At 37.9% G+C, this 132,554-nt stretch overlaps 8 protein-coding genes across 15 annotated transcripts; 4 read left to right on the forward strand and 4 right to left on the reverse strand.

Annotated features, from left to right (window-relative positions):
* The first annotated feature begins 9,043 nt into the window (after positions 1-9,043).
* Positions 9,044-32,292, forward strand: Sdb (SAXO downstream of blistered). Its single transcript, XM_072901469.1, has 6 exons — positions 9,044-13,944; positions 18,635-18,918; positions 19,117-19,383; positions 22,380-22,726; positions 22,913-23,115; positions 23,284-32,292. The coding sequence occupies exons 1-6, from the start codon at positions 9,967-9,969 to the stop codon at positions 31,132-31,134; spliced, it is 12,930 nt and encodes a 4,309-aa protein (XP_072757570.1). The 5' UTR covers positions 9,044-9,966; the 3' UTR covers positions 31,135-32,292.
* A 7,260-nt stretch (positions 32,293-39,552) lies between these two features.
* Bbg (PDZ domain-containing protein big bang) lies at positions 39,553-79,088 on the forward strand. The gene is given in 12 exon segments (XM_072900193.1): positions 39,553-39,984; positions 44,144-44,568; positions 45,489-45,929; positions 46,063-47,127; positions 47,130-47,788; positions 49,259-49,350; positions 65,049-65,123; positions 72,328-72,960; positions 73,195-74,165; positions 74,393-76,913; positions 77,133-77,288; positions 77,554-79,088. Coding segments are annotated over 11 exon segments (7,140 nt in total). The 5' UTR covers positions 39,553-39,984; positions 44,144-44,211; the 3' UTR covers positions 77,724-79,088.
* A 762-nt stretch (positions 79,089-79,850) lies between these two features.
* Mrpl24 (mitochondrial ribosomal protein L24) lies at positions 79,851-82,101 on the reverse strand. Its single transcript, XM_072900207.1, has 5 exons — positions 81,795-82,101; positions 81,454-81,639; positions 81,119-81,321; positions 80,832-81,018; positions 79,851-80,692 (listed from the first exon to the last, which is right to left on the reverse strand). Exons 1-5 carry the CDS (start codon positions 81,888-81,890, stop codon positions 80,606-80,608), a joined length of 759 nt encoding a protein of 252 aa, XP_072756308.1. The 5' UTR covers positions 81,891-82,101; the 3' UTR covers positions 79,851-80,605.
* Positions 82,102-82,409: 308 nt separating this feature from the next.
* LOC140669953 (m-AAA protease-interacting protein 1, mitochondrial) lies at positions 82,410-83,470 on the forward strand. Its single transcript, XM_072900209.1, has 3 exons — positions 82,410-82,865; positions 82,941-83,130; positions 83,206-83,470. The coding sequence occupies exons 1-3, from the start codon at positions 82,527-82,529 to the stop codon at positions 83,409-83,411; spliced, it is 735 nt and encodes a 244-aa protein (XP_072756310.1). The 5' UTR covers positions 82,410-82,526; the 3' UTR covers positions 83,412-83,470.
* Positions 83,471-83,569: 99 nt separating this feature from the next.
* On the reverse strand, positions 83,570-87,158 carry LOC140669947 (mucosa-associated lymphoid tissue lymphoma translocation protein 1). Its single transcript, XM_072900196.1, has 11 exons — positions 86,364-87,158; positions 86,122-86,285; positions 85,855-86,041; positions 85,529-85,796; positions 85,373-85,465; positions 84,999-85,224; positions 84,743-84,926; positions 84,397-84,611; positions 84,222-84,320; positions 83,857-84,125; positions 83,570-83,777 (listed from the first exon to the last, which is right to left on the reverse strand). The coding sequence occupies exons 1-11, from the start codon at positions 86,498-86,500 to the stop codon at positions 83,676-83,678; spliced, it is 1,944 nt and encodes a 647-aa protein (XP_072756297.1). The 5' UTR covers positions 86,501-87,158; the 3' UTR covers positions 83,570-83,675.
* Positions 87,159-87,411: 253 nt separating this feature from the next.
* On the forward strand, positions 87,412-119,107 carry Crtc (CREB-regulated transcription coactivator). Of its 7 annotated transcripts, XM_072900203.1 has the most exons (15): positions 87,412-87,664; positions 89,693-89,941; positions 105,258-105,513; positions 107,565-107,670; positions 108,442-108,592; positions 109,766-109,858; positions 111,725-111,772; positions 112,718-112,870; positions 113,250-113,375; positions 113,549-113,710; positions 115,040-115,045; positions 115,757-115,819; positions 117,364-117,438; positions 117,594-117,750; positions 118,090-119,107. In XM_072900203.1, the coding sequence occupies exons 1-15, from the start codon at positions 87,551-87,553 to the stop codon at positions 118,305-118,307; spliced, it is 1,977 nt and encodes a 658-aa protein (XP_072756304.1). In that variant the 5' UTR covers positions 87,412-87,550; the 3' UTR covers positions 118,308-119,107. The 7 variants fall into 7 exon arrangements, with proteins under 7 accessions (XP_072756304.1, XP_072756298.1, XP_072756299.1 ...); XM_072900197.1 differs by lacking the exons at positions 111,725-111,772; positions 115,040-115,045; positions 115,757-115,819; XM_072900198.1 differs by lacking the exons at positions 109,766-109,858; positions 115,040-115,045; positions 115,757-115,819.
* Obp1 (odorant binding protein 1) lies at positions 92,246-94,092 on the reverse strand. Its single transcript, XM_072900210.1, has 6 exons — positions 93,944-94,092; positions 93,661-93,745; positions 93,169-93,257; positions 92,991-93,093; positions 92,840-92,904; positions 92,246-92,651 (listed from the first exon to the last, which is right to left on the reverse strand). Exons 1-6 carry the CDS (start codon positions 94,001-94,003, stop codon positions 92,634-92,636), a joined length of 420 nt encoding a protein of 139 aa, XP_072756311.1. The 5' UTR covers positions 94,004-94,092; the 3' UTR covers positions 92,246-92,633.
* Positions 119,108-125,103: 5,996 nt separating the features above from the next.
* On the reverse strand, positions 125,104-130,534 carry LOC140669950 (uncharacterized). 2 transcript variants are annotated; one of them, XM_072900205.1, is made up of 3 exons: positions 128,095-130,534; positions 126,582-127,923; positions 125,104-125,738 (listed from the first exon to the last, which is right to left on the reverse strand). In XM_072900205.1, exons 1-3 carry the CDS (start codon positions 128,187-128,189, stop codon positions 125,502-125,504), a joined length of 1,674 nt encoding a protein of 557 aa, XP_072756306.1. In that variant the 5' UTR covers positions 128,190-130,534; the 3' UTR covers positions 125,104-125,501. The 2 variants fall into 2 exon arrangements, with proteins under 2 accessions (XP_072756306.1, XP_072756305.1); XM_072900204.1 differs by having other exon boundaries at positions 126,528-127,923.
* Between the last annotated feature and the right edge of the window lie 2,020 nt (positions 130,535-132,554).

The raw sequence follows: 132,554 nt of genomic DNA on the forward strand, positions 1-132,554 counted from the left end.
TATATATATATATATATATATATATATATATATATATATATATAAAAATGCTTTTGATATTTTCTATTATTTGGTGTAATTTTATCATACATATATTTTTTTACATTTCTTTTATCGTGTGTATTTTAAACACATGCATAAAAGTGCATTGTGTTTAAAATAAGTAGAGTTCAGGCGGTTGAATAACGTAGGAGGAATTCCTTATCTTATATCCATGCAATTTTCTCCTTTGTTCCGACGACAAACACGGATACCCGAGATACACGCGAATAGAATCAAACGCGGGCAGGTCATTCCCTGCACCTGCACCTCAATTTCTGTGAGGATCAAGCCTTTTTCTTTTAGTCTGAATAGAAAAGCCAGTTGAACGATTCTTTCTCACGTGCAACGGTTTGCATAGGAAGGTAGAAGCATGTCTTATCGAAAATTGGAATAAGTTTACAGCTTCTTTATGCTGATAATTTCTTAAAAGGTTTGCGATTAAATGTATTTCCTTAATCAGTCTTGTATATCATTTATACATTATTAATTAATTTAATTTAATATAGTGGCATAATCAATTTCATTTAAATAAATAAATAAAAATTTTTTTCAAAAAGAAGACCTTTTTGTTTATAGAAAATTCAAACACACATATGTGTACATTGTTTTAAATAATTTAATTTAATTTAAATTATATATATATGTATATACATATGTATTTTATATATATATATATATATTTTACTTTTCTCTTTTATATATAACATTATATATATAGAGCATACATCATTTTCGACATTAAATTAATTCCTTAAACTAACAAGAAGTTTCGATGCATCAAGGAGTTGAAACATTTTCCGGCGCCAGTGATATCATAACGTGTTCGTCAGCGGTGTATCAATGTTTGTCTACTTTACGGGGCTTTAGATCTTTAATGAAATTTTCTCACAAACTCGATACGCTCTTGAATATATGTAGAAAAATTTTCTAGTGATTCTAATTAAAAATTCTCATATTTCATGGAAATATCGAATGCAATTAATTAACATTCCTATGGATGCGTAAAAATTTATTGTTTCGTTTTTTTTAAATTATCGCATACAATCTTGTATATCATATATAAGATATACACATTTATGATATTGTAAAATTATAATGCTCACATACCGCACTCTATTCTTTTTGAAACAAATAGACAAATCTCTTTGTTGTTTCATCGATACTGTCCGTGGTAACCACATCTAGGATATATAGATTGTGCATTAAGTGCAAACATGCTAACATCAATAGTACATCTGCGTTACTCCAGAAATGCACATCTTTCTAAAGAATTCGTTCCATGCGCGCAAACAATTTATTAGACCATGAATTTGTATTTTTTCATTAGTCTTAATTAATGTAATACAAAATAATTGAAAGATAGTTTCTTATTAATATTTATGATCTGGTTTTCATCTCCATTTATGCGCAAAATAGTGATGTACATGTGAATGTATCGCAGAATTTTTATATAAATTTAACCCAATTATTGTATTGTATGTATATATATAAAAACCTATGACCTTTTTATAAAACGTGTATTATAAAAAGGTTGAATGTTTTGCTTTGTAATATTTCAATGGATTTTCTAGAAAAAATGCAACGTTTCATAAAAGGGCTAGGCTTTACACTCAACGATATGTATATATGTACATATACTGTAATTGACGATCATTCTATTGTGTTTGTATAAAGGACGTACGGATACTTTATTGAATATCGCAAATATTAATTAATTGGTGACGTTAGCCTGTACTGGCGGTATGCACGTGATTACAAAGCGGCATATCGACCACCGGGGCCGGTCCCTAAAGGCAGTTTAAACGCAAGGGACCATAAGCGTTCGCCCGGTGCATGCCTGCGGCGCACGGGAGAGATGCACGCGGTGCATCGTGCTGTGTGTGCGCGCGGTTATCGATAATCGTGTCAATTTTCCGTGTCGCGTGGTCACGCCTTACACGTGCGTGCCATCCGAAATTGCATTTCTCTGTATCGGCTGTCACGGTGAACGATGCGCACCAGTGGCTGCGATTCAATTTGCGTTGGGATTAGTAGCAAGATTCTAATCACGTTTGTGAGGCGAACGCTTTCACCCTGCTTCGCGCGTATACGTTGTACAGACAGTTACGCTAAACAAATTCGCTTGTCGCTTAACAAAGCGGGATGAACTATTCTGCGTTTCTTTTTTTTGGGGTTTTTTTTCTTTTTTTTTTTTCGTAAACTAAATGTTGGTTGGTCGAAATAAGTTAGTAGTCGAAATAAAAAATAAAATATTTTCCGTACGCATAGTAGATGAAATCTCTTGAACGTTTCGATTTGCATCGAGCTAAAATATATCTTTCGAAAAATGAGTACTAAATCAACTTAACGATACAGAGGCATAAATCGAGCACCACTGTCGATGTCTGCGTTTTAATGTCACAGCCGTATACATATACGTATACATATATATGTATGTGTATGACGACGGATACATGCTTTTCGTACATACAAGTGCACGCGAGATATCGCATATTTAGCTCAGAGTTATTCTCAGATATTTATCGCTGTATTAAGTATTCCCTGCAAAGAGACTCTTAGCGCGCCTTGATAGAAGAACGAAACGGTTCGTGACATCATAGGCTGCAAATGCGAACACATACACGATTTAATCCCTGCCCAACCAGACGACCCCGATGCGCTGATATTCGTTTATCCGTTTATGGTGTACACGCGAATCGGGCCGCGGGAGAAAATATTGTACTTGAAAGCCCTGATGTGTGCGATCCTTGAAAGCTTGATCAAACGGGAACGCGCAGGGATTGGCATAAATAAAAAGACACCGCTGAATATTCTGACCGCTTTTGTGCCCTTGAAAGAAAGGTCGAATCGCATTATAAAGTAAATCAGCAACAGAAAAAAAGAATGACAATTTCTGAAGGATTCTGTAGAATCGTAACGTAACGCCGGAACAACGTATTCATTGTGACAATGGGCGCGCGGGGCGTAATTATAATACGTGCGTGAATAACTACGGTTTTACGTCCGGTGACTTTATGGTGATAATATAACGCGTGTTGTTTAACGACGTACGTTTGAGATATTACTATTAGTACTGTCGATTATACTCTATCAGAATAACGACATTTGTGATATTTAAAGAAAATTAAAATCTTTAATAAGGCATCATTAATCACGCAGAGAGCATTACATTATATACATACAGTTTTACTACATTTGCGTTAATTAAATTAATGTTGAGAATTGGAGTGTTATCAAAATAAGGAGAGAAATTTTGATATTTGACCATTGACCAGACGATATAAGAATATCTGAAAGTATTTTTAGCATTTAAAGAGAGTTCGATGAAGAAAAACAAAAAAATCGCTGTAAATATTTCTTGTTGAGCTATTGATAAAAATATAATATATATATATATAGTAGAAAGTTAAATAAAATCAAAATTAATTGCATTTATATTTTTTATTATAATTTTAAAATATTTTATAATATTTAATTCTATTATTTTTTTATTTTATAATTTATATTTAATATTTATATATATTTTATTTCTATTATATATAATTAGCAGAATGTTATTTAATCAAAGATTAGAGAGATTGGATTACATTTTTCGAAATGAGAGGGTAAGTGGAGAGATTAAGCTATCATATTTCTTTTTAATCTAAAGACGATTAAAATTAATTATAAGCATGTAGTTTTATATCTTTTTTTTTTTTTTGGTATCTATTTTTATAATAATATAGATTTTTATAAACTCTTTCTTTTTAGTATCTATTTAATAGATTGCTAATTTAATTCATTTATTTTCAATTTTTGTAATCTAATTTAAATGACAAATATTTTTATATGATAATTTTTTATTTTCTATAAAAATAATAATGCTCACAATTTAAAATGACAAGTATTCTAGAAATTGTGTTTTTTTGAAAAAAAAAATAACTAAAATATTTGTTAAATATCGTCAAAGTTATCAGAATCGCGAATAACTCGTAGTACTTATAAAAGAGATTTAGGGACTATAATATAATAAATTTGGAGCACTCTCTCTCTCTCTCTCTCTCTCCCTCTTAATCACTAAAAGGGCATCACTTTCCAAAAGATGCGTCGGTTCTCGTTCTCTTTGACGTCGACGTAACGACGCGTCAGCGAGAAGGTCAGGCTGCATCGCTTCGTCTTAGGAGCGCAATTACAAAAGTTTCCCTTTTAACGTTAATTAATGAGAGAGTCCGCTGTACCGTACTTCATTATGGCGCTATCCATTACAGAGGTAGCCTCTTCTCTCCGAGTTGGGCATGCTTTCAATTCTCCCTCGGGAGAAAGATCGTGCCAAACTGATTTACGAAGAGCGATTGACTTTTTTCCCCCCTTCTCTTTTTGCATAAAGTTAACCCCGTTAACCATAAAGATCCACTGCCGCGGATACGTCTCGATCTGCGAAACGCGCGATTTTGATACGCGGATCACGCAGAAGCAGATCTTTCTCGAAATCGATCGCTGGTTAAGGCATCTTGTCGCGAACAGCTTTTTTTTTTTTTTTTTTTTTTTTGATTTCGATCTTTCTCGATGGAAAAAAAAAACGCAAGTAGACCGATGCATGTTCGTTTCAGGCGACAAGGGATGAATAATCATGAATGTTGCATCAAACTTTATACGATTCTAAAAAAGGACAGAAATGACTTTGAACTCTTGTTGCAATTCTACTTACGATGTAATAAGGCGCGATATGGTTTTAATTCTGTTATTATTGATTGCATAAAAATTTTAAAGCTATGTTTACGTATATCATGCTGTTTTGACGTATCTACCAATGAGAATCGTTCCGCATTCACAAAGGAATTCGCGCACGAACGTGTTAAGGTCGGCGAAAGTTCATTAATTAAAATTACAATGTATCTCGCAAACACGAGGAAGATGATGTTACGTAGCGGATTCGAATATCACTTGTAAGAAACGTTCATGTTCACGTTTACATTCGTGGATGACGCGCTCGAATGGTTACCGGTTCGCCTACAGATTTTGAAGCATTCGCCAAATACGGCGGATCGAAGTCGAACTCGAGAAGCCGCACGTACGTCCAGTTTCTCGCCCACGCCGTGACCTGTCGTCGCTTTTTACGGGAAACACGAACACAGACGAACATCGTACTTTCGCTCCTTAAGTGAAATGGACCATGGATGCGCAGCGTATTTGGAAACTTTTTCCAAATCGATCGTGACAACTGGATCACGTTTTATATTTGGAAAAGTATGTCAAACATTTTTTAAACAAAATGTAAAAATTGTATCGTTATGAGTCTATATTTTTCGGATAGGATGCACAATTATTTTTACTGATTATTTGATTCCTCGATTCTGACTTTTTAAATTCTTTGTTGGATACGAAACATGATAATCTTTTTTTCAACTATTCTTTTAGAGTAAAAAAGTAAGATAAATAAGACGCGAGCGCTGTCAGTTTTTGAATGATGATTACTATTAAATATAGAAAATAATGATTCTGGTAAAAAATAATTTTTCTACACTGAAAAAAAAGTAATGTTGAATCAACAATATTATCGTAGTTGAAATTTATTTAATTAATACGCCACATATTGATTTGATTATGTTGTTGAATTAATCAAATAAATTTCAACTACGATCGTGTCGATTCAACATTATTTTTTTCAGTGTATGTAAAAATATTTTTGTTCAGCTTATTATACTCCATAGACAATATCTACTGTATGGATGATTGTCCATAAACTATCTATAACTGTCTTCCGTCCACATTTACTTGTGATCGTATGATTTTAATAAAATTTAAGACTGTTTTATTTGTGAACATCTTTGTCACTAATCTTCCATAATTAAAGTAGAATTTACAAAAAGTTTTATTGAAAAAATTTTAACGAGAAGATTTATTTACGAATGTTTTGACTACAGACTACTTATCGGTTTTCTATTTCGAGCAAAAGATAACAGACATCGTTTACATACAAAATATTTATTCCGCATAGTTAGTCGATATACTTTATTAAAATCACAAATAAATTATTAACTTATATATAAAAAAAAAGCTATAATATAAAAACTATAATGTATATATATTTTTTTTAGAAAAAATTGGATCACCTAATTAATTAACTGCTTAAACAAACTTACTAAAAACCTTTATTAAATTTGCCTTATTAATGAATCTAATATGTACTAAAGGTAGTAGACAAATTGGAAAAAGGAGATTAGCGACATCTTCATACAAAATAATATATAATTTATTATATTATATACGATGCAGGCTTTTTTGTAAAAAGAAATGCCAATCTTTTCACAAAAAGATTTAACTTTTTTATATTCGCCAGATTTTTGCAAACTGATGATTTTTGCAAAAAAAAAAAAAAACTTAATTTTTTTGCAAAAAGGCCGAATTTATAAAGAACCTATAGTATGTGTAAAATATATATCATAAAATTAAAACTCTAAATTTTTTCACAATGTTTTTTCTCTGATTAACTGTTCGTTATTGTAGGTATAATTAAAAATTACTAAATGTCAACGTGAAACAATGCAAATGGTAACAGTGATGATGTGAATTTATTTTTAATAATTCTTTTATAAACACTAAAAAATGTCACACATCATACAAGTTAAATATATAATAATATTAAATCTTTTTAATCTCTTTCATTTTTTCTTATTTTACTCATATATCATTTACTTGTCACTAGTTATTTATATTCTATTAGGTAATAAATTTTCGTACGTTATTTGTCGTATGATGTCATCTCGATCTGTAATGTCTCTAACGATTGCAATTTTGTTCGCGTAATGACATATTTCATTATGTATGTATACTAAAATCACCGTAAGAAACAAGCGTTCATTAAAGTTAATAAACGTTTGTAGTGTACGTTGTAAGTGTACGTGAGTATTTTTTTAACGAACGAGACACACCTCGCACATTGTCGTCTACGAGTCGAGTTTTGCGTGTTGAGAGCGTGTTAATATTTCGATTAAGTGAGAAAAGTGTCCGCTCGATTTACTTTGAAGGACATATACAATATACAGCAGGAGAAACACGAAATTAATGACTTAAGCACAAGCATGAATGATTCAAACATTTCTGCTTATTACTTTTTATAAATGGTTCCTTCGAGTGGATTCAAGTAATCATACAGTTGGCACAGTGTCTTATAATTTGAGCAATGCCTCGCTATCATGTTTTTATGCCGATAAATCAATATTTACCAAATATAACAACAAAAGTCGCTTAGCGTCTTTTATGATCTTTATCTAGATCGATAAGCGTGAATTTTTTTGTCTATTTATTTAGATCAAAATTAAAAAGAGAAATAAAGTCACAAGACTCTTCTGAAAGTATAAAAAAATTTGTAGCGATCGCATTTCATAATTTGGCGCACAATAGTGCATTATTTTAAATTATAATAGTACATTATATTTAAAATTATAATAATACATTATCTTAAATAGAATCAGTGTATTGTTACCAAGTAGTGATTTCAGTTATAGTATTGCAAACAATGAAATCTTATTGGGAAGAATCAGTTAATGATGATTTTTTCAATGAAATTACTTTGTTATAATCAATGTAAGACAGAGATCTTCAATGGAATCACTGCTTTAATCACAATGATACTTCATTAATTCAATTTAAAAAAGTAAGAAGCAAACAATACAATGAAATAGCCATGTTATATGTAATTTTTGCAATAAATGGCTAAATAATTTATGTCTCGTACAACTTTATGTTTTATAAGATATGCCATGTGTGTGATAGAAAGACAAATAGTCTATCTATTTCTTATCAATAAGACTCCGTTTGTAGCAATCAGCGAGACAATTGCTCCTTTTAGAATCGCGGCTCGTTAGCCTCATCTTGCCTCAACTGTCTCCAATCGTCTCTGAATAATGGACGTTGGCGACACTTGTTCGTCGCTCGTCCGGTTACGAGGGGCACCGGCTACGAGCTTCGTCGTACTTTTGTATAAGCCTACGTCATCGCTCGGTTTACATCGTGGCATCACGATGGACCGGTTCTGCGAAGGTGCTCCCACCGCGTGATTTCTTCCTCGCGGTCGCACCGCTCGTCGCTCGTCGCTCTTCGCGATTTTTCTCATTGCTAAATGTTCAAAGGAAAAAGAATATTCACACGCGCGTATGAATCATTGTGCGTTGCTTATATAGAAATAAGTATCAGACACACACTCCACTCGAGTCGCGTGTAGAATACCACGCCTTTACGCCCATGGGGCTTCCTCTTTTGTCCTCTCTCTTGTCCATTATTTTTTCACATTTCATCGCCGCGTAACAACGTTATTTGTATGCGTCATATTACTTACGACTGGATTGTAATAATTTTTCCAGTCGGTTGCCATTTCTTCTCTATAATAGAAAATATCGAATACAAGAGAGAGAGAGTCACGGTACGATTAAAGCGATAAAAGCTTATATTGTAACAGAATTTAATTGTAAAAGTTTTATTTAAATATGCGTAATCCGGGATGTGTTTTATACGGTTTAATCTGCGTATATGGAGGGGAGTTTAGTTTGGATGAATTTTATCCGCGCGTATATATAGCGTGTACGAGAAATCAACAGGTGTACGCGTGCACACCGATGCAGAAAAGATAAAAAGACCACATCCTGCGTTACGTAACCGCGTATCGATGCGCGCACGTGCGCACGAAGCGCGTCTATGTCTACAAGTTGGCGTAACATTAAATATCATGGAGTAACTTTCATTTTTGCGCTAGACGAAAAATTGCAATTAAAAAAAAAAAAAAAAAAAATAATGCGTATTCAATTGTACCGGCTCACCGCACAACGTCATAATCAATTCGGTTACTGAATAAAAATCCATGTCATTTCTCTATTTTGTATCCAAAAATTACCGACGCGAGAGTTGAATATTTCCCGTCGTTTTTCCTCTGGAATTCCGTTCGCTCGCTTTATTGGAATTCGACATTGACATGTTTGCGATCGGCGTTATCGCCGTACGTAAATATACGCGTGGCGAAGAAACGCCGTCAGATAAGCCGAGGAGACGAAGAAGGACGGATGGTAATCTGTCGCGCGTCACAACAATAACGCGCGCAGAGCGATATATACACCTGGTCGGCGGTATAGCGGTGTGTACGCATCGTGCGCTTCAACATCAGTTACCGCGTTACCGGTCGTACATAACGAACGCGAATACGTCCCACGCCGTGTGTGGGACACACGAGGATGGGTGGTAACATCCCACGCCGAACCAACGGGTCACGTATGAGCGTACGTGTGCAGAGGTTCCGCCGCGGTGCGAAAAGTAGGGATGCCGGTGTTCTCCAGGCATAAAAGGTCCATGGTCCGTGTATGTCAGTGTCAGTGAGAGAGAGAGAGAGAGAGAGAGAGAGAGAAAGAGAGAGAGAGACAGACACAGTGTGGAACGACGGAGAACACCGTGTGGTTACCTAGATCAGCGACGGCGAGTCACCGCCGATGCCACATCGACTCGCGATATCGAATCGAAAGCATCGTCGGTCGTATACGCGGATTTGGAAATCGTCTTGACCGTACTTTTAACCGGGAGGAAGGATAGAGGGAGAAAGAAAGAAAGATAGAAAAAAAAAAAAAAAGAGAGGGAGTTTGCCTGGAAGCGAGAGCGAGAAGCACGCGAGCAAGGAGCTCGTATTTGACGCGAGCGAGAAAGTTCCGAGGCTCGTGTACAGAAGAAACGAGTTTGTAAACGAGGCCGGTCACAGCGGAGCTTCAGTTCTCGATGAGCGATACACGCGAGCGGTAAAGGTTTGCGATGATTTAACAATCGTATGTGTGTTTGTATATGTGTGCGCGTATGTGTTTTGAAAACATTTTCCGTTGGACTTATGACTATCGCGTATCTTTCGCGCACTGGGTGATAATTTCTGTAAAGTAATCGGACTGTCGGTGCGATCGGAAGAATTTCACGATGACTATTCACAAGAAGAACGTCGCGTCAAAGACGAAGAATAAGGAGACGGCGAAGAATGAGGTGGCGACTACGTCCTCGGAGACGGTCGAAGTTGTATCCTCAACCAGCGTCGTTGAGGAGTCGCGACAAGTAACGGAAAGCGAGGCCAGAAGTAGCACGACGGAGGTCACAAGCGCCAGTCGTGAGATCGTCATGGATTCTAAAGGTAACGTAATTAAAATTATCGAAACATCTCCACAAATGGTTCAGCAGAGCACGTCTAGTTACAAGGCCGGCAAGAGTTCTCAGGACTTTATAGCCGGAGAACAGACGCAATCGATTAAGCAAGCGAAGACGACGCGCGAGATTCCACGCGAGGATGTGAAATCTCTTTCGCAAAGTCGTATGATTCGAGGAGAATCGTCTGAACGAATCAATCAATCCGTACAGATGCAAACTCAAAGCGAATCTCGCTCGACGGCTCAACAATCCATTTCGTCGAGCACCTTAATCGATAGTTCATCGACGTGCGAGGATCACAGGGGACATGGTCGATCCACTGTTGTGGACATAAAAAACGGGGATCATGCTCCAGTAATTCAAACGTCGTCACGAGCGACCGAGAGTACTCGCGCGAGCAGCGAAACGTACGAGGCGGTGACGAAAGACGGCCAGACAGTGACAAGTAAAACGAGAATTCGCGAGACCGGGGAGAGAATCGACGATAATGGCAGGGAAGTGTCTACCTCGAGTCGGGAAATCGACAATGAGAATACAGTCACACCTTCCCACCTGACAGTCATTAAGAGTATCGACGACACCGTTGATAAGAGCGCTCGTGGCGCAGATTCGAAATCGGCGAAATCGAATGTCGAGGTATCGACTCGCTGTTACAAACCCGGCCAATCCGCGTGGGACGGCACGTTCGTCTACGAGAAGCCCGCCACTCCTAGAGGTAAGAATGTCGTCGACAAAACAGTATACGTGAGTTCGAAAGTTGATGGTGACGCGCGGGACAGCGAAACGAGCGTTAAAGTCACTCAAGAGACCTCCACCACCGAGGAGGTTATCGATCAGGTCTCATCCTCGAGCACGACCGTGGTACGAGATTCGAAAACGGTCATCGACGAAGGTCAACTGTCCACGACGACTCGTCCTCGTGATATCACGCCGGGGAAAGTCGCCGCGGACACGACGGATTTCGTCGGCAAAGAGAAACATTCGAAAGGACCAGTTCGTTACTCGAAATTCGGCGATTCGACGTGGGACGGGAGTTTTGTCGTGGAAAAAACTCCGACCCAGAAAAAACGACGTAACGATTCCGACACCGTAACATTTCGCGGTGATAACGTCGCGGAAACGATCGAGAGAAAAGATTTTCGCGAAAAGAGCGTGGACGGTACGTACGAAAAGGAGTCGTCCGAGAGCGTGCGCGTCGTAAAAGGCGCCACAGATAGCACCAGATTTATTTCCGAGGAGCGACGTGACGTAAGTAAAGAAAGTTTGACTCGTATCGACGATGCGTCTCCGACGAGAAACAGGGAAGAACATCCTGCTCGCGTATCCAGCCCGTCTCATCGAAGGGTCGTTAGACCCGGCGATTCCACGTGGAACGGTGAATTTGTTTATGAAAGACCAAAACAAGATGATGCGAAAAAGCGTTCTGCCGCGGATGTTACTGTCGTTAGACGAACGGAGAAACATCATGATTCCGTGGACGTTCAAGATGTCACCGAAGAACAGAACGTATCCGAGTCGGTTTCTTCTTCCTACATCGTCGAATACGCCATCTCTAATGACAAGAAGAATGTCGAGAAAGTTACATCAGTGTCCGAGGTAATTCTTGAGGAAGATGTTACCGAGGATAAAACGACGCAAACGACGCGTAGTGCAGAAAGCCCCGAGAGACCGTCAAAACCAGAAACAGGCTCGCGCTGTTATAAACCTGGCCAGTCCACCTGGGACGGTACCTTCGTCTATGAGCAACCCAAGACGCCTGATAGCCGAAAACCGTCAGATAAGCGTACAGTGAAGACCATCGATATTCGGGATGTTACGGAAGACAATTCGATTAATGATGCCGACGTCACGAGTACCTCTTACATTGTCGAACATTCATCGAGCCAGCAGAGTTTTTCAGACATCAGGGATGCCAGTCTCACATCTACGATTTACGAGACGGTCGTTTACGAGGGACGTCCTGTTGAAATGACAATCCGATTCGACAAGGATACATCTCAAAGCCAAGTTTCAAATGTCAAGGAACGTCAGCCTAGTCTTTCTCCGCGTCTTACGAGTCCCGAGAAGACACCCAAGGACAGAGATTTGCGAAGTACCAAGCCAGGATCGTCCACGTGGGACGGAACCTTTGTGCTGGAGAAATCACAAGAGAAGAAACGACCGCCCAGCAGAGAATCCACCGATGGCGGACCATCGGAAAAATCTCGTCCAGCTGACAGCAAAGAGACATCCGTGACCACGTCGAAGAAACATGTCAGCGAGACCATCGATCTTCAAAATATTACACAGGACATATCTGGCACGTCGGAGATTGTAGAGTCCGTTATTGTGGAACAATCGGAAACGCGCGAGAGTTACACAGATTCGTCGAATCTCGATTTTTCAACGACTTCCGTTGAAACTGTCATCATTCGCGATGGTCAACCAGTAACGACACAGAAAACAGTGACTACTATTCAAGAAGGACCGGCGAAGGGGTCATCTACTGATAACATAATCATCGACGTTAAAGGGAATAAAACTCCCGAGAAGAAGAAGGAGCCTCATACGGACGATAAAAATTATCGGCCTACGAAACTAGGATCGTCAACGTGGGATGGATCGTTCGTATACGAGAAATCAGACGAGAAGAAAAAGATATCGAAAGCTACACATATTGGAATTGATAAACGTAGTCCGACTAAAGAAAAACCGGTTGTTACCGATCACAAAACAGTTACAATATTGGATACATCGAGAGATAAAACGAGTGTTGCTGCTGATTATTCTACGAGCTCTACGACCGTTGAACAAACTTTCGTTACCGATTCAAAGACATACGATATATCGAAAACTTCTATCGAGGAAGATAAAGCGCACATCGATTACGAAAGATCGAAACAGCCTATCGACGAGAGGCCTAAACCGTCACCGCGACAGCGTCCGGAGGATGCTAAGAAACCTAAGGATGAAGAACCACAAAAAAGTCCGACCGAAAGAACATATCGACCGTCGAAGCCAGGCGCCTCCACTTGGGACGGATCTTTTGTATACGAGAAACCAAAAGAGAAACCGGGAGATAGAAAGGTAGCGAAAGAGACTGTCAAAATTACGGATAAACAGAGTCCAATTAAAGAAAAACCACGTGACGTCACTGATCACAGAACGTCTATCACGATACTGGATACTTCGAGGGACGTAACAAGTACTGCCGATTATTCTACGAGCTCCACCACCGTCGAGCAAACCTTTGTCACCGACTCAAAGACATATGACGTATCGAAAACCTTCATCGAGGAGAGCACGCAGGATAAAGTGCACGATAGACCGAGACAGCCTATCGACGAGAAGCTCAAACCGTCACCGCGACAGCGTCCGGAGGATGTTAAAAAACCTAGAGATGAAGAACCGCGGAAAAGTCCGGATAGATCATATCGACCGTTGAAGCCAGGCGCCTCCACGTGGGACGGTTCTTTCGTATACGAAAAACCGCAGGAAAAATCGCCCAAGAAACCAACAAAAGCGATCGAGGAGCCGAGAAAATCGCCAGATGAGAAACCGATCTCTCGAAAAGAGCCGGATGAGAAGACACCGCGACAGGATGTCACCGAGAGTCAATATATCAAAGACGTCACTGATATCACATACGAGGATATCACGCGCACGTCCGAGGCAGTGCAGCGATCCTCTTACGTAATCGATCAGTCTTCAAGTTTTACTTCCGTGCAAGACGAGCGTGTCATCACTGAGTTTACCGTCGATGCACGCAAGGATGTGGTGAGTAACTATGAGACATTAAAATGCTTCTTTATTACCTATTTGCAGTTGGAAATTGTTATTTAAAACTGCGACTCGCATGTTTATAATTTTCCGGAATAATATTTATAAAATATTACAAATACAACTTAACTTTCTTTTTATAATTATTTCAAGAAATATAAAGATAATAAGTCAAATCTTATATACAGGATGTCCGGTCGCGATCCTCCCATAGCTCAAGGGCAGATAGAGCAGGTCAAACATATATATACATATATATAAAATATCGTTTGCTGAGCGTTTTTAATTAATAGTTTAATAATTATTGCGCAAATCGCAAAATGGTAGAGGACTTTTATGTTCAGTTTGACTTGCTCTATCTGTTCTTGAGTTATGGGGCGGTCGCGACCAAACACCCTGTATATATATTTTTAAATGCCCCTATATCTAATACTTCGATAATTGACGGAGGCCAGATGTCGGGCAAATTAATAAAAATGTTATTGAGAGAGACACTTTGAGCTCAGTCCTTGCTCGAACGATACTTTCACTTACCATTCGGGCGAAGGCTAGTATGTTCACGAGTGTGTGGCGTCGTCGAAAATAAATCTGACGTAATATTCGCAGCGGGACAGTGGAGGGTCAAGTGTGTAGGGGAAGGAGGAGAATTCGTTTTTTGTTTAATCATGTGAGACGGACAGACAGATTGTGTTTCTGATCTGAATTTCTGCACGATCGAATCCTGATTCGTCAAACCAATATAAAGCTTTGAGCGAAAATCGATATTTCACAGATGAAAGCACACTCGAAACCTATCGTGCCTCAATCGTTATACATATTATATAATCGCTTTGCATTATCCCAATACGCGCGATTCAGAAATTTACGACGCATTCCAGAAATATTATCACTGCTATTCGAGAAGTCGACTCGTGATAACCTTTGCTTTTTATTAAAGACAAAGTGGACTTTGATATTTATAATTGTGATTTAAAATGTTTTCTTTTTCCTCTTCCCCCATCTCTAAGAAAACCGTCCATACATTTTAGCACAATTATTTTAAAAGAAAAATTATTTTAAAAAATTATTTAATTATTTTAAAATAATATTATGTTACTAAAATATTATTACGTAATGTTATATGATACGAGGATTATCACATACTCCGATAAAATTATGCTTTGAATACATTATGTTAGATGGTATTGGCGTGGAGATATCTTCAATCGAAACTCTCTCTCTCTCTCTCTCTCTCTCTCTCTCTCTCTTTCTTTCTCTCTTTCTCTCGATCGTTATTATTCATTGTTATTATTTATTATTATTATACTCATTAAAGGGAATGCATATACAAAAAAAAATTATTACGACTGTTCATACCGCAGATAAGAGTCCTCGGGATCACCTCTGGCGTGTGCCGCGGGCACACAAGTGTAATCATCTGCAATCAAGTTCAATCGAGCGCGCGCAAAGTGACAATAATTGCATCCGATATCAGGAAATTCGGCAGTGATGTCACCGTCCAATGTAGTCCGCTTAATGCACGACCAATTGAATTTCACGCGTGTTCCGCCTCGCTTATCGCGCGGTCGCCTCATTCAAGTGCCATAGAAATCTTACAATTAATTAAGAGACGCCACGTTGAGAAAGAGAAAGAAAGAGAGAAAGAAAAAAGAGAGGAAGAGACACGTGTACATTAATGTCACTTATCACGCCGATTATAGCATCCATAACAGCGTTAAATAACGCTAAAAATGATAACGATATGACAGTGAAAGATCGCACGTTTCCGATAAATTCTCATTCTATCTACGATAAGCACTGATACGCTATATAATTTAATATTGATGTTCCGTAATCAGAAAATAGACAATCGCGGCATCAACGAGTTTTACACAGTGACCGTGTCGCTTTGGCTAAAAGTTTTCATAGAAATGTCGGTCGATATCGAACGTAAAGGTAAATGTCAGGAACAACACTTTGGACTTTACTATTACTCGTAGAACATTAGTACTCTTACAATACACTATATTTAAGACTTTCAGTAGAAGCAGCTAATTTTTAATCAGACTTTCCATTCGATTTTTTTTTAATTCTTGTTTTTCTCAACTTGCCTTTTTTTTTTTTTTTTTTTTTTTAATAAAAGGGAGCTATTCGATCTTTTTCTACCGCGCTCCATTTTCTCGCAGTTAGGTAAGTTCTTAAAACCTCGTCTCGCATAAAATTTTATGATTAACGTGCACCTTGCTTATTAAAGATTCTCAACGCTCGATACTTCTTGCCGTTAACGACAGTGAACTTCCTTAACCGGAGATTCGCGGAACAATCTGAAACTTCATCCTACGTTCGCATAGCGTTTCGCGGGAATATCGGGATCGACGCCCCGAAGTTCATTCAATGTTCTATAGTTAGAATGCTCAAATGCTTCGCTTAAGAATACCTAGTTAATACAACAACGGCTTATCGCTAATAATTTATGGTGCATTTGCAGCGAGCGAATTAAAAATAGAACATTAGTAACCTATTACACGGACAATTCGTTTCCCTAGTTCGTTCCAATTTTCACAGCCGTGACTTTACTCCGGAGTCTCGAGATGATCGATAAAATGCTTTAGCGCTTACACACGTATTTCCCGTCGGTATCGTTTCATCTATCTTGAGTAAATATGTGTGTATGTTGTGTGTACATTTGTCTATATGTTGAATAGATATCGCGAAAAAAAAATCTTCAAGACTTCTAAAAGATTTCTCGAGGAAATTCTCTTCGATTCTATCTATTTAAACGAAGATGCTCAACGAAGAATGCACTTGCGTCACTTGTGATTTCCATCTACCATCTACCATCTACCATCTACCATCTCCACGTGACGTCGTTAACTGGAACGATCCATTTCGATACCATACACAGTTTACACGGACTGTTTTTGATTGTTCAACATGCAAACAGCTATACAGAGAGCGTGTCCTACTTGCATCGAGATGCGATGATGTGAACAGCGTGATATCTGTGAACACACGTGATCGCGTTTCCTCGCTGAATCGGTATTACTATTTTATGACGACGCGAGACGTGCAACGCCTGTATTATGACATCGATAAATACGTGATATTTTATTAACGAAACGCGATCGTAGTTCTTTCAAACGAGAATCCGCCGGCAGACTTTCACTCACTCTATGAAAAACTAATGGCGCAGAAATACGTTAATTTTTTTTTCTTTAACAAGTTTTTTTTCAAGAGAGAAAATTATGCTCGTCGCGCGAAAACTCGTGGAACCGAAATTATGTAAACGAGCTTCATTATGAGCGACTCGCTCGTCGATATCAACGTCAAGGACGGGCAATCAGCTTAAAGACCCAAGCTGCTTTAACCGCTAATTAAACGCCAAAACTTCATTTTGACGTGCTTTATGCGAATTACGCTCGAGTGTTAAAAACGGAGAGTAAAGGATTTGGCTAACAGTATCAGCAAACGTTATTTGCTTCGTTATAGAGTTACTGCGTCAAGTTGGAGAACGAGCGTGCTTGTGACTATAATGAGGAGCTCCAACAGACCGAAAATAGATGCGCAAAATTTTTAAACGAATGCATAATGTAGCGCGATACGATAATGTAGAATTTTAATGTACGTTTTAAAATGTTAAAATTCGATGAAAGATTAAAAGTTATGAAGCGGAAGATACTTTAAAATCTTTTACATTTAATTTAAATAAAAAAATAAAAATTCATCGACGAAAAATATTCAAGGTTTTAAAACACGCATGCCAATAAAATAATCTTTTTTTATAATAAATAAATAATTGTTTACATCGACACGTACAATATTATATATTAATTCCAGTTCCCGTCTATTTTTGGAAGTCGTATACAAAACGATGAGAATTATATTAAAACAATGAAACCGAATTACAAAAGTACAATTTGATGATTCGACAAGCGTTACACGATATGTTGTAAGCATAAAAGCCACATGTGCACCAATCTCGTGTTACCTGCATTCCGTCAAACTAAGCACCACCGGCGTTATACTAATCTCGCTTATGCCCGCGGCGCTCATTATGCATCTACGTTTGAAGCCCGGTAATGAACGCCTACGGAAAAACGAAGCCGCATTTACGTCGTTATTACGCCTTGCAATCTGTGTTAACGTGCTGTCAAGACGTTTATCGCGGACGATTAGCATACCGATCGTCACGATCGTAATTCTACGTTTTTTTTTTTTTTCTTTTAAATCATTGTTATGACATTGACTTTCGGAAAATGTGCATAGCGCTATCGTAAAGTCATTACGAACAAAGTAGTGTCAAGTTCGTAAGTGGCATAGCTAGCGAATGCATAACTGATCGTCTCCGTTTCCTGACACTTCCTACCACTTTTTACGCTACATCAATTCGAATACTTGGTCATAACATGTCTAAAGCAAAGTATATATATACTCATAATGTATATATAATATAATCCTAGACAGATATTAATTTGCAGAAGGCTGATAATGCTCGATATAGTTCATGTAATAATTAACATCACAGTTTGCACTACGCGTTATTGTAGTAATTATTGACAGAATGATAATTATGGCGACTATTGACCGTATTAAGATATCGCAAGTGGATATTTCTCGCTATTCCGTTATCTCTAGATTATAATAGATTATAATTTTATAATCAATAGAATCGAAGAAGTAGGTAATTTGTTTTTGTCGAAATTTTCAGAGAGATGTCACCGAGTCAACGAAGGAATTTATCGACAAAGAGCAGGTGACTAGCATGGTAGCGCGAGATGTCGTCGATGACACTCGATTCGATGCCGTCACCGGCTCGGAACTCCAATCTCCAGCGAGTTCCACAAAGAAGCCATCGCCGGAGCGGCCCGGTTATCCTCGCGGAATACCTGGACTCAGGGAGGACGATCGACCGAAACCAATTCCCGCCGCTGGAAAACCCAGTCGACCTTCGCAGCGCGAAAAAAGTCCTCAGCGATCGGCGGAACACGATAGGTGAATAAGAAACATGAATAATATATTTTTATTTAATTTTTTATATAATTATGTATTATTATACACTATATTATGATATAATATATCTCTCATTTTATTTACTTGTTTTTCTCTCGATAATATTTCAAAATAAGAAAACATAAAAAAGAAGAAGAGACAACTGGCGAAAATTATATATATTTATAATTTGTTGAAAAGACCTACTAAAGCCCGAGCAAAGTCACCTGAGAAGCCTCGTGATTATACATCGCCGACTAGAAAACCGCAACCAGCGGCCGGCAAGCCGAGTTGGTCTGCGGAGAAGCCTGAAAAACCAACGAGACCGGAACAAGATGACAAGCCGAAACGAGGAGATCAAATTTCAGATTCTGTCGACGAGGACACAAACGGCCCTAAACCGATACCGGATATACTTTCGAAAATCCCCTTGAAGGAACAATGTATTTGCGAGCTTTGTACTTGCGGGTAAGTCTTGCGTTGTGTAATCTAAAATTTTTTTCTTACATGAATATACACGGAAAGAGAAACTGATATAATTAAATTTTAATCTGAATTACATATTGCTCATTAGATCAAAAATTTTTTATTTCACCTTTTTTTCGCTCTTTAATTTCTCTAATTTTCTAATTACTTTTACATCAACAATTTTAATATATCGCGAGGAATATAATTAACAACTATAGCCAGCGCGAGTATGATTTAATTTAACTTATCTGCACGTTCGCTGCGGAGATGAACATGACTGACCTACTTTGAAACACCATTAACAAGATCAGAATACAAAACTTGTCGGAGTCGAGATACAAATTCAGGAGAGAAATACAGGAGATTGTCTTCAAGGCCATCTTTTGTACTCTAATAAATTTATTGGAATGATCTATTCAAAGCTGGACGTACATTTGCAGTATACAACTATATCTACCGTGCTCTTTAATGTTATCATAATACAAGATATATTATTCTTACTGCTTTTCATACACACAAGTATGATCACAAGTTTGTTATCAAAAGAGTTTACTTTTTTCCCATTACATTATTTTTAATCTAATTAGTAATAAATATAACTAATAAATTACTAATAATTACTAATAAAAGTTGTAATATTTCTGTTTAATACGATTCAAATTTTGTTGTAAAAAATAGCAAATAATTATTTAATATTGTTGTATATTTATGTAGTATACCAGATATACTACTTTTACATTTTCCCACACTCGAGATTACACTTTATTATCAAAAGAACTTATCTTTTTTTTTATGTGATAATTAAATTATTTTTTATTATCACTGAATATTCTCATTCAATATGGTTTAATTTTTGCTATAAAAATATTGATAACAATTTCATTAAAAAAAAAGGCATATCTTACCTACATCTTTTTCAGAACACTCTATATACGTATGCATAATGTGCAAAAGTAGGACACGAGACAGATCCTTTTACGGCAAGTTGTTTCTGGGCGATGGCAAGTCACATCGCACAGGATTCCTTCCTTATTCGAACTTTTTCCAACGTACCTTTATATGACAATGACGAATCGCATAAATTTCAGATACAACTTTGGTAATTGAGTTAGACATACCATCATTTTTGAAGGACATTTAGTGCCTCTTCCAAGAAAAACGGTTGATTATTTAAAACAAGATTAATGTTGCAACACTTTTAGTTTCCTTTTTAAATTTTTGACGTACGAAAATATCAAGAGGCGAAAAGAAAGTTAAACCTCGACTTAAGCATATGGCTTTTTCAATAATGATGTTAATTACGTGATGTTATATATATATATATATATATATATATATATATATATATATATGTATGTATATACGCGTGTAAACTAACCGTCTTGTCAGATTGAAAATCTTGACCTAGATAAAGGCGTAGATAGATTCGCGAGCGAGAGACGTAAACTCGCGGAAAATTAGTCGTGTCGTGACCGTCTCTAGAAGTAATTTTTGTCTATTTGCTAGCGATTAGTCGTCGGAAATTTCTACGTAAGTCTGCTTAACTTTGAGAGATCTGATATAATTTCTCTCTTCTGGTTTAACACGGCTCTAAAGGAACGTTCAGAACGCGTCACATGTAACGCAAAGTTTTATCCAATAAAAAATACATGAGAATATACTCGGCTTTCTGAGACCAAGTCTGACATTTACGGAATTGCATTCCGACAGTAAAAAGAAGAGTAAGAAAGAATGACAATGATTGGAAATGTCGATACTGCTCAATATAGTTGTACAAAAGTAGGATATCCCATATACGCGAAATCACACTCTCCAAATAAGTCGAATTGCTCTGCATAAAATATTGGCAAGGATACTCGTTCCTTTTTTTTCTCTCGTCATCTACGTGTAAACCGATTGCCTTTGAAATATAAAATATCTCCATCGGAATGATGCATGTCTCTCAAAAAGGAAAGATGTTTTTCATTAATTAATAACGATCAATGTCAAAAAAAAAAAATTTATAGCCGACAGTATCGTACAACATTTTTTATGCAATCGTGTTGTACAAATATTTGTTTAATATTTTTGTCTATAATCAGACCAAAGAAAGTGTCTAATTAATTGAACATGTATTAATAACAGTTTACTTATGTCACATTACGTATGCATTATTATAAATTGAGTCCTATTAAGTAAAATGATTTATCGTATCGTAATTCTCACATTATTTAAAAATATTTATCTTTAATAATATGTAATATGTATATGATATCAAAGATAAAATTTTATTATGATATCTAATATGATATCATTAAAATGCCGTGTATTGAATGAATTAATCATTATAATCTGAAAACTTGATGAGCTTCATTAAAAAAGAGTGACGTCTATAATAATACGTACAAGTAGTTGCGTGACAATAACTGCTTATAGGTTCGCAATTACATGAATCCAGGATATAGTTTTTGCTACAGATTACAATGAGATCATGATTCCATTTCTCTATCCATCTTGCGCGCGGTAATGGCGTGCTGCAAATATTAACTTCGAGAGTAACGAGACATTTAAAATCACGACACAAGCGCGCGCAGAGACCTTTATACTCATTATAAAAGGATTGATGCCCTTTTGCGTCATATTTAAATCTGTGTATGCACCGAGCCTTTGTCATGCGCCAGCTTCGTTCGAACGAATACAAAAGCGGATAACAAGAATTTTCTGCGAAGAGAAAACGCTCTTCTTTCTCTTTATTAATATTAAACAGGTATATATATATATATATATCGTCGTACTAAATACATAAGAGTATAGGTGGAATGTTTTTTAATAAAATATGGATATTTCTATTTTTTAATATGGATATGCAAAAGTTTTTCTTTTTTTTATCTTTTTTTGTTTTTTTAGCAAAACAAAAATGTTTTTTCAAAGCATACTCATTTCTCATAGCAGCTAAGAATTGTCGCAGACATTGAATTTATTTTTATTCTGAATTCTAATAAATGATAATATTTTAGACGTCATCGCTGCCCGCACAATTTACCTCAAGAGTTTGAGTTTCCTTACGAAGAGCCGGTGCATACCGTGACTTCCTATCGCCAGGATTACGATGAAAAACACGTGGAGAAGCAAACGAAATATTATCATGAGGATCATCTGCATACAGAAGGCGAGTTTATCGGCTATAGGCGAGACGATTATGTGGCTACTAAAGGCGAGAGAATGCCGATTAAAAAACCACAAGACCATCTCAAGCCTGAGGGTGAATTCGTCAAAAGACCGAAAGAAGAGGCACCTACGAGAGGTGAGAGGGCACCTGTGAGGAAACCACAGACAAGCTTGAAACTCGAAGGAGATTTTGATAGTAAGTTTTAACATTTGCTTGAGTTTTCATTGAACTGTCATTTCTTTACTATAAATTTTATTCACAGATACAGACACACACACACACACGCACACATCATTTAGCGATTTTTAAACGTAGCAAATTAAATATTCTTGTGTAAAATTGTCTGCATATTATATGGAAAAAAATGTTATCACTTTCTAGCTACGACAACAACAGAGCTGGTTTTCACTGGTACTCCGGGCGAACGACCAACCCCAGTACGTCGCAACACTTACACAAAGATAGAGGGTGATTTCGTTGATGAAACGACTACGCGGTCTCAATATATTGATCATCGCAATATTCAACGCGCTGAGATCATCAAACGAACAGACAACCTCACTGTAGGAGAGGGTGAATTTACTGTTAGTATCTTGAGATCTTAATTATCTTGATAATAAATATGTCGAAAAAAATTATCTCTGTCGAAGAAAGAAAATTGTCTTTGCTTAAAATATTTATAAGATTATTGTAATCCTTCCTATTTTCTTTCATCTTTATTACTGTCGTTATTAAAAAAAATTATATTTCAGGGTACCTCTCATATAAAGGAAGATTTTCAGACTCATGTTCTCGAGCGTGAGCCTCAGCGACCGAAATATCCAGAAGACATCGATCGATTTTATAGCAAAACTGATATCACAGATAGCATTACAACCACCCAGGAGCAATATCGAACTTTCGATCAGACGGATTACAAAAGCACTGTTGTTGTTAGAAGAGCTGATAATTTGAGACCCGAAGGACCCTTCGAAGCATTGCCTCATACGAAAGATGATTATATTATACCGATATTGCCACGCAGGCCGGAATTACAGAAACCTAAAGATAATTTAAAACCCGAAGGTCCTTTTGAAGGCCGACCTAAAGATGATTATAAACCTACCAAAGGTGAACGCGCTGACGTTAAACGACCTGAGGATAACTTGAAACCAGAGGGACCATTCGAAGGTCGACCTAAAGATGATTATTCACCTAAACGCGGCGAACGACCTGAAGTAAAACGACCAGAAGATAACTTGCGTCCTGAAGGATTGTTTGAAGGACGACCTAAGGATGATTATCGGCCAACTAAAGGCGAACGAGCTGACGTTAAACGTCCTCAAGATAATTTGAAGCCAGAGGGACCGTTCGAAGGACGGCCCAAGGATGATTATACACCAACTAAAGGAGAACGCGCTGACGTTAAACGACCTGAGGATAACTTGAAACCAGAGGGACCATTCGAAGGTCGACCTAAAGATGATTATTCACCTAAACGCGGCGAACGACCTGAAGTAAAACGACCAGAAGATAACTTGCGTCCTGAAGGATTGTTTGAAGGCCGACCTAAGGATGATTATCGGCCAACTAAAGGTGAGCGAGCTGACGTTAAACGTCCTCAAGATAATTTGAAGCCAGAGGGACCATTTGAAGGACGTCCCAAGGATGATTATACACCAACCAAAGGAGAACGCGCAGATGTTAAACGCCCGGAAGATAATTTACGACCAGAAGGTCCTTTTGAAGGCCGACCTAAAGATGATTATAAACCTACCAGAGGCGAACGCGCTGATGTTAAACGTCCTCAAGATAATTTAAAGCCAGAGGGACCGTTTGAAGGACGGCCTAAAGATGATTTCATTCCGAAGACAGCGGAACGCCCTGACGTAAAGCGACCGAAGGACAATTTACAACCTGAAGGTGATTTTATAGATCGTCCAAAAGATCAATATACACCTGGTGAGAGACGTACGCCGATTAAACATCCGGATAATTTGTATCCCGAAGGCGACTTTGCAAGACCTGAACTAATACCTTACGGTCCTGGTGACAGAGCATCTGTCGTACGTCACCCAGATAATCTGTTTCCAGAAGGGGAATTTCCAGATAGAAAAATCGAGCCTTTTAAACCGGCCGAACGTAGAACTCCTATTAAACACAACGATAACCTTCGTCCAGAAGGTGATTTCACAGGAAAGCCTAAGGATGATTATAGACCAACTAGAGGTGAACGTGCTGATGTGAAACGTCCCGAGGATAATCTAAAACCAGAAGGACCATTTCAAGGACGACCGAAAGATGATTACAGGCCGACTAAAGGAGAGCGTGTAGACGTCCGACGTCCGGAAGACAACTTACGACCTGAAGGACCATTCGAAGGTCGCCCAAAAGATGATTACTCGCCTAAACGTGCTGAACGTCCCGAAGTAAAACGTCCGGAAGACAATCTACGTCCCGAAGGTGACTTTGAAAGACCAGAAAAGGCACCATATGGTCCAGCAGAAAGACGTACGCCGATTAAACATCCGGATAATTTGTATCCCGAAGGCGACTTTGCAAGACCTGAATTAATACCTTACGGTCCTGGTGACAGAGCATCTATCGTACGTCACCCAGATAATCTGTTTCCAGAAGGGGAATTTCCAGATAGAAAAATCGAGCCTTTTAAACCGGCCGAACGTAGAACTCCTATTAAACACAACGATAATCTTCGTCCAGAGGGTAATTTCACAGGAAGACCTAAGGATGATTATAAACCAACTAGAGGCGAACGTGCTGATGTGAAACGTCCCGAGGATAATCTGAAACCAGAAGGACCATTCCAAGGACGACCGAAAGATGATTACAGGCCGACTAAAGGAGAGCGTGCAGACGTCCGACGTCCGGAAGACAACTTACGACCTGAAGGACCATTCGAAGGTCGCCCAAAAGATGATTACTCGCTTAAACGTGCTGAACGTCCCGAAGTAAAACGTCCGGAAGACAATCTACGTCCCGAAGGTGACTTTGAAAGACCAGAAAAGGCACCTATTGGTCCAGCAGAAAGACGTACGCCGATTAAACATCCGGATAATTTGTATCCCGAAGGCGACTTTGAAAGACCTGAACTAATACCTTACGGTCCTGGTGACAGAGCATCTGTCGTACGTCACCCAGATAATCTGTTTCCAGAAGGGGAATTTCCAGACAGAAAAATGGAGCCTTTTAAACCGGCCGAACGTAGAACTCCTATTAAACACAACGATAATCTTCGTCCAGAGGGTGATTTCATTGGAAAGCCTAAGGATGATTATAGACCAACTAGAGGTGAACGTGCTGATGTGAAACGTCCCGAGGATAATTTAAAACCAGAAGGACCTTTCGAAGGACGACCGAAAGATGATTACAGACCGACTAAAGGAGAGCGTGCAGATGTTCGACGACCGGAAGACAATTTACGACCTGAAGGGCCGTTCGAGGGTCGTCCAAAAGATGATTATTCGCCTAAACGTGCTGAACGTCCCGAAGTAAAACGTCCGGAAGACAATCTACGTCCCGAAGGTGATTTTGAAAGACCAGAGAAGGCACCTATTGGTCCAGCAGAAAGACGTACGCCGATTAAACATCCGGATAATTTGTATCCCGAAGGCGACTTTGCAAGACCTGAACTAATACCTTACGGTCCTGGTGACAGAGCATCTGTTGTACGTCACCCAGATAATCTGTTTCCAGAAGGAGAATTTCCAGACAGAAAAATGGAGCCTTTTAAACCGGCCGAACGTAGAACTCCTATTAAACACAACGATAATCTTCGTCCAGAGGGTGATTTCATTGGAAAGCCTAAGGATGATTATAGACCAACTAGAGGTGAACGTGCTGATGTGAAACGTCCCGAGGATAATTTAAAACCAGAAGGACCTTTCGAAGGACGACCGAAAGATGATTACAGGCCGACTAAAGGAGAGCGTGCAGATGTCCGACGACCGGAAGACAATTTACGACCTGAAGGGCCGTTCGAGGGTCGTCCAAAAGATGATTATTCGCCTAAACGTGCTGAACGTCCCGAAGTAAAACGTCCGGAAGACAATCTACGTCCCGAAGGTGATTTTGAAAGACCAGAGAAGGCACCTATTGGTCCAGCAGAAAGACGTAGCCCGATTAAGCATTCAGATAATCTTAAACCTGAAGGCAAATTTATCGGTAAACCGAAAGAAGATTTTACCCCCACCAGAGGTGAGCGTGCGGATGTTAAAAGACCAGTAGATAATTTGAAACCGGGAGGTCCATTTGAAGGCCGGCCGAAGGACGATTACCAACCGGTGCGTGGAGAACGCATGGATATTGTTAAGCGCACGGATAATTTGCGTATGGAAGGAGATATAGAAACATACAGGTCGAGAGATGAGTACATTGATTTCGTGATACGTGAAAAAGTCGAGGTTACTAAATATCAAGATAATTTACGTATGGAGGGTGAATTCATCGATACGAGAACGCGAGACGATTTTAAAATTGTTAAAGGAGAACGTGTAGACGTTGTTAAGCATCATGATAATTTAAAACCCGAAGGTCCGTTTGAAGGCCGTCCAAAGGATGATTTCTCACCCAAGAAAGCAGAAAGACCTGAAATTAAAAAACCAAAAGATAATTTAAAACCAGAAGGTGATTTTGTACGTCGACTTAAGGAAGAAGTACCGAAAAAAGGTGAGAGAGCTGACATCAAAAAACCGAAAGATAGTTTACGGCCGGAAGGAGAGTTTGAAAGACCCGAGAAAGCTCCGATCGGTCCTGCAGAGAGACGTTCTCCGATTAAACATGCCGATAACTTGAAACCAGAGGGCGAATTCGAAAAAAGACCTACACCTAAAGAATTTAAACCTGCAGAGAAACCAGTTGTAAAGAAACCGCATGATAACTTGAAACCAGAAGGTGAGTTTGTTTCCAGACCGAAAGAGGAAGCGCCGAAGAAAGGTGATAGAGCTGATGTTAAGAAACCGAAAGATAATCTTATGCCCGAGGGTAATTTTGAAAGGCCAGAAAAGAAACCGATTGGTCCCGCGGAGAGACGTTCTCCGATTAAACATGCGGATAACTTGAAACCGGAAGGAGAGTTTGAACGACCGAAATACGACGAATATCATCCAGCAGAAAGACCTCAAATAAAGAAACCGTCTGATAATTTGCGTCCAGAAGGTGATTTTGAAAGGCCGGAGAGAAAGCCGATGGGTCCAGTGGAGAGAAGAACTCCGATCAAACAAGCGGACAACTTGAAACCAGAAGGTAAATTTATAGGCAAGCCTAAGGAAGAAGCTCCAAAAAGAGGAGATAGAATGGATATTAAAAGACCTGAAGATAATCTTAAGCCTGAAGGAGACTTTGAGAGACCGGAAAAAGCTTCAATCGGACCGGCGGAGCGACGAACACCTATCAAGCATCCTGATAATTTGCGACCTGAGGGTGAGTTTGAAAAACGTCCAAAGGAAAAGACGCCTCTCAAAGGTGAAAGAGCAGATGTTACCAGACCGAAAGACAATTTGCGATCAGAAGGTGAATTTGAGAGACCTCAAAAATCGTCAATCAAACCAGCAGAACGGCGAATGCCGATTCGACACGACGACAACTTGTATCCGGAGGGTGAATTCGTTGGGCGACCGAAAGATGACTTTATTCCCAAACGGGCTGATCGACCAATTCAGAAGAAGCCTAAGGACAATTTGAAACCTGAAGGAGAATTTGTAGGTAAACCGAAAGACGATTACAAGCCGATTAAAGGAGAGAGAACCGAAATTGTGATACATGAAGATAACTTGAAGATGGAAGGCGACATAGATGTTTACCGATCACGAGACGATTACGTGATTACATCTAAACGCGAACGCGTGGATATTGTTCAGCGGGAGGATAATCTAAAAATCGAAGGTGAATTTGTCGATATTCATCGACGAGACGATTATCGAGTCACACGTGGTGAACGTAGTGAAATTGTTAGACACGAAGATAATCTTCGTCCCGAAGGTGATTTTGTACGTAAACGTCCGGAAAAGGCACCGATAGGTCCGGCGGAAAAAAGATCTCCCATCAAACATCCCGACAACTTGAAGCCGGAAGGTGATTTTGTGCAGCGGCCAAAAGAGCACGCACCCACTAAGGGTGACCGAGCAGCCGTGAAGAAGCCCAAGGATAATTTAAAGCCCGAAGGTGATTTTGAGAGACCAACGAAATCGCCCATTGGTCCTGCTGAACGACGATCACCCATCAAGCATTCCGATAATCTTCATCTAGAAGGAGAATTTGTCGGTCGACCGAAAAAAGATACACCATTGAAGGGTGATCGAGCGGATGTGAAGAAACCGAAGGATAATCTTCATCTCAAAGGAGAATTCGCGAAACGTGTCACGAAGAAAGTAGAACCGGCCGAGCGAAGAACGCTGATCAAACACGAGGACAATCTACATCCTGAAGGAGACTTCTATATTGTGCCGAAGGACGATTTCATTCCGAAGAGAGGAGATCGCTCGCCGGTTAAAAGACCTCAGGACAATCTTCGTCCTGAAGGTGAGATGGAAGTATCTCCGAAGAATGATTACAAGTACGTGAATGGAGAACGTGTGGAAGTGCGTCGACACGAAGATAATTTACGTATGGAGGGACAGATAGACATTCATCGTTCGAGAGATGACTACAAGAAAATTACAAAAGTGGAGAAAGTGGATGTTAAGAGACGCGAGGATAATCTCAGAATGGAGGGCGAGTTTATTGATGTGCGCCGCAAAGACGATTACGTACACGTGGTTGGTGAACGCGTGCCAATTAAGAAACATCCAGACAACCTTCGATCGGAGGGAGACTTTGACAGATATCAGAAAACCGTGATCGGTCCTGGAGAAAAAAGATCGCCAATCAAACATCCGGATAATCTCAAGCCAGAGGGTGATTTTGAACGTAGAATTGCGGATAAGGTTGGTCCCGGCGAACGACGAACCCCTATTCGTCATGCCGATAATTTGAAACCCGAAGGTGACTTTATCGGACGTCCGCGCGATGACTTTACACCTAAAAGGACGGAAAAGCCGGAAGTTGTGAGGAGAGAAGATAATTTAAAGATGACGGGCGATTTCGAAGGCACAACGTCTCATAGATCGACCTACACGGTCGTGCGTGGCGAACGCGCGGACATCAAGTCGCATGAAGATAACTTGAAGATTAGCACGGGCACCATGGAAACGAAAACGACTACCAGAGATACTTACACACCGTCTAAACCTTCTCCCGCCGATAAAATAGTGAATCGCCGAAAGCATATGGAATCGTCTATTTCGCTTGGTGACGACACTACTGTGATGACTACGACAAATCGACGCAACTACAACACCTATACGAAGCGTGCAGGAAAAGATATTGCTGCTAAGATGAGTCAGATAGAATCAGATACGAGGAAGACAGTGGAATCGCAAACTCTGACAGATGGAACGGTTATTACAACTATAAAACGTACTACGACCTCCGCTCAGTCCGATCAAAGAGCCGCCAATGCCCAAACTGTTACTCATCATCAACAACAACAACGTATTACCGATCATCGTACTCAACCGATCGAGGACTCGGCATCTGGACCGCAGCCCGTTGATTCACGAAAAACGGTATCCAGTCAGCACCACGAACAGCATCAGAGAATGCATCTAAGCGAGCAACATCTGCGATCGCAAAATATTACGCAAGCTCGTCGAACGGTCGAGGACAGATCGATCACGGACGGACTGAATCATCGAGGACAGATCGTACGAGGAGAAGACCATACGTCTCGTTACGCGATCGACTCTGTGCATGGCGAACATCACAGACAACAACATCAGCACGTGGAGCGTCATCATCAGGAAGTGGGTAAGCGCGATTACGTGAATATGCAACACGTGGAAAATCGGCAGAGATCCGCAACGAGACAACAACACGAACAGCACACTATCTCCAGTCAGACGCGATACAATTCGAGCAGTCCGGAATTCCGACAGATGATCAATGGGCAAACGATCGTGGAACAATCGCACGGCGATTCGGCCAGGAAGATCAGTCATCATCGTAAGAACGTGATATCCTCCTCGTCGGCTGACGTCAACAATGCAGTGCTTTATCGTAGCGGTGGCGCTACTACATCCACCGAAGCGCTTCACACGATCTCATCGACGGCGGCGGATCAACGAAAAAGTATCTCGAATCTGGCCGAGAGCGGACAGTACATCAGCAATTCGAGCCACAGCAACGACAGACATAGTTTGACCTCGCTACATCGCAGTTCTAAAGAGGTGAATCCTTGGGCCTCCTCCAGCTACGAACGCCCGCAAAGAGTCGTGCGACACGACAACCTCACCGTCGGCGGAAAGTTCTATTCGCAGAGCGAAGCAAAGAGCTACGGAAATTTCTCGCAGAGCTCTCAGAAAGTGGAACGAGTACAGAAGCAAACGAATGTATCCCACATTAATTTAGGCGATGGCAGTAACGTCAGTTCTAGCATGTACAAGAGAGAATACGTTCCTAGGCATAGGGGACCGTGTCCAGCCGCTCTTTTAGAAGCAAAACAGGCGCCCTTCAAACATACCAGAGACACATCGAAGCACAAGTTTTACATGCCCGTAATCTCCAATTAAATTGACTCATTAAAATTTAACGTTTTATTATATTTCTTCAGAAATATTGCTTTATGCTTATGATGCTTTGCATATACATATATATTGATGCATTCTAAATCAAAGTTTTTCTTGGAAAAGTAATTATATTTACATATAATAAATAAATATTTGTTATATCATGTAGATATATATAGTTTTCTGAAAGCTCTACTTTGTTATATTGACTACATATGAGTATATAAAGATATATATATAATACTTAATAATTACAATATTAATAATACTTAATAATTATAATATTAATTAATTAAATGATTTTAATTATAAATGATATAATTTTAATGATAATTAATTATTATAATTATTAATTTATTATTAATTTTATATTAATAACTATAATAATTATAAAAATATATTATATATATATAAAAGAGATACGTACTTTACCGTAAATCTTACTTTTCAAGGTGCTCATTTTTTCCATGACTGATAATCTGAAAAAGATTGTTTTGATAATGCGGGCTGTGATAAACTCGCGCTTGAAAAAAATTAATTTATTTTATATCTGTTGAAAAATTATGCTAAGTAAAAATAATCGCGGGTATTTTTATAGTTATTTCGAAATTACGATATCAAGAAATCAGATGTAATTTACCATGATAAGTGTCTCTTAGCAATATTAAAAATATAAACTGTTGAAATACGTATATATACACGATTACGTATATCACGTATATTGTTATTATGTATATCATTACATCAGCGTTATGATGTTATATTCATTAATATATGCTATTCCTTTTTTTTAGGACGCAGTCGCAAGTGAAAATAATTACATTGTTGATATATATATAAAATATCGACTATCGCTAATTTTTATCTGTCCACAAGTAGATGGATGACCGTTACAAATTTTTTTCTTCTTAAAACACGTGTATACAAAGCAATAACTAGAGCTTAAATCCGTGATATGATCGGACCTGATGGAACGTTAGTTTCGTCCGATAATTAGGATAGTACGCGCATTATATATTATTCTTTATTTTGCTGACTCTATAAAGTTTTTTATTCGCAATGAGTTCTCTCGCTTATATTTTATTTAATTTGCAGCTTGTTTTATTGTCGCACATTTAACACGTTAAACTCTAAGAATATATTTTCAATATGTTATTTAAATATATATTGCTTTTTTTTCTTTATCCCCTTTTTAGTTGATTAATGTCCGTTATAAACGGATAATTTAACTACTGTGTGTGGATATTGGTTTATTTACTTTATATCGAACATTTATTTTAATTTTTTGAATAAAATTGATTTGTAATTATTTGTCGCATGAATTTTATTTGATACCTTTCAATTTATTTTATTTTATTAATTCCCTTGTGCAATTGAATACGATAGGAAAATATTTATTAATATTATTTGCTGTCTGTACAATATAACGCTCATATACATGTATACATCGATGTATAATTATCACAAAGATTAATTAATTAATTCATAAGAAGATACATGAAAATCGATTTCTATAGTCTAATTAAAAACAAGACAGATAATATTGTCCGAATTCACATTTTTTCATTCATCAAAGCAGCTTAGATGTCAGTATTAAATTAATTGAAAGCCAAAAAAATCTGCCATTAAAAAATAATATAACAAAAGTGTGTGTATATATACATATATATGTATATATTATAATGACAATCGGATCGTCATATCAATACTGTTGGCATGGCCATAGGCTGTTCGCAAATAATGCGAATGGATGAAGCTTTATAGGTCATGACTGACGCAAAAAAATCTCAATTATATTCCTAATTTTTTTTTTGAAACTCGGCTGCATAGACAATAATGGCTCTGGTGCGTATACTAGATTTTACGCGCCGTAGAGATATGTAAAAAAATAAATACAAAAGAGACATTGAGAAAAATAATATTTTTTTACTATATTTTTATTAAGTCTTGGAATATGTAAGGCAGAGTATCTCTAATAACTGTATCTAAAATAAGTCATTAAATCATTTAATAGCGCATAAAGTTACTATAATTTAACAATATTGATTTTTCACGTTTATCTCGATCGTTGTTGTTAATAGATAGATAAATAAGAAAAATATAGTATAAAAAGAAAAATATGTATATATACATATATATAACTGTATACATTTAGATAAATAGCACAATAAAAAAATAATGTATTTTATATTAAAAAATTTTTTTCTTATACAGAGAGAGAGAGAGAGAGAAAGGAAGATTTTGCAATCTTAATTTGTTGAAATGGAATAATAAAAAGAAATCTGTTTTTCCGCTATTATCATAAACCAAATAGTTAAAGTAAACTTAAATCAGGAAACACATAAAAAGATACTCATATATAATTATACATATAATTATTACATATTTTTACGATTTTATTAATAAGCTATTGACACAGTGGCCTTCCTAGGTTACCGTAAAGACAGAGAAAAACGATAACTTGACTAACAAAGTGAGAATCTCTTTGCCACTTGACGGACTTCAGGAAAACTCAAAAGTGCACAAGAAAGTTCGCGTGACATTTGTAATAAATGCATTAACAATTAATATGTGTACATACATACACGTGCACGCGATGAAATGTGTGACCGATGGAAACATATATTTTATATAAATACAATTATACGGTGAAGCAGAGACATACTACAGCGGATGTTTTCATGTCAAACGCGAACTAAATATTAATTATTCTAACGACACATACATATATATAAAGCAAGATGATTTAAAGATGCGATACCGTTATTACCTGTTCCTCGAAGCATCTCTCTCAGTCTTTCCGTCTCCTTTTGCCTTCGTCATCACACTCCCGAGACGTTGAAAAGAGAGAAAGAGAAAGAGAAGGAGAAACAAGCGTGGTCCAACTGCATGGGGGACTGCATATCACGCTTCTTCCCTTCGCTTCATCTTTCTTCCCTTTCTCCCCCCCTCCCCCACCCCCGCCCTTCCCGTGTGTATTTTCATGCCACGCGTGAAATCTCAGGGTTGTTAACCCCCGCAATGAGGTTGCCGAAAATTTCGCGCCGTAATGGAAGTTTCACTTCGCGGGCCACTTTCATGTTTCTGTCTCGCGGAAATTATATAGGCTCTCTACCTCTCTAATTATTCGATCGCTCGAATTCCTTCGCCAAACTTTCGATATGAACCGATCAGAATGAAGGTTTTGTTATACGACCAGCGTTGTTGAAAACTTTCTACTTATCGTGGATTTACGATGCATCGAACGATGCGCGTAAGTGAATCGTGACGAACGATATTTGAGCGATCTCTCATTTTGACAAACAGAAAATTTTACGCACACGTACGCATTATTTTACGCTCTTCTTTTACAGAATATCGAGCGGCACGATATGGATCGGTAATCTAGATATTTGATACTACGCACGGATATCTATAATCTATCATTTTTCAAAAAATACGAGTTCCAGTTTCACGTTTCAACGGACTTGTTTTCTCCTCAACTTGTTGAATATAATAATGTTTCTACTTTGCGTTATTGCTGATTACATATCGTACGTCCAATTAAAGTAACCGAACCGTTACGGCGCTTCGTTTTTATCCCGATACATTTCATTGCTATTACATAAATAATTAAGCAAAGAGATCACTAGTTACACGCGAGTCGGGCGATTAAGATACCGGCCTATTAACCGCTAATCGACATCGATCGTAATTATACGCGGCGCAATTATAAGTGGCCCGATTCTACGGAAGCGATTCGTTGCCCTCTTTTCCCGACCTCGCGGTTCTATATATATATCCTGAGGAAAAGAAGGCTAAATTAAAGGAAATAAAATCCATAAAATCGAAAGGATAATCTTAATCGCGCGATCGGCAGCTGCACTCGTCGCAGCTCCCGATCGTACTTACATACTTTGTACGTAAACCGTATATGTTTTCTTGAATACGTAACACATGAAGAAAAAGGCGCGAAGCGGAGAGAAGTACAAGACAGCGACCTATTAACCGGCAATCAGCCGACGTCGTCTAAGCAGCGAAGTGGTACGATTTGGAATGGCGTGTCGAGAGCGTTGTCCTCTTTCGCGAGGGGGGTGTCCACCTACCTGCAGGCCGTCATAAAGTCACCTGCCGCATACCTGTCTGCCTCGCCTGGCTTGGAGGCCGGAGGCGATCGCCGCTCGTTCACCTCTCTCTCTCTCTCTCTCTGGTCTCTCTATCTCTCTTCCCCTCCGTCATCATGGCGAAAAAAACATTCGCTTTCACGAAAGTCCATGTCGCGGCTCCTCGTAGACCTCTCCTTCGTTTACACGTTACATAGCGTCGCTCTTACGCTCTTGAGAAACGCGTCGGAGAGGATATATGCTACGCGCGAGGAATCTTCGGTGAAATCCGTAGACTTTTGCCAGCTTCCGCGAGGAAGGAAGGTTTCGCGCCGGCAAAATCATCTCGGGAGATTTCCTTTAAAATATAGAGACGATTTAGAGACGTAAAATTTTGACAAACCTTCTTTTTTTCTCTAAATATCTTAAGACGCGTCTCCCAAGTCCCACGGTCAGCTGCCGCCGATCTATCGGACAAAGTAGACGGAAAAAGTAGACGGACCGGTCTAGGTCCGTAATTCTTTTCGCGGCACGACGATAATACCGCCCCTTCTTAAGTATCTACGCCGACGAGTTATCGGACGAAATTCTTGGCCCCGTTGCACCATTCTCTCTACGTGGCTTCTCGTTACGAGAGCCACGTCGCGATCCAGCAGTTCTATCAAATAGTTCCTCGCGAGAATCGCGATCACCGTGCCGTTAAACGACCGAATTCGTTACGCTCGCGACCACCGCCCGATCAGAGTCGCCGATTTTTTTTTCCTATCATATATATATATACCTACGCGATTTCATGCATTCGTGCGTGAACGCATGTCGCTGTCATTTTACGGTCATAAGACCGACCGTTCGTTAGTTAGCGTGTCCCTTATTAGTAAAACAGATAGTATTTTTTTTTTTTTTTTATTGCATCAAGAGAGTTTCTTTGGTATAACAGTGTGTAATAAAATTTTAAATGTTGCCGTCAGAGTCATGTTGATATTTCATTTCGCTTTTTCAAAATGAGAAACGAATAAATTAATATAAAACGTACAAACAACTTTCTCGGATAAATCATAATGTATCTTCTATGTGTGAAATATTAATTATTTCTCTCTTATCGTTCGTATAAATGGAAAGTTGCGTGAAAGATTTTCCAGCCGGGAGGGCGATAAGCTGTTCACGCTCGGTGCATAGAAACTAGGGAAAAACGCCGTGTTGGGCTGTAATTTTATTGTCGGCGCGAGAAACCAAAACGCGTATGCGTTTGCAGCAGCGTTCGTTCCAGCAACCCAGATCTCCGGCACGATGGAAATATACCGTTAAAACGCGCCACAACAGGCTTGCAGCCGTTACTCCTCGTTCGACGAAACGTTGACTGGCAGGAATCTCCTCGGTTCCTCTCTCTTTCTCTCTCTTTCTCTTTACCTCGCGTGATCAGCCCGTCTGCAAATCGTTTCGCTTTACGATTCCGCGAGAAAGAATATTCGATATTTTTACAGATATACAGAGTGATATACAGATTATAGAAAGAATAAGAGAGGGTCTTTTTTTTATATAAACACATATTTTGATATCTCTCAATGAAGAGTTACATTCTTTCAAAAAGGAAGGTCAAGATTAAGTTGTCAATTTTTCTCTCAAATTTTCGACTAGTTAAAAAGGTACAAATTTAGTAGACATTTTTCGCTGATAAAAAGGACACATATTAATATTTTTTTAATTTTTCCGTATCATTATAAGGAGATGAAACTGTACATGAAAACGTATTTTTTTTTTTTTTTTTACTTGAAAACTATTGATTTTACAATAAAAAATAAAAGACTTCAAAAAGTTTTTAAAAGAATCAAGTTTTCTAATAGTCATATTTTAGGTGATCATATTCCAGCCCGTTAAAAAGTTCTAATAAAAATAAAGTAGGAGTTGCTAGTTTTATCTCCTTATGATGATGCGGGAAGATTAAAAAAAATATATTAATAAATATCCTTTTTATTAGTAAAAAATGTCCACCAAATTTCATTTTTTTTTAACTTATCCAAAATTTGAAGGAAAAAACTTAATTTTTATTTTCTTCTTTTTGAAGAAATTCCGAAGGAAGATATAAAAGAATATATGTTTATATGAAAAATTTCCCTTAATTTTCGACAAATTTTCTAAAATCACCTTGCATAATCTACATCTATCGCGCGATACGTCTTTGCTCTCTCTCTATTTCTGACATATCTGAAAATTTTATAAAGATACGATTTAAAATAATGTCACATTAATAATAGAATTATCTCAGAAACATCACAATTTTATAAATCTTGAAATGGAAAAAGAATATTTAAGAAATAGCGTGTTTTAGATTGACTATACAGTCAGCGATTCTCTCTCTTTCTCTCTTACAATTTTGTTGCACTTACATATGCATCGTGTTATATTAGTGAATTTCCGGCATTCACGCCCGCATATTTGCGGCGCTCGCACGATCCAAGGAAGCGAAAGTGCTCTTAGCATGGCAAATTATCGCTGCCGGTGGGAAAGAGGATGGCATTCAATATGATTCCCGCGGACAGATTCACACTCGCGCTCCTTGCTCTTCTGTTACCCGAGTTTCGCGGTTTCGCAAAGCGAGACATTACCGCATGTCCGACACGTCTGACGAGATTACGGCCGCGAGGCGCATCAGACGACGGGAGAAGCGGATCGACGTAACTGGAGTAAAACCTCCTTTTTCTCCAGCGTTAATTTTCTCATCGCACGTGACTCGGCGACGCGTCACGTCTCGCGTCATCGCGAGCGGCAGGCTATTATCAGGGGTTGTTTAGATATATATTTGTTTGATATATATTTCCGCCAACTATACATGTGTGTCGAATGCGAGTTTATATCTGTACGGTAAGAACTTGCGGAGTCAAAGCCGATCGTTATCATGATGGAGATATGTCGGAGGCATTTATGGCGCGATTACCGTTCGCACGATATATCGCGCTCAAATACGTTATTGACGTAACTGGAGTACCCTTCTCTCCTTTCCTGTCAGCTCTCTCTCCTCGTGATCGAACGGCTACGGAAACGGCTGTCTGCATCCCTGTCTTATAGCCGATTTGTTTTGCAAATGCGCGATATAAGTCAAAGTAAGGATATATTGTAGATTAGAAATTGTCTGTTGCATTGTATTGTATATGTAATTTAACTGCATTTTGTCACTAATGAGAAGTAGCGTTATGAAAAGCGTAGAAACTTGAAACGTGCTAGAGTACTTTCTAATTATAGTCTAACGTCTCATAAATCGACAGTTTTCTAAAAGGAATTGGTAAATCTTATCATTTCGTACAAACTTTTTTTTAGCGGGTTTGGATGAGGACTTTACCCCGATAAGAGTCTGTATTGATAGATCTAGAGAAGAAGAAATTTACATATATGTAGTCCAAATGCGTGCGGGAGTTGGAGATTTATTAGTCGCATCGAGGTAACATCCAGGCTGAGAAAGATCGTTCCGTGACGGAACGAAGTAGGAAAGTATAATACACAGGGAAAGAAGGCGTATACGAGAGCTCACCGCCGCCGGCACTTTTCTCCTGGCTAATCGTTATGGAAAGTCCGTGGATAATATGGGACGTTGTGCACCGTGCGGAATCTCGCGTAGGATCGAAGCTCGGTCGTCGCTGATGCGAGGCAAATTACATATACAGGGAGCTGTGGAACACGAGGTACGGTTCATCAGTCGAAAATAAAAATACGTCCTCGCGAAATGTCGTCGAGATTGTCGCGCGATATAAAAGATGCGTACGCACGTGCGAGGATATTAAATCGGGGGATGTTCCCTAAGGGAGGGAATTCTTTTCTATACACACAGAACGGCGGAGTTGACGGCGGCTAATACGATATCCACGGGGGGAACGTTCTCCAAACGTTGTTGAAGTCGTAAAAAAATTCCTTCGAGCCATTTTCTCTCAATTCAAGTTTGACCGTCTTGTTGAAAGTGCGGATAATATAGGACGCAGGTAGAATCTCGTAGGATCAGTTCGGCACGTCGACGACATTACTGAGGAAAGGAGTGGTACACCCGAAGCGAGAGGATGGAGGAACGGTCGCTGTGTAAAGGAGATTGGCGACCTGACGGGGAGAAAGAGCGGCGGAGCGAGAGAAGGGAATACGCGCGCGAGTGGAATGGAACTCGCGAGGCGAGTAAGAGTAAGAGGGAAGAGGAGACCATGGAGCGCCCGAGGTGCACGGAGCGAGCGAGAGAAAAAGAGGGACGTTGGAGGTTCGAGGGACGGTGTTCGTAATCAAAGGGGCAACTCGCGGCTCGCGGCGCGGAAGAAAGTCAGCCTCACCGAGCGGCTCATCAGTCCGGCACGGTACGGTGTCCCGAATGCACGTCCATTTCCCGACGCGTGTCGCCGTCACCGTCGCCGTCGCTGTCGCCGTCGCTGTCACCGTCGCCGTCGCGTTGCCACGTGATTCCGGGCCAGCGATCGCCACGCAAGCCTCGCGAACGCGTTCGTTCACCGGCAGTCTTCTAACTTCTCTCTCTGTTCACCGCTCTTTTATCCCCGCCTGCCGACTCCGAAATACCTCGACGCATCCGCGCTCGATCGACAGTCGATGAGAAGTGGCCATCGATCGGAGCGGTTCTCGACAAAATTTTACCGCCAAACACATGGATATAGATTGTCAAAAAAGAGAGTGTGCGAAGGAATTTTTCAAAATCCTACATCGATCTGATTTACAAAGTATTACAACAATTTTACGGACGAGTGACGACGAGAGATTTTATGCAATGCTCACGAGTGACAGATGAATGGTACGTACCACCGGATGAACATTTAGAAAATTGTGAGGAAATAAAAGAAATACTAATTCGTTTTTTTCTTGTCCGATTTGTCGGTAGTGAACTAGAAAAAAAGTGCAAAGCATCGCGAAAATAGAGGTAGGCGAAATACGAAACGATAACTGTAACTGGAATTTAGAGAGAGATACTGTAATATTAAAATGCTACATTAACGTATTCGTTTTTTTACGTTGTTAATTATTTATTACATTTACGATTACGTTGACATTTATTAATGCGTGAAAATATATTTGGATATCATGTTACATTTTATCTGATAATATATATATATATATATATATATATATATATATTATTCAAGAGACATATGATAAATACGATACACGTGTCACTCGGTATCAAAAGAATAATCGTTAAATCCATTTAGCGATACTCTATATAGTATATTATATGGCTTCGGTATAGAAATATTAAATTATGTTGGATATTTTTGACAATTTTAGTTTTAAGTGTCTCTAATCGGTTTCGTTAAAAATCAAATTAACCAAGAGAATGATGATAACATTGAAACGATTTATCTCTGTCAAACTGAGGAATAAAAGATCGATTCCAATTTTCCGTTGTAATTAAAAAAAATCTCTCGCCAAACCAGTTTCAAAATGTAGGTTTACGGTCATGTTTTTCGTGATTTTTTGCTCGCCCGCTACATTCCCTTGTGCATAAATAATTATTCCCAATTTCGTGAAAGTTTCAGCCGCGTACATATCGCTGCGGGTAGGAAGCGTGCGTTGCAAAAGAAATTATTATGCACGCGTTGAACGTGATTATCCGTTGATCGAAGTATAAAGGGAGAAACGAGCGTTTCAACACCGAGGCGAGAATTTCTTGGATAATACGCGAGCGTGAAAAAGAAAATATTAAAAATAATATATTACTTTAAAGATATTTTCACGAGATAGCATAACAGTACACATCCTCAGAATATTTACAACGAGAGAGATATAATCGAGAATCAAGACGAGACGTTTTTTTCCGGCAAGAACTTTTGTTGAATCTTTTCACACCTTTTCCGCGATTAAATCGTCTTTAGTAAACCCGCGTTTTCCCACGCATTTACGGATGCGTAATATAGTAAGTAGACACATAAATCTCTCATTATTGTATCCCCCTCTTGGAATACGCGCCGCAACGTCGAAATTGACTATCCTTTCAGGGGCCAGCTGAGCGATCCCCAGCGGGACGAAGGATTTAAATAATGAATGGAACGTTGTCAAAATTCACGAAGCGTGTCGGCTGGCGAACGTCATCAACCAGTTGTTGCATAACGCGGCGCATTGCGGCGTCGCGTTTATACGGCTGAAAAAAAAAAATGCGGCATTCCGAAGGAATCGCGCGTACAATCCCATTTAGAGCGCAAAAACATTTTTCCACGAGTGACTTTTGCATCCTCGCAATAAGACATTCGCGCTTCCCTCGCGTTTGATTATTTCAATTAGCGTTTAGCATCGGCATACGCCGCGAGACGACGTCGCACGCGAGCGATTCAAGCTGTACGACATTAACCCCGTCTATCAGCCCGGCCTCACGTGCATCCGATCCATTATATCGAAGGCTTACCGGGTGGTCATAATAATTACAGTTGCATGTAAATCCTTTCCCACGCGAATGGAATGTATTAATTAGGAGAGAAAAGCGCGACTGGTGGTAAGTACGCCTCTCGTCGTATTTCTCTTCTCATTTCTTCCTCGCAAAGTGTTACAAAATATTATATATATATATATATATATATCTTTGCGGAATATAATGTCAAGTGTATAGAGTCAGGGATTAGACTGACGTCAATGCGAAGCCTTGATTGGACGTGTTTGGGAATCACGCTTCAGCTTTGCGATATTTTTACGACGTTTCGAGGTTTGCCCACGCTAGCTGGTTCGAGAACCAACAACCAACGCGGCAGCAGCATATCGAGAATGTGGCGATCGGCCTGCGGCTACGAATTCCGTTACACGCACTTGTACGGTTCCATGGATCTCCCTACATTCTGCCCACGATCAAATTTTTATGCTTCATCTGCCTCCGTGATTTTCGACGCTGATTTAAATCCATCGTCAGAGCACTATCGGCATGAAATTATCGATCAAATATAGTCTTATTGTTGATGCAACGTAAAGATAAAGATTTATATATACATATTAGGTCATCATATGACACGTGACGGAAGGCGTAAAATATCGTGGACAATTACGAATGCAAGATCAATGCGCAAATAATTGTAGAAATAAACCAACCAAATCACGTTTCCGACAAGTAGATAAATTAATTTTAGAGCTGCAATGTGACGTAGGAAATGGTCGCCGATACGCTCGGTTAATTTCGAACGGTCGCGCAGAACCTTCCTCGGATATATTCATTTAGCAAACGTCATCGGTTTTAATGAAACTGTACTGTTATCTCGTGTACAGTAGTACATTTTGCTCAATCATGGATAATTTATTCGGTATCGTTATTAAATTGTTACTACCAACTGTTAATTCTTCTCTTTTCTCGTACGAAAAAGATTTGAAAAGTGCATGAATATGTGAAACACATACATTTGACGATCGTCGGAGGAATCTTCGCGATCAGCTGATTGCTCGACAGTGACCCCGCGGGTCAATCTACTTTCTACTTCTCACATTCTGCCGAGATCAGAGGTGATACAGGCGACGGGAGGCTGTGCACGATGTTCCTTCAAGTGGAAGCGGACATACTTTCACGACGACGGATGGTATACATATCGTTAAATTATCGGGATGCTGATGAGTGAAAACGGATGGAGGCGGCGCGCGTTGTTCACCTGCCCGCCGGCAGAAAAATAAGGAAAGAGATTTATTAGTCGGGATTAACTCGGAGAGTCTCTTCGGAAGAATATGTTTATGACAACCGCGGAGAATCGCATCGAGGAAAAAATTGGGAACGACGCGTGGGAAATTTGTCTTTCTAATTTACCGGTTTGCGATGCCTGACATGTGAAATAAAAGCAAGAAACGAAAGCATATTCAATTTAAAAGTCTTTAGAAATTTTTTGAATGGCTTCGACAATTTAACACTTTAATAGCGAACAAATTATTTACAAGAGAAAGAGAGAGAGAGAGAGAGAAAGCTATCATTCGCCGGATATATTTACAATCTTCGAAATATGTATCTGACGTAGAATGAGAAGCGATGGCACGAGTGAAGGTCAGCCGCGGCGAAACAAAATGTCAAGCATAACAGAATACAGCATACAGTTAGCGCATCTCGTCGAGTGTACATACAAAATACCTCGCTTCGCGTGGAATATAATTTATAGCGACACGTGTCCTGCTTGTTTATAATTCGCTCCGCTACTATCTATGCGTAATAGCGCGATTAGTAAAACGGGCAGGTACGACAAGAAACACGAAAGTTCCGTATTAAGTTGGTCACGCGACTAGCGTTGGTATGCAGTCAAGATCGCTTAACGATCATCCGCGATCCTCGGCGCTATGTGACACGATTTGTCTGTCGGCTGATGTCTAATGTCCGCTGATAAACGATCTCGCGTGTCTCGAGAGTAAATGGATGTAACTAGAAAATACCACGTGTCTGAGAAGCCACGAGAAAAAGAAACAGTAAAAATCTTTCCACAACAAAGCGTTTTTACCCTTATCGCGACGACAGACCGCTATATCGGGCGTTCTATTATCTTATTAATTTTTTTTATTATATTAGCTGAACTAATAAAATAATTCCAAACAAACAACTGTCAACCTGGCGAATAAGAGCCATACGTAGATGTTAATGCGTCTTAGAAATTAATTTTTTCGCGAAAATTGAAACGTGCACAGGGCGCATGTTTTACTTGCTGTATTTACCAAAAAATAGATTCTCACTTTTGAGAATTTTATACCCTCTCTTTACCCTCCCCCCCCCCCCACCTCTTCTTAAAGAGACGAAGACGAGAAAAATAATCAGGGGAATTCGCCAGGTTGATATAGTTGTTTGTTTATTAATATTAAGAGCCTTATATTCGAAATATTAATAAAAATAATTTTTCACGAAATAAAGATATAAGCTTAAACAGGTTTTACACCTATATAAACTCCAATAAAAGAAACCTGTCTCCCGATTACGCCACGGAATTGTCTACAATGATTTGACCTGTTTCCAGGGAGTGGCCGGCATTCCAGCGGAACGTAAAGATCAGCGAGCTTGCATGAATTAAGATCTATTTGGAAAATGGACGTCGCCAAGGGTACAACGGAGGACTTTGTTACGGTGGTCAGTGTTGGCAGTCAGCCGACGTCGGAGAATTTCGTGACAGTTCTGTCGATCGGTAACGGGAAGAAGAGCGATGCCGGAGAGTCGTCGGTGTCGACCAAGAATAACGGAGCGGCGAACGGAATGGACGGACATCTCGAGGAGGAGGTGGAGGTTTTCAGACTGCCCGGAGAACGCCTGGGTTTCGGACTGAAATTCGAGGGTGGAAATAAGACGTCCGAGAGGGTCAGGAGACTGTTCGTACAGAGCTGCGCGGAACAAAGTCCGGCCAGCCGAGCAAAGTGTTCATGGGGCACCCTAGGCGAGGGAGACGAGGTAATAATATATTCCGAGAAAAATGTTAGAAATTTTTCTTCTTTTTACTTTCGATCTTGCCACTTATTTTCCCGAGAGAAGATGTTTCGGATACGCGCGAGCAAAGCTTTGCTTTCTTAATCTTGTTTCTCCCGCGCTAACGAGAGGATAATAACATCGGCCGCTTTCGCTGAAATGATATTTCGTGCCGTAACATGCATATAACGAATTCAAGAAAGTAACATTCATGAACATGTATGATTTCATTCAATCTTAACGGTACGTGAAATCTATCGCGAGTCATTACGTGTCGCTTTCAATTACGGAACCGGCAGGTTCCCTCTACAATGGATAAGGATCACACTGACTAGTCGCTAGGTTCCTACTGGTATTTCAATGAATCGGTGTAATGACTTGGCGTGCAATTATTCGCACGCATCGGGCCGCGACGCGCCTGTACCTGTGGCGTAATGTCAGTTTGAATGGATGAGGAAAGGAGAGAAAGGGAAGAAGGTCTTTCTCGCGTACTCGAATTTACGTGCCCCGACATATTTTTCGCTAAGAAAAAGGTTGACTTTAATCGGTGAGAAAAAAAATTGATTTTAATCGCACTGTCACGCGATTCAGAGTGTCAGTGTTTAGAATTAAGGTCACGAATTGTGGGAATGGTATTTATGCATGTACAAATACGTGTGTATTTACATTTTGTGGAACAGCCGTGAAACAAGATGTTGAAGATGTACTCTTCCTACGGCTCCCACGATGCGCTCGCAGTCATCTATATATGATTTTCAAGACCTACTTCCTGCGTAATGACCCTCAAGAGTGCTTTCCCCTCGTCTCCGTTGCTTGTTTACATTGCAAATTATATTTGCGGGCAATAATAAGACTTGTCCTAAGCTTTATATAAGCTCGACAATCACGTTATGTATTTCTCGCAGGTACTTTCGATCGACGGTATACCGGTGACACACATGACCCGATTGGATTGCGTGAGAAGATTGAAGGAGTCGCAATTGGTCATCAGGCTAATGGTGAGATGCCGCGGCGCTCTCAGACCCGAGGTAGTCAGCGCCGAAAGAAAAATCGAAAGGAACAAAGTGCCGCCGGAATTACCCGCGGCACCTCCGCCGGTACCACCGCGGAAGCTGAGGCAGCCACGAGGACCCGCGGACGGCGAAGCGAATCCTAGTCCCGTGAAGAAATTGTGGGACAGCCCACAATCACCGAAATCACCGGCTTCGCAGACCGGATCTGCGACGAAAGTAAGCTCGTACGAGAGCTGTGAATCCTCACCGAGAAGCGTCAACGGATCGTCGCATCAAGAAAGCACGAAAGAATCTCCAAAGGACCGCTCGCCAGAGTTTACGAAATCGAAGCAGGTAATCGAATAAGAAAATAATTCGAAATTCCAAGGAAAAAAAAAAAAAAATTGCGTTGAATTAAACTTATATATAAAAGATGTAAAAGGGGTTCCTTATTCCTCCGACTAAAAAGAGATCCCTATGTTTCTAGGAACCGCCGGAAGCGATGGTTTATCTAGACGCGCGATCGCAATGCGGCTCCACGCACGGCAGCACGTCCGACGACACCGGCAGCTCCATGTCTACCGTCATGGACAGATTCTCGACGATGTCCGATCGCGTGTCGACCATCTCGACGACGTCCACGGCGTCGACCACCGGCTCCGAACAGCCGAGCGAATTTATGGGCGTCGATCGAGACCTCGAGCGATCCTCGTCCGATCGGGACGTGCTGTTATCGCGAGCGATCTGTCCGCTCGAAATGCTCGAGCGGGACTTCTCGAACCCGCCCGATTACCTGCTACGTCGTCTTGCCAGTTCCGAGGCGGTGACGCACGTGGAGTCGCGGGGCGAAGTGGAGCGTATCACGGCGGTAGTCGCGCCGAACACGGTGCTGATCGAGGAAACCATCACCCTTCAGCCGCCGCTCAGTTTCCAAGACGCCCCGTTGAGTTACGGACACGAGGCTAGGCCGGATCTCTTCTACACGGCCGACCTGGCCGCCGACTCGACGACGCATTTCAGGCCAATTAAAGATGATGTGGAACTCGTGGAGCGCGTCAACGGCAGCGTCCATGAAGAGGTGCGCATTTCCGGCACGGAAAGAAGTAACGGCGGCGGCGTCAGGTCGTCGCCGCCGCCGTTGCCGGCTAGAAATCACGTTAACAGGATTTGCGTGAATCAAACGAGCGAATCTGGAAACGATGCGCGACTATCAGGAACGATGCCCGTCTCGCCCGAGAGGGAACCTTCGGAAGCTCCTCTGTTACCGCCAAAACCGTTGCCGAGGAAAGACGTTAAGGCTAGACGGAAAAGGCCTCCTCCGCCGCCTCCCCCGCCGATTATAGCTCCACGAAGAGAGATTAAATCTTCACCAATCGAATCGAGTCATCTAACGAAGGAGAAGGAAGATATTTCGCAAGTCGAAAGCGCAAAATGTGTTCAACCAGGATCGTGCGATTCGTTGAACAGAAGCAACGTTTTCCAGGAATTTTCCACTGGAGGATTCGAAAATACAAATGGAAACGGCGACAGAGAACTTGGCGCGAAGAACCTTTGTGTCATTTCGATGATGAGAAAGATAATACTGCAAATACGAGGGAAGACACACAAACGAACAAAGTATTTGAAATTATCGAAATCAGGATGGCCAAAGGTTTGCAGCTCGATCAGAAGGAGGAAGTCGTAAGGAATGAACCGAACAGTACTTTGGAAGCGATAAATTGCGAACAGAATGAAATTAAGGATAAAGTGACAGGTAGAAACAAACAAGATCAATCGCAATCTACGAATAATTCAAATGGAATTTTGACTGAACAAAATTCGAATTTCGAACCGACTGATAAACACGTTGACGAGTCAAATAACGAAGAGACGAAGCATCTTGCATCGGAAAGTCTTTATCGAGAAGGAACTCGGACGACAAACGACTCGGGGGAGTCTACTTTCAAGGAAGCGTTTTCGTTACACGCAGAAGATACTTTATCGGTGGATAATTCTACGCTGCGAGAGAGCGAGGATGATGAAACGTATCAATCGTTGGACGAGATAAATGATGATATGAAAAATCCGGATGTAAATCGCATGTTGGAAGACGAGGAAGTTGTAGAAGACGGAGACACAACCGATGAAAGCGACGACGGCGACGATTATTACTGGCAAAGCAATCTCGCAACCATCGGCGAAGAGGAGGAAACTTCCTTGGAATATGTAAACGCGTAAGTTTATAATTGTATATTGCTCATTAATTATTAATTACGTATCTCTCAATGTAGAAATTATTACTCAATATAGGTAGATTATACAGTTCAACAAAAAGTAAGTCTTTTTTAAATGCGAGAAAGAGGATAATCATAATTATAATTTTTTTTATCGCAATTTTGAGAAATTTACAGAAAGTTACAAAAGGAAAAGTTTTACTGCACTCACATAAGACTTTTAACTCGCAAAAGAAATTTAATTAATTATAATTAACAAGATTGCGAATTAAGCCGTTACAACAAATTTTGATAGTTATTTTTAAATTTTGACATCCGCTAGCAATTTCACCATTCTAATAAATTCATCTATGTTCACATCAGATTTGTATTCAGCGCATACACGCACAATCTGAAAAACTCTCAAATTTAAATAAATATATTGAAAAATAATATTTGATAAATTTTTAGTGACTTAATTCGGAATTTTTTCATAACAAGTCTCATATTTAATCATGATATCTTGATTGTAATCAATACAACAAAAATTTCTTTTAAAGTCTAAAAATTCTAACAATTACAATAATTAAAGAATTCTAACAAACATATTTAATCTCGATTACAATAAAATCCCCAATACGTCGTACCGTAATTATAATATTGGAGTAGTCCATTTTTGTAAATGAATTAGCAATTGAAATTTTATTCAGTAAAAAGACTGCAGGAAATGATATCTTTTTTATTTGTTAAACTATATTATATATAAATGACAGATAATCGTAATATGTATAATATTAGGAAATTCAGAATTTATACCTCCACTTTCGCCACACATTGCATCTCAAATTCCTCTTGAGATTAATATGCAGTACAAATAGCAATTACAGTTGTGTACAGAGCTAATCAGAATAATTCCGCTTATTTGCTTGAGCAAAGTACGCGAGATGAATCGCTGGGAATTGTGTCGAGAAATATATGATTGTAGAGCCCGTTGTGATGCAGCGCCGCGCGCGAATAAATCTTAAAAGGAAAAAAAATTAATTCACTTTCCTCATGGGTTACCTGCCGCGCGCGCGCGGCATGTGGGGAAAAGGTTAATTGACCGTTCTAAGAATAGGAAGGAGGGCTGTCGATTACTGGGAATCGAATCGAGTCGTTTGACTCGGCCGTCCCACGGAGGTGAACGCCTCCATGCAAATGCTCGACATTTGCTTATTGCTTCGAACAGCAATCTCTCCTTCTTTGCATGACGTTGCAATCGCCTCTTTTAAACTTATCTGAATGGCGATTGCCGCTTATTAAAGCTCTCAATAGGTATCTCCAACGTTAAACGTAACGGGTTATATCATTAATTATTTGTTACGGCGTTTAGAATTTTTTATCTTTTCATTATCGCGGTTACACAAATGCCGCGCAAACGTAATAAGAGATTAAATACAAAGAGCCGTTTCCAAGCAGCCCGAAAGAGATATTTTCTCTGACCTGTTGCAGCAACACAGACGTGAACGATTTCAGCGAGTTGGCGGCGGAGGAGTCGGAAGAGTCGTCTCCGGCAATCGAGAAAGATGCGTTCGTTAAAAACGGTAAGTCTGTTCTCCTAGTATACTAATTAAGCTTTTAATTAACCTTTAAAATAAGATTTGAGTCAATAAAACGCAATTTATCCAATTAACGCAAGAATGCGAGGCCAGCGCGGAAAGATTAGAGATCCGCTCGCTAATAGCAAAGGCTACAAATCAGACATTTGTCGCTATTGAGACTGACTGCGTAAAAATGTCAGGGCAGCTCATCAATCGGGACGACCTTGAGCCAGTTAATTAATTTGTTCTCGCTTTCGGTATCGTCGTCGACGTCTCATCGGAAACTTTCCTTTGACTGGAAGTGTCATCGTTATTAATGAGAAGGGGAAGGCGAGAAACAGGAAATTCGGAAAAACGGTCGCGTGCAAAACACCCGCGGTGGACACCCGGTATACGCGCCCACGCTACCGTGGCACACCATATCGTCGAGCTTTATAAAGGTTACGCATTAATCACCTTGCTTTACGCGCCGGTATACGGTTCTCCGGTTTCGCGCCCGCGCGAATGCATTCAAAACGAAGGCAGGTTGCCAATCGAGGCAAAGGCGCGCCTTCCTCTCGCCGAGGGAAAGATTCTTATTCACCGACGTGCATTCCGCTATTTTTTTCACGCGGACCACTAGACGTATATCCGCGATTTCTTCCCCGCGATATACAAAACGCGCGGAGTCTTCTCCTCTACTCCAGACGCCTTTCGGACGCTTGTTCTCTGGCGTTTTGTTATCTGGCACAGATAGGGTAAGTGTGCCAATTACTGTGCCCCTTGAGCTGATGCTCCATCATTTTTATTAATTTAAAGAGTTTTCCTAATTTTTTTTTTACTCCTCAAAGTATTAATTTCATAATTTTAATTATTATTTTCAGCATTTAAAAAATATGTCATACATATAATTTTAATATATACATAAAAAATTGAATTGAAAAAAAAAAAATTAATATCCATAATTTGATAATATTAAATTTTATTATGCAGGAAAATAAATTAAGGGCACAGGAACTGGTTGACCCACAGTAATTGACACATTTACCCTATTCCGATAATTTTGGTGATACGGGTTTAATATATATTTTTTGTAACAAACAGCACAATACAAATTTTCGTATAAAAACGTTTGTCATTTAAATTGAAAATAAATTATTTATCGTTAAGAAATTAAATAATCTAAGTGTTCAAAATATCTTGAGAAAACATTCTCGTGTATCATGTCGCCAAAGTTATCAAAATCTTCCCGCTCAAGTTCCTTATAATTTATTTCTACATATACTACTTAGAGAAATCTCTCCGCGATTTCCCGTAGACATACAACTACTTATCTTCAATGAGATATTTGCGTAATATCTGCTCTTCGCGAAAACCATTAGAAAGACACGTTGTTATCCCGCGTCTATCGTCTCGTCTCACCACAAACTATAAGGGAAAAATAAGTATCATTCATTTCGTCAATGTTGATCGACGATCGATCGATTGAAAACGGTAATTCCAACTTAGAAGTACCGAAAATCGTGCACCGGGTGTGCGCGATAGTAATAATTCGCATTGCGCGTACGGTAAAGTATTATCGAAAGCAATGAGAGCGAGAGAGAAAGAGATATACTTATATACCAATCGTAATATATACAGCTTCCCTCTTCCGCACTCTACGCGTTTCTCTCCTTTTTCAATATAATAGATGCGTACTAGAGAAAAATCCAAAGAGAAACAAATAAGTTTACTGTAATGAAGGGAATTGTGCGAGAGAAACAGAGAGAGTGGATAAACATTTATACAATAATTAATTTGCACGGTACTATTTTTAGAGACGTATCGCTCACGCACGTTGCAACATCAGACGAAGCGACTTGGTATAATTTTCTAACAACGAGCTGTTGCTTCCCGCGCGATGTCGACATCGTCTTCTCTCATTTCTTTTTTTCCCCTCCCCCTTTCTTGCAACGCGAATGGCGCGATCCATGAAGCGAAACGCATACGATAAAGAGTGCATCTTTAACGGGGGAGACTTTACGTTAAACGGAAAATAAGGAAATTCCGCGACCGGCGCTCCTCCGCTCGAACGGGATGGATTCCCGACTGCCAGGTGGGTGTGAGAACAAAACCGTTAAGAGAATAATTCGAGAATCGCCTAGCAAATGTGAGCTCTCTACTATATTTTCGATATGGAACAGCTAAATGAGAACACGTCGACGATTCCGAAGTTCTCTCAAGTTAATTATCGCGTACGTATATCCCACATTATCCCATGACATTTCGTCGATCGATCTGCGTCGCACACACCCGTTATAAGAGATGGACACGGTTGGGTCCAGCAAAGCTTACCAGTCACAACAATATGGCGGTTGGTCAGCGGACCTAACCCAAGCCGCAGCCTCCGAGTCGTCGAAGCTCTCTTCCAGTGGCTGACCGCGCTCAAGGTCCCATTCCCCCTTAATCGCCTTCCTTTTCTCGATCTTTCACTTGGTTCACTTCCAATCGAAGAGACGGCGATCTCTGACGCACATACTTGCGTACTGACGTACGTCTGTACGTGCAATCGCAGAAGACGGCATTCCACAAGGCGGCCCAACACCATCGGGCCCTTTGTACGCTGGCCCAAAAAATAACAAACAATGTAGCCGAAACTCATACAAATCTAACTGATTCATTAGCATTAATTGTTCTCACCGAGAGAAGTCCTTTCGAATTTCTTCAAAGTCAAAATTTTGTCTTGATCGATATGCAAGTTGTTATTTTACATCAATATTGCTTGAAAACGGATCTTGAAGAGAGAGAGAAAGACAATGTTTATTTATTTGAATTATATAATTATTCCAACCATTATTAAGTAAATCGATGACTCAAAAAAAAACATACAATGACGTGATTGTTTAAGATAGTATAGATCGATTTTACGTCGCCTCGAGCAATGAAGAAAGAAAAATGAGGCTCGTTAATGTGACATGCCACTGTGCGATAACTCGTTTTAGATCTTCATCACAGCATTCGTCTGCGAAGCGATTCGGACGATTCCCTTGTCTTACGTTACGCAATTATTCGACCTAAAATATACAAACGGAGAGTACATTCCGTAATTTCGACCGAACCGTGTATTAACGACCAGCTCTTAAAAGGATCGACCTTTCCCAGGCAATCTAACACCCGTTTTCAATTTGTGATTGCACAGGGCGATGATTAGTCTTGACCTCCCGAGGGAAGCTTTCGTAGCTCAAAGTAATTAGTGGACATTGATACCGCCAAGTGCTTTCTGTTAAATCGTTGATGTGTATAAATTCACCAGACAGCCACCATTTTACTCTGCCATCGCGATAAAACAGCCTTAAGATTATTTGCGCGCGACGTCAATTTTAATCTACGATCATAGCGGATCGCAATCTCGGATTACATAGAAAATGATGCGCCATTCAGAACTCAACGGAACATTCGCGGATATGCGTGCTATGTACAAAGCCCACGATCAGAGATTATTCGCATAGAATAACGGATCGGAATAAGATATTTGTTGCATTTTAAAAATATAAAAATATACGAAACAAGAGTAAAATGTGCATAAATTTTCACTGAAAACAAAAAAGAAAAAAAAAAAAAAAAAAAAAGAAAAAAACTCTTATATCCTGGACATTACACATTTTCAAAGAGACTGACGAATAACGAGAACGCGATAATTGTGAGACATCTGATGATTTCAGTTCAACTTAGCAAACGCAATTCGCGCGAGAGAATCGGGTCACGTTTTGCCACGTTCGTGCCGAAAGAATTCCGCATTCGATCTGACTCGCAAAGTATACTTAATGCGTCCGATCGAACGAGCTGCATTCCATCGCGCCAGCTCGAACGGTGCACGTGGTATGAACCCGCCTAAAGATGACTCGCCCCGTTCAAGAGCGACCGGTATCAACGAATTCAACGGAGTGCTTCTCGCGGCCGTTGAACGTTGGAAATTACCGATGGGCGCGGGAAATGGAAATCAGTCGTGAATTACGTCACTTTACGCGTTTATCAGAAGGAGGGCAGATAAGCATTACATTTTAGATAAGTATCGGGTCGCGCGAATCGCGCTTGAGAAAATCGATATCGAAAAGAGTTATTGTTATTCGTTTGCCGCGCGAAAGTGTATCAGAGAGAGAGAGAGAGAGAGAGAGAGAGAGAAGGATAGACATTTCAGTTCGTCGAGTCAGGTCAGCTGGTTTTGAAAGGATCTACTATGCGCCTACATAGGCATATCGAATACGAGATCCGAGAGACGACATTCCGATGCCAGCAACCCGGAAGCGCTTCGCGTGCAGCGACGTCGATATAATTAGTTGCGATATGCCTCATACTTAAAATGCGTAGAGATCGATCCGCAAAGTTGACGAGCGACAGGATTACTTGCACGTCGAAAAAAACACTAATCGTTTGATCAGAGATAATGTATAAATAAACGCGTGGTTACATCTTCTTCCTGCGCATCTCGCGACGATCGTTTTGTGTAACATCCAGTTTTTATCCTCTCGTTTTCTTTTATAAGACTTTGCGTAAAGTATTTCTGTAGTATTTTTATAATAATTACAAATGCCTGAAATGCAATTTATTATAAAATTTATACGTAGGTAAAGTTATCTTAAAATATAACAACAAATAATGAAGAAATTAAAAATTTTGTTCATTATTCTCTACTTTCTATTTTCTACACGTTTATTTTTTTTATAAAACATCCAGTTTGAAAAAAGATTCTTTTACAATTGATCGAAACTATCGATCCCTGCACTTGGGATCATAGACGCTAAAACAAACCATTTCTTGAAATATTGAAATGTATATAGAAATAATTTTTTAATGGGCGATATAATAAAATTCGATCTAATGAAGTGCGAAAACATTGATTAATTAAGATAAAACGATTAAATAAATTTTATTCTATTTTGAAAATTTCCCTAAATGTATTGATAAAAAAAAATAGAATATTTTTTTCCTCTCTACCATTGAACTGTATTAACTGTACCGGTGAACAACTTTAAATCACCAGTCTCGTACGACAATGAATAGACCTTGACGTGCGTAAATCCAATATTATCGTCACGTTCAGGATATCGATCCACCACGCACGGCACGCATGCAAATGTACCCCAGATAGCGGTAATCTCTTACATGTCATGTGTTTACAAATAATGAAGAAACGCGAGTACCGAGTGCCTGTAGAGTAGATGGAAGACCCTTTCGACATCATCTACGAGACTCGTTTTATGGAAATCTCTCGGTAAAGAGAATGGGACTTCCGCTTTTCGCTTCGCGGAACGCTTAATGAAAACTCCAGCTTATAATTACGTTATATCACGTTGCGTCACGATCAACGTGTGTCATAATATATAATTCAATATCGTTACGTAATACGATGACATTATGAGATATAGTCGAAACCGATATATCTAAACGTCGCGCATTTCAAAACGTACATCCTATTTATTTTCGTTAAAATATCATGCAATCGCAGCTTATCAAATTTCATTCGATAAATCGAATCTGATAGCACAAGTCACACTTCCGTGACTTGGAATGCATCTTGTACGAAATACACTCGTACGGTGAATAAGAAATAGCCGAGCGTATGGCGGCGAGCTTTCATAAAGTGCACTTCAACCGGCTCCGCTTTACGGCACATTGAAACACCGCTCTTCGACTCAAGGAAATTTGAGCCTTCAAAGGCCAGCTAACTTTTTTAGAGGCCACCCGAGTTCCGTGATTTATGACATTATGACGTGGACAGTGATGCCCAAACAAAGGTCTTTTATTATATATATATAAGTGAATATATAATGAGAGAATAATTATGTATATAATATTTGTTATAATTTTTTTTTTTTTATAGCTAATATTATTTTTATTTATATATATATAATTTTATATATATTATAATATTATTAATTTTATATATATAATTATTTTATATATTTATATGTATATGTACATGTGCATGTATAAGGCACTATTGTTATGCAATACAAAATAGAGCGTAAATATAATACAATCAATAGAAAGTAATTTCTGATGTAATAATAAGTCGAGACTGTGGAAGAAAATTGTTTCATATAGTGTGTTATCTTTTCGAAGAAATTAAACTTAAAAAGTAAAAAATTAATATATTTACTCTTTTTAAAATGTGAATAAGCTCTTTGATAATTTAATAAATATTCGTAGTAGAAACAAGAGAACTGCGTTTTTGAAAATTATAAAATTATTATATTTCATTGAAAAATAGAATATTACACTTTACAGAATAAAATACACATATATTATCTACGTCAAATTACCTACACGCATTCATACGGTTTCGTAAGAAAAATTATTTGTAGTTTCTTCTTCCGCACTCTGAATTTGTAAAGCATTTAAAATGCAAATTTATGAAAGACATGAAAGACAAGATAAAGTGATCTTTACTAAAATGGAAAGGCAATCAACGCGAAAGAGTGTCACACACACTCGACTAAATGAATACAGGAATCTCGATATAGAGACGTAATATCTATCCTTCAACAATTTGGCTCGTATTGTATGTATGTACGTATTGCGCGACTCCCTGTGGATCGCGAAACGATTTATCAAATTCGATCTTTTCAGTTTCGAAATGTATCGCGCAACAATGAAAAGTCGTTCTTTTGTTCGGCGGAAATCATATGCGGCAAACATGTATCTTAAATCGATTCGATATGGTTCTGATCTATGTTAGAAATCCAATGGACAGATTGTCGCTAATCGCTACATTGTTATGCAATACAGGAGAGATCGAAGAATGTAGTACATACAACCGAAAAGGAGATAATTTTTCGCGTCAAAAGAATAAAAAAACGTTTTCGTATAGGATTCTGTTTTCGAGATAAAGTTGATTTTAAAATTTGAAGAGTCATTAATACATATTTATGCTTTTTCGAATTTAAATAATTTCCAATGATTTAATAAATATTTACATGATACAGAAAAGAGCTGTATTTTCAAAATTCTTAAATTATATTGCAAAATAAAATTATATTTTATAGAATTAAATTATTTATATTTATAAATATATGAATAATTTTTATAATAATATTATTCTTTCATGTATTATTGAAGACATATAAATATAAAACCATTAATAAGTAATCGATTAATCGATGTGAAAATCCGAGAAGCACGAGATATTTTTGAGGTATCGTACGTATAACGAATTACATATATATATATATATATATTGACATTTAACGGACTTATAAAAGCATCGCGGCTCGCCCATAAGATAAAATTTCGAAGAAAAGGTAACAGCGTCTTCGAATCAACGCAGCGGACAGTCAACGTGCAATCCGATACGCCACAGCTGCTGTATCAATTAGCGGCTTTTAAATGTCGGGGTTTTCGCAATCTTGGTGAATTTATCGGCTCAATTTACACACGCGTGCGCGCATTTTACGATCCTATCGCGAGTTATCTCGAAGGTAACCTATCGGGAGTAAAGGCACCGGTCTCCCCTTGAGAGAGACCGGTAAGGAAGCGTCGTCTCGCTCGGTGGAAAGGGATGCCCGGCGTGACGTGTGACGTCTCGGTCTCGAGCAGAGGCAGAGGCAGAAGGCGCGCGTTCGCCTGCTCGCCAGTCTCTTGTCGGCTCTCGAGGCAAAAGGTTGCGTGAACTCTTCGTGCACGGATATAGTTCGCCTACGCTCGGATCGAGTGCTCTTCGTAAATCTGCAAATCGTCTAAACGTCTTTCCATCTCGATTCGTCTTCATTCTTTCTTCGCGATGCAAAGGTAAATGGATTTTCGCCACCAACCTTGTGATAACAAAATTATATATCATTTGATTGACACGCGGATTGGATTTTTCAAAGCGAGTTGCAAACGTTGTGAGAAGTGTATTTTTTTTCTATTTCAACGAGAACATGTATTCTTAGAACGCTTGGTGTAGCGTAGATACATTTTTTCATGGTTCCCTTAAAAATAACCGTTTACCGAGTGCATCGTTTTCAAGCACGTGCTTCCGTTACGGAATTTATTAAGAGTGCGGGGATCTCGAGAATTATAACGCAAGAAGACTTGACTCGACCATTGCGAGAGGAAAATATTTATATCTCGAAACGGTAAGATATGTACGAATACATATTTATTAATCTCGATTTATAAACTCGCTGTTCACACGTTTTGTACCGGATCGAATGTCAATGATTTTTCATGCGTTCCATGTTACCAAGATTAATAACTTATGTATATGACTCGGTAAAACTATTAGTGCTTTATGACATTTATATTTAAGAATGCAAGAATAATTATTATGAGAGAAAAAATTTGTAATGTTCAAATGTATAGGTACACATATGTACATACATGCTTTACAGAACAAAGAAAAAATTAGACAAATAAAAAGAACAATAATAATAACAACAATATATGTAAATTTATAATTTAATTTACACAAAATAATAAGAGTTTATGTCTGATGATGATGATTATTATAGAAATATCTACAATATTTTGTACCGTATATTTTTCGTTTTTTCCTTTTATTTTCTGTATATACTTTCTGTATATATTTTCTGTATGAATATAAATATTGATATAAAATTCTCTAATTACATATTATTACAATAATCAAGTGCTTTGGTTGCTTTAGTTCAAGTTGCTAATGCGGCAATCCTGAATTATGAAACTTGAGAAAAAGAACATTTAACAAAGAAACAGATCGCTACGTTATGCAGAGGTGCATTATATGCATTTAAATGCATTATAGTTAGGCATCGACATATAATGTTATAAAATATTTTATATTACAGTTGAATAGTGAAAATATCAAATAGCTAAATTGAAAAATTCAACATAGAGCGTATGCGATTCACACAGGAAATATTATGGCAAATTTACTAAACTGTTTTGCAACGCATCCTATTCTACAAACAAGTTAGTTGACTACATGAAATATAAGCGAAAAGTTTCGCCAACAATAAGCGTATCTCCTATCGTGGTGTATACAAGGGAATCGCTCTAATACCGAAGGAAGGTCAATTTTATGGTGCTAATCAAACCGATTCGATTCGCGAAGCACCTGCACTTTAAATATCCATACTCGTTAGTACAGTGAGATAACAATTACTTTTTGCTGAAAAAAAATCAACGAAGCACGATTGCGGTTAATCTCGGCGGTAAATTAGACTCTCTTAAATGGGCTAAATATGTCATTTCCATGCGGATTTCAAAACCGAATTTTAAATCGCGGTTTACTGTAATCAAATAGCGGTTGACGGGGTATTTCGTGATTAAAACGCAATCGCTTCTTCGGATTAATCGCGTGTAATAACATGGCCGCCATTTAAAGGACTCAAAAACTGTTATTGTACTGAATTTGTTATGATCTTTGATAGAAGAATGCATATCGATCAAAGACGTGTACGAAATAAGCATATTCAGATTGTGAAACATCTTTCCAAGATTTAATTGTACAACTTTCACTGTCTTCCGCAACGTGATGTAAACGTATGGATTTACTTTGATAATGACGCATGTCATCGATTAATAACAAGTTTAAAGAATGCTATTTAATGCTGGACATTAAATATTAGATATTCTAACAGCGCATTTAGTTTTTCATATACACAAAAAGATTCTCTCCCGGATGTGTTTCACGATTCAAGGAATTGAAAAAAAAATCTTTACGTAAATTGTTTTCCCTTAAATATATAATTATCTCGATATTGCTTTGAATATCGTTGCACAAAAATGAGCGGTAGTTTTTATCTTGAAACTTTATAAATATCGTGGAATATTTGTACACAGCTGTATCTAATTGAAGATAAAATAGAACAAAGTCTATATCCGGCGTCGGAAGACTCACTTTCTCTCGTTGCCACCCACAGAAAAATGCAACAGCTGTTATGCATACGTCGTGATATTTTCTGATCTTCAAGGGTAAAGCGCGTTCTAAGGGCACCGTAAAGAGGCAGCTGTTGGCGTCGCGGATGAACTACACCTGCCTGAAAATATTTGTCGATGCCATTCGTTTATTCGTTTTTTCCTTTCAGAGATCACGTTTAGCTTCCAATCGTTCTTACAAATAAATCCGCGAAACGTGCCTAGTAAGCTCTAAAATTGTTGAAAACGTGGAACGGATTTTTATTTCGAATTCTTCGGGAAATCTGCAGTTTGGAAAAAAAATCGACAGGCAGAGACTGTATATATTTTGAAATAAAAATAATACATCTATTGAGATAACCCTTACTGCGTATTGTTATTTTTAGCCCCTTCTAACTGTACAGGTGGGTCAGCGTATTTTCGATAAGTTTATTAATATATAAAAGTGTTTTAAAAAATGTGAAAAAATAATAATAAACTTGAAAAATAATTTACTTATATATATTATTTTATGTTTATTTGTTTTCGTTGAGAAATTGACGTTGTTAGAAAAATCACAGAGAAAAATGATCCATCAGTACGGAGTAAGGGTTAATATCACTTCTCGGGAACGTCATCGATTATCGATTACTTAATGCAAACATCTTTCTTCGATATCGCGCTCTCGAGCGACAGCCGGCAAGTGCATACGTCATTCGCGGCGGAAAAGAGATAAAGGAAACCCGGCTCATCACAGAAAGCACAATTAGCTCATTCATCGTCCGCGTCTCTAGTGTCAGCGTACGCGAACGTGTACGCTATTAAACGTGCGCACAGCCGACAATCGTGCACACGAGGGAGAGAGATAGAGAGAGAGAGAGAGAGAGAGAGAGAGAAAGAGAGCCAGGGTTGGTTTATCGATGCAGGCGCCAAGTAGTCAGTCACTGTGACTCGCAAGATACATTCTGTTAGGCATACCAAGCCGCGCGGCGTTCAAGAGAGTTTATTATTACACTAACAGCGTGCCTTGTACATCGCATGTATCGAAGTACACGTGTAGAGGTATTCGCGATGGCGGAAGATCACTGCGCAGAAGAGAGGTCCTGCGCGCACGTCCGTTCTTCTCGCGGAGAGATACATCGTTTACGGTTTCTGTACTTGTGTAAAAAAGGATAAATATACGTTAGAGAACGAGAGAGGAAGAGATGTATAATTTAAATAATACGCTTTGTACTCGAACTCTTTATGTCTCTTTCCGAAATGTGCGCTATAATAAATAAGACGCAATCTCGAGATCTCGAATAATGGAACGTAATCTGTTTTCATCTCGATAAGTTTCGCCGGTTATTTTTACTCGAGATCATTTTTTTTCGGGTCTAAAAAAGGGCGGGTAGCCTGCGGCATCGCGGCCGCGAAAACCGGCCCTCGATGCGAAAGCGATCGGCCGAAAGCAAATTCCATTGCTCGATGCAAGCATGAGAAGTTGGATCACGCAGCCGCGGGGCTAAATTCCCAAATGTGTGCAACGCGTAATTCACTAGGTCGAGGTCGTTACTTAATCGAAATCGATGCACCTTTCGATCGTGTATATTCTTATTCGCTTACTAAAACCGAGTGAGAGGCGATACCAGAATTAGAATATCGCTCTAAGCTACATCTCCCTCTTAAAATGCATGTAATATGGAAATACTTTGTATAAACGTTTTCCAATTTTTAATGCTTCTTTAGAAAATAATTGCAGTAAAAAAAAAAAAAAAAAAAAAAAAAAAAAAAAACACGTACGTGTGAGAAGAACACATCGTTTAACATTTTTTTTCAAAATATTAAGAATGAAAAATTTTCTTAAACAGAAATATTAATTTTTTTTTATTTGAGCTCTGATAAAAAGCACATTTTTTTTTTTTCTAAAAGCTAATCAATCAAATATTAAAGGAAAGCTCTTCAGCGCAGATTGCCCAGGCCTGTGAAAAATCACGACATAAGACGGCGTAGCCTCATTGGCGAGAAGTTATTTAAAAGCCCTGATAAGCGTTGGCAAAACACACGTCCTTTTGCCATATGCGCAACGCGACTTCTCTCACCTCACCAACACATCGCGGACGCGAGAGTGGATACGCCTATTTACCGCTCACGAGATTAGAGCAATTTATAGTATCGTCTGAGAATACCGACCCACGCAGCGAATAGTACCGTACTTCCGGCCGAGCATATGTTACAGCGATTTCGTCTGGTTGCTCTTATTGCGATTCCGTATCGCGAGCTAAAACCACGTCGAGAGAGAGAGAGAGAGAGAGAGAGAGAGAGAGAGAGGCACATGAAGGCTCAAAGACACAGCTCTCGGATTGATAATTGAACGAATGCAATTTTCTTGAAAAAGAAAAAAAAAAAAAAATTGAACCCTCTGAAAGAGATAATTCTCTGATAATGAAATATCGGAATCCGGATGTCGTTCGGATAATGTTTGCAAAATTTATAACGTTTCTCCGCGAAATTTCTCGGTCCATATCACGGGTGGTTACAGGGTTCCCCGCTGTAATCTCACCCACGCTACCGTCGTCGGTAACGTTAATCGCGATATTTTATTTCACCGATACACGACGTCGCGACCGACCCGTTTCTTTCTCTCGCCTCTCCTCTCCGTTCGCCACAATGCCGTTTTCAGTGGCAGGCCTCAATTTGCCATAATTATTATGTTTATCTTCCTCATTCACTTAAGTCCGCGCACCGATCCGGGTCCTCCGTGTTCATTGTTTCGTGCGGCAGCACCACCGAAAGGCTAATATTATCAGGCACTTTCGTCTGCCGTCTCCTCGTATATACAATTTACAACATAGATATCGATCTTTTTTCTCTCTTTGTTTGATAAAAACGAAATTCCTGACCGCTGACTACGACTGATCATCGGAAACTGATCGCTTACCATCTTATCAGAACAAGCTTTATATCTTAACAATTATGATACGAGTTGAAAAATAAAGCGAGAATGAAAGTCCGCATTTTATTATATTAAATCAATTTAAAAGCTTATACACAGGACAAATGGGTGATTGAGACGTTTGTAATTTTCCCTGCGATAATAAGAGAGATTGAAAACGGAATCTACACGAGCGAAAGCGTACATGTACGTGCGAAATCCGCTATATTCGCGCTCGCGTCATGTGCGTGGCCGCACGGACACGCGCCAATCATTACATCCTGGAAAGGGTGGGTCTACCACCGATCAACCGCTATGTCAAATCCAATTTGCGTGATCCTTTCCCTCGGAAACGACACGAAATCCTCGTCACGCCCGGCAATTTGCGGCGCGCGGCTCAGCTCGGCTCGGCTCGGCTCGGCTCGACGCGCCGACTGCACTTTCGACGAGCGTGAGAAGCGAGTGTCGGAATGTTGCACCTACGAAGAAAATAACACACGACTCTCATAGAGAGAGAGAGAGAGAGAGAAAGCACGCGCGCGGGCGTGCTTCTCGATCACCGAGAGCTAGACGGGAAGCACGCGCGTTTAAACCGTTTCGTTTAAAATCCATCTCTCTCGGAACTCTCGTTACAACTTTATCCTGGAGATCTGGAATTTTCATGAAAAAATATCACCTCTCTCGGGTCCGCGCGATCGCTTGCCAGAATTGCATGATGCACGTGCAACGATCCTTATATATAGCCACGCGCCGATCATTACGCTCGCGAGGAGGCGGTAACTATCCCGATCCAGTTTGTCAAACGCAATTTGCGTGAGCCTTCTCCGGCGCGGAAACACGGAATCACGGAACCTGCTGGTCAACAGGTCCGATCGTTTACGGTTTTTTGCGCGGTATCACGATATATACCGATTCTGTCCTCTCTAGTAGATTAAACAGAATCCTGACCGATGTGTATACCTGGAAATGGCGCTCGAAGAGAAAAGATCTAATCTCTCGCTTAATGACATTTCTCAATTATATGCCTTCTTTGAAGGAGGTTTCTTCGATTGTATATACAATGTCTCGTGCATCTTTGCAAGTCACAAAAAAGGTAAAAACTTTTTTCTCGGTACGACAGGCCCCCTCGACTACCGCGATCTTGGCACGTCCTCCGCTGTCGAGAGTCCGCGGAGTTAGCACGAACAGATTGTTTCTGCGGCCGAGAGAGCGAAGGCCTTTAGGAAAGTGTAAAGAGCGTCTAAAGCAAGAAAGAGAGAGAGAGGGAGAGGAAGAGGGAGTGACAAAGTAACTCCATCGAGCCGGATGGGATGCGAGAGAAAGAGCGAGGATGGAGCGAGAGATGAACGCCGGGAAGAGGAAGAAGTTAGCGAACAGAGGAGACGGAGATGGGAGATGACGAGGAGAGGAGGATGGTTCAAGGAGTAAGAAGAAGAAGACGAAGAAGACGAAGACGAAGAAGAAGAAGAAGAAGAAGAAGAAGAAGAAGAAGAAGAAGAAGAAGAAGAAGAAGTTAAGACGGACCAGCGCAGGCAGCATCACCACCGCAGCCGGAGGTGATGACCTGCTCAAGGCCACCCGCTCCCAACCTCTCGGACCGAAGAGGAGAACCACTCTTCTTATTTTTTGTTGCTCCCTTTTCTCTCTTTCGACTCCTTGTTGTTGCAGCTTTCGAGCGCTCTCTCTCTCTCTCTCTCTCTCGCTCCTTCCCTCTTCTGCCTTTCTTCTTGTCTCTCAGTTAGTTTCCGTGCATCTGCCTTTCTTAGGCTCGCTGAACTTTGCACAGTCTTCTCTCTCGCTCTTTTAGTTTTCCTTTCCTCCTTTTTTTGTTTACCTCTGAATTTGTTTGTTAATTCGAAAAATGATCGATTATTGCGAAAAATATATGAAGATTGCACTATTTTCGATTTGATAAAAAATTATTATCTATCACAAACCTTTTATCAGTTTCCACTATTTAAGTTTTAATTTTCTTGATTTTCAAAGCAAAGCCTTTAAAGCAAATTTACGACAGAAATTCGCATACAGATATCGAGGAAGAAAATTCGAACAAAATACATCCGGCAGAACAGAGAAAACAAAAATTAAGCGCTATGCAAGAGAAGTCGTAAAACAACTAAAATCACACGTAACTAATCTTCCTGCTGCCGCGATATAATGTTCAACCGGCCAAGAATGCCATGCATCGTCGATGCAATGTGATAAAAAAAAGCTGAGCAAGAGGTTTTCCCTTCATTTCACGTTTCTTCGACCAAACGTTTTTTCGCGACTGCGATCATTCGGATGCGTGAAGTGCACACGTGAATTATAGATCTCGGATGATTTGGACGAGAGTTTTACGCCAGTTGTACAATGAGATTAGTAGTTATAAGATGATTATCTGCAAAAAAAATATGGAGAATGAGAAACCTCGAAATCTCAGAAAAGGAATTTTGCAAGTGCGTGTATCGTACTTGAAAAAGATATTTTGTAGTGACTTTGCGCGCGCTGCTCGATGGTGTATCTGACGTTTAATAAACGCGGGTCAACTGGAGTCAACGGTGCAGCTGTGTCGACCGACGGCGAACTATTACCTCGATTCATTATCAGTGGCCTCTTTGTGCACGTCTCTTGTTTCGTGGGACTGCCCCTCCCCCATCCTGCCCGCCGTTAACTTTTCTCAATTGAAATGTCACACCCGTAGCGCAATTCCTTGTCGGCTGTATAATCGCAGAAAAACACGTTTATAAACGTGTAATCGCCTATATATAAATGTAATCGCGTATGATTCAAATATGTGCGAATTATAGCTTCGTCTCTTTCTTTCTTTATTTAATGCGCAGATTTTGATAAAAGGTACCTTTACTATTTTAACAAAGTGACAGTGATTTTTCCCATAACCATAATTATAGCTAAAATAAAAAAGTTGTATGTATATATATATATATATATATTCTTTTACAATAAATAAAAGTATATGCATTTGTTACAGCACGAGATGACGAAGCAGACCGCGTGAGCGAGATTGCAGAGTTCACGGAGGAGGACAGCAAGAAATCGAGCAAAAGTAAGGAAAAGGGAAATGATTAAAGAGATTGATATAAAATATCTATAAATATCCGTGAATGGCGAAACGATTCATTTCGCGAGCAAACTATACAGATGGCGACAAGAACGGGCGATTTTTCCGCGCGATCGGCGAACAATAAAACGGAATTGACAAAAAAACTACGTCTAAGATCGGCATATTACTTTCTCGAACGGTCTTATCTCGCACGGAGATATTAAGATATGACTCGACGATTTCGACAATAGTATTTGCGTTTGTGTGCGGTGGACCGTATAGACGGTGTTCATTGTGAAGTAAAGGATAATTGCGAGGTCGCGTGTCAAAGGGGCTGGTTCGCCAAATGAATCGAAAATGTCAGCGCGATCAGATACGTAGCGTGGTGAGATCGATGCCGATCTTTTGCTAACAATAGCGTTTAAGCAGAGAGCGCGCCGAATACCTTTCGCGATTTACACCGATCGCCTCGTCCTTCGGCGTACGGTGAAAGTCCGCAGGAATTCGCCCTCGCTCGAACTTCACATTGAGATCCTCCTGACGTGTCACGAACTCGCTCGAGACACCCGTAACGAACACCTCGCACTGCCTCGTAAAACGACAACGAGTTACGCCGATCGTGCGGTCGTCCTTCGGATTTTTTTTAACCGAGACAGAAAAGGAAACGTTGAAAATTTATGATGTACATATACATCCGAGAGATCGAATAATCGACAACATCATTAAAATACCGATTGATTAATAGGAAAAGGACAGGGCGTTGCGATGAAAAAAGGATTGAGGCAGGAAATTGTGGCGAGAATCTTAATTATCTGAATTATTCCGACATGGATTTAAGAACGTTTATTAGCACCTACGACAGATTCATGAAGATAATAAATAATGCCTCTTCTCCTTCGTTTCCGCGTGCATCCTCGACACCAGAGGGGAATTAATTTTTTTACCGACGCGATAGTTGCGCGAATACATGAATGCAACTAACGCCGTCTCAACTAACTACTGGTCCTTTTCCGTTTTTCTTCTGTAAAAAAACTTAATTGGATATAAGATTCTTGCGATTCGCTGCTCGTTTTACAGCTGTCCGCTCCCACGAGGTAGAAGTGAGGCAGGCAAGCGTCATCGGCCTCTCGAAGCACGTACGCATCGAACCGCTGCGTTTAATGCCGATGTTTCCGCATTCTGGAATCTTATTTCTGAACGAGGAATATTCGCGCTGTCTAGCCGGTGTGTGGCAAAAATGTGCTGCCGACTGCTCGTGCCGTAAGTGTCAGATGATCTCGCGAAACCGTCGGCCGTACCGGGATTTTACGGTCTGCGACTCGACTGCAAGTAGACTAGCCAATCCGAGATTCCTTCGCCGGGAAAATCGCGATAGCCGATTCCGTCGCGAGTGGATTTTAATCGCGATTGCGATGCAGATTTTACTTCCGCGATCTAAAATTTTATTCCGCCCATCATTTTCCTAGCGAAAATGTGCGCGACATCGTGCTTCCTACACTTAAAAAAATATGTTGCTAATATAAATAGATTTCTAGATGTCTCTCAATTAAAAGTAAATTGATATTTTTTGTATGTTATTAGAATATTGTTTGTCACATATAGAATTTCTAGCAGCAATATTCTAGAAAATTTAGATTCCATTACCAAATAGTAGTCACAAATATAAGAAAACTTTGCTGTCTAAATTATACTAATAATACAGATATAAATTCTATATCTGTCATTTCAATTGATTAAATACAAAACATATGCAGTATCACAGTATTTGCTAATCATTTATTTATTTCAGTTAATTTTTCACATCTGGAAAATTTTTGTTGAAGTTGCAATATCATTTTTTTTTTTTTTTTTTTTTTTTTTTTTGAGTGTGGAAACTCGCGATTTAGATTTAAGAGAAAGAGAACATTCTTGAAATTCCGATTCCGATTTTTTATGCTTTTGTCAATAGATGTAAAGCGCATGCTTTTAAGCGAGGAAATTTCGGTACATTCACTTCTCACGAGATGTGGGAATTAATCCGCTCGAGACGTTAAATGGACCTTTCGTACGATGCGACTTCTCTTCCGCGCGAGAATGTCAGAAGCTAAACGTGATAAATGGACGTTATGCCGGTGTGTCGGCACGATGTAACGCGAGCCGCATCGTCATTTTAGGATCTTTTAACCGTCCGCGACCAACAGCGTCCACGACGTATCGTGAATAAAAAGGCAGAAAGAGATGATGTAACACGCGTGAATCAGACATGTGAGATTACCGAGCCGAATGTTGGATTTCGCAATCGCCACGAGACAATCGGCCGTCCCTTTCTTTATCGGAGTTTGGCGACACGGCCTTTTGGCACGGATTATCTAATATTTGCACGGTCGTTATTACATCAAAATCGCTGTTTCTTCCAATTTCTCGGATAACTTTGCGGTCGTTAAACGTCGAGAAAGACCGTGCACGCGAAAAATTGCGGAAACGAAAACTTTACTAGACAAAATAATAAATATAGGTAGTCGTGAAATTGCTTCTAATAAAGCTCTTAATAAAGAATAGCTTCTCCCTATCGAGATAAAGATTTGTGACAAGTGACGTGACGAAATTTCAATATAAACCAGAGATGTGTCACCTTGTAGGTAGATTCGTAGGTAATTCGAGATAAACGTTCGACGTATTAAATTTCTATGTACTTTATCCAACCTGAGTCACGAAAAGGGGAGATCAGGGGGTTTTTCAGACAAGTCGCGCGAAATGCGTTTTGTAAGATGTACAATATTACGAGGCTCTCGCAGCCTCTGTAAAAATAATTCACGCGTTTCTAACACATGTTCCTGCAGAGAATCGCGGTACGAAGGACGCGTCGCGCTTCATTCGGTACCTGAAAATCGATCATCCACGCTGTAACGCGCGGACTTGTTGCTAAACGCATTGCCTCGCGTCGCGGAGGACACATTTAATGACGCGAGTGTCGCACGGTCCTGGAATGATGATGAGGCGAAAGGAGCGGGACCGCTATATTAGGCAGGATAAAAATAACAATTAATAAATCGTGCTTCTTTATTCGCGGGGGCCCCCTTCACCTCCTACATTGAGTGCGCGCGCGATTCTGATCCCCAAGGATAAAACATGGCTTTTAGCGACGGCATTGATTTTGTCCTTTCTTTTCCAAAACAGTATTCGAACAAAGAAAGTCGCGTCCGTTGCCACAGACGCACTCTCGTATTCAAAAACCATATGCATAATGACGTAATTTACGATTGCAATTTGTGTATAGAGTAATCGCTATTGTCATTATACAGGTATATAGCGTATAAAGATAAGCATGCATAATGAGAATTTTAATTTTAATTATAATATAAAATAATGTCCTTGAATATTGTTCAATGATTCATGATGCTTTTCAAGTACCTTTGTAGTGATAATTCAAGTGTTTATACAAAAAAAAAAAAAAAAAATATTCAAAAATTTGCAAAATCGATAGTAAATATTTTAAAGTCTTTTCAAAATTTACAGCTTATTAGGTTTAATTAAAAAAAAAAAATTAATAAAAATTTTTCATTTTAATTAACCTGATCTCAACATATGATTCGATATAGATTCTTCCGTCCTGATAAATCGATGAATCACATACATATATCATCGCCCACGGAATTATGAGGCGATATAACTCAGCGGCATGACAAAATCGTGGGTTCATCTCTAAAGCCGATTATATCGCATAGCGGTACATCCAGTTCGGCATAGATCTTCCGGTCCTACGACTTCTTTCCGACGAGAGAGCAAACGATTTCGTTTCGTTGACACATTCCGCGAGATTAATCGACTTACGCAGCCTTGGCCTGGTCGACGATTATGCGCATAAGATCTACGCGTTCCGGAGAAATCGTCATCATGTGCCATCGTGTAATAGCTAATTCATGTCGCGACAGCTTTTACAGCTGTCTCGCAATCGTTTCCCAATCGGTTAGAAATAAATATCACATGTCAGATATTTAAGAGGATAATGCAAGGATCGAGGATGAAAACCAAAGTGACAGATATTACTAATTTTTTAAATTTATAATTTCACGGATTATTAAGAGCCAAACGTAGCCGATATTACGTGTCAATTTCATGGAAAATTAAGTTTCTTTTATGAAATTGATAGAGAGACAAAGAGGAGTTTATTTAAAAATCTCGAAAGACCAAGAACTATATACACTGAAAAAAATGATCTTGCAACTTCAACAAAAATTTTCTAGGTGTGAAAAATTAACTGAAATAAATAAATGATTAGCAAATACTGTGATACTGCATATATTTTGCACTTAATCAATTTAAATGACAGAGACAGAATTTATATCTGTACTATTAGTGTAATGTAGACAGAAAATTTTTCTTATATTTGTGACTAATATTTGATAATGGAATCTAAATTTTCTAGAAGTATCCCTAGAATATTGCTGCTAGAGAAATTCTATACGTGACAAACAATATTCTAAAAAGATACAAAAAGTAACGATAAATTTTAATCGAGACATCAAGAAATCTATCTACGTTAGGAAAATATTTTTTTGAGTGATAACAGTAATCCAGTTTCAAAGGAAACTTAATTTTCTATAAAACTGACGTAAATATCATCCGCGTCCGGCTCTTAATAGCCTGCGAAATTATGGATTTATGTTCATATACAGAGCTAATCTCTACTGATTTTTCGCGCACGGTATAATACCCGCAAAAGAAGTGTAATTCCCAAAGAGCTAAAAGCGCAAGCTTCGCCACGATGGCGAACGCGAGTCTCTATCCCTTCCTTCTCTCATATCGAAAGCGCTAACCTCGCGGAAACTGGCCTCGACGCCAGCAATGTCGCCCAGTCTTACGACAGTCTTCTTGCCGGTACGAACTTGCGCCCCGTTGTTTCCACTCTCATCCTGGCGATACATCAACGTTCTTCCGAGAACCGGTCAAACGCGCAAAACGCGCGCATTGAACCTCTCTACCGCGTGAAAGTTCGCCGTAATTGCGAGTTGAGTTATGTACCTTTTGATGATTAAAATTAATCGCCTACCGGCTTAACGCTCGCACAAAGTGGTTGTGCGACGGGACAACCTCTCCCCCGGGTGAATTCCGTGGACGTTGTATACGCGCACCGTATATAATCAGGTATATTATATCTTGTAAGAAGTCTGTTTTCGACCGCTACCATTTTTAATGCACCAGCGTCTAATCTCGATTCTCCGCGTATTTATTTTCTAATTTTTTTCAAACAATTAAATTAAAACATTTAGGAAAATTAAAAGATTTAAAAAAAAATATGCCAGCTTAATTTCTAACTCATTTACTCGCTGATTATGATGATATAATTATAACTTCATCACATGTTCTTAATCCAATATTTGCCAAGCACAGATGAAAATGTGGAACGACACTTGCGATCATTTTTTACTTTATCATATCGAGACAGCCAGTCAGAAATAATTTAATCTCATTTCAATTAAGAATATTTCAATGTTATTCTACATTATTCTTATCTTTCATTATTATGTTTAGCGTCAAACCCGCGCTGTTTACCGAATACTTGTATAATTGAATATCATGTGCGGATTGTCGTAACTAGCGTTTCCAATTAAGAATGCAAATTCCTAATTATATGCATCGGATGGATTGCACATCCGTGACAAAGTACTTACACACACACACACACACACACACACACACACATGTGAGTGCAAAATTCACGCATTCACGCACACGTTGACAAGCAGTGTCCCTGTTACCGGTACAAATATGGTGCGATCGTCTGGACACGCGCACGTACATACATACGCGCATCGCAAACCGTCTGTCGAGCAGCATAAAAGTTGCATCTGTTGCACGTATCGGTGATTAGTTACGTTGCACCGTGGTATGCCAGGAATGTTAATCAGCAGAAGTTAGCGTTCGCGCGCGCAGCGCGCTTTATTAACTGTGAATTAAAGTTAGTCAGAGTTTTCGCGGTGTACGATGGCATACATATACGAGCGTACAACAGTATAACAGACATAACGCACTATACGTCGATGACATGCAAAGAAAAAAAAAATGACAAATCTCTTTTGCATATACATGATGAAAATTCAAACCAGAGCTTTACGCGATTTCAATATTCAAGCCGTTAAAAATATCGCGTATATCTCGCCCGATTTTAAATATCTTTACTTAGAATAGATAACGTATATGTAAATATTTTATCAGTAAACATGCATTAAAATGTATAGAAATCCTTGAAATTGTTTAAACGTAGTATATAAATGCATTATAGAGTAGAACAACGTAATTCGAAATAAAAATCTTAATGAAAGAACTTAATAAAAGATTGTTTTTTTGAAAATTATATTTTGCGAATAATGGTATACGTAAATATAAAGTTTCAAAAGAGATTTTATAAAGTCACGCGGATTTTTCATGTTCATCGACAAAAAATTCTGAATATTTTCTAAAGATATCTTCTTAAGATATGCAGAATTTTTGTTGACGAACATGAAAAATCGTGGAATTTTACGTCTGCGTTTTGTCAGATTATAGAAGCATAAAGAATCGAAGAGTGATGTCATTTTTTGAACGACAATACGCTCACCGCGATGTGTAATGTATCGATATGCGCGATGAATCACTTAAGTAGTTTGCACGTTCGCTATTTAATAGTGCAAATATTTTCGTCGATGCACTTCCTTCCTAAAAGAATTCTTAAGGCATGACATGAGCGTACATATTAAAATAGACTTAGTATCTATGAATAATCTAGAAAATGTTTGCACGCAATGAATTGATATTTTTTTATTAGCATATAATAGTACTGCGTCCCGAGCTAAATACTTTTAGATTTTTCGCGAGAATTTACGTTATCTATTTGACTGAGCAATGAAGATAGTGTTGTTCAAATCCCATCTGTTTCACTTTCGATCCATTACCTTATCAGAGACCGAAACAGACACTCTATACAAATTATAACTTGTCAAATCCGTAACGGGAATAATAATGAAATCATGAAATTTCGTTCTTTCATTTGTTGTCATTTTTAGAAAGAAAATACATTGGAATATTTTTTTTTTTTTTTCTATAGCTGTTAACTTTTTGTGTAATAAATTATTTTTCATCATTTAAATATATATGATTGACCAAGATGTTAAAATATTTTATTTATTGAGGTCCGTATAAAGGATTAAATTTTTATCTTAAATTATACCTATACAAAATACTGTTGCAGACACGGTAAATGGTAAGATGGAGAACTGCGGAGGCGGCCAACGCCTGCCCCCGGACGGGGACGAATTTCCAGCAGCGTACCAAGAATTTAGCAACAACCAGCCACCATATAGCAGATACATTGCCGTGACAAGGACGACAGCGACGATAGCCACGAATGGTGGATTGTGCAACGAGAACGAAACGTTCCGTGCCAGTGAAACATTTAAAATGCTCGCGAACGACAGCAATGTTGTCGGTTCGAGGAGTATTATTCTGTCCGATAGCAAGATGACGAGCCCTGAAAACGTGAGGCAGGATATAAACAAAATCGCTTTGACGAATATGGATGTCCGGCCGGAGATAGGAGCTAAGGCTACTTCGACCAATGCGGATAACGTCAAGTCCTCCGAGGTTTCTAATGAAGAGAGAAAATTGTCCCATCACAGTTTGGAAGATATTGTGAAGAAAAACGCTTCTACTGCGACAAGTCCTCTTTATTCTTGTCAAACGAGCAACGGCAATTCAACGATAAGTGAAAAAAAGATGGAAATTACCGGATATTATCACAAGGACGCGATGACAATCGAGGAGGTGCCAAGCCACGTGGAAAAGGACACGCCCGTCGATACCCCGCCGCCTCTACCATTGACAGGTACTCATTTAGTTTTTATTAAACCTCTCCCTGTCCCCGTTTACTTTTTCTCCGACAAACAGTGCTGACATATGACAATTAAATTGTTAGATTCATAATCAAGTTATTAGATTCGACATTAATATTTCGATAAAATTGATTTTTCTTTTGAAATTATCTGACACAATTTTATATATCATTATTATTTTTTTATACTTTTATATACTTTCTGTAAAAATATATTTCATTATTTAGGTCCGCCTAAACTGGAGCAAATGGCTTTGCATGCCAGAAATGTTTCTACGATTGAGTCGCCACAGAGAAAGTTTTCTCTGAACGGCGATCTCTGGAGGCAGGATGATAAATCCGAGCGATCCGTCCGAGATAAAATCGCCATGTTTTCATCGCAAAGCAACCTCGACGCGCCCTTATTCCCCAATGTCATAGCAGCCACGGCAGTCACGAGTAACGGCAAACGTCTTGGAAAACTTTCCAAGTACAAGTCCTCCGAAGACGTTTGCTGCGACGACAAGAGCAACGCTCAGAAGGATCGATCGACTTTCCTTGTCGACAGGACACAGAGTTCTTTCGATCTCACCGATTCGGCCAGGCCATTGACAGGGCATGATTCCGCGAAGAAATATAGTCAGAAAACACCCAGTTTGTCTGCCCAGCCTACTTTATTATTGAGTCCTGTTACGCAAACTACGCGTGTTCCAAAGACGCTGCCAGTCGTTCCGCCCAAAGTTACATCACTATCCAGTCCGTTATCATCTTCGTACGACAAGCAGAATTTTTTAAATACGACGACGAAGAATTATTGTACCGAAAGTAGCAGCTTGTCGAACAGCGCGTATCCGAGTATCGGTAAAACCGTCGGTTCTTATAACAATGCTAACAATTCGGTGAAGACGACGAGCACGCCTTTATTGACACGAGCTACCAGTTTCTCAGGCTCGACGCTCTTTGTGCAAGATCGAAGTTCCCTGACAGCCGATCCAACTGGTAATTCTCAAATTTCGAGAACGAATTCTCTGGCATCTACGTTTAGGCGACCAGGAGATGACGCGAGAAGAAGTAGCTTGAATCAGCTAATTGAGCAGAGGCGGAAATCGATATCGAAACTACGCGGTCTAGTTATACCGGAGAAAGACACCGTGTCGATAGATCAACCCATCGTCGATCTACCGGAAATCAAATCACGCGATTCGATATTATTACATCAGGTAAGATTTGAAGTTGTCGAGAATACAATATAATTGTCAATGTATGGAATATTTTATGGATTATTAAAAAATTTTTTTTTTTTTTTTTACAAAATTAATCCTCGTATTTTGCGGAATTAATTACCTTTTATTTAAAAAAAATCCATTTTTAGAAATTACATTTAAATATTTTTTTTGCATGGAAAAATATTCCAAATACTGAAATAACGTATCGTATCTTTTTTCAGATACCAAAGGCAAACATTCAAGATAAGTGGGGGTCTCAAAGTTCCTTGGCCAGCAACGCTAGCACGGCAAGTCAACCTTTGAAAGCGACAACATCCTTCAAAATGCCGGCACCACAGATACACTCCAAATATTCTCCGGCTTTCAAGAGAAAATCTCTCACGGTATACGGTACATCTGTGACGACAAACTCTTCTTCGATAAACGGCAATAGTCCGATGAAAAGTTCCGCGTCAAGCACGTCCACATTTTCGGAGCCACCGAAAAGCCTGGAGAGTATCTGCAGCCCGACGAGAAGTGATTATAGCTTCGAGTTTGCCTCGACGACCAGCTCGCCGGATGGTTCGCGTAATAGACCGAGGATGATGCAGAGGAAGGCTCGCTTGGACTATGACGATTCCGACAACGATTCAGCCGTGAGCAGCTCTCAGAGTAGTATATCTCGCGGCTTCAGTCCACCAATGTCTCCGGCACCATCGGAAAGATCCACCATCTCCTCGGAGAGATCTTACATCTCCACGGAAATGAATTACCAACGTCGACCTTTGATCGCGGATAGTTTGAACAGAACTTCGGTGTCGCGAGATGTCAGAGATTCAATTGGTGAATCCGATAAAGATCAGTTTGGCTCTAGAATAGGTCTTCTCGGTGAACGGACATGCCTGACCGAGAGATCGTCATCCAGCAGCAGCGGAGGCTCGAATTCGCGATCGCCTCAACCGAACGAGCTCTTTTCGAGAAATTCGCAGATCCCACAGCGACAACTGAGACGATCGAACAGCACCGACACGAACTGCAGCACATCTTCGACGTTGACATCCGGATCTCAGGCCAGCGCTGAGTCTCTATCTCGAAGAGTGCTAAAGCCACAAAGCGTGGAAGCTATAAATCGAAAAAATATCCTGGCGAGCGCCAGATGCCGGAGCGGAAGAGATCTGAATGGCTCACCATTAATTCAACGAAAATTCTCAGACGACGAGGACATCGCTATCGAGAACGGCAGTGCTGTTCGTCCGGTAATCAATGATTCAGGGAATGATTCCGTGAACAAACAAGAAATCAAAATAGCTTATATAGAAGTCACGGATTCTTTCGCGAAAGATGAGGGATCCTTTCAAAAGAAAGCAGAAGAATTGAAACTACCACCTAAAAGAAGCATGCTACCGCCGCCGAGTGTTAGACCACCAAAACCTGAAATGCTAGAGCCATCAAACGATCTTAAAATGTGGGTTCGAGCAGAGGCGAAGACTCTCGCGCGAGCCATGGAAGAAAAATCAAACAATAAATACGACAAAAGTCCTCCCGTCTCTGCTCAAACTTTGGAAACGTCGTCTGTAATTCACACGGCAAGAAAGAATCACGGTCCCATATTTGACGAACCTGTTAATTCAACAATAAATGGCGGTTTGTCTTCAAAGAACAGAATGACAATAAACGAAGCAAAAATCACTACGGAAACATCAAAGACACAAAGCAGAGCGAGTGTAAGTCCCAAAAGGAGCACGGAAGATCAAAATGATCTCTTAACGATCTTAACAACAAAGAGTCGTTCTAGATCAGCTATACACGTCGACGAAGGGACATTTGGCAGGTCAAAGAGTCAGATGAGTCTAGAAGAAATATTAGCCGCTAAAGCAGATTCAAAGTTACTTCGTACGCAAAGTACGGAGCCGAAAATCGAAAAGAATGGCACAACAACAACAAACTTGCCGATGAAATCTACTTGGGATTCGAAGGAAGGTCGATACTGTAGAAGAGGTTCTACTACGTCGAACGAATCATGGTCGGAAGATAGACCTTTCGTCTCGAAGATACCCACTTTGGGAAAAGCTAAGAATATCGACAGTGGTGACGAAATGTCGCAAAGTGTCGAGAGAATAAAAAGCGCAACGGCGTCGAAAATTCCGACGTCCCGCGGCCTAAATCGACGCAGCGCCAGTGTTACAGATATGAAAAGAGCTCTGGATGCGAGTCCCGTGCACAGCCAGTCACAGTGCCCCGGTGGCACTCACAATCGATTCCCAAGTTTAGATAGCAGCGTGGACGAGAGCATTGGAACGGAAACGGACGTCGACAGATGCTACGGCGAGCAATTCGGCAGTATCAGTTCGCTGGCGAGCAGTACTAGCTTGATCTCGCAACAAGAATTGGCGCAGCTCGTGGAGGAAGCGAGTTTAGAGGAAGCGCGCGGTGCACACGACGTCATAGTCGTTCTTCTTCACAAGGAAAATCCAACCGGCAGCGTTGGCATCACTTTGGCCGGCGGTGCGGATTGCGAGGTGAAGGAGATCACGGTTCACCGGGTACTAACACACTCCATCGCGGACAAGGACGGCCGGGTGCAAAGGGGCGACAGAATCCTTAGTATAAACGGCAGGAGTACACGAGGTCTCACACACAGGGAAAGCATGGCAGTGTTGAAACAACCGAGATCGGAAGTCGTGCTGGTCGTGTCGAGGGCTAGAATAGAAGAGGGCTGCAAGCTGAGATCGCGAACTGCGAGTGTCGAAACCATCGTCGAAGGTAGGAATTAGTCACAATAAGATTTTGAGTCTTTTTCCTATTGCAATGGGAATATTATATTCTTTCTCTCTTAAATCAACCCTCTAAAGCGGGCTGAGATTGATTGAATCAACTCTGCCAATTGTCAGGTGATTGCTATACTGAGAACAATTTTATCTCTTGAATCATTTTAATAATAATAATAGAATCGATATAAATAAAAGAATTTTTTCATGTTAGGGTTAGAGACGAATGGAAATGTGGAAGACACAGCGTGGGGACCACCGTCGACCGTGGCAGTCTACAAAGATGGAGCTGGTTTGGGATTTAGTCTGGAAGGCGGCAGAGATAGCCCCCTCGGGGATAGACCGCTGATTATCAAGAAAATATTCACTGGTAAATTTTGCGCAAATATTTTTTATACATTTGTATCATAATAATTGTAATAAGAGACAACGCCGATTATTGTAACGAGATAATAATGATTATTTTATTATTAATAATTCATAACTATTATTAACATTCATTCGACATAATAGAACCCCTTCTATTATTAATCTTCCTTGGAATCCCGAATAGATTAATTATTAATTAATTTTATTATTATTATTATTAAAGTGTTATAACATCCCCAATCTAGTTTCATTCTTTTTTATCGTAGGAGGTGCTGCTGAGAAGACAGGGGCATTAAAAGCCGGGGACCAATTGCTCGAAGTAAATGGTAACGATGTAACGCGAATGTCGAGGATAGAAGTGTGGTCTTTGATGAAGAAATTACACGACGGTGAAGTAAATCTCCTAGTCAGGCATCCTGCCACCAAATCCTCGTGAAGAGTAAGGAATCCCGATGCAAATGGGAATGCAGAAATGTGCCAATAAAAGCGACTGGGTAAATTTTCGATTGATACTAAATAACGGGGCATAAAAGGCTTAATAAAGCGTGATAATTTCTTGTTCGAGAGATTTTATATATGTATACAACCGCATTAATATTACGCGAGAAGTTATGTTATTGAGCTGGTAAATTTCAATAATATTACTTTTTAAACAAAATAAGAGATTATTATCATCGGTCTATAAAGAAAAAAATTGTTCGTGATATTTCTGAGACGTTTAAACTATTGGATATCTATTATATATTTGTTGCCCTAATACTGTTACATAATCATATATAATAAATTTATAATAGTTATTAATAATAAAAAAAAGAAAAAGTATTAAAATTACGGATTTGCTAATTTATTTTGTTTTTTTAATTAGATGTCTCGTGGATATTATTTTTAGCACAGATAGAATATTGTATGTAAATAGCATATTTTCTAAATGTTAAATGTAAATTTGCGGTATAATACAATGTAGTTGTGAGATGTATAATGATATATTTTCATAAAAATAAAATTTCTCGTAGAGAAAGAGGCTTAATGGATGCAAATTTCCAATTTCGATTGACAACATGCAAAAATGCAGTTTTGCATTTACAATAATTGCATCGATTAGACGTTGAATATAATTTATTGAATTTATAACATTTGTCATGTATAGTTGCGTTGGAGATTGCGTTGAAAAGCAACAATAGAGAGAGCGTATTGTTAATATAGTATACTTTGACAAAAAAAAAAAAAAAAAAAAAGAAAAAAAAAGAAAAAAAAACCAAGAATTTCTACATGATGCATGCCATATGCAAAATATATGAATGGTAATGTTAATGGAATGAAATAGATAGGTATTGTGTTGTCAATTAATCGTTTAGAGCAACGTCGATACGTACGATTCGTACGATATTAATTTCATAGTGCCGGCCGTGCAGTAATAGTTCGAATTAAGAGTTTGCGACAAGCAAATAATAACCGAGTAAGTAGTTAAAGTATGAGCCTGATTGTAGATCGCCTATTTCTTTAATGTCGATCTTAGCCGACCGTAGCCACCCCGATGCCTTACTATAGTGGTTCCTGTTGATTTACTTTAGAATATGAAACACGATAGAATATATCGTATAAAATGGCGATCAAAACTGATTCACCATTTACTAGCATCGAGTAATAATAATACAAGAGCTATATGTTTGGTTTAGTGTTTTTTAACTCTTAATGCAATAAGATCACACGTAATACGAGTAGATATTTATATGTTACAAAGGCATTTTTAACTATTTTTAATTGCCCTCTGTCGCAGCTATCAGTAATATAATAAATCAATTTTAAAAATTTAATAGAAATAGAAAAGAAATAGCTAATCATTGCTGGAATTTATAATCGATTCGTACGAATCATAATTTCTCGCAATTCTTCGGTATAATTTTCGTCGAAAAAAATAGTGTGAGAAAAAGCGTATGTCATAAGGGTCTAATAAAGCTAAATACTGATAGCGATGCGATATGCGTATTTACGCAGGGATATCTCGTCGTATACTATGTAAAGTACCGCTTTGTTCGTAATGTGTAGATCGATCAACGAAATTAGTTCTAACGAAGAGATGCGTGCGTTTATTAATCGTAGGTATAATAAAAATATAACAGGACGGAATGTAAAGTATTTATTTCGAAGGAGAGGAGATTCAAGATGCAGGAAGAAAGGGACGGTCGTTTGAAAAACGATTCATCGTGTCGCTTTATCTTTCCCAAACTTGATTCTCCGTCCTGTTGTATTTTTTTTGTTTTTTTAAGAATATAATAGGACAAAGTGTACTGATTTCGATAAGAAATTCGAAGCCTAAGCACTCGGAAAGGAACTCCACGACACTCGGCTTAAAAGCGCGTCACTCTTTCAAATTAACTGTAACCGCTATAGCGATCGCAGTCATAGACTGTACGATTGAGACGTGTGTATTAATATTCCCTATTTAAATATTAAATATATAAATTTATATTAATATAAATAAATATAGATATTAAAGCACACATGTGAATATTAGGTAAATCTTAATATTTTTTTCAGGGATTTGTGAAACAATACTTTGTCCTTTTATATTCTTATACACGCGCATTTATGACTATATATATAAATTTCTAACAATGTTGAATTTGACGTTTGATCAATCGTTAATTTAATTTCAATTACAATTGAAGTTATATATGCGCAAAGTTAAGGAGGAAAAGAGTGTGTCATATATATATATATATATATATATAAAATGGATATCGTTAATATAAAAGTATGTATTGGAATATTTAAACGTATGAGGAAGAATTGAGCGTTTTGCATTTATTAAAATTTGTGCTGTGATATGTGTGAATGGCATGATTTAGCGTCAAACAATTATTAATCGAAACACTAATTAATATTACATATTTTAATCCAATGTAAATTCGTTATATAAAATATTGAATTGTTCGCTTTTTATTGTTTAATGTTATATGAATATTTTTTTTCTTATTGCCTATAATATTTTTTTGTGTAAGAAATCGCAAACAACGATACTATAATGTAGTTCTTGTAGATATTGAATTTCTCTATATCATGTGAAAGAAATGTTTAAATTATTGAATACTTATATCACACATAAAAAATTTGTTTTATTCGAGTATAAAAATATTTCATAAAAACAATTTTTTCATTCAAAAAGATTGTAAGATGAGAATTTTCTTATGTCTTAGTTATATTAAAAGAATGACTATATGTGTTGGAACACCAATTCTTTCATTCACTTAATATATTTATTAAAGATTGTAATTGTAGAGAAATTTTAATAACAGGAAATTGTATATATAATAATAATTAATACCAATAACTGCTCTTCTGAATACGATCTTCTTTAATGTCCATTTCATCCATAATATCCATCTCGAAAGTCTTCAATGATGGCTACAAATATAAAAAAATGCATTGATTTTATATTATTTATATTATGTATTACAATATATATCTGTATGTAATTCATATTTAAAAATCAAATTAAAAAATTTTAAATTATTGCAGCATTTTTTAAATGCATGTTACATACTGTAAAGGTAATTCTTTCTACATCTGCTTTACTTGTATCTTTTGATTGTTCTTTGTACAATTTGGCAGCTTTATAATCTATTGTTTCTTCACTCGAGATAGGAATAGGAATTATTCTACCAGTTCTCGAAGATATGCGAACTTTCTGGCCATCTTCCAAGTATCGCCATTCTATTGTAGTTCCTTGCCTACAATGATTCAATTTATATTATGTTATAGAATGTTGTTATGAAATATTTTGTCCACAATTTCCTAAAACAACTTTTTTTTTGACTAAATCATACTTACATATCTGAAGGATCAACCAACTGTACTTGTGAAGTTACTAATAATGGTTGTTCCTGCTTTAGATATAAACCAGGGAAATTTTTGTTCTTCATAATGCATTGCAGCTTTGTATTGAGTCCTTCAACAATTACCCAATTTCTTTCTTGATAGATTTCTTTGACAATTCCTTGTTTTCCTTTATCATTCCCTGCTAAAACTTCTACCTACACAATTATAAAAAAAAATATAAATCTGATTGCATATGTAATGCCACAAGTCACATTGCAAAAATCTTAATTGATATAATTATTTTTACTTTATTAAAGTATCAAAGTTTTTCAAGTAAATTTACGCACCCTATCACCCCTGAAGAAACTCCAATCCTTGATAGGTTCGACGTGAATGAATTTATGTTTTTTACCAGGCATATTATCTTGATGAAAGTAATTAGTCCACGGTCGATGTATAGAAAAACGAAAATTTTTCCTTTCAATTGTGCGTGGCAAATAATTTGGCCTACCACGAGGTGTTCTCCAATAAACCTAAGTAGTTATTAATATAAAAGTTTATTAACAATATTAAAATATTGATGAAAAATAAAATGAGGCATGTATAAAGAAGGATAAATAGAATATTGTTGTATATTACAAACACAACACATGCGGCATCTTTTTTTAAATAATAAAATTGTACACACCTGTGCCATAGCTCGCTTTATATAACTATCTGGTAAATTGGAATATTTCTTTGACCATTCTCCCACGCGTCTCAATAAGGTAGATGTTAATCTCATATTTGATACTTTTTTTAATTATGTCTTAAAATAATTTTATTAAAACTATATTGCACGATATTTTTGTTTGTTATTTTTTTCTAAGTACCAGCAAAATTCTACAGTGTACAGTCTCTACTCGATTATGCCAAACATGCTTGTCATAGAATAAAAGGAGTTATGATGTGCAACTCGTGCAATAACAAATATTTCGGAAAATATTTGATGATTACACTTTTAGGGAGATTTGTCGAATATGTCGCGATTTAAAAAATTTTTAGAAATTTTTATAACTAATCGGTACATTTGACAAACTTTATTACCATAAAATTAACCTAAAGTTCATCCATATAAATATCTAATGCTAAAAGTTGCTAAAACGAACAAACTTGTGACCAAACATAATTTGGCGCCAATTATAAAAATCTTCGGGAACAATTGTTATATAATAAAATAAATTTTGCGAAAAATACACGTGTTAATTAAACATAAACAGCGTTTAATATCATTAATAGAGTAATACTTTGTAAGGAAATTTAAATTGAATTTGTACACACGTTTGTTATGAATAAGATACATTAATGCTACGTAGAAAATAGGTTAAATATCTCGCGCTCCGATTTTGATGTGTGATTTAGAGGACCTTTGCACACTCTTATGCAAGTTGCAATGTTAGCCTCGGCAATTAAAAAAGGCTTGCCGTGCAGTTTACGACGAATTAGTGCATGTGTTACTTATAGAAACAAACCGAGAACAAAGATATCACGATATTGCAATGAATCAAATTTACTGTCTACGTCGCTTCCAAATTTTGCTTTCTGTAGACCTTACAACACGGAATCGGACGTCTCGTTGCCTATGCTCGTGGACGGGGCACCTTCACACGTACCATCTATTTTAACACCACTGAAGCTTCTGTATTTATCAGTTTTTAAGATCACTCCACACATAGATAAAGAATTTGATGTGGCTGAGTTTATGAAAGGAGCCAAATACGTATGATTTTTCTGTCTGAGTGAAAAAATATTGTTTATACATTAATAAATATATGATTATTGTGTGCATTTTTAGGCAACAATAGTAATATCTAAGGCTTTATCAAATAAAGATTATGAATCCTTAGAAGGCCTTGTAACGCAAGATATGATAGAGATTTTAAGATTAAAAATCGAGACCCTTAGTCCTAATCAAAGGCAATTAATTGCAGTAGATGAGACTGATATAATATTTTATATTTTATCTGATATCGCAGTTACAGTAGGTAGGAACTAATCGGTATTTATTAAATTATATAATATTATATTCTTTCAGAAATGTATATATTTTTTTCTCACAGATGAGGAGCATTCCATTCAAATCACAACAAGTTGTCATTATATCCAAGGTCTTGCAGAGAAGAAAAGTAAAATTATGAGTGGAGTATTGGATTTTACTGCGATGACAAAACACATAGTATGTAATTACACATTCACCCGTAAGTATGTAAATAACATTGGAGGTCCATGGATTGCATCTTTTGTAAATCATTACACTATGTTATAGAGATAAAATGTCGTTTGACAAAATATATTGTTTGAAATAAAAATGATTGCTAATTGTTATTGATATTGAAAAATTATAATTTCTAGTCTCTCAATAATATTTTATATATTTTTTAAATAAAAAATCAAGGTAACATGTAAGATTATGTACACTATATCGTTATATAAAGAATTTATATAAATCAACATTTTACATATTCAATTAAATTTTAACATTTACACATGTATTGTGGATGTGCGTTTTTGTTTGTAGTAATTATATATATTAATTGATGCTTTTCAGTATCATTGGAATATGATTTTTAATGTGCAATTTTTCTGCATCAATGTGAGTTTCATTTTTTAAAATAGATACAACCAAAGGCCCCTGAAATGTGAAACATTTACAATATGAATACAAACACATCTGTCTCACATAAATGTTAAAATTTATATATACACTGTACCTCACATATTTGTGGATTATGTATCCAGCATTGTTTGAAATTCATGTCTTGAAACAAGTTATTCTGCTTTATACGTGTAAAGTTAAAAAACTTTACTTGTAAATCCTCTAAAACACACACTGAAACTTTGATTACATTTAAATAAGGCTCCATAAATAATGAGATTGTAACCGTAGCAGGAATACCAGTTTGCGGAAAGATTATTTCAAAAGATTTATTTGAAAAGGCTATTAAATTATTTAAATTATTCAGCATAGGCGATGGATTTCCTGCAATAATATCATGCAATAATATAACATACAATATATAAGAAATTAAAAATATTTGTTTTTTAAGAATGTATAGAATTTTATCTGTATAATTACTTTTGCATATTGCATCAGTAAGACGAAAGGGCTTAGTAATAGTTAATGCAAACATTGGAATTTGATTACGTTCTGTTCCCTTCAATTGTTTATCTATTGCTGCAAAAATTAATAACATTATTATTAGAAGAAATAAAGACTATATATGTCTATATATAAATTGTTTGCATCTTACATTTTCCTACTTCTTCAAATACTTTTGTGACTGGAATATTTTTATTGATATATTTGCTTAATTGCGTTGCGTATAATCCATACTTGCTATTTCTTCTTTCATAACTAGGACGATGACTAGACGTGGAGTATGCTTGGACTAAATTTCGAAGATTTTTCCTACTCTTGTATTCTTCAATTTTTGGTATTTCATTATGAATATCAGGATTACATTCTCTAGAAAATAATTTTTTTATATAATGTATTTTTGAACACCTAATTGTACTTAACTTATTTTGCTTTATCTTTAAATTTTTAACACACACACACACATATATATATATATATATATAACCAGAAATTATTACTTTGGTGGTACAGTTTGACACATGTCCAATATTATTACTAAAAGAGCAGGATCATTTTGCAATAACATAGCTAACAATTCACTCTCACAAATTGCATCTTTTCTTAAGTAAGATGCAGGTGCATCAACAGCAAGCATATAACTTTCCTGCATTTTAAAGCCATGTCCAGCATAGTAAAACAATCCTATATTTATACCAAATTTTAATAAGTACATTATAATATATATTTTGGTGGAGCATATCTGTAAAAACGTACCGTAAACTCCTTCTGTTAAAAATTGACTAAATATTTTTATAGCATTTCTCATCTCTTCATCTGATAAATTTACAAGACAGATTATTTTAAAACCTATCTCTTTCAATAGATTACCAATTTTTGCTGCATCATTTCTAGGTGTCTCTAAACATTTGTGATTTTCATAATTATCATTTGCAATGATTAAAGCTATCTTTGCAACTGCTTTTTCACGAGGAAGATCCATCTAGAAATATTAACAAATTTAAAATATATTATAATTTTTTATAATTTTATGTACGAAATTTTTTTGATTGATAGCATGTTTTGACGAGAATAATAATAGTTTAATATTTATATAAGATACAACGTAAAATAATAATAATAATCTTTACCATTATATGACTTCTTTGAGTAATCACTTCATTCACACCATTATTTATGTAACAGTAATACTTTCCTTCATACTTGGAATTAAATTGTTTTATCTGGAACAGTATTCTTTGTTATAAAAAAATACAATCTTCTAGTGTTAATATTATAGTACTTACATGTAATATATTTGATGTTTCTCCCTCTAGTCTTGTATTATCTCTGAACCATTGATAAGATGGTTCAGGATGACCATGCGCTACACATTTAATTATCAAATCCTCACCTTCTTTGATCTCTAAGAATGTCGGTGGTTGCTGCTGTATAACTACAGGTATACGAGTTATATTTACAAAAACTGATTTTGTTAGCAGTACAGAATTTACTGTCTTTCCATCTTTAGTTACTTGTGAAATTTTACAATTATATTCTCCAGCTTGATCACAGCTGTAAATAATATGTAATAATCTATTGTCACATACTTTTATTTGCATACTGCTTTTACCTATTTATAATGATATCAAGTTCATGACTCTGCTGTTCCTGTAACTCGATATTATTATGACACCACTGATAACTTGGAGGAGGTATGCCGATAGCTTTGCAAGAAAGACAAAGATGTTGACCAATGGATATTTCTAAGGAATCGCATTCTATACCATCAGATGGGTGTTTGACAATTATTGATGGCTCTAACAACAATATATTGAAAATTATATTACAAGTAAAAAATTTTATGAATTTTAAAGTGATTAAAAAAAAAATATATTACCTGGATGATGTAAAATTGACAAAACGCTATCAAGTTCACAGTCTCTAAGTAACGTACACAATATACCAACTGTACACATTTTTATATTTAGTTCAAACAGTAGATTGTCTGCTGGCGTTTTTGTCGTACTAATATTCTGTTCTAAGGACTGTAGCCATGAATTCCTACATGCGACAAATTTATAAGAAAATATGAAGAGTAGACATTCATTACAATCGTTTAACCAAATGTTTTCTCTTTACCATTGATATCCGAGTTGTTCGGCTACACAATACGCCAACACTTGCCAATTCGAATTCTTATTCAATTCATTGACTAATTCGTTGTATATTGCTGGTGGAATATGTTCCAAAGACATATTTTCGTCAATTTTCGCCATTCTTTCTTAAAGTAGCTTATAATGTAGTTTATTTTTTATTTTCGTCAAATAAAAAAAATCTCATTGATGTCCGATTTTCCTGGAGCTGTCAAATGAATATACTACTTGTTGCACAATACACATTCTTGATAAAAGGAGGAAAATAAGATTGGACATGTATACATATGTACATTATGTATTTTAAATTGCATTTATTTTTATCCCTCCAGGATTTAGACAATAATTAAAAAAATATTTTATTAAAGTTTACAAAATAAGATATTCATATTTGGGCATATATATATATATATTATTTTAAGCGTGTGTGGTGTATAAAACACTGATATATATTCACACACCTACACACGCACACACACACACACACACACACACATATATATATATATATACATATATATGTATATACAAAGTCACGTGCTTGATAAACAGAACGAGACGACAAGAATGACATGCGTCGACGCACATGTGCAGGAAAGAATCAACCAATCGTGCATTTATTATGGCATCCTTTATATCAAACACTCGATTGGTCGAATCCCTAATTTCCACTAAACCCGCAACCGCGATGCGAAATCAGCGACTAGGAAATTTAACGTCTCGAAAATTAAGTAGAAATCTCCATTGCGGATGCGGCCGCACGGTGGGGTACGATGACGACCAATCGGCCGGCGGAATCGCCCGCGCCTGCGCGATGCGCGTGGCGCGCTGCGCCACATGATCTTGCGTATCAGTGTTCGCCAGTGCCATCGAGAAGGCGCACGTAGTGATTTCCTCGCGTCACAGAGTGCGATTATCGTCCGTGTGAAATCCCGCGAGCGGTAGTGCGCGTCGCGGTACAACGAACGAGTGGAAGAAAAAAAAAAAAGAAAAAAAAGAAAAAAAACTGCGAGAGGGACGGAGCACCGACGAGGGTGGTGGTTCTCGGGTGCTGTTGCTTAGTGGGTAGCAGCAGCGGTGGTGGTGGCGGTGGTGGTGGTGGTGGTGGTGGTGGTGGTGGTGGGTGCTCCGGGTTCCGCGAGTGTCCGCGAAAAACTAGTGCCGCGAGCCATCATGGCGAACCCACGGAAATTCAGTGAAAAGATCGCGCTGCTGAACCAGAAGGAGGCCCAGGACTCGGCGGCGTTCGAGGCGATCATGAAGGAGGTTTCGGACGTCACGAGCAGAGTAAGGAAACACCAGTAGGTCTTTTGGCGCGCGCGAAAGGGTCGATGCCGTGTCGCGCACCGTGACCCGTCCGTGCACCTCCCTCGGCTCAGATGTTAGAACGTAAACAACGAGTGTGCCTCCCCCCCCCCTTTTCCTCCCGCGCGGCTCCCCTCCTCCCCTATCTACGCCGTACTCTGCGTATATCCGTTCTTTCTCTAAATCTATTCTATCTCTTTTCTCGTTTTACCGCGCGTTGTCGCTTGTCGCATCGTTTCTTTTTCTGCGTGTATACGCGAGCGTGTGCGTGTGTTAACCGGGTTGAGCGAGCGAGCGAGTCGTGCGCGTGTCTCTGCTGCTGTGCGTGTACGTGTGCGTGTATATGTGTGGGTGCCTATGTATATGCGACTGCTGCTGCAAGTGCACCGCGCGCGCGGTCACGTATCGGCATGCGTGTGCATCGCTCGCGATGCATATATATTCGCTCCGATATGTATGTATGTATGTGTGTGTGTGTGTGTGTATGTATGTATGTATGTATGTATGTCGCATAAACTTTGGTCGCGCGAAGCGCTTCTCGCGAGCGAGACGCACGCGACGATGCCGACGCGCACCTGCGAAACTGCATCCGTGACGGATAGGTCGCGGAGTGCCGCGAGCTTATCGCGGTATTCACGATGCGCGATTAAACGCGACGAATCAATCTTGCCTGATATCCCGCGCGCTAATCAATGTGCCACTTGAAATTCATACATTTTAACATGCGCGAACAATCGATCGTTCGTGCTACATTCTACTCGGCTAACGAGAGAGAGAAAGAGAGAGAGAGAGAGAGAGAGAGAGAGAACTCGCTGTCCGAATATATTTTCTGTCATTATTTTATTTCGATAATTTTTTTTTTTTCCTTCCCTGCCCGTTGAAACGCGATATCGGAGAGTATCCTTTTCTGCATTCGATGAAGAAAACAAACAATGGAAACAAAATATTTTCCTCGGATACAATATGACGTTCGATTAGAGTGCGTTCGATACGTTTCGTTGCGCATGTAAACATTCCGCTCTCTTTCTCTCTCCCTCTTTCTCTCGCTAGCGCCGGCGGCCCTCGAAGTATTTTCAATGAGCGTCGACGAGGTTGGGTCGATGTATTTAGCGTCCTCGAGTGTACCTCCGAGCGCGCGGTTAAAATGGGGCACCGGGGAACGTTCTCGCCAAAAAGATAAAAACGTCGCGCGGAATTATTTGATATGAGATCTCTGAGTGTTCTTGAGGAAAAATCTGCTTGAATGAAAACGAAATTGGATTTCCGTGGATTTTACATGCAGAAATTTTCCAATATTTGAATACGCTCTACATGTACATGAATGTCGAAATTCAATTGAATTTAGAATAAAAAAATGTGTATAAATTTAACACTGGATATTTAATTGTCATATTTTTCACTTGTCATTTAAACTAGCATCTGTCATGTCTCATTTCTATATCAATTTATGTGTAATAAAAAAATTCCATCAGATTTTGCAATCCATGTTTACAGCAAGACTGCTGTTTACGTGCTGTTACATTTCGTTCGAATTTGTTCACTCAGAGAACACCGACTAGAGTACCGTTTGCATCGGCAATCGGAGAATGGAATTCGTTACGTAGATAAGAACCTGTTTATCGGAGCGTGGTCCATAGGAGGGTCGATTACTACGCCGTGAAAACCTAGTCTTGACGAGGAAAAACCTAAACAAAACTGAGAATCACAGTTTAAACGCTCGAAATTTTAATCACGACGTCGATAATATCTAATGTCAAAATTTTCACAAGAGTACTCCATAAGAATATTATCATAATATATTCCGCGAAAGACAAGAAATCCTTGAAATCTTTCGAGTTCCGTGAAATCACATTCAAGGAAAAAGAGAGAGAGAGAGAGAGAGAGAGAGAAACCGGTTTCATTCGTCGCGAAAACAAATCCGTAAATATTAAAGGGCTCGCTTACGAGATTACTACGTTTGTCAACGGTTGTCAATGGTTGTCAATGGTTGTCAATTGACGGACTGCACAGGTGGCCTCGGCGAGCAGCTCGGTGGGTGCTAGTCCCACGGGATCCGGCGTACCGGAAACCCCGCTGTCCGTCAAGAGTGCCGGCGCCAGTCCACCGCAGTCGAGCGGCAAGCATCTGCATATTAACCTGGGGAATCAATTCAGGGCGGGCGGCTCGCTGCCGAATGTTAACAACAATGTCAATTGCGGCAACGACGCGAAAGAGCACTCCTCGCCGCATCCCGGCGCGATCCATTCGATCGACCTTAAGGTCTGTACCGCTTGATCCTCGAACGAAGCTACCCTTGTTGTTGTTCTTGTTGTTCGGCTTATTATTCTCCCGAACGTTTTATTTTATTACTCCCCCCCACCCCCCGCCACGGAGAAAAATTCTTCCGAATCGCGGTCTCGCCGATCTCCCGCTCTTCGGTCACATATCCGGTTTACAGATTTATTCGAATTTTAAATAATTAAAGAGATGCCAGAGCAAAACTTTTTATCCTCTCCTGTTAATTTTGTGTTTTATGATATAAACTTGGAGTAACATAAATGTCAAATAAAATTGCCAAAGTTTTAAATTGATTTGTATAAAAATACAACAAAGTCCAATCTCAATTCATTACAAGTCATTTCAGTCATGAACATAATGTTTTTTTTTTTTTTTTTTTATTATCTCTGGAAAAATTTTCTCTCGAATGAGTAAAATTGATCTCTGTTATTCTGCGGAAACTCTCGCCGGTAGTACATATTATTTCAAAGTAATAACTTTATGTTTGTTTCGCGATGAAACAATTTTCTGCCGCATCATTTTGAAAGCTTTTCCCGGCTTCTTTCACGATGGTACGAGATATGCGAAAAAGACTTTTCTCCGTGTTTTCAAGATCGTCCTTGCATCGCAGACATTTTACTTGCTTTGTCTGGCACCAGGTTCCAGTATGATTGCAAAATCCACTTTATATTTTGCGAGTAGAAACTTTAGATCGAGACTGGTGTCGATCGTGGCAATTTTCTTTTTGTAGCAATCTTCTTAATTTCCTTTTCTTTTTTTTTTTTTTTTTTTTTTTTTGCAATGTCTTTGCACAATAATGCAATTGCATGGCACGTAATAGCACGAATTACGAATGTTTCGGATTACACTAGACATCATAGCTGTAGTCGGTTATTCTACGTAAGCAATAATTAAATTAAGATCCGCATTAGTGGTTAAAATAGTGAACGTAGAATATAAAAAGTTTATAAAGTGAATGGTATAAGTAATGCATACATTCTAAATGTAAACATCATTGTCGATCGTATTATGCTAAAAAGAATTAATAAAGATTGAGATCTCACACATCTATCGAATCCTCTAATCTTTGTGTAACGCGTGTCTACGTTGCATATTGAATTACCAGCGAAAAGTTTTTTTTTTTTTTTTTATTAAAATGATGCAGAAAATACCTTTATATAAAAGTATAACCGAACTCATTAATGATTTTAATTCGTGCATAATTTAAAATATCTTTCCCGAGAGAGTAGTAGCGTAGATAAAGTCACGAAATCGCGATGATCCTACATTAGAAATTTCGAAAAGTTTTGATGAATGTAAATGACAGTCAAATTTTAAGCAGCCCTCGATAACTTATAATGGATTTATTAGCAAACTAATTAAAAATTTGTATCATAAAAATACCTACTCTTTTGTTTTATAAAAATAATATTGTGCGTGTGTGCATATGTGTGTGTGTGTGTGTGTGTGTATGTGTGTGTATGCGTACGTATTGTTTGTGCGTATGTGTGTGAAGAAATTTAAATAAATTTATTTGACTCTGATATTATTTCAAAGTAGACAATGTAAAATGTATAATTTTAGACATACATTGTCGGAAGAAATAATTAAATTTCCCAAATGAAATTCTCTCGTCTGGATGATTTAAGAAAATTATGCAATATCATCTTAGACAGAGAACCAATGAAAATATTACGTAATATTTTTTCCGCATGTTATACTGATCCACCGTACCATGAAATCACAAAGCGAATAGAAAAGTACCTACGATTTGTCGATTAAAGACAGTAATTGTGTATACTGCTGCTCGCGTAAACAAGTAATTATTTTACATTCGCAAAAGCATAGATTGTTACACGAGATTTAAGATTGCCGAAATTACGGCACTGTCAGATGAACTGGGGCATTCTTATCTCGCGCGTAATTGATGGGTTCAATGCTAAGTCTAAGGTAAACTTATAATTCACCAACTTTAAGTACGAAGTTGTTTCTATAAACAGACTTCTACAAATTATAAATTTACCTCTTATTTCTCTTTCTCTCTCTCATACACATACACACCATACATTGAACCTTTCAATTTTTTAATCAAAGTCTTGCAAATTAATTCTAATAAATCTTATCCGATGTTTTTTCACATTAGTTGAGTTTTCTCTTAATAAATCTCTCCTCTTGCAACTATTATTTGCTTTTTACAACGCGAATCTTGCTTAATTAACTTACCTATACCCCCATCTTATCCCTTACGCAATATAGTTTCATGAGCGAGTTGAGAAAGTTAAATGGTACTGGAATCAAAGGCGTATAAAATCATAAAAAATTATTTAATTAAACATGGGCTCATAAATAGCTCGTTATTATGCATCGATATTTCACGACCCTCCCTTCAATTCGTTATTGCTCGGATCTGTTTCAATGCATATTTATAATTTATCCAATATTTTACAGCATTTTCTATCTTAGTTTTATACATGTTAGGCCGTATGTGTTTGTCGTGATTACTTACTATTATTATTATACAAATGACTATTTTTTTTTTTTTTTTTTTTTTTTTTTTTTTTTTTTTTTTACGTAATTTAGATCCCTATGCTACTTCTTTGTCTCTCGTTTGTCTCCACAAGCGAGTTGCTTTGTATCATAACATCATACGCGTTGCACACGACGATGTGAAGCAAAATTCCTCCCATGCGCCGAACTAAACCATGAACCACAGCTGTAACGATACATGTAGGCGTATTAATTAGATAAAAAAAACAGGGTGTGTAATATTTTACGATACTGATTTAACCGCAACATGATAGAGAGCGAACTTAATTTTGCTAAATTATTTACTAAATCATCATTTAACACACACATACACACACACACACACAAACAAACACACACAACATACACATTTACCTCTGGTACTGTTGATTGGACACATTTTGCTATATTGAATATTTTTTCGCATGGATCCGCACCATCTAAAATATTGATTAAAAATTAGAACGGGGAAAGATTGATTCGCATAACAATGAATAATAATTATCGTCGATAAAAGGCGTCTCACCTTGCTTGGCACATTTATTCAAAATCTTGGTACCTATTTCTTGATATTGCTCAGGGATGACGCTCAGTAGCATATCGACTTCCAAGTCACCCTCTTCGTCGACCTGTGTCGAAATTTCGATTAGTGTTCCATTTTGCCGTACGTGATAATAAACGGAATAATAGTTAAAAAAAATTACCAAACTGAATGCATCAAGAAGGCAATGCATATAGCACGTTATACTCCGATCGTTCGAAAGTTTCCCATCGTTAACCTCGTCGATAAGCGCTGCGTCGTCAAATTGAAATGTTTATTATAAACGCGCGATATAAAAAAAAATATATTATAGTAACAATTACAATATATTATAATTTTGTAATCAAACTCAATATTTTTACTCACAGTAATTTTATATACATTTTATATACACTTTACCAAGGGCTGTTATAATTATTCAAATTTTATTTTATTTTATATTATGTTTTAGCTTTATAAATACTGTAAGAGGAGTATGTATTTTTCATTGTAATTTGTACTGTAAAATTGTCTACGCGTAGATAATTTAAAAAATAATTTTTCTTCGTAATAAAAACATTAGAGTCTCGAAGAATGAACTTGAGCAAAGACCCAACGTCTGTAGCGCGAGATTATCGGCCGAATGTTGATTAGGGTATTTAGTCGCGAGACTCACTTTGAGACGTTCCGTGCTCGCTCATGCACCGTTCCTTGTCGCCCTGAACCATCTCCAACATTTCCGGGGGGATCCAGTCAGGTGGCTAGGCAGAATCAGAATTTATTACGAACGCGTTAGATATTCTTGCGTCTCGGACTTTAGCACCATTCGATAAATAACGCGCGCGCGTGCGATTATTATAGTAGGGTCACTATGTCGATTATTATCGTGTGCTTATCCCTGTCGGGGGATCTATTTCACGGTGGTATCGGAAAGTAAGCCAGAAAGTTAAGCCGCTTACCCCGGCGGACACGTAAATCGCCTGTAGCAACACCACGCCGAGGATCACCGACACGTGCATCGTTTATATTACGTTTGTTTCGCCTCGAGAGATGTCACTTTTCCACGACGGAATGTACCATCCGCGTCGGTTACGCGCGGTTTTTATAACGCCACGACAACGGGATGTGGGCGTGCTTAACAGAGGGTTAATGCCATATCCTTCGCTTACTAATTGAGGCTCTCCGCCGTTCAAAGTCGCCGGCCTAAACCCCAGTTAATTTTCCGACTCTTGACGGAAGCGCGCAGCGCGAGATTACGTGTGTCCGCGACCTTCGACATATCCTGCGCATCTACAATGTATACTCGATATAGGTGCATACACTCGACTCGGAAGTTTTCGATTTTTATTGTCCACGCATCAAACTAAAGTCGAAAAAAAATATAGCGAGGAAACTTTGCTTTCTTTTTCCCGTGTTTTGCGCGACAGCGTCAGGTTGAACGCAGTTATTTTAATAAAATATTTTTTTACTTTTAATATATGTATAAAAAGTCATTTGATGTATATTAAACGGTACGATATTTTTTTATTTTTAGAAAAAATATTGTAACTGAAATTAAAATAATTTTTATCTCGCGATAGAAATATGTTTTTTTTTTTTTTTTTTTTTTTCTTTCAAATTCTATTAAAAATTTTTAGTTTTTTATACGAATTATAAAACTATGCAATGTTTGTTTTCTGCTAAATAACGGGAAGTTCTTAATACACGTAATTAACGGCACTCTATTGAAACCTTAACCGGAGGCGGGTGCTTATTCAATGCACGACCCTATGGTGTTTTCAATTCTGATACATTTATTGCCATTAGATATTTTTACAGGTTTTTCAGCTTTTTCAAACGCGTTGTTTATTCAATTGTACACGTGTTGGTTATTTTTTCACCAAATTAAATTAATATTCGTATAAAAAACGAATATAAAACATACCTCAGTATATATCACATTCAATAATACGGAATATATAAAAGATAATTTACTAAATAACGAACATCCGCTGATAATGCGGAAGATATTCACGGAGGATTTTAGTGTCGTAACCAGTAAACATACAACGCATAATTACCAAATTACCGGCAAATTGTAAGGATCATTGACAAAATCGCAGTATACGGGAAAATTAGCGGGTACGGTAATAACTAGAAATTGGCTAACTTTGTCATTCTTAATTCGAAATAATAAAAGAAACGAGGAATAAAATCTTGTAGCAATTTCGTACTCGTATTTGTGATATGTTAATTCGATACTTCCGATCGTATTATCACTCTAATGACTTGAGATTATATAGCACTCACATTGTGCGATTGGGATAATTTTCCAATATGGATATAATTGTTTACCTACGCAGATTATGATATGTAACTGCTGTTGAAGGTAATTAGCAATAAGCGAATTCGTGTATTCGATTTATTTGTAGCATAAAGCTTCATATCAATGCATAACGAATCAATTAAACTGTACAACGAAACATAATTTCGAGATTATATCACCGTCATCAACATTATTATTATTATTATTATTATTATTATTATTATTGATGTTTGCGCATAAGTTATTGCGTGGTGAGAACAAAAAACAACGTTTTGCGAATTCAACGTGAATTAAATCGAATCGATGAACTGATTGACCCTCTGTACTTTCTCGGTACGTGCTGTTCTCTGTCCACTATTGCAATCATTGAAAATTAATTAGATTACACAGTACAACAATAATTTGATCGATAATGTCGATATACTATTCAATCGGATTACGTTGTGCTCGTAATCTGATTAATTACGATTTGTCGCGTCGCATCTCGTGGTAATACCAAATACACATTTAAGAATAATATTGTTAATTAAAAAATATGATTTTAATTACGAAAATTAATTAAAATAATGTATCGAGGTAATTTAGTGTCGAGGTGATCTTATCTTCTTTACGGATCAGACAAAATATGAAGCGTGCTTCGAATTCCGACCGATCGATCTTCTTTAGCGTTTATGAAACTCAGACAACGTGTGTATCGCAAAATTGTATGTAATTTGGAAGAATGTAAAGTCGCATTTCCTCGTACTGACAGACCTTGTATGTGCGCGCGCGAGTTTCCTGAATAAGTGATATACTTTGTAAGCTGTCTTATAGCTTCGCGTGAGCCTGATCGATCATAGAGGACAATAAGAAATCATTGTTTAGTCTCCAAGTATCGCAATGCCACGAAGAGAGCTCTGTCGTGATTATTAATACACTCTGACCTTGATGCAGCGCGCGGTTCGAGGGTAGCGCGAGTCTCTTATATATCGTTTTACCCCCGCGCGTTCGTTGCGTTGCGTTGCATTGCGTTGCGTTGCGTGCATTGAATTTTCGTTGCCAGTTGGAGCGACAAGTTGCTCCCCCAGGGTATATTTTTGATATCCGATTATCCGAGTCGAAATTTTTCTCCTACTTTTCATCTGCATTTTTAAGCATCTTATAAGCGTCTTTCTTTCCACTTGGATACTTAAAATCTTTAAATGGATCACCCTTTCTTTTTTTTTTTTTTTCTTTTTCTTTAGAATTATTTACTCTATAATTTTACCATTTATTTAAGATACAAAGTAGAAACTCAATTAAATTCAACCTATCTCGAAATTCTCCAAGATGCATAAATGAGTGAGAAAATGATTGAGATTAAAATAGACGCGAAATTTCGTCTCTCGTGACTATCTTACGTCTGTCAAAATAGTGTTCGCTAATTTCAATCCTGAACAGAGTTAGTTAGGGCTCGTTTATGCCCAATCTACGTATCTCGAAAGTCCGAGTGCACATGCACTACGCGTCTTAAAGTATCACGCGATTATCGGGCGGGTGCATTGCTACCGAAGGCAGCCAAGGCCAAGTTTCGATCGATCGTTCAAAGAGACACGTTTCGTTTCGCGGGCCTATTCCCCCCTCCCCGCCGCCCCCGCGAATATGATCGGGGTCAAAAGACTTTTCTCTTGCTCTCGCTCTCTCTATCTCCCCTCCCCTCCCTCCCCCCTCCCCGCTTCCCCTCGCCATTCGATCATTCGATGCGCTTCCCGTCGTCGCTCGCGATTGCATTCGCGTCGTCCAACTTTCTCGCGCTCTCACGCCGAATCGATCGAATTTCCGGCGGATTTCTGCTCCTGCGCACGTGTCGCGGCGCACCTATCCGCCGTTCATATACCGACGACGGCGGCGACGGACGCCTCGTGCGCGAGAGCTCGGCTTGGTCTCGGTGCAATCTAATTGAATGGCAACTCCGTAGACTCGTAGACGATGCGCGTATACAAGCTTTCATTCTGAGAAAAATATAGGAATACAGGATCTCGAATGATATCATTGTACTACTCATCGCGCTTTATTATGTTTTTTTTTTTTTTGTTTTTTTTTTTTTTTTTTTTTTTTGTGGTTGCCTATTATTCACGTTCGATTATCTATTTATAGTTAAACTGTTGTGACTTTTTAAAACCGCGAAATTCCAGCTATAGCTGGAAATATCGGCTCCAATTATATTACAGATACGTAAATACGAACTGTTTTACTTTTATTTAACATATGATTTATTAATGTACTTAAAATATATGAAGAACGAAAAGAGAGATATCTTTCAATTATTTGATAAGAAAAAACTTAAAAATGAATTATTAATCTAAAAATTTAATATAATCTTTTCAAACGAAAGAAGGGCAAAAAGAAAGCGCCTCCGACAGGATGTTTCTACACCCTTTAGAATGTCTAGAGGAAAGTTCGCATGAAAGGATAGCATCCCTCCAATGATGCGAGCAACCGTGGCAAGCTCCGGCGATATAGTAGAAAACAAACACTGCTGCGTACACGTGCTTCGCGACAAGTATATATATATGTGTGTGTGTGTGTGTGTATGTGTGCGGGTGTGGGTGTGGGTGTGGGTGTGGGTGTGTATGTGTATGTGTACTCGCATACAGAATATTGATCGCGTATACACAGGTAACTCGTAGTTCACCAGTTTCATTTGTTCCCAGCGTGTCGATTGTCGACGACCGCAATCGCTGCTACTGTTTCGATTATTGACACTGCGAATTCGTCATTTTAGGATCGAGAGAGGTGGCGCTATATATATATATATATATATATATATATATATATGTACCGCGATAATTTGCAGGAGCATTAATCCATTGTCTCTTCGCTGGAGAGTGTTTGTTTTGGAAAAGGGATCTTCGTTCCTTGATCCGCTCATCCATCGCAGCCCCGGCGATCGATTCTCCAGGATAACGCTCGTTTCGCACTCGAGATTCCCGGGGATTTCGCTTACGGCAATATATACCAACGAAACAATCCGTTTAAGACCCCGCTCTGTAAGATTTATTATTGCCTCTTTGCCCCGGCGATGATTTATAAATCGCGAGAGGAAAGAGAATGATCGGGTTATCGCACGTTGCGTACAGATTGTACGAACGAATTCGGTTCAAGATGCAACGTGCGTTTCCTATTTCTTTCTTATCTGATTAGAAGTCTTGAATGGCGGATGGATATATCCTCGTCAAAGTGGGTCATCACCGTCGGGAAACGGCAGACGGTGGCGGGCCGTCGCGACGTTGACATATATGTGTGTGTGTGTGTATGTGCGTATGTTGGGGTGGAGCAAAGTTGTCATCGAGAGGTAAAGGGTAGGGACCTAGGTCGCTGAAGCAGAGAACTGTGTGAGCGAACACGAGATCACAGGAAGGAAGCGACGATCGGTTCTTCAACGATGTTCCTCGCCTCATTCATATAATACGTGTCTCGCACATCTTCGTTCTACAATATAAAATAAAAAAAAAATACTTGGAGTCGCAAAATTAAAATTAAAATATTCGTCAAGATGGTTGAATTATGCATTATTATCTAACACAACTCGCACATTCGAGAGTTTGAATCTTTATTTTACATTTTCAGCGAGAAAGTATTTTTTAAAGTTAGTTCCAACCCGAGTAAAAATTTTGCCTATATTCAATTTTCCCATGTTTATAGATTCTAGAGAATTCGATGAATTTAATTTATATAAAACTTTTATTTTCTGGACCTCAAGGAGTAGTAAATCAACAATCTCCCACTTGGAGATTTAAAAAAAAATTAATTTTCGACAAGACTACAAGTTAAATAATTTCAAAAGAGGGTGATCCGACTGTGCTTTGAAACATCAAAGAAAGTATTAGATTGAGATCGAAAGTAGGAGAAGAATTTTGATGCGGAAATTTTTTCAACACAATTCTCACAAAAGTTTGATCGTCTCTCTCTCCCGTAATTACGTAATATTAACTGATAATGCCGAAGGTCTTTGATTTTCTCGTTGAGAAAATTCTTACACGGCGCGATTCGCGCGAGGGATTCTGCCTCGTCCCATAATTTCTCATTCCACTGCACCCTTAGCGATCCGACATCGGACGGTCGACTTGCATAAGAGGTCAAACGAAGATATAATTACAGCCTGGAAAGTGTCATCGGCGTTCGATCGGCCGCGTTGTCCTTGAATATCATCTGTGAGAGCCGAAGGACATAAGCCGGATGAATATTTAATAGCGATATCACGTGGCCTTAAAACCAAATTAAAGTTCATTCAAGCCAAGAGGAGAGATAAGTTATAAACTGCGTTGCAAAATTTCTTAGCGCAAGTATAAATATTACCGCTTTATAATTATACATATATGCGGATACTCAAGTTATATCGGTGCGTAAAATTAATATTTTATATTAAGATATTATTTTTTTTTTTCCGTGACAATAATTATGCCGTGTGAATCTAGAAATTCTCACCTCGCATTGTGCTTTCTCTCATCATTCAGGCGTAAACTCCGCGTATTGACGCGTGCGCAACCTTCGAAAATAGGTTTTTTTACCGTAATTTTAAAAAGAATTAACAGATTATCGCCTGTGAAAAAAAAGGATATAATTTTCACAGACATATAATTTTCCGATTAAAGACATGCCGTGTGCTTTTAACGAAGCTAAAATATAAAGAATTAATTATGAACCTTATATCTATTATTTAAAATGTAAAATACGCTCTTATACGTGCACGGTGAAAAACATTTTGTATTTTTGTTGAAATTTTCTTGTGTAGAAATTTTTGTGTTAAATTTTTAACATACTCTTATGTTAATATAACGTACTGTCGTTATGTTATTTTAACTTGTACTCTGCATTGAATTAATATTCACCGTTTCTAAGAATTAAAACAACACAATTAACAAGTAAATTTTACACTAATTCACGTTTTTGTGTTAATTTTTTACATATTATTTGTGTTATTTGTTTACATATTTGCCTTTTGTTAAATTAACATTAAAATTAGAGTGGATAAATTGGGACACGAGAAATGTGTTAAATTTAACACAAAATTTTTTACCGTGTGTGTCAGAGTAGTAGTAAATTTTGTAATCATCTGCGTAACAATTTAATAAGACGAATTTAATTTGACGATATATTTTTCAAACATATGTAATCGCATGATATTGCTCGTTGAAAGGCAAGAGAGTTGATATATATATATATATATATATATATATATATATTCTCTGTACGACTGTAAGAGATGATGGGAGTAGCTAATAGAAAGTCGCTACGATAAAATGAATATAAAGATTATAAATAATTAATAGAAAGTTGCCAGGAATTTCGCAACTTTCTCGAAAAAAGTTGTTTATAAGTGGAAAGTTTGAGAGGCTGGACTTTACATATGAATAAGATATATAAAGAATAAATTCTTTCTTTTTTAAAGATTCAGAAAAATTCAAATGATACAATACTTCTTAGCTTTTGTGATTATTCCGTAGATGGAGGCGTAAGACGAAGTCCTTTTTAGTTCTCTCATATCGCGGTGTAAGATCAGAATTTAAATTCATTGCTTTCTGTTTTCGGAGACTAGGAGGGACAGATTATAAATAATTAATAGAAAGTTGCCAGGAATTTCGCAACTTTCTCGAAAAAATTTGTTTATAAGTGGAAAGTTTGAGAGGCTGGACTTTACATATGAATAAGATAAATAAATTCTTTCTTTTTTAAAGATTCAGAAAAATTCAAATGATACAATACTTCTTAGCTTTTGTGATTATTCCGTAGATGGAGGCGTAAGACGAAGTCCTTTTTAGTTCTCTCATATCGCGGTGTAAGATCGGAATTTAAATTTATTGCTTTCTGTTTTCGGAGACTAGGAGGGACAGATTACTAAGAGACATACATATGTGCAACGTAATGCTTAGTACTTTGAATGAATAACGACGCAACGTGTCATACATTTGCCATCTACTTTGGGACACGAGTCCACATAATCTCCTTCTTGAATATGAATAACGGAATAATTACATTCCTCTTCGTGACGAGACGCGGAAAGCAGAGGAGAAAGAGGAAGGGGCGGAGAGACGATGCCTTGTAACATCGATCGCAGCTTTGTATCCTCCGGCGTGTCTCGCGTGTCCATCATGGGATTGCTCTCGCGAGACTAACACTGACAATGAGTCTCGTGTCGAGACACAGGTGAGGAGAGAGAGAGAGAGAGAGAGAGAGAGAGAGAGAGAGAGAGAGAGAGAAAGAGTCGCTGTCGCGTGCGTCCGCGGTGTTCATCCTGATCGCTGACACGTGATGGCCCATCAACAGTAATAACGACGCTCTCTTTAATCCGTTGAAACTTATTGAGAGAGAAAACATATGTAAAAGAGATACACGTGGAACACCATCAGTTCTCATTCAAACGATAGAAGCGGCCTTGATTGCGTCACATTGTCTTCGCAAATGGGTCTCATTCATTTCCCAGACAACGGATTTTCATGAAATTACGCGTGCGATATTTAAAGCACTTAAGACCATCTTTAGCATCTCTTCTTTCTCAATCGACACGCCGCCGCGCCGGGGCGACCGAGTACCGAGTTTTAATTCTCGGAAAGACCCACGGAGGGGACACGTGGACCCGTGTCTTTTGTTAACGTTGACGTTAATTGAAGATATGTTTCTTCAACGAGCGCCGCTGTCGGCTTGGTCGATGCGCCCGCACCTCGCCTCGCCTCGCCTCGCCTCGCCTCGCCTCGCCTCGCTTCGCCGCGTCGCGCCGTCTCGTGCGACGCCCGCGGCCCTGACATTGGGAAAGTTGTGAATGGGGAGACGTCGACCCTCGTGCGGAGTCACTACTACATTTTCAAATTTCCGATGTAATTAGTAAAGTTTCGGGTTCTTTCCCTCCCGGAGAGTTTCCTTCCCGAGTATCTCTGACCTATCCCTTACAAAAAAAAGAAAAAAAAAAAAAAAAAAAAGAAAGAAGAGATCTGACAATCATACGTAATTGCGAGAAACGATCATTCTCATTTTTCGTATATATAGGAAAATTAGGGATAGCTTTTTATTCGTAGACTTGACGAGAAAAAGGGAAGAATCTTGCGATGTACGTTTTCTTTCGACGAAGTAAACAGAATCTTTTTGTCTCATTAAAATAATGTGACTTTACGCATTTCAAGTTCTTTACCCTCTATCGAAATCTTTTGTTGCGATCATCGCGTTAATAAATTATTCAAGTTAATAGCATTTTGCGGCTGCTTATAACATCGTTATTTATATTTCTGGACGTGTTTTGAGCCCAACAAAGGCTTTATATAAAGCTGGGAGAACGTGTACTACGATACGCGACGGAATATGTTAACATCCACTCTATCATCATACACGATGAGACGGACACGTGCATGCGTTTACATTGATGTGTGTATGTGTATATTTGTATATCACTCGTGTGCGCGACGTAAAAAAAGTCGCGGTGGGGCTATTCTTGCATCGTCACTACGCCAAACGACGATATTCTGCACATTATGCAAATGAGTGCTCTGGCATAGTAGGGGGGAGGGCGATCCGCTCGTTAAGACTTGTATTCGTCGCGCTTTTAAGCTTCTCTACAAAATACGCTTCGATAAAATCCATCGCAAAACTTATCTATCACACGCGTAGTTGGATTGTTACGTCACCGGTAAAAACTGTTTGCGTGGCGATATAAACATTGTTTCGACAAGTGCGAGAATTGTCTAATTTGATAAAAATTTCTCGTAATAAAGGAGATATGATACAATCACATAAGGAGAGAGATTATATAAATCGAATATAAAAAGAAAAGAGATTACACACACATACACACACGCATAATACACGTAAAAAAGACTTGACTTTTTATCCGATAATAAGATTACAAGATTATGTATGATTTAATAAATTTTGTAGAGAAGCTTGCGCGTTAACATCTTGCTCGCGCATCCACTTCCGACGTGATAGTTTCTCGATACGCCTTTCGAAATTAATAGTGTGATTAATGAGCAGACTACACGAGCGTTTGTCCAACGTCGTTTACGCTCATAATCGTGTAGAAGAGACGTTTCGTGTTTATCGTATACTTCAACTGATATTAGATAATAGTCGTGCGACCCACGTTCGGCCAACACATGGCGACCAACATGGGAACATCTAGAGATTTCTTTATTAAATTCACGGTCCCGCGCCAGACAGGAAGCTCGAAATCCCACGCGAAATCGCTTTATCTCCGTCAAAATCCGGCGCTTATATACTTTTTATAATAGGCTTTATAAGTCACTTTTTTTTTTTTTTTTTTTTTAATAACGTGTTTTCCCTGTCTCTCGAGTAAATTTCACGAAATTGAAATTGATTCAAATGCTGCTGTGTTATAAATTATACAAATTAATGTTACTTATTCGCATATTATGTAAATCTATGTAAAACCAGCTACGAAAAAACACAAAGTTAAATTTGGAATATCGAATAGCAATTAAAGCTTTAGAAAGAATTATATAACTCAAGGCGATTCTACGTACACTTTTTTACCTGGAATTTCTTGAAGAAGAAAACGGATATCGTCTGATCTGAGTTAGCAACGTCCAATTTGCAGAGAACATTCCTTTTTTCCGGGACACAAAGCAGCGCGAGACGTTGGCATCTTGGGATTATCTCTTGTCGCACATGTCGAAGCAGCGTAAAGGGAGACTGGTCGCAACTGTGTTTGCTTATAACTTGCTTATAATCAAATGCGTGACAAAAATAGCCGTGACGGAAAGCGTGAGACGGCGATATTATTATTCCGTAGATTATTCCGGCATATAATTTCGACACATGGTGGAAAAGGCCAGATTATCGTATAATAAAGTTTATTCGCTGACGCGGCGAATTTCTTCTCCATCGCGTAATGATTTTTCTTAGGTGACACACACATACACACACACACACACACACACACACACACACACACACATACACGCACATCCGACACTTAGCGGGGCATTTCTATGGAATCGCGGCATGAAATAGCTGCATTAAATTTCTTAACGTCGTTTTAATCGCCGTCCGTAAACGGCAACGCGAGCGTACGACGACGAGGTCGTAAAATAGACGGACGAGAGACGCTTTATGAGGCGGGATTCGCGAAACGAGAAAATTCCTCGCCTGTCGGTCGAATGGCGCCGGAGTGAGTTCGGAAAACGGGTTTTGCCACCGTAGCACCCGAAGATAAAAGTGAATTATTTTCATTCGATTCTTTTTCTCCCCTTCGCGTGTAAAGACGAAATCTGTTTCGTGAATTCGGCGAAAATTCGTTGACGTTTCATTTTATAATTTATATTCGGCGAAATAGCCTTTATAATTTTGCTTTTCGTAGCCTCAATATATACATATATATATTTATGAGCCTCTTGAGAACTGAGCTGATCGACTCTACTTTTTATAAGCTTCTCAATTTTGGTATCGGAGCACAAACGTGTGTTTGTGTGTGTGTGTGTTTATTCTGATACTAAAATTCACAAAAAATAGAATGGTGAGATTAATTTGGCTTCTGACAGACTTATATATCGTCGCAGTTATTCTTGTTTCTTCTATTCACTTTCATTAAGCTCGCAAATTGAATCGTAAACAGCGTTTACAAATTTCATGCAATCGTCATCTCCTTTCCAGCACAATATAAAACATTTATCTCTAGAAATTATTTTGACGCATTGAAATCTCTCGTGAGAAACACGTGTATATTATACGATAATTGTAACTTATGGAAATCAGTTGCATAAAAATGCACCGTGAAAAAAATAAAACCGCATGACACGCATGCATTGTACCTACTGTCTGCTACCGCACCATATTTATAAATATTTTTTTTACATCATCGCTATTGTACACATACACGCGCTTTTGTGTGTGTGTGTGTGTGTGTGTGTGTGTGTGTTGCAACTTTTTTGCATGCTGTCGCGTCGCCGGCAACTAATGTCGATCGAAATTCTCAAGGAGATTCACGCGATACAACTTTGCAGACGGCGCTCAGCAATCTGGAGGAGATGCAGCACAACTCCATGGTGTATCGCAGCGACAACAGAAGCCGGAGCATGGGGGTGGGACCGATGCGATCCCGGCCCATGGAGAAGAGACACGACACGTCGCCGTACAGCGGCGTACCTTACCTGTCGCCACCGCCGCCGGATACCTGGCGTAGAACAAACTCAGACTCGGCTCTGCATCAGAGCGCCAACGAGGCTTGCCAATCGACCTCCGCCATACCTCATCGACGAGGTAGCGACGCATGTCGATTCTCCTTTTATTTGCAAAACGTAAAACCTGTTTTGATAGAGAGAGAGAGAGAGAGAGAGAGAGAGAGAGAGAGAGAGAGAGAGAGAGAGAGAGAGAGAAAGAGAGGGGGGGGGGAGAGAAACACGCGCGCTTTCTCTTTCCTCTCATGATGGAATGCTACGTGAAAAGTTATGGAAAACCCCGTCACGCGTATGTATATATATATATGTGTGTGTGTGTGTGTGTGTGTGTGTGTGTGTGTGTGTTTGCGTGGGTTGCGTATCTGCCGAGATGGCGGAATCTTACGTAATGTAACGTTTCGTCGAAGCACTCTTATCTACGGAAATTAATGCCTCGGAACTATAATATCTATTTTCTTCGAATACTTCCTTTGTAAACAAAAAACACGCACAATTCTTTACGCTCCTCTTTCGTCTCACGATCCACATTACAATCCGATATATCGCGGTTGAGAAACATCCAATGTATCTTATCTAAATTCTGTCAAAAGCATCACACTTCTTTCAACTGTAATTCTTTCTACAGCCGCTCAGAGTCTGTCTGTATAAAGGGAAGGACGATTAATCAAAGTCATTCTGCATGAATCTCGTCGCGCAAATATAATTTATACAAGCTTTAGACAAGACCGGTAAAACGATGCGGCGTGTATAAAATTATTTGCATGATTGATTTGGCGCGGAGAAAAATCATGTTTTCATTTTCTCGTTTAAAGGTTCAAGCACGATCGAATATTTGCGTATAAAAAAAGTAATATAGTTTTTTTTTAACGTCACTTAGTCACTTCTATGTGAAATATCATCGTCTTCGCGAAGCAAACTTCTTTTTTGACGCGTAAATGGTTTGGCTCGGAAATTCCGTCATTACCATATTACCTCGTTATATATCGCGACACCGTTCCATTCTCTTAAGTGGTTACCTACGGAATTTTGCAAAGACCTGTCAGACCTCTTGCGAGTTTGCCTTTGAAGTGCATACACAACGTAATCCGCTTTTGCAACTTCAAACTATAAATCCGAAAATTCTTGCGGTTTAATTTACGTCCTATGTTCACGAAGCTAATTACAGATGCCTCTAGTTTATGCCGAACAAGTGTGAAGTTTGTATTAAAATTAAATTATTATTTCGCATTAACTTTCAAAATATCTTAATCTTCACGTCGACAAGAGTTAATATTACTTTATTATATATTTATATATAATATGATATAATTTATACATTTATCTATATATCATTTTAATTATTTACGGATAAAATTCTATCTTTCTCTTGCCACTAATATGACAAGCAAAAATTTTGGAGCAGTGATAATGCATTACATTTTTGGTAAAAGCTATCAAAATTACCTCGACACAAATCACGAAAGTCAACAGAGTGATTTTACACTAGACGAGGCATGTGAAATATTATATGATAGTAACGTTAGTAAGCGGTATTACGTTGCTCCGTAGAAATTGGATAGCTAGTTTGAGAAACACATGCATACTGCACATCCGTAACGAAAGATGCAGTATCAAAATGATTGTTTTATATTCAATACCGTAGTAATATATAGATCCAAGTACGAACGAAGAAAATGTGCACGGTAAAAAACATTTTCTATTTTTGTTGAAATTTTTTTGTGTAGAAATTTTTGTGTTAAATTTTTAACATACTCTTATGTATGTTAAATATAACATACTGTCGTTATATTATTTTAACTTTTCTGTATTGAGTTAATATTCACCGTTTTAAGAGTTAAAACAACACAATTAACAAATAAATCTTACACTAATTCACATTTTTGTGTTAATTTTTTACATATTATTTTTGTTATTTGTTTACATATTTGCCTTCTGTTAAATTAACATTAAAATTAGAGTGGATAAATTGGGACACGAGAAATGTGTTAAATTTAACACAAAATTTTTTACCGTGTGGAATAAAAAATACACTATTTTTGTACGAGCGACGCATTAATATTTTTTATCGTAACGTTTTACGATGTCCCATCACGAGATTACGAAGCTTTATAAATCGCGTTTTGTAATTAACAGATCAACACGTTATGACCGGAAGCGGAAGCGACAACAGAGATCCTCATCACGGTTTCATCGAACGACCAAGATCCTCGTGCGAAATGCCTAGAGTGCCTGGGATTAAGTACGTACCCTTATATTTATTTTATAATATCAAATTAATATAATTTAAAAAAATTTTGAGAAACTTACATCGGATATAAATATTACGGCCAACTTTTCCTTAAAAGTTGGGTAAGATGGCCAATGGTTATGTTGTACTATTTTGATAATATAAAATTTCTATTAAATATTTTTCTTTTAATTTCGACAATTATACGTAATTTAAGCTTCAGTGAAGATAATATGCCAAACGCTATTAAAAAATAACGAAAATAAAAGTATGTTTTTTGCATTCAAAAAACTATGGCCATCTTACCCGAGTTTTAAGGAAAAGATGGCCGTAATATTTATAAAAAAAATAGTAAACGAAAATTAAATATATAGGTGATATAACAATTTACATATCTTTATAATATGCCTAACGTCGATTACGATAGCTTAACTGTAATTTACTCGACATTGTAACAGTTTTTAGTGGACAAACGAAAAGCTTTGCAGGTAGTCAAAGTAAAATAAACTTTTTATCTTTGATAATGACTAAAAAAACGCACCATGTAGGGATTATTGAAAAAATTTCAGCCTATGGCCATCTTTTCCGTATGGCCATCGTACCCAATCTTTTTATCGAACGGGGCAAAGATTCCGCGAAAGTGTTTCAATTCAACACACAATTAATTTTACGACACTTTTGCGTCGATATCGTGAAATTAAATTCGATAATACTCGCGTTCTTTTTCATTTTCATTTTGATTTCACGTTAATGTAGCAATCGCGCGAAATTTTTGCGTTTCAGCATATACCCGAGCTCGCAACCACCGGGACAGCAAATACCGATAGGCAACAACACGGGGTCGTTGCCCGATTTGAGCAACGTACATTTTCCGTCACCTCTTCATACTCCTCTGGATCAAGAGGATCATTCGAGTAGTACGCCGTTCAGCAACGTAAGTTTATCCGATCGATTATCGCATACTATCGATTATATAATAACATTTTCTCTTTTCCTTTCCGCTCGATTTTACACGCACTTTACGCGAGGCTGCACGTTTCTGAACGAGTCTTCATCGCTTTTACAACGACATTTCTTTCTTTATTTTTTTTTTTTAATATTTTTATCTATCTTTGACTCTCTCGGAGAAAATTATCTGTCAAACCAAATCCGAAACGATACCGTATTATTAAGATAGTTTGCGCGAGAGTGTTAATAATACTATTAATACGCATCTATTATCGGCTCGCGCGTATACATAGATATATTCCTCCGAGAGATTTTGCACGTGTCAAATAAGAAACACGAAAATATTTTGATTATTGCTCGCGAATATACAATCGCCAAATAGGTTCTAAAAATAAACTTCATTACTCGTTGGCATTCAACAGATAATTTAAGCCGTCTGGTCTTTATATGACAATATCTCGATATTTAATCATTTAAATTTTAGATGTGCAAATCAGAATTGGAGCTTTTGATTTCGCTTGATTTATAGTACTTTAATGAATAAAAAATTAACGTTTATATGTACCTAGAAATTTATTCAGTTTCACGAATTTTTCGATTAATTAAGATTCTATTATGTCATTATATTTATTATATATACATATACATATGTGTGTTTCGTTACATAATAATATTATCTCGTATCTGTAATTGTGAAAAATCTGACAAGTTTCACTCTAAAGCTGGTAACATATATTTATTTCCAAAAAAAAGAAAGAAACAATTATTTAGTTTTACAAAGAACGGGGTTATCGTCGATATTAAGCAATTTGCTCTTGAGCGGAGCGAAATCGTTTAACTAACTTAACGTACTACAATTGATACCGCCGACGAAAGAATATCCAATTAGAGAAGATTTAAAAAGCAGATGTCGATATCGTAATTGTTCATTCGCATCGCGTTTCCCACGATTTTATCTTTTTCGTGGTGATCGCGTTCGTGTGTATATATATATATATATAATTTTTTTCTATCGTATTTTCCCGCGTACATACGAAGTGAAGATGTCGAACCGCAATGAAATCTCGTATGAACAGACTCGTAGACAAGTAGGATTTACCAAACTTGAAATAATGCGGGGATCTTTTTTTGAAATGGTTGAACCGCTGGTATATTCCAGAGTCCTCAAACGAGCAGTCCCACAAACCTGTCGCCGACCAGCTTGGCACAAGCTGGTAGGCTGTCCTTTTCACAGGATCCGTCAAGCGTCCAAGTAAATATCCTCGCGACCCCGTATTACTGTAGATTGTGCCTATTGTTATAGCGCAGCGGTTTTTTAATTACGAGCGACACGAATTCGAGGGATCTTTTTTTTAGAATTCACTTAATTCTTCAAAGAGCTCAAAGTTCGGGTATTTTTTTTTTTTTTTTTCCTTTTTTAAAGATCCATCTGTCATCAGGAATGGACTCGTAGACCTCGGTTGAAAACCGCTGCCGTAGGATGTTGCAGAATATGCGAGATATCCGAAATAATTCGAATCTGGAGAGCAATTATCTGTCTCGTTTCCGATCGGAGTGACTCTGTTTCTCATCACTTAACTTATTATAAATACGTGAATATCGGAAATCTGACATCTTGCGAACGAGTGGAAACTCAATTTCGATCGAAATGAGATTACGAAAATTATCGTCGACAATCAAAGTGTATTTAATGAAATTCATCAATTTGAAAATTCACGTTTTTACTCGAAATCCTAAATAGTTACAAAATAGCTGCTCAAAAAAGATCCATGTTTTTCTAAAAAAAACTCCTCGAAGATATATTGCTCACCAGACTTAATTAAGTTTGCGTAATGATGATCGATTATTCGGATATTATATATTTGTTCAATGGCAGATTACGGAATCGAGGAGAATATGTTATTTCGCAACTCTAAATATATATCTAAACCCAGAATAAACTTTTTTTGTAATTGTATATAGCGTGTACTCTCCAAATATAAATAAACAAAATATACGCATAATGATGAATAAAGATTTGACGTTTATTTGACAGTTCTTAAAAAAAATAATCGCGGTAAGAGAATATTACCTCGATTCCGTGAAAGTATACTGTTTGTTGAAGAATGTAACTTAGGAGATGCAATGGTTGCATGAGAACAACACTCTTTTTGCTTTTTGTGCTTAAATGTTAGACTATTCGATTAGAGTAGTGGCAGAATCTCTTGAGGTGTTGCGACTGCTTTCAGAAATCGAAAAATATATATGTAAGTGTATCTGTCGAGAAATTAACAGTACAAATTGTATACGCGTGCAGTGAAAGGGAACATTTTAAAAGTACCATCATCGCGAGAGAAGCATCACATTTAGCGAATCACGCATATTACGTAAACACAAACGATTCCTTTAGTAGTAATTTTCGCATGTAATTGGATTGCTTTCATGCTATTTTCAGTATCGCTACTTCGAAGTCGCCGTTGCTTTTTAAGCAGAGAAACATTCAAGTGTCTTTCACGAAAAAGCAATCCGCATGCCTTCTAAATGTTCGAAATACACAAATTTTATCGTATCTGAAAATACCGATTTTCCTCTTTTTTTTTTTTTTTTGGTTTTTTTTTTTGTCAATCTAATTATCTCATGTAACATGACAAGAATATAATGTTGCGCGCGGTTACGCAGCGTTAAGTTCGAAATGAAACTTGCACAGCACGCTGTGGAAAGCACTTGTGACCTAAATACGTCCTGACATTATTAATATGGAATTTAACAACATTTATATCGAGTCCGCTCGATAATTTCGATCGTCCTGCGAACGCGGGAAATTATGTAAATCGCAAAGTAAATTGGCGAGGAAACTACGTCGCTACAGATGCGACAGATTTTTAATGAAAAAAAAGGAGGGAAAAAAAAATATATCGGACAATTTCAACGCGTAATTTTATTTTGTCGCTCGTTTCCCGTTTAATATCAGGACGTAACAATTTCGGCGACAGAATCGGAAAAGTTCGAACGAAATTTTATGCGCGTATTTTTTTTTTTTTTTTTTTTTTCTTTTATCGGTTTGTCGTCTCTCTTAATTTTCTATTTATTTTTTATTTTGCCTTTGTTGTAGTGGTTGTTTGTGTTTGTTATTTTGCAGAACCATTTATCAGTGCCTGTTAACTCTAGGTTTCTTCACACGTGTAAGGTTAGTAGTCACACCAGTTTTTACCAGCTCTCACGAACGTATGTAATATAATGGTATTACGCTTGTGTTGCTGCCTCTTAGTCGCGCGACGGCCGTTAAAAAGCTGTCGACGTTTTTTTTTTTTTTTTTAACTGTCTTTGCTTGTTATATAGCACCGAGCTTGCAGATAAATAATCGAAATATGAATAATCAATAGCGCGAGATGTGTGTATGCTGCCGCGTATTTAGCAAGCGTATAATCGGTTCGCCGACGCAATGGGTTCGAAAATAAACACGAAACAGAAAATAATGATAATTGCGATTTGACAGAAAGAAGAGAGATAAGCATTGCACAAATATAATTCTAAGATAATGTTAGTATTTACGTGAATCATTCACTTTTGCGTCGTAACTTGACACAATTGGCTTTGCATGATACTGCGTGTTCTAGCGATCGAGAATGTAGATACTATAAGAAAGTCCTCCAGAGAGAGAGAGAGAGAGAGAGAGTTTTGCTTAATTCAAATTTCATTTTCGGCCAACATTTTCCTGGAACGTGTCTCTTTCGTGGTTTAGAATTTCTGTTATCTCGCAACGTTATCATTTTCCGATCGCCAGAAGTCAGCAGAGTTTATAAATATCTAACGTTCTCTCGAAATTCACTGTTGTGCGCCCAACGTTGCTACCAATTTAGTAGAGCAACTCTGTTGTCGCGGCGAACCGCTTCCGCAAAGCCCGATGCTGTAATCAACGACGTAGAGATCGATTATCGCGAGCCTGCTGCGACTATGTAGCGTCTATCGAGTTGAGTCTAGTTACGCGAAAGCGCGAAAAAAAAAGAGAAAGAGAGAGAGAGAGAGAGAGAGAGAGAGAGAGAGAGAGAGAGAGAGAGAGAGAGAGAGAGAGAGAGCAAAACAAAAGAGGCGACAGAGCGACGATCGATCGTTAATAGCGATGGGTATGAAGCAGGGTGTGGCACTGGAAAACAGCACAAGTACTTCGCAACAGGATCTTCAGAGCTATCCGCAGCAACCGGCGCCGACGGCGACGTCTCACAGCCCGACTGCCGGCCACTACATTTATCAACAATCGCACAGTCCTGTGCCGCCGCAAAGTCCAGTTAGTATCGATCGTTTTAAAAATTTCTAGCTTCCTTTTGTGTGTGTGTGTGTGTGTGTGTGTGTGTGTTTGCAAATAATACTCGGCTTTGTACTACAAAGTATTTAGACACACGTGTCTAAATAATGTATATTGCATTCACACACATGTGATTTTTTTTTTTATACATCTAGATATATATATAACTTGACATCTAGCAAATGTTATGTTGGTCAAATAATTTGAATTTTTATTATTTTTTGAAAAAAGATTTTGATTAACAAAATATAAAAAAAATGTTACAATGCATTATTAGTCTTAATATTATTGTATGATGAAATTGTACAAGTAACTGGTGCTAATAACCATTTATCATTTCTTGTTGATGCCAAACATTCAGAAAACGTCACAGTCGCAACAACAGCAGCATCAACAATCACAACAGCTCAATTCATTGGGATCGTACAGATCCACGCAGTCGGTGAACAGGCCCTCACCGCAATCGTCACCTAGTCTAACAGTTCAAGTGAGAAATCATCTCGTACATGTAAACTTTATATCTATTGATAGATTACATTAATATTTAAATAAATGCAAGAGATTTAATTTAATTAATCTCACGAGATAAGCTTTATTATATAATGTGTAATAATGATTCTTGGTGACAAATCTAAGAGCAACGTGCATTTCTTGTTTCAGGGAAGTCCTTTAAGTTACAGCAATAATCCATCGGCGCCGCCTAGTCCTACAGGACATCCGGGTCCGCCCAACTTGACGTCCGACGCTATCGATCAGAATACTTATTTCATCAATCAGGCGCAAGCAGCGGCCCTTCAACAGGATTTCGAACAATTCACAATGGTATGTGAGCGATTTATTTATTTAAACATGACTAAAGAGGAGCTTATGTATTTGAGTTCGCGAAAGGTGTCACGTGGACGAACATCTCCGAAAGTAACTTTTACATTTTTATATAGAAATTGTTGTGACAGCTTCAATCTTTTGAAGCTTAATAAAATCTAAATTGACTCGCTTGACAGTCTTATTCAGAAAAGAAAACAAGTTCTTTCTCTTTTAAGCTCTCGGAAATATTCGATCGACACGTCAGCCAGTGGTCCAGTTGTATATTCGACATTCTTATCTTTTGTCATTGAAATTTTATCGTAGATAAAAAAGGTTCAATGGATCGGCAAATAATACAGTCGAAAAGTGTAAAAATCAATTGAAAATTTGGAAATTTAGGAAATTAATTACATACTTTTTTAAACTTGAATATGATTTCTAATAATCTTACACTACATTTTCGATTATAAATATAAATATAAAAGTATATTTTTTTTATTTAATAAAATGATTAAAAATAGTTTGAGTTATTGCAGAGCTAATACCTATAAAGTGCCCAAATAAACTTTATTTTTTCAATAGAGAGAATATTGTATTTTTAAATACATATTTTTATAGCCACTATCGAGAAATTCGATAATACAAGGTCGTCCAAGAATAAAAAAGCGTGTCATCAATTTTAATTTTTAATTTCCTCGAAAAGCCTCGCGAAAAAAAAATTTACATTTATATTTATTTTTAAAAGAGAAATTTCCATCCTCTTTTCGATTGTACTATATTTCCCGATTCTCGTACAATTCTCGTTTTCTCTGGGCAGCCTGTCTTCGTAAACGATCGTTCCGAGATTTTTGACGCGCATAGTCTACGAGAACTCGCTAGACTTTGTCTCAATCCGCCTATCTTACACACACGCGGTTGGAATGTAAGACGCACGTGCTGCACGTTTTACACGGTAGTCCAGCGCGCGTAATTGCATTCAGGCTTCCACAAAGAGAGGGAGAGAGAGAGAGCGTTCTGCATGCTATAACGCCTGTAATACGTATACACGAGCGCACGAGCGTAACGTCAGAAATACTCGCGCGTTTCATTTCAATATTGCTGATAAAGGCAATCGATACTTTCTAATCGTGAGACCGTCGTAATGAATTTTTTTTTTTTTTTCATTCCGATTGCTCGTGCAACGAGATACGGGGACACTAAAAATATATATAATTCTCTCTGATTTTCCCTCTGATTCTATCGCGGCAATCTTGATTATATAAAAACTACGTACAAACCATCAATTATGAATAATTGAAAGATACTCGATCTTAATTGGCGCTCAATCTTTTTTTATGCATGTCGAAGGGACTGGTAAGTATCTGTCGTTAAGGCGTTTTTATTTAACGTATAACAAAGTTGAGAAAAAAGAAAGAATCCAAATACAAATCAACAATATTAATCGAAATTTTGATGAAATTACAAAATGATTCTGTTCCAATCGGCTTTATATTATAATAATTTTAAATTTAATACTCTTTATATAAATTTGTCATTTACATTTCAATTAATGCATTAGTAATGTAATAAATATTTTTCTTGGAATACAGTTTTTCGAATCACCGTTTACAAGCTGATCAGTTTCGCGAATTTCAACATTATTCTTCTTCAGGCAAGATTTGACCTTCAAAGCTATAATTAATGCTAAGCGATGAATTATTCCAAGCGAATGATTCGTATGAATTATTCTGACTCGGAGTCACTTGATATTCTACTCAGTTACACCGTCAAACGTTCCATTCTTTAAAGCGTCAAATTATGATTCTTATTTTTTTTTTTTTTTTAATTAACGAAAGAGAGAGAGAGAGAGAGATACATCTAATATAAAATTAATTATAAATCATAATTAGTTAGGACCTTGGACGGAAAGTATTGCATCTGACAATAAGAATAGGTCTTTATCGAAAATAGTTTTTATTATATAAAAAAAAAGAAGACGGCTAATTACGTTTGATTATATATTAAGGCCTCTAGACTTATGTCTTAAGTCTTGCTGTTTATCTGTTGCCTGCATTCATAATTCAGGAGTGGCCGAAATTCGCGCAACAGCTGATGGAACTCGGTTGCACCTGGACCACGCAGATAGAGGTGAAATATCGCCATTAGTTGAAACATTTTTTATTTGTGCAATTTCGGTACTAAAGAATAACGCTCGGCATTATCGAACCTCGGCCTTATTCTTTATATAAGGCTTGTTAAAAAACAAAATTCTCCAAGTCATAAAATTAATAATTAGTAATAATTACATTTGTGTAAAAAATCGAGCATAGAATCACCGTCTCTTTTAATATTAACAATTTATTTATTAAATCTCAGGAGAGAGAACGAGAGGCATGTATGATTAATATACTGTTTTATACACGCTACTTAATTAATAAAAAAGAAAAAATTCTCAAGAACCGTGTTTCTTTCACGGCGCTTTCATATAACGGTGTTGAATATGCACGCGTCAAATATATTCTCATGCGTGAAACTCGCTCTGCACGGAAGAGAAATATCAGATTCAGGATGGAATATATATTCGCAGATTAAGTGAAAATATTACTCTTGCAATGAAATATCATACTCAATGTGTATGTACGTATATATGCTGATGTTTAAAACATTTTACCGCATCGAAAGAACGTTTTAAACGAGCGATTTGAAAACGCGGACGGGAAAAATGCTGTGTTATAATCGCGCGAAAATCTGATGAAAAATGTTCATTAGAAGAATGTAGGCTAATAATAATCGCGATATTTCCCGCAAATTCGGAAACGCGTTTTTACACGTGCACATATACATACAGCGAAATATGCGTGTACGTCGTGAACGTGCTACGCTTCAGAAGGACCAGATTCACGGATGCGAAGCCTTAACGCGATACCCTCTTTTTACTCCCTCACGCAGTTACACGCACAAGTGGCTGTTACCATGGCGTTTGATATTGGCGTCAAGCTCGTCGGCTTAATAGAAGAATGAAAAGCACGCCGATATTTTGCGACATATATAAATAAAAAAATCATCAATTCGTAAGCCGAACAGCCTTATCGGCTCAGACTACCTATTATCCGGGATTATTATTTAATATCGTTTATAGTATTATCGCAGCAGAGTTCTATAAAACTTTTTCTTCTCCTCGGGAAAAGAATTTCGGTATAAATGTTAGACAAATAAATTCTGTCAGGTGAAAATGTGAAAGAACGGAGATATAATACGTGTGTAAGAAGAAACAATAATAAGCTCTTTTACCGGATGCCGGTTAAACGAAAAGGGATTTCATTTGACAAAGGCTATTGAGCGAAACGAAGTATCCGGAAATCGAACCGTAACTAATAGATTCCAAAGTCGAGGAGAAGATAACGGCGATCTTCCGGAGACTTGAAGCGAACACGCGTACCGAGTGTTTACCGGTTTCGATCGTACTTGTATTTCTCCCTTCATACAGCTCTTCCGTTATTTTCCCTGCAACGTGCGCGATACCGTTCTATAAAAAGCATTTATAAGGGACGGGGGTCGCGTTACACGCGAGATGAATCTACGCGTTAAAGAACGAATCAGATTAGACTGTAACAGCTGTAATTGCCGCGAGATTTGTTTTCATTATATACGAGGTCTCTCATCCATTTTTTCTTTTTTCTTCTCTACTTCAGATGGACACGCCGGTGCAGGCGAACACGATCGGGACGTATATCGGATCACCGAATCATACTACGAATTACACACAGGTGAGAAGAATCATCAAGGTATGTCTCGTAAATCGCTGCTATAATGTTGTTGTCTCGGAAAAGGAAGCAAAAAACGCACGTATTCCTTTCTTCTTTTTAAGCGCGTCTGTACATTTTAAATATTTTTTAAATTCCTCACGTTGTTTGTTTCTCAGAACGACGTGATTAATGTCGCTGGCGAATTAGGCAGCGGGGACGCCGGCTACTTCAGCACGAGTCCGCAAATGGCGTATCAACCTGCAACGACGACGACCAACGCTACCCACCAGCTCACACCGCAAACTCCAAACACACCTACGATCATTCTCACAGGTATATTCCTCGCGGTAGACGTGCGATGAATTTTTTAATTACGCCTCCCTGTGACAAGACGTGAAATATCTCGCTCGTTTTATCCATTGTTATTCTCGGAAAAAGTCGTCGCGTTTTTTTACGACAATATTTCAAAGGCACTTTTTATCCATAAAGAATATTTAATGTAATTTTATCTATAAAGAATATTTATGTATAACATCGCTTATGTTTTCATCGAAAAAAAAAAAAAAAAAAATTAAGAAAATAACGTTTTATTTCAATTCGGTAAATAATTTCAAACGTGTGTATTTTCGATGATAAAATGATGCTGAAATCTCGATAAATACTGTGTTGCAGACTTTTCCGGTGCGGACGATCTCACAAATCCGGAATTCGTGAAGGACCTAGGTACGGCGATGATGGGCGATTTTGACCCGGAAATGTTCCCGTCCGACGACGCTCTTAGACAGGGCCTCGATCCAATCGACGTGGACGGTCTACAAATGCTCGCCGACCCTACGATGGTCATATCGGATTCCAGCGCCGAAGCCCACTTTAGGTTAGATCGACTTTAAGGGAAGAGATTCTACTCATTTACCAATTACACATACACACACACACACACACACACACACACACACACACACACACACACACACACACACACACACACACACACATACACACACCCACAGACACATCCGTATCGACTATTGTATAGAATAAAATAAATTCTGTCCTGGTGTCGCGATTAATTCTTAAGACACTTTGACATATTGGGATATTTCTTGGACACTGACAGATTTGCAGAGAATCAATAGCGCTTGAAGAAATATATATAAATAATAAATTTTTTATAGTAAGTTTTATTTATAGCATGAATTTATATATTAATATGCGTATAGATTTTATGTAAATATTTTGGTCTCATTTAATGGTACGCTTTTTTTATCATGTGATTCATGTATAATAAAGATTTAGAGATCTGCATTGTTTTTTATAAATAATATATTCGCGCACGAAAAGAAAAATTTTTCGAGACGTTTTCTGGAAACAAGTCAGTGATCAATGAAAGTTGTCTCCCGCTCGTGATAAACCGTTATTTGACGATTAAGTAATATAAAAAAAAATCTTTATTAACCCTCTTTTTTTATTTTACACTACTTTGTACATTGTATCATGTATGATCTCTAAGAAGCACAAAAGAAAATGTTTACTGATTTATACATGCTTTTATCATAATGCAATTATATAGTGAAGTAATCTACCGTTTAGGCCAATATAAAGTTTAGAGAAGATTACGATCGATTATGCTCTTCGACGGAAGAGCGTATTAAAAAAAAGAAACGCATAAAGACATAGAAGTGAGAGAGGAGGGAGATGCCTATCGGCGGTACACGCCAGCAGTAATCTAGAATATTTTGTTTCCTTTTCCTCATTATATCCTTGCGAGTAGCAGCTTACGATCATAAATATGTACCTTAACAGTACATAAGACTATCTATCGGAAGTTCTTTCCCTTACTTTTACTCTTTCTTTTTCTCTCTTAATATCGTATTCGCGATACAACAGTGAGTTACTTTAGATAATACAGGATTGTATTGTATCAAATTTTTAGACTCGAATTTTTTTCTTCATCGAAAATTACAAATATTGAATCTGTGATACTCAAGTTGGCTAAGTCTAAGAAATTCAAAGGCAATCTCAACGAGGAGACTGTGTAAGAGTTTCGGAAACAGGTCACTCTCATACGTTTTTCTAGACGTGCAATCCTGCTATTGATAATCATTATTTGTCACTTTCTGAAGAACGCTTATAACTATCATTTCGATTATTAATATATTTGCTGCGAGTAAACGCAGTAATAATAACGAGCAGAATGAGAAATGTCATAATGCGTGTACCCTCGGCGATTTTGTCAATTGTTTTTTGAAAGTAATATATCATACTTTATATACGCGTTTGATAATTAATCGAATCGCGAGATTAATATAGTGACGATAAAATCAAGAAGACGACCTTTATGTCTATGCATGTCGTGATTAGCGTATCATACCTTTCTCGATAACATTCATAGTTCTTCGTTCTAGATAAAGACACAATGTAAGCGATTAGCATTGCGGAATCTGGCTGCGAGAATCTGCAGTAGTAGCGTAGCCTGTGAGGCCAACCGAGTGCATACTTTGGCATATAAACACATCTCCTCTTTCATCCTACATTAAAAATAGATTGAAATTTGAACGGACGTAAAATGAGATTTAGGTAAATTTGCTATCCTTAAATAACACATTATACACACACACACACACACACACATTCATATCTTATAAATATAGATCATCTTCCGTCTGCAATGGGTGATTAATGTGCCCGGAATTTTTCTTTCGGTGCTAAAAAAGTTCTGGTAAGTAACGAAGTGTAACGGAGGGAGAATTCCTCTTTTCTCAGTGTCTCGCTATCGGTCAGCGGCGTACTCACTTCGTGATTACAGGAGCTTTTTTACGCAGAACAGAAAAGCTCGCAGAGTGTTACCTCTCTTGACGAAGAAGAAACTTAATGATAATCTTTACATATTTAAAATGTGATTAATGTGACCACACAAGAGAGTTTTTAAATCATTGATATATCCAAAGTTTTATCGTAGTAGATGAAATTCTCTTTCTCTCTCTCTCTCTCTTTCTCTCTCTCTCTCTCTCTCTCTCTCTCTCTCTCTCTCTATCGCTCTCTCTCTCTTTCTCTTTTACTCACAAAGTTTCGTCCGCGTATAAGCAAACGCAAGAGGTGCCAAAAAGCGCGTAGGTATTCGTCGTAGATTTTAAGATCGTGCTCTATTGACTCATAATCGTGCAATATAAACATAAGTATATGATCGTCGGTCGTTTAACGTAAGGGGTTTAAAACCAAGTTAAATGTTAACCAAGATTGTCCGCGTCAATTTGTCATTGTCATCGTTAAACGAAAGAAAAAAAGACTCTCAAGAGGGATATAAAGAGCGCAAAATCTTAATTTATGGAACGTCTTCGGAAAAGGAGAAGACAGGTTTATTATTATCTCGGAGCTAACATGTATCTTCGCGCGCAATACAATACATTGCTGTCTTTCGATATGCAAAGTTTTCAAGACGTAAAGGATAAAGTGTGCATCGGTGACATAAATATAACGGAAAGAGAATCACGTGAGATGCCTCTGATTAATCACTGCGCTATCTAATTTAATGTCACGCGATTTGCAAGGTCTTCAGTTAAGGAGGCGAATAGTGCAATCTTCTTTTTACGTTTTCTTTTTTTTTTTTTATGAAGTGGATAATTTTCTTTGCACGCATTTCAAGTTGTATAAAAGTTTCTTGATTTGAATTTAAAAAATTATTTTTTTACAACTGTTATACATCGTTATGTATATATCTTTTTATGGAAACCACTAGTGCAATTGTTATTTTTTTAATTTGTTTAGAAATAAATTAATCATGACTTGATCCGTGGCTTAATTGACTTATTCGTTTTAAAGATATTGTAATTTTTATCAAAGTCGCCAACAAGTTGACTCTATTCCAAACATAATTTTATATATATGTATATAATTATTAGAAGAGAATTATTTTCTTAATGGAAATGTAATCAAACGTATGAGAAAGAAAGTGAAATAAAAATTCGGATGTGTTAATCCGATATTGAGAAAAAGGAACATGAAGCTAAGTAATTTTGCAACATTTGCATGTGATTTCGCAGCTATACTCGCTCACTTAAACAAGTACAATTTTTTTTATCGAAATGAAAGATTGGCAAAGAAGTTGTTTTTCTAATCGCGCATATACATTATGTGCGCTCAACTTGCATATTTCATTAGATTAATTCAGAGATTGTGAAATGAGATAAGTAATACGGTCTGACAGCACTAATTTCAGCTCGCATTAATCTTAATGAGTGAGATGTAAAACTGTAATAGTTACATCGAGTTATCGGCCTCTCAGAGATTGTAGCGAGCTATACATGTTCTTGTATTATGATCTCTCTCTCTCTCTCTCTCTCTCTCTCTTTCTCTTATCGTTGCGCGATACACACAGTGCTCTCGGAGAGGCATCGCGCATCTTCTCTCGCTTATAGATTTCCTGATAAATTCTGATCTTGTTTTCTCAGCAAACATTTCGTCTGTCCGAATGTCGGAGAGAAAATGTCTGGTTTACAATAAAATTTAATTCGTCGCAAGAAAAATCATTTTTCATAATTTTTTTGTCAAATTTTTCATAATTACGAGAAGATACATGATGCTTGGAGATGCACGTTACGTATAAAAAGAAATTAATCTTTCGTAAACGGTATAATTAAAATATCTGCAAACAAGTTACCTTTTGATACGTTGAAATTCAAAGATAATACGCGATTGTATAATCCCGCAATTGAGTTTATATTTTATTATTTAACATATTTTATAATCTCGACTGTGTATATTGACACATCAGTTTTTCAAAGGCGAACCTCTTTTCAAGAGAAGTAGAAAGTGAGATGAGGTCTCTGTCGAATCGCATTTTAAAATCTAATCCAAAAGATCGATGCAATGATGATACAATGTAGCACGACCAAAGTATCCTCTCTCAGGAAAACTTTACATCGCATAAATTCGTGTAAATTCATATTCTTCGTATTGTACGAAGCGTAAATAGGATCTTACGTCTCTCCTTTTTTTTTCTATTTTCCCTTCTTGCAGTCTTAAAAATTTCACACCTTTTAATTGGTTTTTAAAAATTTTCTTTGTATCTTCTTTCCCTTTTCTCTTATACCATCCATTTTCTCTTTACACATCCTAAAGACAACAACTACTCTCTCTCTCCCTCTCTCTCTCTCTCTCTCTCTCTCTCTCTCTCTCTCTCTCTCTCTCTCTCTCTCTCTCTCTCTCCTCATCTCTCTCCGTCTCTCTCTCCCTCTGTTTAATCGCATTGAGGGGAAGAGAGACTGGCTTAAAATTAAGAAAATCACAAGCCTGTTGTAACGTGCAATTAAAAAAGATAAAGTAAACAGCGAATCTGTGGAAAAGCGTCGGCTGCTTAGTCTCGCGCCAGATCGATCCAGCGACGTCGATCTGTGAGGGCTTAAATGAAAGAAATTTGTAATATTTGTATATAGCCATGTTATTGTGGTAAAAAGAATTTTACCTATTATTATATAAATATAAAATATATATAAATATTATATATATATATATATATATATATATATATATTACCTATATGTAATACCGTTACGTTGTTGTATTATATTATTGTGAACACCATTTCTCAGACATCGATTTTTTTAAATAAAAAAGAAAAGAGCTCTTTCGACACACACTAAATACCAAGCCAATCCGCCACGTTATTTGCCGTAGCGTGCGGCTCGCTCGTGTCGATTATGCGTATAACACCCACGTTGCATCTCGCAGTCGCGTTTCGCGCATTCGCAAAGGTATTTACGCGATCCTGATGTGTTCATGTGCGCCGATAAAAATATATATCTCTCGGAATCTCTCCGCTTTATACACACACATACACACACACACACACACACACACACACACACGCACACACACACACACACGTAATTCGGTGCATATGATGTAGCAACGTGGAGGCTGGTTCACAAATGTCAAAGTTCGTGCACGTTGATTAGAGCTGATTTCGTCCCGCGGATATATTCGATCTCGGTCGACGTTTCTCGATTAATTTTCGATAACGGACAAGTTTGAGGAGTCGGGAAAAAAAAGAAAAAAAAAATTAATATAAGAAATTTTCTCAAAGTCGATCGGTGCCTGAGCGTTTTTCACCGACCCCGAGTCTTTTGTCGCGTGATACCACCGATATTCATGCCAATCTAATTAATTAAACGGTCAATCAAACGCGATGTCCTTTGGCGCGTCACGAAACTTTCGCGAAGATGATGGTCACGTGCGATCCAATCACGCGACCAATTCGTGCGCGGATCTCTTTAACGAAAGTCAGTTTGCGCTCTCGAAAGGAATATCGTCTCTATAAAGTAAGTCACGACGTTAAATACAAGTCAAGTGTGGTCAAGCGATGCATATACAGTCGACGACACATTATTCGATTTCATTCGGAAAGATGTAGACTTCATTTTCGCGAGGACCATCTCGTTTTTCGATTTCCATGTCACCTGGACATCCCTTCTTCTCAAAGTTTGCACGATATCTCGCGAAAAGGCCACTCGAAAGAGACGTACACGCTCATTCTCACACGTACATGTCATTACACGCACACTCATTGAGGCGAGGAAAATCTCTAGACGTCTAAGTTTCCTCTCGACATTCTCATCGTTTTCAAATCCTCCTAGCCGTCGATGTAAATAACTGTTTTATATTGTTGTAAAGTAGAACGATTATACGCTCGCGGGGGGGGGGGGGACGGGAGAGAGGCGGATTGCGTATGATTCGGGGATATTACGGGCGTGCGGGCATCACATCCCTGTTTCCGGCGTCCATAATGTAAGCGCACAACAAGAAAAAAAAAACAAAGACGATTAACGATTTATGTGTCTTCTTCGTGTTTAATCGTAATAACGTTTATTAATTAAATATTGAACGTCTACGAAGCGTCTGTGTCTTTTGCCTAGGTACCTCTCTCTCTCTTTATCTCGATTGGCGCTAAAGAGGCAACCCGGAGAACGCGACGATTTATTCGCTTACATGCGCATTTTTACTTTATATTAAATAAAGAGATAGATATTCTCGCTCTGTTTTCTTGCATTGTGTTATGCATTAACATCTTAAAATTAATACAATCGATATAATTATAACATGACTTGGGAACGCGGAGAGAGAGACAAATATAGAGTGTGTTTTTTATAATAAATTTTTGCCTGTTCCAAAGTCACATATACAAAATAATTCTTTCAATTATTTCAACGTTAAAATATTCATATCTTCTCTTTGATGGCGCAACTTTCATTATACTTACTTATAAAGCATCGCGTTCTTCAGGTTCTCGAATTGGTCTATGGTGATAATTGATAAGTGAACGCCTTCCGACGATCGATGAGTCACTGTTGTAAATAATGTTTCTCTAGTATATAATGTTGTGTGTGCGGAGATTAAGAAAATGATTGATTGATTGGTTTGAATTTTATTGTCTGTTAATAAATTAAATTTTATCGAAATAAAGTTAATGAATCACTGGAGGAACGACACGCGCGCGTACGCAAAGCGTATACAATCGCGCGCACGAGCAATGTTAGCGACATTGTGCAGTTTACTTTGCGAGATGTTTTTTAAATAGCTTGTAATATATTTTAAGATTGCATAAGAAGCGTCCGAGGAGAAGCAATTCAAAACTCGTTTTATATCTTTTAACGCGCTACACATGGCCGGCGTAAAAAAAAGTTTATAAAAGTAATTTAGAGCGGTAGATAACATAGTTATCCACTTTTGTCAAGGATTTATATATATATATATATATATATATATATATCGTTCATTTAGGCTACAATTAAATCGACTCGCAATCTCTCCGAGTGTTTCGTGATTATATAATGACATTACATCCTATATTAATAAGCTACAGTCTTTTTCTCTAATTACAAATAATCATTCTGCTCTCTCGTAAAGGTATCTATAAATAATTCATTTTATAAAAAAAGTCTATATATGTCTTATATTCCTACTTAGTCCTTCGTTACTGCGCGACGATAGAAGTTATGTCGCATTTTTCGCGATAATTTCACTTCGCGAAAATATTCTCACCCCGAAGAGAGAGTAGTTCGTTTCCATTTTACCCTTTATTAGAGATGTTAAATTTTCGCATCGGGGCCGCCGAGTACGCGTTTGATCCTTTTGAATCTAGCGAGGGCGCCGCCAGGCTCACTCTGCAATCCACCAAAGGCCTCTTTGTACTCTCTCGCTAAACGAGGACTCAATTCCTGCGAACTTCCAGTGAGGGACGCCAAAGAATTCGAATGGTCCGCTGTGGGACTCTGTTCTCCGTCGTTGTTCTCATCTTCGACAGGAACGGCCGAAGATGCTTGTAGCTGCGACAATTTCGTATCGTTTATTTTTTTATATATTTATAAAGCAGAGATACAAAGAGTTTCGTAAACATGATTCTATATGAAAAAAAAAAAAATTAAATAAAAACTGTGGAATGTAAAATCTTTTCATTCATTATGAGATTATTTTTAAGCAAAAGATGTCATGCGATATAATATATTAATTTTTAATAATACATTATATATATATATATACACTGCCTTGGTCAGAAATATTAGGCACCCTTAAATTTTCCCTATTTCTTATTTTGTTAATTAGTATATAAATACTAAAAAGATTTAAAAATTTTTAAAAACTATCGATAGCACTTTAAAGCTGAAGAACATTGTTTGTTTTTTTAATATTTTATTATATTTTTAACACTTTGCAACTCGGTGAAGAAATTTCTCTCGAAAAATTTAAGTCAAGTTCCAGTAAACTACAACATTTTGCCTACAAAATGCTTTTTTTAAACTTTCCTACAATTTTTTTTGGCCGAGATACATAATTTTGAAACTAAATCTGTATTTTTCAGACATGTCGATACTGGGCGAAAAATTAAAAAAACATTTTAAAGCTTGAAATTTCAGCTTTAAAGTGCTATCGATAGTTTTAAAAAATTTTTTAATCTTTTTAGTATTTATATACTATTAACAAAATAAGAAATAGGAAAAATTTAAGGATTAGGTTAATATTTCTGACCAAGACAGTATATATATATATATATATATATATTATATAAGTAAACTGATTACTCGGTTCTACTCTCGATTTTTTTCGCCGAGCCTTACCATTGCATCGTCCGCATGACGATAAGAATTCAAATCCGTGAATAATTCATTTACCGGTCTGGCGGCTGTCCGATCAGATGGTGTGTAACTTCCCGAACGTCTTTTCTTCGTCCGGTCGTTGTTTACCAAAAAAGTTTGCCTGACGTATTCGCGTTTCCTCTTGAAAAGCCTGTTCGAAGGAGCCTGTCCGGAGGGCTTGTCGCGATTAATTACGAATCGTTTCTTCAGACTTTCGCTTTCCTTCAAGGTATCCGGCCTGCCAACCTCGCTGGATCGATGTTGCAGCTTATCGCATCCGGGAGAACCCTTCAAGCATCGTTTCGTATTGTCTTTCTTCGAAGAAGAAGAAGAAGAAGCGGCGATTTCTCCTATGGATCTCTTGGTTTGACGCTTTTCGATCGGTTCACCTTCCAAGTTCTGTCTCTCCTTTTTCTCCTGCTCCCGCAATTCATCAAACCTGGCGTTGTTCTCCTCGATATCCCTCATTTTCCGCTGCGCCTCAATGTCACGTTTGATCTCCTCCTTGATCGAGTCGATCTTCCGTTGAATCTCCTCTTCCACGCGCTTCCCGTATTCCACGCTCGACTTGTCTTCGTTAGACGAAGTAATTACACTCGCCGGTTCCTTGTTCTCGGTGGAATCGCTCGACCCTGAAATCACCTCGTTTGGTCCAGCGGATCCTTCGCTCTTGGATGCTGAGTCGTCGGGCGCCGACATTCGTCGATTAAAACTTTTTGACGATTCGGCACGAGAAACTTTGCACGTTAAAGGACTCTCCGCGATCTTTGGCTGTTCCAGCTTCGCTAGATTGCTCGTTCCGGATTTATCAAACGTTTCCAAAATCATTTGATCTCTCTTTACCCGAGAATCGCTCTTCCGCGTTTCTCTCCTTTCTCCCTCGTCACCTTCCTCCAATGCGACTGTATCTTCCAATATCCCCGGTGAATCGTCCTCTTCTTCCTCGTAATCCCCTGGACCGTCCAGGATGCCACGCTTCGCGACGTCTTTCGTCTCGTAATCGTCGTACAGACTCGATTTCTCATCCTCATCGGTATATTTCTTGATATTGACGTCACGGGGTAACCGCACGAGATCGCTCGTCTCTACGTCTTTATCGTCTTCTTGTTTCGTCATCTCTTCACCCGCCTCTTCCTCCGCATAATCCGATTCTTCGTTCAAACCGAGCTGACTGGCTGTACGGTCGATAGATTTGTCGGCATTTAATTGTAGGACATCGGGATTCGCGGATCTCTTTGAAAGCTTACGTTTCCCTTGGAGATATGTATTGTTCTTTTTAAAATCACCATCAAAATTATTTTTTTCCTCCAAGGAAAAGTCTTTCGTGTAATTGACGTTTCCTTGCGTTACTTCGGCGACGGATACCTCTCGTTTCGTTCTGGAAATGTATAATCTCCTAAGTGATGTAAAATCTATCAAATTTATATTTCATCTGCAAAGACTATAATAGAAACGAGAAAAAAAAAATCATGACTGAATCTGAAACCGATCGCACGAGAATAGACAAATACTGCAGGAATGATTTAAGAAAATCACATGGTATCAGTACCTGCGAGTATCACCGACGATCTTCGCGTGAGAAGTCGGTAGTAGTATCTCGAGCAAGATGAAGATGCAGATATAATCGTATAATCGATTTCTCATACTGCATAAAAGCTCTTGCAGTTCATCGCGAAAGTGGAGTTTCTTGATTACATGGAGCTAATCAAGAAATTGAACGTCATGCTCTTTTGCCAAGTTGTCAAGTCAAATTATCATGAAACTATGAAGGTCGAGCTATCGTATCGAATGCGATTATTTGCGATTGTGTTATCTTCTTATGTTACAGGTCATCGACTTATATATGACGGTTCACTTGAAACAGCTCGTTTGTAATTAAAAGCGAGTAATTTTGATAACAAATTTGGTTGGATGCGCAAATTTACAATAGCGTAAATAATTAAAACAGTAAGCTAATTAATGAGTTATTATTCGTGTGAAATAACAATAATTCATAATATTAATTATTTTGTTTTGTGTAATCATACTTATGCTATCGGAAATTTATATACGACAAATATTTACTTTAATATGTATCCAACCAAATGTATTACAGCAGAAAATAATCAAATGTTAATTTGCACGTTGAGGAGATATAAAGGTGAACTCGTAAAGTAACGAGTCTGATAATTTTCTTTCACAAAAAGATTTTTATTAAAAAACTGGTATTTGGTAAATAAAATCTGTTTCTTCCTCTGCGTACAGCGCGTATCGTATAATTATATATAATAGTACAATTTTTAAAGAGATAATCGTCTGAATTTGTCAAGCATCGCCCGGGCAAGAGACGCGTTAATATCTTCGAGAGGAAGGGGGGAGGAAAGAGGAGAGAGAGAGAGAGAGAGATATACAGGGATCGTCGCTCTCGCCCGGGGTTTTTCCTTCTTTCTCGATGACGAAATTATAAATTAAAAATTACATCTACGATTATCTGCAGCGCGCGATGCCTGCGCGGGACCGTGTCGACCCTCGTGTCACTGACTCCGAGACACGTGTACTCGCATTCGCGTCATTCTCTGCACACGCTTTATTATCGTTTACATCCGCATATACATACTCGCGGGTGTGTGTGTGACTTATTGTAAGAAGAACACAGAGGTCACACATCTCATATCACGCTATATATGTATATGTATATTTATATTTATATTTATATTTATATATATATATATATATATATATATATATATATATATATATATTTAGTCGAATAAAAATTATCTCTAATCAATCTAGAAAAGAAACAACGTCTTGCTAAAAAAATCGCATTAGTGCTTTCGCTAAAAAACGCTATAATATTTGCTACGCTATTGTCGCACAGCGAAAATCGCTCGCGAAATCTCTCGACAAGTCGCTGTGACGCGCAAAATTATACACGCAAGTACACAAGTGATTACGCGATACGCGCCGCGTAGAAGCGGGAATGAACGCAATGAGATGACGCGTATCTCGCGGGACGAGGATTTAAATCCGAGATATTGATGTCTCGAAGCGGGGGAGGGGGCGAGAAGGGGGGGACTTATGTTTTATTCATATAGCGTATCTTTTTTTTTGTTTTTATTTTCTATTTCTTCTCGCAGGCTTTTCTTTCGTCACGGCAGTGGCAGTTTGTTTTGTAAACTGAAGAAGGAAAATATACACTGACATTTGTGCTCATCACTCGAAAGAATCTCTAAGAAAATAGTTTGCTTTCGTCTTCGTGTGGCGCGCGTAATATTTAAATGCATTTCTCGCAAATAGTCTCGCGGAGATGTACGAGTCGTTTTGCGCAAAAACTAGGAAGCGATGCGCGCGTTTCGAAAAGCATCCGTCCTCTGTCAAAATCGATCTCTTATTTCGATGTCTCTGGCTTTAGCAGTAAATAATATTAATTATAAATATATATTATATTAATTAATTTCTCTCTCGCGCGCGTGTTACAATTTTTTATCCCTTCAAAATTGGAAACCGGAAACATCGCTTTGTCGTCACGCATCATCGACGACTCGCAACATCGTCACGGTGTGCATTATCATCGCGTGATTATGCGAGAGGATGTTAGGCTAATCTCTCTTTGATCTAGTATCCTCCTTCGCGTATATGCATTCGTCCTTTTGGGGTGATTAATGCGCTGCATCGGAAACTGATAATAAATATCCGTGTCTAATGAATATAATCATTGACAAAAGGGACCGGCATACACATTCGGCGCTCTATATATATACATATATCAACGATAAGATATTTTTCGGCATTAATCTTGTAGTGTGAAAACGACAAATATTTTACACATCCGCGATCTTTGTCGAAAAGCTCTGCTCTGTGCGAATGCATACGTATTATCTCGAGTAATATGCATCGATACATTTTTTATTTTAATGTACTATAAACACACTTTTGTTCATCAAACCTTCTCGCACTCATCCACATCTCATAGCCCTAAAATGAAAAAAAAAATATATATATATATATATATATATATATGTATATATATATATATATATATTTTTTTTTTTTTTTTTTTTTTCATTTTTCATATATATGTATATATATATATATATATATACACGTATGTCTCGTGGAATATTTTTGCTCAAAAATTAATCGAAGCGCTATTACTTACAAACATCGAGGGGTTGAATCGATGCGCGCGAGAAACGTCTAGCGGAAATGAAAGGAGGTACTCAATTTATCCACTTTGCACATCTGTATCACAGCTGATCGTAAATTAACAAGACTTCGCTTTTCCACTACATTTTCGCAAATTAATCGTTTGAGCATTCGTTGACTGTCAACGCCAAGTAGTATATTTCTTTAGCGACCTGACGTATGGCAGCAATAATTATCGTTCAAACGAACAAAATAGCCTTCAACTTGTCATTTTATATGTGTAGGTATACTAATTGTTGAAAATAAATTTCTGTAATATAGCGTGAGTGTTGCGGACGAAGCGATAAAAATATATGTATTTGTTAAGATAATTAAATATTCTACGAGGCAACTATGCGAATAGGCACGGAAAACGTATATTACAATTAACAGCAAATATATCAGCTGCCGTGTAAGTCTTAAAAAAAAATAAAGAAAGAAACAGCATCGATGTTCGGTAGGAACAAATAAACACTATTACATCTATGTTAAAGTATGCGCAAGTTTAATAAAAAAAAATTTTTTGCAGCAACGTATAAAAGAAAAATATCTCGTCTTTCTTATATCTGAAAATAATTGATTGTTGTTCACTGTGACAATTATAAAATATCAAAATGTAAAATAATACGTTTCAATGATTAAACGTAAAAATCCGCGCAAAAAATTTCTAGAAATGTTATATGCAATGTTAATTATGTTAAACATCGTAAAATGTATAAAATGTACATTATGTACATGTTTTATAAATCAAGAATTCTCTGACGTTAGTATGATAACAGCAACAAAATTTCGTAAGAGCATCCAATCTTATGAAATATTGACAGATTAAACAAGTTTGTTTGAATATTTTTTAATATACATCGCAAAAAAAGTATAAATATAGATAAAACTTAGAATATATTACATTTTTCATATATATATATATATATATATATATATATATATATATATGCATCGTTTCAAATCTCCATATAATTAAAAAAAAGCCGAATATTGTCGTTTTATCGAAATTTTGACTTTTATACAAATTTACGCTTTTGTGAAAACATTTTTCATTTCGTAAAATATCATTTCATTACATAATTCATATATCAATATTTATAGTAGAACTTCTTGCACGCAGTCTTGGCGCAATCCGAAGACATATACGGAGTAAAAATATGATAGTGATTTTGCAAATAATTTAGAATAAGTATTAAAATGTAATAATTAAATTTGTACGCATAAGATAAGAAATCTTTGGAAACGGATAGACAAGTATTATTTCGAAACATTATATCGAAAGCGTTAAAAAATTTATAAAAACTTAAGAGCAATATGTGTGCTAATTCATAAATAAAGATATCTTGCTCGACTACAGAAATGAAATAAATTGTGAAATAGATATTATTTTCTAAACAGCAATCGTAAAATAAAGTTTTGGTCTAAAAACTCGACACGATTCAAGTTTATTAAAGTTGGAATCAGCTTCGAATGCATCTTTTTACTTCACTAACGTGATCTAAATTATTAAAGAGACATATTACTGTAGAAAAATAAGATTGTACAAAATATATAGTACCAAAAAATATTTCATTAATTAATTCGAAACGAAAGGGTTCTGCTATTGCCTATATATTTTTATGTAATGCAATATTAATGTATGTGATTCACATATTCGTTCCATATCAAGATTCAACGTTAGATGGTATTATCTTATGTTACAGAACTTGAGCAATTTAATGTTGAGCAGTATATATGTAGTCGAGTAATTTGTTTTGCAAAAAATAAAAAAATAGTAAATGGACTGAATATACGGGAACATAAATATACATAGTTTATATAATATATTAGCATATAATA

This window comes from Anoplolepis gracilipes, chromosome 10 (assembly GCF_047496725.1).
Source record: "Anoplolepis gracilipes chromosome 10, ASM4749672v1, whole genome shotgun sequence".
Classification (NCBI taxonomy): domain Eukaryota; kingdom Metazoa; phylum Arthropoda; class Insecta; order Hymenoptera; family Formicidae; genus Anoplolepis; species Anoplolepis gracilipes.

What these genes read in the sequence shown, in the direction of transcription:
- Sdb (XM_072901469.1), top strand. Translation starts at nt 9,967, where the DNA reads ATGACTATTCACAAGAAGAACGTCGCGTCAAAGACGAAGAATAAGGAG. An exon ending in TGCGAGCTTTGTACTTGCGG is followed by an intron (nt 19,384 to 22,379) that starts GTAAGTCTTGCG and finishes ATAATATTTTAG; the next exon opens with ACGTCATCGCTGCCCGCACA. An exon ending in ACTCGAAGGAGATTTTGATA is followed by an intron (nt 22,727 to 22,912) that starts GTAAGTTTTAAC and finishes ATCACTTTCTAG; the next exon opens with CTACGACAACAACAGAGCTG.
- Mrpl24 (XM_072900207.1), bottom strand. Translation starts at nt 81,890, where the DNA reads ATGAGATTAACATCTACCTTATTGAGACGCGTGGGAGAATGGTCAAAG. An exon ending in TAAAGCGAGCTATGGCACAG is followed by an intron (nt 81,640 to 81,794) that starts GTGTGTACAATT and finishes ATAACTACTTAG; the next exon opens with GTTTATTGGAGAACACCTCG. An exon ending in TTGGTTGATCCTTCAGATAT is followed by an intron (nt 81,019 to 81,118) that starts GTAAGTATGATT and finishes GAATCATTGTAG; the next exon opens with GCAAGGAACTACAATAGAAT.
- LOC140669953 (XM_072900209.1), top strand. Translation starts at nt 82,527, where the DNA reads ATGCAAGTTGCAATGTTAGCCTCGGCAATTAAAAAAGGCTTGCCGTGC. An exon ending in TTATGAAAGGAGCCAAATAC is followed by an intron (nt 82,866 to 82,940) that starts GTATGATTTTTC and finishes GTGCATTTTTAG; the next exon opens with GCAACAATAGTAATATCTAA. An exon ending in TGATATCGCAGTTACAGTAG is followed by an intron (nt 83,131 to 83,205) that starts GTAGGAACTAAT and finishes TTTTTCTCACAG; the next exon opens with ATGAGGAGCATTCCATTCAA.
- LOC140669947 (XM_072900196.1), bottom strand. Translation starts at nt 86,500, where the DNA reads ATGGCGAAAATTGACGAAAATATGTCTTTGGAACATATTCCACCAGCA. An exon ending in GTCAATTTTACATCATCCAG is followed by an intron (nt 86,042 to 86,121) that starts GTAATATATTTT and finishes TATTGTTGTTAG; the next exon opens with AGCCATCAATAATTGTCAAA. An exon ending in CTTGATATCATTATAAATAG is followed by an intron (nt 85,797 to 85,854) that starts GTAAAAGCAGTA and finishes TATTATTTACAG; the next exon opens with CTGTGATCAAGCTGGAGAAT.
- Crtc (XM_072900203.1), top strand. Translation starts at nt 87,551, where the DNA reads ATGGCGAACCCACGGAAATTCAGTGAAAAGATCGCGCTGCTGAACCAG. An exon ending in GGTTTCTTCACACGTGTAAG is followed by an intron (nt 111,773 to 112,717) that starts GTTAGTAGTCAC and finishes ATGGGTATGAAG; the next exon opens with CAGGGTGTGGCACTGGAAAA. An exon ending in CCTGGACCACGCAGATAGAG is followed by an intron (nt 115,820 to 117,363) that starts GTGAAATATCGC and finishes TCTCTACTTCAG; the next exon opens with ATGGACACGCCGGTGCAGGC.
- Obp1 (XM_072900210.1), bottom strand. Translation starts at nt 94,003, where the DNA reads ATGCACGTGTCGGTGATCCTCGGCGTGGTGTTGCTACAGGCGATTTAC. An exon ending in CGATTTACGTGTCCGCCGGG is followed by an intron (nt 93,746 to 93,943) that starts GTAAGCGGCTTA and finishes GATTCTGCCTAG; the next exon opens with CCACCTGACTGGATCCCCCC. An exon ending in CGAGCACGGAACGTCTCAAA is followed by an intron (nt 93,258 to 93,660) that starts GTGAGTCTCGCG and finishes TTGACGACGCAG; the next exon opens with CGCTTATCGACGAGGTTAAC.
- LOC140669950 (XM_072900204.1), bottom strand. Translation starts at nt 128,189, where the DNA reads ATGAGAAATCGATTATACGATTATATCTGCATCTTCATCTTGCTCGAG. An exon ending in ATCGTCGGTGATACTCGCAG is followed by an intron (nt 127,924 to 128,094) that starts GTACTGATACCA and finishes ATACATTTCCAG; the next exon opens with AACGAAACGAGAGGTATCCG. An exon ending in GTCATGCGGACGATGCAATG is followed by an intron (nt 125,739 to 126,527) that starts GTAAGGCTCGGC and finishes AAATTGTCGCAG; the next exon opens with CTACAAGCATCTTCGGCCGT.